The sequence below is a fragment of the Muscardinus avellanarius genome (genome assembly GCF_963383645.1).
Source record: "Muscardinus avellanarius genome assembly, chromosome: 15".
Classification (NCBI taxonomy): domain Eukaryota; kingdom Metazoa; phylum Chordata; class Mammalia; order Rodentia; family Gliridae; genus Muscardinus; species Muscardinus avellanarius.
In genome coordinates this window covers 80,682,286-80,826,464 of record NC_137801.1, presented here as the reverse complement: position 1 = coordinate 80,826,464, position 144,179 = coordinate 80,682,286, and the positions used below count along the sequence as shown (strand labels likewise).

The 144,179-nt window shown below is 44.1% G+C and overlaps 2 protein-coding genes across 6 annotated transcripts in view; one reads left to right on the top strand and one right to left on the bottom strand.

Moving 5' to 3' along the window:
* The window catches only part of ECRG4 (ECRG4 augurin precursor), a gene marked incomplete at both ends in the record, with an annotated part of 13,567 nt that extends 4,494 nt beyond the window's left edge, over positions 1-9,073 (top strand). Inside the window, 3 exons of the mRNA XM_080711811.1 lie at positions 1,941-1,988; positions 5,098-5,255; positions 8,912-9,073. Of these exons, the coding sequence (XP_080567937.1) occupies positions 1,941-1,988; positions 5,098-5,255; positions 8,912-9,073 (368 nt within the window). The remainder of the gene's footprint in view (positions 1-1,940; positions 1,989-5,097; positions 5,256-8,911) is intronic.
* A 14,723-nt stretch (positions 9,074-23,796) lies between these two features.
* On the bottom strand, positions 23,797-107,514 carry UXS1 (UDP-glucuronate decarboxylase 1; the record flags this gene model as incomplete). 5 transcript variants are annotated; one of them, XM_080711509.1, is made up of 15 exons in its annotated part: positions 23,797-23,928; positions 26,326-26,425; positions 28,137-28,198; positions 30,330-30,390; positions 34,152-34,195; positions 41,695-41,814; positions 51,065-51,186; positions 54,298-54,357; positions 59,612-59,716; positions 69,435-69,615; positions 75,327-75,414; positions 81,590-81,633; positions 82,618-82,681; positions 84,690-84,717; positions 107,421-107,514. In XM_080711509.1, 15 exons carry the CDS (start codon positions 107,512-107,514, stop codon positions 23,797-23,799), a joined length of 1,305 nt encoding a protein of 434 aa, XP_080567635.1. The 5 variants fall into 5 exon arrangements, with proteins under 5 accessions (XP_080567635.1, XP_080567636.1, XP_080567637.1 ...); XM_080711510.1 differs by having other exon boundaries at positions 75,354-75,414; XM_080711511.1 differs by having other exon boundaries at positions 75,354-75,414; positions 82,618-82,666.
* Between the last annotated feature and the right edge of the window lie 36,665 nt (positions 107,515-144,179).

Here is a 144,179-nt window from a genome sequence, read left to right as displayed (position 1 = left end):
TTTTTATTTTAAAACAGGATTTAAGTTACTGAGGGTCTGCCTAGTTGCTGAGGCTGGCCACGAGCCTGAGATCCTCCTGTCTCCCAAGTGCTGAGGTTACAGGCACATGCAACCATGCCTGTCACAAAGCGGGGATTCTTACTCTTATTTAGGTCACAGATACTTTTGAGAGGTTGGCAAAAGCCGTGGCGTCTAGTCCTGGAAAACTGTATTTTCAGATAGATACTTTTCAGTCTTTCACCATTCACCTGAAACCCATGCATGGGCTGAGGCTAAGAACTCTGCAGAGAACACAGTGCTCCAGCCTGGACCGTCTCCAGTTCCTTTTACCTGAAGACACTCTGCTCAGTGCTTAGGGTGCTGTGGATGTCTTTCTTGGGGTTGGGGGTCCACCCTTCAATAGAAAAGCCTTGTTCCTATAATAGCTGAGGGTCAGACTCTTCTATAGGTCCTCCTACCAGCTTGCTTGTGTGTGTGTGTATGTGTGTGTGTGTGTGTGTGTGTGTGTGTGTGTGTGTGTGTATGAGAGGGGGGGAGGGGCAGGCTATTCTTTTGGGCCAGCCATATTATTTCCTATTAAAATAAGTGGGATGCTGGGCGTGGTGGTGCACGCTTGTAATCCCTATGCTTGGGAGGCAGAAACAGGAGGATCATGCAGGTTTGAAGCCAGCCTCGCTGGCTTAAGAGACCCTGTTTCCAAATAAAATATAAAATAGGCCTGGGAGTGTGGGAGTGTAGCCCAGAGGTAGAAGGGTTCCATCCCCAGTACCACCAAAAAAAAAAAAAAAGAAAGAAAAAAAGAAAAAAAAAGTGGGATTATTAGAAACTCTTTTTTTTTCTTTTTTGGTGGTACTGGGGTTCCTCGAAACCCTTCTACCTCCGGGCTACACTCCCAGCCCTATTTTTATATTTTTTATTTGGAAACAGGGTCTCTTAAGCCAGCGCGGCTGGCTTCGAACCAGCATGATCCTCCTGTCTCCGCCTCCCAAGCGCAGGGATTCCAAGTGTGCACCACCACGCCCGGCTAGAAACTCTTTCAAACAGAATAAATATAACAGCAAAGGATCCTGATAATGCTTGATTATAGAACGATCAGAGAAAGCTGCAAAATTAGGCTGAGTTTTCAGAGAGAGAAGGCGTGTTTCTTGGCTCGTGGCAGACTAAGTTCCCTGTCTGCCTTCCTGGCCAGTATATTCTCCTCTTTTTATAAGTACATCAGTCATGGGATTTAGAGCCTGCCCTGAATCCAGGATGATATCATCTCGAGAGCCCTAACAATAACATCTGCAAAGACCCTATTTTCAAATAATCTCATCTTCTGAGATTCCAAGTAAATATAAATTTGGAGAGACACTGTTGGACTCACCATACCATGAAGTGAGGTGGGCAGGGAAAGACAGGTGAAAAACCTTTGTGATAAGGTATCATTATCATGGCGCTCATGATAAGACATCGGGGCTAAGCCGGGCCTGGTGGTGAGTGTGTGTAATCCAGGAGCTATGAGGCTGAGACAGGATTGCAGATTTGAGGCCAGGTGGGGTCACTTAGTGAGACCTTGTTTCAAAATAAAAAAGTAGAAAGGGCTGAGGGTGTGGCTCAAAGGTAGAGCATCTCTGTGTTCAATTTCAGTACCGCCCTCCCCCCCACCCCAAAAGACATCAAGGCTAAATGAACAACATCACTTTCCTGGGAAAAAGCTCCAGTTGTAACACGCTATGTCAGTGAAGGTCATTGTCACCAACAGTAATCACAGGCATCCCAGGTTGTTTTTCCTGCATGACAGGGGTGCAGGCAACCATTAAGGATGCAATATTAACACTCTGCCAAATTGAGGCAGGGGCCCACAGTTATTTTTGTTTTTAACCAACTCTGATTTTTGCATTTGATAAATTCAAGGGTTCAGTCAACTCTGAAACTGCTTTCTGTGTTTATTCCTGAAGGTGGCGTAAATGGAAATAAGCTCAAGCAGATGCTTCGGAAACGAGAAGGTAAAAATGTGCCCCCAACTGGATAAGGGATGGATGCTTAGCTGGATGAAAAGGAAATGGCAAAAATCGGATGTGCGCCCTGGAGTCCTATGTTTGGAAAATCAAAAGTGTTTACCCCTTAAAAGGTTTGCAGATCTGAAGGTCTCTTTCTGTGGGTGTGTGGCAAGGTATTCTTCTAGATAAATATTATTGCTGGTAAATGTCTTTGGTTGTTTTCTTGAAAGCTGTCAATGTGGACTCAGAAGCAGAAGAAGAAAGGATGTAACAGTGTTAATTGAATGCTGCTTATTTTAGATCCACGAAGCACTTTAGATCATACGTCTAAACTTGGACGGATCCTGCAGGGTGTGTAATACCGTAATACCTTACTAGGTGGGGAGGGCATCGAACTGCATAACTATGAGACTCTACGCATCAATTAGCGACTGGGGAAGGGTGTTTACCTAGGAATAACTTCCCGCTGCTAACTTCTGTTGTGGAAAGTGCTCGTGAGATAAATGTGGCAGACAGCAGCAAGGCATCATTCAAACAGAACATGGGAGTCACAACATTCCCAGCCTGCTGTTATTGAGATCAACTGTATCCATTCTGTGGTCTCCTGAATGTCATTTCTCCTTTCCCAGCTAGCATCTTCCTCGATAAAATTAAGTATTCCAGAAATTAAAAAGCGTGACACTTTTCTGATATGACATTGAAGCACTTAGCCTTCCTTCTGGTTTACAGAGGATACACAGAGGCTAAGGTCTGTACTGAAGAGAGGCCGCTGCTCACTAGTTCTGATACTTCTCAGTTGCTCCTTGGGGTTTCTTCCAGCGGTGGCCTGGAGTGTAGGTGGCGGCACTCCGGGGGGCAGGAGGTTCCCGGGGGAGCTCCCAGTATCCTTTCTAGAATTTCCATCTACCCATAAGAACCTGGTTTATCTCCAGTCTGGGGGTCAGCGTGGAGGGTCCCCTCCTTGTGCTGCTTGGCCATGAGAGCAGGGGTGGGTGACACAAAGAGCCAGCTTGTCACAAGTGAGCAGACTACTGAGACAATCACAACCCCTGGGTGTGCATCCTGCAGTCTTGACTCATTTTGAGCCAAGAAACATGTATTGAACACCAATTGTGTGCAAAACAGCACAAAAAGCCCTGGCGTATTTGTTAAACAATAAAAGCAAATCTCCTGGTGTTTGTCCATGTGACAACTTAATCCATTGGATACTTTAGTTTTATTTTCTCATGCATTCTTTCTAATAACACTAAATTAGGGAATGTGGGTCTGGCTTTATAGAAGAGGGGACAAACTAGATGGTAGGGAGAAGTACAAGGGCACAGCTGTGTCTCCTGGGCATGTCCTGCAGAAGTTGTGCCAATTTAGCAATTGAGACTATGACGGGAAGGTGTTAGTTTGTAGCCTTCCAGACTCAACCAAATGTGCAGTGATCAGACTGTGAGGCTCAGAGCAGGCTCCAGGGGGCGCTGTGATCAGACTGTGAGGCTCAGAGCAGGCTCCAGGGGGCGCTGTGATCAGACTGTGAGGCTCAGAGTGGGCTCCAGGGGGCGCTGTGATCAGACTGTGAGGCTCAGAGCGGGCTCCAGAGGGCGCTGTGATCAGACTGTGAGGCTCAGAGTGGGCTCCAGGGGGCGCTGTGATCAGACTGTTAGGCTCAGACTGTTAGGCTCAGAGTTGGCTCCAGGGGGCGCTGTGATCAGACAGTGAGGCTTAGAGTGGGCTCCAGTGGGCACTGTGTGCTCTAGCATCCTGGTGAAGATCCTGATACACTGCTAGGTGGTTATGGTTCCTCCTCCCATGGGACTCACCATTCCAGTTTTTTTTTTTTTTTCTTGCTCTGTCTTCTAAGCAAGCAGGACCCTGTCCTGCTTGTACATACAATGAATATACACCATATACATGTGTGGCATTAGATACCTAGTTCTGTTTTCTGAATGCAGAGCCCAGAGGGTAAGCCACCAGCCCCTGGTGAAGTGTAGTCAGTGGTCTACAGGGGCTGAGCTGAATTTCATTGCTACTGCAAAAATCTAGAAGTTCAAGATTAGTCTCTGCCCCTCTTTCTGTGTGACTCTACACAAATAGGAGAGCCTTTTAACAAGGGGCTTGGAAACTGATGGGCTGAAGCAGTGTTTTATCAGATGTGTGTACGAAGAGTCAAAAGTCATAGCCATCCTGTACATGAGAGGATGTATAATAGTGATTTCACTCCAAATACACAAGTCATTCTTAGGAGGTTGGCTAACAGGTTCCAAAATCCAGGTGCATAGAAAAAATAAGTTCTAATATTCTACAACACAGTAGGGTGACTATAATTCACAACAATTTATAAAGAATTAGAAGAGAAAGCTGGCACAATGGGGTCTCCTGTAATCCCAGCACTTGGTAGGCTGACACAGGAGGATCACAGGTACGAGGCTAGCCTCAGCAACTTAGCAAGGCCCTTGGCAACTTAGTGAGACTCTGTCCAAAATAAAAAATAAATAGATCTGGGGATGTAGTACAGAAGTAGAATGGCCCTAGGTTCAAACCTCAGTACAAAAAAAAATAAATAAATAAATAAAAAAAATTGATGAGTGCAAAGATTCCCAACACGAAGACATGATATATGGTTAAGGAGAAAGAAAATATTAGTTGCCCTAATAGAAGGAGCTACAACTCCAGCCCTACTTTCTATTTTTATTTATTTATTTATTTATTTTATTTTTGTGGTACTGGGGTTCCTGGAAACCCTTCTACCTCTGGGCTATACTCCCAGACCTATTTTTATATTTTTATTTGGAAACAGGGTCTCTTAATCCAGCGCAGCTGGTTTCCAACCTGCGTGCTACTCCTGTCTCCGCCTCCCAAGCGCAGGATTACAAGCGTGCACCACCACGCCCGGCTTTTATTTTTATTTTCAAACAGGGTCTCGCTAGGTTAATGGGAGTCTCACTATTTGCTGAGGCTGCCCCTGAACCTGCAAATCCCCCTGTCTCAGCCTCTCAGGTACTGGGATTGCAAGCATGCATCGGCACTCTCGGCGTAACCACAGAAGGATCCTAATAATAGAAAGAATGTCATGTTAAAGAAAAAGAAATCATCCTTCACATGTGGGGGTGGGTCTTGATCATTTCAGCACCCACCCCAGCGAAGACTGCAGTGGCTGTGGGCGAGAACAAAGCCAAAGAGTTCCTGGGTGGCCTGAAGCGCCAGAAGCGGCAGCTGTGGGACCGGAGCCGGCCCGAGGTGCAGCAGTGGTACCAGCAGTTCCTCTACATGGGCTTCGACGAAGCGGTGGGTGCACGGCCCTGCAGGGCAGGCTGCTGAGGACGGAGGCACAGGAAATTTGGCTTCATTCTTTGCTTTCCTTTGTTTTCTGTTGCTAGAGCAAAATACCAGAAGCTGGATACTTTATAAAGAAAGGAAGTTTATTTAGCTCAGAGCCCTGGAGGTCTAAGAGTGCGCTCAGCTGTTAAGAGCCATATTGGTGGATGATGTCACAGTAGCAGGGGTGGGTACCCAAGAGGCCACATGGAGAGACAAGAAGCCTGAACTTGCTTTATAAGCACCCACTATAGTGGGAACCATCCATTCTAAGAAACCAGTATTAATCCCTTCTATGGGCAAGACCCTGTGACCTCATTACCTTGGACTAGGCCCCTCCTAAGGGTGCCACCATTTCAACACTGCCACACAGGATGGAGGTCGTAGCACATGGAACCTTAGGGGCACACTCAAAGTGGATCCCACCATAGCATCATTCATCCCAAAGGTTTGAGGTCCACTGTATGCAGTGTTATCCAGGCATTGGGGTATATTAACAAATGTGTAGGGATCTCAGCCGGAATTCTTTGACCAGGGTGTGTTTGGGAAGTCACAAGTCAAATGGTCGAGACTTGGATTCACTGAGAATCTGCTTTTCCTAGGAAGGCTCCTAACCCCTCCGTACCGTTTTGCCTATGCATCCTTCAAGTAATTCACAGTGTTCCCCAAACACAGTCAGCTTTAACTCAAAACACGTGAGAAACAACCAATAGATGTAAAGACTTGAAAAGATAAAAAGGGACCTGTGGAGAGACGGGTCTTTGCAGATGTTGAGGCGGGCAGGGACGGTGGGAACAAATCTGTCAGTGCACTTGTGGAAAAGATGTTTTGCGTCATGTGCCTAGGTAGCATGCAGGGACACATTCAGCAAATTAAAGGAAAAGAATGTCTACAGTCACAGATTTGCAACAGGGGTGCAGATACAGGTCAGAGGGCAGCAGGGTTGAAATCCTAGATTCTTCTACACAGGACTCTGTCTACAGAGAGACCACTTAGCCTGCCCATCTGGGAGCAGGGGGTTTTCTCATAGGCAGTGTCTCCAACTAATGCAGCTGCACGTGCTCTCTTACACGGGCCCATGCTTCCTAGGAAGGTGCAAACAAATGCTGCAGTAGGTGGAAAAAGAAAATCTTCAGACACTTGACTTTTTTAATGGCTGCAAAAGAGGAAGTCCTATTTCCACATACCAATTTCCTGCCTATTCCCCATCACTGGCCATTTTGGTTGTTCCTTACAAACCTTCCTGCTACTCAAATATAATTTTTCTTTCGCTGGGCAAACAGCTAAACACTTACAGCCAAACTCGATGCCAGGTGTGATTCTGGGTACTGATGGGAACAGATCTATTTAAAATTCGCCACAACCGAAGGCAGCTACCGCCATTTGCATCTCTCCGTATTCTGTTTCCCTTCCTTGGGTCTATGTTCTCCCCAGCAGAATTATGGGGACAGATATCAGTTCCCATCTAAGGGTCCTCAAATACTTTCAAATCGCTCCCACTTTCTACACTCTTTAGCAACATCTGGTGTTTGAAATATTTAAAAATACATAATTTATTTAATCTGACAGGTGAGAATGACATATCATCTTTTAGGAATTTGTATTTCTTTGCTGATCATTATTAGCATGGGTATTAAGAGTCCAGTGTGAGGAAATGGCTAAAATAATGTCTGATAACAAAACCAGAAATACAGATGAGGATCAAAGATGATTATAATAACTAAATAGGCATGAAAAAAAAAAAGACCCTGAAGGAAGTATCTGCAAATGTGGCCGGTGCTGGTCTTTGGCACTGGACTTATACAATTCCTCTTGGTCCTTCGCCCTCACACATCCAGATTTTGAGTCTGCATTATCTTCATACTCATAAAACGCTTTCAACATTTATCAGAAAAAATATATTGTAAGCCAAAACCCCAAACATATGAAGTGAAACAAATAAAAAAATAAAGAGTTCGGGGGGCTGAGACCGGAGGATCGCGGTTTGCGGACAGCCTCAGCTACTTAGTGAGGCCCTCTGCAACTCAGTGAGACCCGGTTTCAAAATAAAGAATAAGAAATAGGAAGGAGGTGTAGCTCGGAGGTTGAATGCCCCTGGGTTCCATCCTCAGACCCACACACACACACAAAGAGTATCACAATATAATAGAAATATGTAGAGGTGAGTGCATGAGAAACCAGACAGGAGATAAATGGAGGCCAGAAGTCTGGGTTCTCCTTCCCAGCGGGGGCTCAGAAGATGACAGAGACCCCAGCACAGCAGATGGAGGTGGTGGGGATCTGGGGTCCTGCTCTTCAGGACTGCAGCAGCCATCTCGCTACTTACCCACAGTGGGTGCCATCGGTCCCTAGAGCCCTGTGATACAGGCGCTCCTCTACTTATGATGGCATCACATCCCAATAAGCCTATCAGGAGCTGACAATAATCATCATAATCCCAGTGCATGAGTGTGCCTAACCTACCAGCTGTCCTAACTTGCCAACATGGCATACCACACATGATCCCTCCTTCACACGTGTGATCCTGGGGCCGCCTGGGAGCCGAGGCTCACTAAGACTGCCCAGGACCATGAAAGAGAAAGAGGATGACACTGCATGCCACTAGCCTGGGAAAAGATCCAAATTCAGAATTCGAAGGATGGTTTCTATTGCACGCGAATGGCTTTCACATTATCCTACAGTCAAAAAATCCTAAGTCGAACCATCAGAAGTCAGAAACTGCCTGCATTCATTAGTGTTCGCTGGCAATCCTATTAAAATAAAGATTCCTGAGTCCTGACCACCAGAAAATTAGATCCAGGAGGCGTGGAGTGATGCCGGAACAGCTGTGTTTTTATAGCGCTCCTAGGGGTTTGGGGGCAGTGGTCCGCTGGCCTCATGTCGAGAAGTCACCCTGAAGCCAAAACCACTGATCTACTCCAGCCTCCCCAGGCGGTCTGTGTCAGCGCCTTACATTTTTGCCCGCACACTAAATCATGGACACATGCAAGTCCCTGTCCACATTCATCTTTCACCTTTCCCGCCACCAAAGAAAAATGAGTTTCTCCTTTAAAAAGATTTAACAGCCAAGGCCAGTCGCCCATGCTCAAGACCTGATGGTCCTCACCTCACCCTCGTCTCCAATCCTTCCATTGTTAGCTTTACATTGCTGTGACAAAAATACCTGGTAAAAATAACCTGGAGAAGAAAAGCTTTATTCTGCTTCACAATCTCGGAGGTTTGGCAGGCTCCAGGTTGGCACAGTAGTAGCTGCTTAGTAAATGTCAGCTGAATTGAAGCAACCGTATCATTGACATCTCTCAGCTCTAGGACACAGCATGGGAGGTCTCTCTGATGGTGACTCATGTACATTCCTGTTCTTGGTTAGAGCGCACACAGGTGCACATGTTCATTCCTCAGACACGGTGGTTCTATGGGTCAGGACTTGTGCCAGGGAGTGGAGGGCCCTAGACACGTCAGAATCCCTGCCTTCAAGAAGCCGTAGGGAGAGCCATGAAAGGAGAGCTGCAGTTAAAGATAGAAGGGAGGCGGAAGGATTTACTCTAAAGCCATCGATCGGTAAGATGTAATTTTAGGAGAGGGCATGTGTTTTTAAATCTATTTTCCACCATTTTCTTTCTCTCCAGAAATTTGAAGACGACATCACCTATTGGCTGAACAGAGACCGAAACGGACATGAGTACTACGGCGATTATTATCAACGCCACTATGATGAAGACTCTGCCATTGGCCCCCGGAGCCCCCATAGCTTCAGGCACGGAGCCAGCGTCAACTATGACGACTACTAGCTGTCACTTGCCACACGGTGTGCAGGAAAGCAAGCTTCTCTCCAGCATCTCCTCTATTTGTTTTCTGTTGTGCTTTATTTCAGCAGATGGTTTTGACTCAGTTTGTGTGACCAGGAAGTTAAAACATAGAAGATCAATGTCTTTTGATATTCCATGCAAGTGCCTAACTATACATCTCATTTAAAAATAGAAATAAAAGCATCTTGTTAAAAAGACTCAGAATTCATTTGGGTGAAAATTAACCTTCAGGCTGGTGACATTTGTTGTTCCTTGATGTTCTGAAGTTGAAGCATCCTCTGAGAGCCAGTATCATCCCAGGAATCTTTACTCCCTAGGCAGACCGTGGGATAGAGCAAGAGGTCTTCGGTGTGTTGCAATGCAGTCTTCACTAAGGGCAAAATATAAAATCAGCAAGAAACTCTAGTTGCACATGACTTCCAGTTACAGGCCATGGATTGAAGCACTCTGTTCACTGCAGAGCCTTTGAAAGCTTTCTGGGTTCCTGGCCCTGAGTTGGAGCTGGACCTGTTTACTATTACCATCTGGGAAATGTACAGCCACAGCAAATAACCGGAAATTCAGTTGATTTCAGAGCCATGCTCACCTAAAAATAGTTAAAAAATGAAACTGTTGGGGGGATTCAAGAAAGATTAAAGAGTATACTTTGCATTGTAGTTAGACAACCGAAGTGAAGGAAAGGAAGAGAAAGGAGAGAGGGAGGGAGGGAGGGAAGGCAGGAAGGAGCTGGGAGGGTTGCAGGTCCTGAGGCTTACTGATGGAGGGCAGTGGTCATCCACACCTGCAGAGCTGGGAGGCGGGGCGAAGGAGACTGACAGCCTGGGAGGAGCAACTCCGAGTGACTCTCACGTGTCAATCTGTCTTCCTCAGAAAAACTATATGTCATTTTTGCACAGTCTCTGAACTACACATCCTCATCCACAAACCCTAGATAATTTGAACTGAACAGAAAGCACAGAATTCCTGACAGCATGTTTATGGGCAATCATATACAAAAGCCCCCCTCCCTTTTATTTTCTTTTCTTGGGAATCCTTATGATTTTTGTCTTAAAAAATGTGATTAAAATACACATGACATAAAATTTACCACAGGCGTGGTGGCACACGCTTGCAATCCCAGCATTTGGGAAGCTGAGATGGGAGGATCATGGTTCACGGACAGCCTTGGCTACTTAGTGAGGCCCTTTGCAACTCAGTGAGACCCTGTTTTAAAGTAAAGAATAAAAAACAGGGCTTGGGGCGTAGCTTGGAATTCCCCTGGGTCCAGTCCCCAGTACTACAAAAAAAAAAATTACCATGTAATAATTTTTAGGCGAACAGCTCAAGGACAGTCAGTGGAGTCACACTGCTGTGTGATTTTCGGCACCATCTATCTGTAGGACTTTTCCATCTCCTCCAACTGAAATTCTATACCCACGGAGCCCCAACTCCCCCTCTCCCTTCCCCTCAGCTCCTGGGAAGCGCTATCTATTTTCTGTCTTTCTGAGTCTGACTACTCGAGGTACCTCGCGTAAGTAGAGGGATACAATTAATTGTCTTTTTTGCGCTTGGCTTATTTTACTTAGCATAAGGCCTTTGCGTTTCATCACGCTGCGGCATCTGCCTTTTTAAGGCAGAATAATATTCCATTGTATGGGAACATGGCACCTTGTTTGCACATTCATCTGTTGGTGGCATTCTGGCTATCCCATGTTGTGGCGATTGTGAATCCTGCTGCTAGAAGCGTGGGAATTTAAAAAAAATTTAAAGCTCTTTTTAAAAAAAATCTGTTAATATGTTGGATTTTATTAATACAAATTCTAATATTGATTAATTCATCAATTAAATTTCTGGAATAAATAAAACTTGATTATGATGTATCTTTGTTTTTAACTTGTTCACTGCTGGATCTGGCTTGGCCATATGGCATTTTTGCCCCCACACTTCTGAGTGAGATTGGACTATGACTTTCTTACGAGTTCTGTCCTGGTTAGTTCTGGTGTCAAGGTGTTGGGGGTGTTTTCTCTAATATGCATTGTTTAAGAATGGTTAAGAGTGAAATTATCTGTTTCCTGAATGTTTGGTAGCATTCAGAGAATGCCACTGGAAACCGTGCTTTCTTTATGGGAACATCTTTGACTAGGGATTGCAGTTCTTTTATGGTTAAAGGCTTATTCTGTTCGGCTAACGTCTGTCTTTCTCGGAAGTATTCCTAACGCCAAAGTTTTGAAGTGTATCAAGAGTTGCTCTTAATATTCTCTTATCTGTTTTTCTCTGTATCTGGGGTCATGTTTCTCCATTCTATTTAATTCATGCTTTTACAAAAATGAATTTTGAATCCTTGCAGATAGCGTTTTTGCTTTGCTGTTTTTTTCTATATTTTTCTACTTTGTGAATTTCTCTTCTTTTAATTTCCTTTCTTATATTTCTGTGGGTTTTTTATTTAATTAGATCTTAACTCCATTTTGAGCCTTATTTTTCTTTTAAAGTCAAGTTCTTAATGTTTTGAATATTAAATCCCAAAAGTTTGATGGGAAAAAGATGGTGAAATCTTGTAACTTCAATTATGATTTCTCCTTTGACCTATGAGTTGATTATAAGTATTATTAAATTTCCAAGTGAGTGGGTTTTTCTAATGATTCTACTGGCTTCGTTTTCTAACTTAATTGCATTGTGGAAAGCCCTGTGGCCTGACAGATGCTGGTCCTTGGAAGTAGACTGTGGCCAGCTGTAAGTTTGGGGTGTGTCGCCCCCAGCAACTCTTCCCATGTGTGTTTGAATGCGTTTTCCAGATGTCTGACGCAGTCAAGTCTGTTCATTCACACCTGATGATTTTACTGTTCATTTGTAAAGAATTTTTTACAGATTTTTTTTAAAATCAAGCAATTACTGAGACATATGTTTAAAAATCTTCTATGATGATGGTTTTGATAGTGTTTCCCTTTAATTCTGCTAGGCTGACTTTATATACTATGGGGCTATAAACAAATCCGTATAGTAGATACCAATTTGAAGTTGGTATGTTTTCCCAAGTGAGTGGAATTGTTTATCATTATATAGTCAGTTTCCTTATATTGAGTAATGTTTTTTGCCTGAAACATTTTTGGAGTCTGCAGATTCCTTATATTTTTACCATCTAAGGGATATATAAAAAGGCATACACACACACACACACACACACACACACACACACACACACACACATATGTAGGTATAGTCTATCACCTATATATCTATCTACATGCACACATATACAAAACTCAAATATATATATATGTGTATGTGTGTGTGTGTGTGTGTATATATATATATATATACATACATACATACACACACAGACACACACATATCACACACATATACATTCCCTAATCTGAAATGTTCCAAAATCCAAAAACTTTTGAGAACCAATGTGATCCCAGTAGTGAAAAATTTCACATCAGACCTCATATGATGGTTCATCCAAAACACAGATGCATTAAGATGATATAAAATTGCCTTCAGGCTACGCAACTAAGACATATATGAAACACAAACAAATTTTGTGTTTAGACTTGGATCTCATCTCCAAGAAAAATATCTTATTATCTATATAAAAATAAATATTGCAAAATCTGAAAAATCTAAAACATTTCTGCTCCCAAGAATTTAAGAAAAGGGATACTACTCAACGTGTGTGTGTGTGTGTGTGTGTGTGTGTGTGTGTGTGTGTGTGTGAATGTGTATATTTTTATATGTATGTGTGGACATGCATATAGTCATGTGCAGAGTTTCATTTGCTCCTGTTGGGAAATTTACTCACCTCATCTAATCTGCCATACTCCTGAAAACAATTCCTATTTGATCATTAATTTCAAATCAAACACTTTTCACTTCTTTTTTTTTTTTTTTTTTTTGCCTCTTGGAATCTCCTCGAAGAATAGTTTTAAATCAGTAAAGTTTATAAGATTACAAAAGAAGTCAATTATCTAGAAAAAGCTGCCAGCATTTTAAAAGACAAATTTATATAATCCTCACAAGTGTGTTTTCTCATGCTATAAATAACAAGACCTAGTGGCAGGTCTATAACTCTGTAATTTCAAAGTAGTGAAAGTAAATATTTTGAGACATACATAACAGCTATTATGTGGTGCTACGTGTGACTTCCGCGAGTGGCAAAATCCCAGGTAAGAGCTAACTAGTGCAGTTGGTTATCAACGTTTATGACTGGAGGAAAGGCTAAATTTGAGCTAGGTGTTAACAGACTAAGCATATTGATTTTCCCCAAAAGTTCATGGAGTCTCTTATTTAAGGAGATTCTATGGTTTTAATGTGTCCCCCAAAACTTGTATGTTGAAAATCTTACAACATATTGGGAGGTCACAAGAAAGACGTTGCTCTCACAGAGGCGACTTTGTAACGGAAGAGAGCTTGGCCCCTCTTGTTCTCTCCCACACTCTTCTTGCGTTTCCACTTTCTGGCATGGGATGATGCAGCGAGAAGGGCCTCGCCAGAAGCCAGTCGCTTGGTCTTGGCCATCCCAGTCTCCAGAACTGTAAACAATACATCTGTTCTTCAGAAATTACCCAGTCAGTGGTAGTCTATAACAGCGTAAGACATACAAAGGATTTCCAGGCTAATGCCTTTTAGTAGATGCAGTTTCCAATTACTCATAGAATACAGATGCGAATCCTTGCTGCGTGCCGTGAAGTCTTCTCCCTACCTACCTCCTCCACTTCCTCCTGTCCTCAGTGCCCTTGATTTGAGCTTCAGCCACCCCAGGCTTTTAATCCTTTAGCATCCCCATATGCTACTCTCTCTCCCACCTTGCCGAACTAATGTCCAGGACAGGGGCTACGCCTCTGCTTACTACTGAATCCTCAGAGCAATTTATTTTTTGCTCAGAAGTCTTATTTAGTATTAATACAGTCACTTCTTTTTTGAGTTTTACATATGTCATATATGTTTCTATTTTAAATCTAAAAATACTCTGTTTGAAGTGAGTCCCTTATATACAAATATAGTTGGGACATTTTAAAAAATTCTACCAATCTGCCTTTAAAAAGTATTTAGTGAATTCACTCACATGAAAAAAGTTTAAATTACACAGAAATAAAAAAATACTAGAAATCTATATAGATAAAAAGTGAATATAAGTTAGCCAAGTCTATGGACATTTCCAGTTAAACACTAATACAGATACATATTCACCTTCTTCTATATAGAGAGATAGCAATACATACATGACATGAATATTCTGGCCAAAAAAAAAAATCAGAGCTACTTAAAACATTCTCAAGTTTTAAAAATAGTATAAAATGTGTTTCAATATCCTACATGGATGTAAACTCCTGATTTAAGCCTATGATTTTACATGCCAGAACCATCATTAGTTTTAATTTTTTTTTTTTTTTTGGTGGTACTGGGGTTCCTGGAAGCCCTTCTACCTTCGGGCTACACTCCCAGACCTATTTTATATTTTTGAAACAGGGTCTCTTACGCCAGCGTGACCGGCTTCGAACCTGCGCGATCCTCCTGTCTCTGCCTCCCAAGTGCGGGGATTACAAGCGTGCGCCAGCACGCCCGGCCTAGTTTTAATTTTTAAAAATAGATATTAGTATCATAACACAGGGTTATTAATAATGAAGGCATTTTCATACAAAAATGTCAATGTTATTTATTATGATGTTTTAAATTTCAAAGTCTTTTCAACATAAGAAAACAGCTGCACACATTTAAGTATTCTGTATAAAACACAATAAAAAATGAATGATTGGTCTTTGTGGTTCCTAGTCATAAGTACTGTTTTATTTTTTCACATAGTATTAACTATATTCTTATGCAGGAATGCATTAAGTCTCAGTAGTTCTTAAAAAATGTGATCAGATAACTATACGAATCCAGAATGCAGCAAAGAGGAACAATCTTTGTAGTGTACTTTCACCTCATTCAAGGCGAAGCTGCTCCTTCTGGATACTTTTTCCACAGTGATGTGAAGAAGACTGTTTGGTTTTCATTAGTAGTTTTGTTATGTCGCTTTTTAAAAGAAAAAAAGTTTTGCTTTCTTCTACAGTTCAGTTCTCAAAAGAGACCTATTTTTGGAAATCATAGTCCAAAGATGTTCTAAAAAACCAAACGCTCTTTAGTAGACAAATGCTCTCGATGCAACTCTAATAAATAAGCACCTACTTCTAGTATATACAAGAACCAAGGTGAGATGGTTTTCTTGTTCTCACTATCCACTTAAGTGTTGTTTTAAAATCTTAATATTTTTGTCATTTATAATATCTGTTTTGGATGACAGTTCTCATCACTACATTTTAATTACTGCTTGAAGCCAGCTTAAGACAACTATTACAATATTCTTAAAGTTTGATTTTAAGTAATGACTTTATTAAAGGCCACAAGTCCACACAGCAGCCAAGTGAGAAATATTCCTTTTCTTCCTGTAGGCTATAATAAGGACAGGAGGGCAATCTCCCCAACTCCAGATCTTCTATCCTCACCAAATAAGCTACAAGTTCACTGATACTTTTCTCCCCATTCAATCTCAAATTCCTACTGCACAAAACTTGGGCCATTGTTTCATGGTCCTGAGAAACCTGAGAATACTATATATATATATATTTTTTTTTTGGGGGGGGTGGTACTGGGGGTGGAACCCAGAGGCTTTCTACCTCTGGGCTATACTCCCAGACCATTTTTATATTTTATTTGGAAACAGGATCTCACTAAGCTGCTGAAAGCCTCACTAAGTAGCTGAGGCTGGCTTTAGACTCATGCGATCCTCCGGTCTCAGCCTCCCAAGCGCGGGGATTACAAGCGTGCGCCACCACGCCCGGCTTACTCAATATATTTTGATGGTGGGCTTTCTGTCTGTGAAGAACCAGAATCACTGGAGTTAATACAACGTTCAACTACCCATGCATCATTTTTCAGGCAGGTGGCCTGCGCAAGCTAGCTCATTTTCTTTACTAGCTACGTCACAGCCCCTAGTTCTAGGGGACTTTTTTTGTGTGACGAGGACTTGGAAAGGGTTGCTAAATGTTCTTTTGTGATGTATCATGCTACATGGTTTATCTGGGCTTTTCACAGCCTGCCCAACCTTTCTATTTATGTAAGCAGCTAACTGTCTTGGAGATCTTCAGGTTCTTATTAGTGAACTGTGAGATCCTTTTTCTAGAAAAAACAGTGATCTCCAAGATATTATAAAGGTTCCACGCCTGGCAGCCTAGAGCATCCCTTTGCTCCAGGGACCTGCAGAACCACTCAGAGCCATTCGAAATCCCAATCTGCCGGTTAATTTGTGTCATTAGGCATTTAATATAAATGTTATGATGAAGCTTACATTTGCCATTTTTTTTCTATTTCCTGACTTCTTGTGGCTATTTATTTATTTTTTTCTTTTAGAATTCTATTCACGCACTTGGGCATGTGCCTTTGTAGAGTACTCCTCCTTATCAGCAACATTATGTTCCCAGAGCCCCAGGGGATACCTAAAACCTTGCATGGTACTGAGCCCTGCAGTACCATTTTCCTACCCATCCTACCTGTAATAAAATTTAATTTATAAATCAGGCATGGCAAGAGATTAACAACTAATAATAAAAGAGAATGACTGTGACCACATACCGGAATAAAAGCTGTGGGAGTGTGGTCTCTTGACACCTTATTGCAGTGTACTCACTGTTCTCTCTGTGACATGATGGTACAATGCCCTGCGCAGGCGTCCACATTCAACTTCTGGTGAGAGCCTAAGAGCACTGTGGTATCACAATGGCAGGAAGAGATCACATCTTGAAATGGGAAAGCAGAGAGCAGCGGTAGGGGAGGGGGGTCCCACAAGAGCTACCTTGTTAGTTCCTTTCAAGGACAGCTTCTAAGACTCCAAGGTTCCACCACCTCTCTATACCACCACCACCTGGGGACTAAGCCTCCAATGAACCCCGGGGTATACACTACATCCAAATCACGATTCCACCCCTGATCTAAAGGTCACATCCTCACGATGTGAAATGCCCTCATTCTATTGCCAATAGTCTTAAAACTTCAATTTGAGCATCACTCAAAAGCCCAGGTCCAAAGTCTCAGCTGAGACTCAGGCAAACTCTTCGAGCTGTCAAACCTGTCGGCATAAAAACACCAAGTTACAAGTGTTCGTGACACAGTAGTAGGAAGAGGATAAGACAATCATTCATATTCTAAAAGGGAAAAAATAAAGTGAAAAGGAGTAATTGGTCCAAAGCATGACCAAAACTCACCAAGGCAGACATTAAATCCTAAGCCACTAAGCCTGGCGTCTTCTGCGCCCTGTGGCCAAAGATGGACACCCTCACTCCCACAACTTTGCTAGTTGCTCTCTGGGGCTGCACACCATCTGTCCCTAGCTCTCCTGGGGGGAGGGGGGATAATCAAATTACATGCAAAACATAGGGAGTTCTTGATAATAAAAATTCCTTTATTTCCCCCTTACTACAACACAATTATAGATAAAATGACCCTTATTCCCCAAGGCGGCTAAGCTACAAACAAAACACAATCAAGAAAATGTGGATTAATTTTGGCAATCAGGACAACAAAGCCCCAAAGCCCCATTGCTGTCTTTAGAGCAAAGCACATCATACCCCAGATACATCATACCCTGATCTCATCACGCCCCTGCGCCATGGTAACAGTTCTCAGGGAGCTGCAACTTCTCAGCTTTCTATCAAAGGTAACAATCAACTGCCGACAGAGTCTAGTCAGAGTACGCAAATCACGTTTACAGACACATTGAGATACTAAAACGCACACTTCTTCTGTCCCAGGGAATGCCTTAGGATTTCAATATTCCCCAAATTAATTCCTAGCAGTGGCCAGAGCAGCATGTCACACGGCACAGCCTCTGCGGTGAGAATGAGGTCAAGGTCACTCCTAACTAAGAACCGGGAGCCAGCACGGTGACCCACGCAAGCCAGGGCTGTGAGTGAGGACTGCTGGAGCTGGAGCCGTACCATGGAGCCCCGAGACCGTGGGGTAGTTGGACTGGGCTCAGGACCCAGAGGGCACAGCTGAATTCCAGTACATTCATCCTGTGATGTGCACCTTGCTCAGCCCACCGAAATTACCTGCTCTGCTCACCAGAGTAACAGAGGTCCACCATACAAGCCTCAGCCCTGCAAGCTACAGTGGTGATGCCTTAAGTCAGGAAGCTACTTCCAAGATGCAAGAACAGTGCTGTCTCAGTCTGTTTAGAATGCTCTAACAACATACCATAGGCTAGATAATTTATAAACAACAGAATTTATGGCTCTGTTTGGGAAGCTGGGAAGCCCACCAAGATCAAGGGGCTGATGAGCTTGAGGGTGAGAGCCCACTTCCTGGCTCAGAGATGACGCTGTCTCATTGTACTGCACATGGAGGGCAAATAAGCCCCCTTCACCCTCTTCTATCATGGCACTAATACCACTCATGTGCTCAATTCAAAGCTCACTTTTTATTTACTTGGTGAGGTCACATTGTCCCTTTAAGTTCTTTTTTCCTACTTTTTTTTTTTTTGTGGTACTGGGGTTCCTGGAAACCCTTCTACCTCCGGGCTACACTCCCAGACCTATATTTTTTATTTGGAAACAGGGTCTCTGAAGCCAGCGCGGCTGGCTTCGAACCTGCGCGATCCTCCTGTCTCTGCCTCCCAAGCACGGGGATTGCAAGCGTGCGCCACCACGCCTGGCCCTAAAAATATTTTACAAGAATTAGAGGAAAGAAATTCAAAAGAATAAACCCCAGACATTAGCAAGTAACATATCTGGGGCCTTGGGTTACTCCCAAATTACACAGCTCAGCTTAGCTCCACAAAACTTCCCTGTTTCTACTCGCTATTTAATGTCTGGGATCACCTTGGTAGTTCCCAAGTAAGCATCCCAGCTCTGTTCATCTGGTGTCCATAAATGGTGCATCATTTAGTTCAGGCCAAAATATGAGAAATTAATTAAGAGGCTGAGGATGCAGCTCAGTGGAAGAGTGTGTCCTTAGCATACGGAGGCCCTGGGTTCCATCCCCAGCACACACATGAGAAAGGAAAGGGATAAAAGAGTAGGGGTAGATGGAAGGGAAAAAAAAAAAAAGCTTTAATTTATTCATTTATTTATTTTTGTGGTACTGGAGGTGGAACCCAGAGGCTTTCTACCTCCGGGCTATACTCCCAGACCTATTTTATATTTTATTTAGAAACAGGGTCTCACTAAGTTGCTAAGAGCCTCACTAAGTAGCTGAGGCTGGCTTTGAACCTGTGCGATCCTCCTGTCTCAGCCTCCCAAGCGCGGGGATTACAAGCGTGCGCCACCACGCCGGGCAAGAAAAGAGTTTTAAAAATAAGAAAACAGCTGAGCATGGTGGTACATGCTTGTAATCCCAGTACTTGGGAGGCTGAGACAGGAGAATTTCAAGTTTTCAGTCAGCCTAAGCAATTTAGTGAGGCCCTCCGCAACTTACTGAGACCCTGTTTCAACATTAAAAAATAAAATAGGGATAGGGGTATAGCTAGGAGGTAGAGTGCCCTGGGTTCAATCCCTAGCACCACTAAAAATAAAGGAAAGAAAGAATCCTTGATTTCCCTTTCTCTTTCAAACCATAGCCAATCTAGTAACAGCCTCAGTTCCAGAATCTTCTAAAAAATTTAGTATTGAAAAAAAAAAAAAAAAACCACCCAGCATACTTGCCAGGCCCTTGAGAAACTGATTCGAAAAACATGTTCAGAGCAGGATGTGGTGGTGCACACTTATAATCCCAGCACTTGGGAGGCTGAGACAGGAGGATTGCAGGTTCATGGTCAGCCTCAGCTACAGTAAAGTGAGGCCTTTCGCAACTTAATGAGACCCTGTTTCAAAATAAAGAATAAAAAATAGGGCTGGGGGTATAGCTCGAAGATAGAATGCCCCTGGGTTCAATCCCCAGTAACCCCCCCCCAAAAAAAATGTTTAATTAAAAAAAATATTCCTGTGAAGTGTCTATTTAGTTCGCTTGCCCATTTTTTGATTGGACTATTTTTTTTTTTAGTGTTGAGTTTCTTGAGTTCTCTGTATATTCTAGATATTAGTCCTCTATCGGAGGTGTAGGTGGCAAAAATCTTCTCCCATTCTGTTGGCTCTCGATTGAGGTTCTTGACAGTTTCCTTTGCTGAACAGAAGCTCTTCAGTTTCATGCAATCCCATGTATTGATTTGCCTTTTAGTTTGTTGTGCCTTTGAGGTCTTGTTGAGAAAGTGTTTATCTGTGCCTATGTGTTGCAGTGTTGGACCTATGCCCTCTTTGAGGAACTTCAAGGTCTCTGGTCTAATTTCCAAGTCTTTCATCCATCTTGAATTGACTCTTGTGCAGGGTGAGAAAGTGGGATTAATTTCCAATTTTCTGCATATGGTTAAGCCAGTTTTACCAATACCATTTTTTGAAAAGGCTCTTTTCAACAACAACAAAAAAAGTGTATGTTTTTGGCCCCTTTGTCAAAAGTCAATTGGCTGTGTGAGGACTTGTTTCTGGGTCTCCTATTCTGCTCCATTGGTCTATGTATCTGTTTTTGTGCCAGTAACATGCAGTTTTTACTACAATGGCTCTGTAGTATAGTTTAAATTCAGGTATTGTGATTCTTCCTGCATGGTTTTTGTTGCTGAGAACTACTTTGGCTATTCTGGGCTTTTTGTTGTTCCAAATATATTTAAGGACTGATTTTATTTTGTCTGTGAGGAATGATCTTGGTTTAATGGGCATTGTGTTCAATCTGTAGATTACTTTTGGAAGGATGGTCATTTTAATATTTAAGTCTGCCTATCCATGAACATGGCAGATTTTTCCATCTTCTAAGATCTTTAGTTTCTCTTTTTCAATGTTTTATAATTTTCTTTGTAGAGATCTTTTACCTCCTTGGTTAAGTTTATTCCTAAGTGTATTTTTTGTGGGGTATCCTAAGTGGAAGTGTTTTTGAATTTTTCAGTGTATTTATGGTTGGTGTACAGAAAAGCTTCTAATTTTTTGAGACTGATTTTGTATCCAGACATTTTGCTGAATTTGTTAATCAGTTCTATAAGCCTTTTGGTTGAGTTTGTTGGGTTTTCTAAATATAGTATCATGTCATCTGCAAATAGTGAAAGTTTGAGTTCTTTTCCTATTTGTATTCCTTTAATTTCCTTTTCTTGCCTTATTGCTCTGGCTAGAATCTCAAGTACTGTATTGAAGAGAAGTGGTGACAATGGACATCTTTGTCTTGTTCCTGTTTTTAGGGGGAATTCTGGAAGTTTTTCCCCATTTACATGATGTTGTCTGTGGGCTTATTATAGATTGCCTTTATGATGTTGAGATATGTTTCTTCTATTCCAATTCTCTGCAGTGCTTTTATCATAAATGGATGTTGATTTTATCAAATGCTTTTTCAGTGTCTATTGAAATGATCATGTGATTTTTGTCTTTGATTCTGTTTATATGATGAATTACATGGATTGATTTTCATATGTTGGACCAGCCTTGCATCCCTGGGATGAACCCTACCTGGTCATGGTGTATGATTTTCTTTATGTGCTTTTGAATGCGTGTTGCTAGTATTTTGTTTAGCAGTTTTGCATCCAAATTCATTAAACTTATAGGCCTGTAGTTATCCTTCCTTGAACTGTCTTTATTTGGTTTTGGTATTAATGTGATGTTGGATTCATAGAATGTATTTGGGAGAGTCCCGTTTTTTTCTATCTCATGAAATAGAATGAGGAATATTGGGATTAGCTCTTCTATTAAGGTTTTATAGAATTCACTTGGGAAATAATTTGGTCCTGGGCTTTTCTTTGATGGTAAGCTCTTTATTGCTGTTTTGGTCTCTTTGATTGTTATTGGTTGGTTTAAATTTTTTATGTCTTCTTCAGTTTCAAATGGCCAATAAATGCATGAAAAAATGCTCAACATCATTGGCAATCAGAGAGATGCAAATCAAAACTACCCTGAGATTTCACCTTATTCCAACTTGAATGCTAAGGGAGAAACTTGAATGCTAAGGGAGATTAGTCAATCACAAAAAATAAGAAAGCGGATACTTTCCCTAATATGCAAAAGCTAAGGACAAATGGGTCATAGGAGGAACTCTAGATAAAAAGGAAATCCTATAGTAGAACAAATAAGACAACCTAACTGAGGGGATGGGAGGCGGGGAGATGGAAACTCCTAAAGCACACGATATACTTATTCATATAGTAGTCAACCACTAAGCCAAGCACAGGAGGGAGGGATGGGAGGGAGTGAGGTGGGGACTGGGTGGGGGCTGGCTGGGTGATGTGTGCATGTATGTCTACACAAGTTTTTTACCCCATTATGATGTATGAATACAATGCACCAATAAAAAAAATAAAAAAATAAATTCCCAAGGTGACGCTAAAGGACAGCGAGTCTGTGAGGGAGCAGAGGAAACAGGGGCTCCCATTTCCAGAAGCTCTGTGACGCTGTTTTTCCTTCTGCCGCCTGGTCCACATTTTCATCTCCTTGGTGCCTGTTCAGTTTTTGTTGCCATCATGCAAAGACGCTCTACTTGGGAAATGTGTTGCTTTAACTTTCTGCTTTGTTCTTCCATTTATTAGAATAAAAAATAGACCCGACACTAGGCCTTGAGAGAGGTCCCTATTGAACCTCACTTGTGGGTCTTTCTACACAAAACAGGTGGTACTTCTTTGGCTCCTCTTGCTGGTGTTGCCAGAGGAGGACACAAAAATGGTTCTAACCCTAGGCAAGATATGAAAATTCACACATAATACAAGCTGACTATCCCTAATCTAAAAATCCCAAACCTGAAATTCTCTGAAAGCCCATGTGATACATTCGCAGCATTTCTGATTTTGTGTTTGGGGATGGGGGATGCTCAAGCTGACTGGTAAAGACTAACCAAATATTTATAGATCAAAAAATATTACCTACCACAAAAACCTAAATGTTTTCAGAATTTTCTTTGGACGTAAATTACCCAGTATTCTTCGTAGCAATCCAACAATGTCATATGCAAATCAGAAAGCCAATCTTTGAAACTGAAAGCCCATGATGGGTGAGTTTCAATATTTTATTAAAATAGCATATTTAACCACGGTTAACCTTTGTCCTTACCCACCCCTGAATACGCAGCACAACACAGTAGTAATTTCAAATATCCTTGATCATGAAAACCAACAGAAATATTTCAAAGTCAAGTTTGCAACTAAAAACTAGACCTCGGGGGGAGGAATCTGAATTAAAAAAGAAACATAAAGCTCTGACTCAATTCTTTAAAACTATCCAAAAATAAATGCCAGTGCGTCACCCACCTGACGATACTGTTAGGTTTTTGCTTTCCTTTATGCATAGAATAACGTCTCGTTTTATTTATTTCATAAATAAAATCGGCATTTCTCATCCCATTTAATGTTCCTTTTCAGCTTCACAAAGAAACCAGTAAATAAAACTGTCAACGACAGTCACGACATACGTTCTCACAGCAAGATAAAAAAACAAATGTGAAAATACGCAGAGATGCTTCTAGGCTATTTCACATAAAAAGACAGATTCAAAAAGTGCAAGGCAAAGTCTGCAGTGTTTTTTGAGGGGAGCTTTTAGGCACATCCATGTCTTTAAAGCAAGCTTCAGAATGAAATTCCAGTTTGTTCTTCATGACACCTGTTTTAGTCTTTCTTTTAAAAAAATTTCAAGAAATAAACAAAAAAATACATCTCATCAAGTGTAAAAGAGGGAGTCTCATGTCCTAAGAGCGAAGACTCAGCTGTGGCGCGTCCGGCCCTTCTTTATCCTGGCAGGCTTTGGTTTGGGGATGTACTGATTATTTGCCTGGTACTCCAGTTCTTTACGGAAGTAGTGTATAGCTTTGTTTAAGCCTTCCTCCAGTGGGACCTGTGGCGGGGGGGGGGGGGGGGGAGGGAGAGAGAGACAAGGTTATACTTTCAGAAGGGCCGGGTTGAGAGACACAGAAGACTGCCCCAGAAGTGCTGATGCAGGGTCAGTCAGCTTCTTTGTGAAGACACTCACAAAACCACAGGCTGGTCACTATGGCGCCCAGACCCAGAAGACAGAGGTCCTGCTAATGCTGCTTTCAGAACACACCATGCAATTTTCTTTTTTTTTTTTTTTGAAACAGGGTCTTCTAAGCCAGCAAGGCTGGCTTCGAACCTGTGCGATCCTCCTGTCTCCCCCTTCCAAGCATGGGGATTACAAGCATGCGCCACCATACGCGGCCACAGCATGCAATTTAACAAGCAACATCTTGCTGGTATACAGAGAGCTCCAGTCTCCATAAGACCTAGAACTGCCTTGTGCTGGTAAGATGTGTCCTCCAGTTGCAATCAGTCACAAAGCCTGCTCTTGAAACAATGCACCCAAGCCCCATTTGTTCAGAAGACACCAACCACGGAGTGGAGAAAGAATGCTCTGAGGTTATCCGCATCTACCCCATAGCCCTGTCCTCCTGCAGGGATGCTAGGCCTTTGTGCTTTCTGACACCCCCACTGAACATATAGACTGAGAGGGCAGCTCCACATCAAGTATCTCATTTTGCAATTACCTGCAGCAAAGAGGAAAATGAAAGTCCAATGAGCTGCTGATTGAAACATAGAAAACTACAGAGAGGTACTGCCAAGAGGGCCTGAGAAGCGGGAAGCAGGATCTGTCTGTCTGTCTTGATTGTGGCAATGGTTTCACAGGGTGTCAAAACACATAAAAACTTATCAGACTTTATAAGGACAGCTTGCTGTTCTGTCCACTACACCTCACCAAGCTTGGCTAGGATCCTAAAATCCCAGGGAACAAAGGCAAGAACAGATGAAGGGGTTTCATCAAACTACAAAGCTTCTACACAACAAAGGAAACAACCCACTGGCAAAACACAGACTGGGAAGTCATACTGCAGGCTGCTCAACTGACAAGGGTTAAAAGAGAGAATACAGAAGGAACTCAAACGACTCAAGAGCAAAAATCCAATTAAAGATTGGCAAGAGATCTAAACAGACTTTTCAAACTAATACACAGAAATGGTCAACAGGTGCATGAAAAAAATGCTCAATATCACTTATCATAAGGGGAATAAAAATCAAAACCACAAAATCTAAGCTCATCCAAGTTAGAATGGCTATTATACTCAGCTGTGTCCCCCCCCTCACACATACACACAAACTCCATTGCATCAGACGCTCTCAAAAATTTCTTATGAATTAAAACTACCAGTAAGAGGAGAAAAGCTGATAGACATCTCAATATCAAAATACTGTACATATAAACTCCAAACCAATTAGGCATACTGACTGTGTGTGTGTGTGTGTGTGTGTGTGTGTGTGTGTGTGTGTGTGTGACAAAACCTAACAGCAACAGTTCATATGTACTGACTGTGCTTTTAACTTTTTTCAAAATGTTCTGTTTAAAATACAAGTTCTACTGACAAAGAGACCTAAAGAAAATTCCTTCCAATTCAAGGAACCTGCATCTCCCCTTGCTGTGACTTTTTCCGCACAGCTGGGATTAGGAGGTTTTGTTAAGTCAGAGCACCCTCAGAGTTTTATTTCCTTCACCCAGTTCCCACGCTTTGGGTGGATTCCTCCAACACCACAGCGTAGAACGAGGGTCAGACTGAACGTGAGGCCTCTGAGGAGAGGGGTCTCTGAAGGATTGAGGAGGGGGTCTCTGAAGGATAGAGACCTAGGGTTGGGAACGCAACAGCTGCACACAGCCCAGGAGGGCGAAGGGGGGACACCATACTGGCTGCAGTGGGCAGGAGCAGAAGGCAGCCTGGGGCAGGGGCTGGGCAGCAAGGCTGGGCCCGGCAGGTGAGTAAGAGGGAGGGAGGGAGGCAGGCATACCCCCGGCCAGGGAAGGGTGTGGCTTGTTCTAGGAGCACAAGGGAGGCAAGGGGCCCACCCTCCTCTGCATCCTTCAATCTCAGAGGCTTCTAAGCTGGGCTTCCGCCTGCACAGGGTGATGTGGACTGGCTCACCCCCCCTTCACATGGTGGCCCTGCCCAGCCCTGCATGGGACCTTGGCCCGCCTTGAAATTGCCTTCAAAATTGAGCTTGGGTGTGGTTTTATGAAAACAGAGCCCACAGCAAGCCCAAGCTGTCTTCCTGGTAATGAAGGCCAAGACACGTGGCACCATTTAATGGCCTAGAGCAGAAAAAACCCTACATCTGCAAGGATGCCTGAGCCCAGCTCATTCCATCAGATCCGCCCAACCAGGGCCTCCTGTGAGGATACAGGAGGCCAGAGGCGGGGGCCTTCTAGCAGCAGTGCACCTCCCACACTTACCACGGGCTCCCACCCCAGCATCAGCTTTGCCTTTTTGATGTCTGGTTTTCTTTTCTGTGGGTCATCTTGGGCTTCAGAGAGAAACTGAATCTCACTTCCACTACCTGAGTTGTTTAAAAAAAAAAGTAACAAGGTAAGAAAGAATTCTAAACCACTAGGATATATCATTTTACTATCTATGCCAAAATACAGTCCTGTCTGTGGAATAAGTAAGGGTGTAGATGGCATAGAAGTGGTTCCCAAGAAGCCACTGAGCCATGTAAGGGATGGTACTTGGAGATCTGGGGGTGTGGCTGCCACGGCTGTGGCTAGGCTCACCATATGCAGGAACAAGGCCTTCATTCTGGCCCCACAGAGCTTGGTAAGAAGGGAAAGGTTATCCCTCCTGTGTCTACAGGCCCAAGTTACCTCCCAGCACAGTGAAGTCCGTTCCACATCAGGAAACAAATGCAGCTGTGCCTGTTGGGCATGAGCCCTAAAGCCACAAACGTGGGCCTTAGCCACCTCTAAGGCCTGGGTGTCCAAACCCTAGAGCGCTATCCCGTGGCCTGGAACCTGCCATCCTTCACTTTAACCCACAGATGCAGGGGAATAACCATGGCTAGGTGCAGGTCGATAGTCAGAAGACCTGGCCACTAGTGATCTAACCAGACCAGGCCTTGGGCTGACATGCAAGTTATTGCCCCAATGGTGACCGCTGGCCACTGTAGAAGTCAGCTTTAGCGGAAGCTGGCATGATGGCAGAATTGGAGGCAAATGGTGAGGACCCTGTGTATTCTTCAGCTTGAAATGCACGCACGCACACGGATCATGGGAGGAACTTGTCAACACGCATACTGTGATGGAGGATGGAGGAAGCCGCAGTAGTGTGGGCTGGATAGCAAGTGTGGGGACGATGCTGAAGCCGCTGGTTCACCAGCCCTGCTCTGGGTAGCAGTGGTGTGGATGGCACACATGTGGAGACTCCAACACATCCTGCCCTCCTCAGGAGGAACAGAGATACGGAAGGCAACACTGGTGATGTAGATTCAAATGGGGCCGCTGGAGCCACACGATGCTGCGGTTTATGTCGGGAAGACTTCCACCTCCGCTGTCACATGAACAGGATTCCAGCTGTCCAGTCGGTTACGGCGTCGCTGGTCAAGGATGGCCTGATGCCAGGAGGCACTGATCCAGTCAAGGCGGGGCTAGCTGGTCACTTCAGAGCATCCTATAGCACGGTCACCACGGTAGCCAAACAGGTCCATCTGGTGCGTCTTGATCTCAAATTTCTGGATCGACCCCAGAAAAGCGACGCCTTCCATGAGCCGACTTTCCGGAGCTCCAGAGCTCATCCCTGAAGATGCAACCCATGGTGCATCCACTCTACGCCTCCACCACAAGGGTTGGTGCAGACCCCAAGAACTTCTCATGACTTGAGAACATGTCTTGATGAGGTATTCTACCCCAAACATGTTACACAGCCCCCAACATCATAGCCAGCCTGGCCAGCTGGGAGCGGAATTTCAGCCTCAACAGAAACACACAAACTGGTGTCACTCTCTCCTGCCTTTTGAAATCTGAGTCTCAATGAGCTGATATTTGGAATTTTAAGTAGACCATTACCCATGCAGGATGACCTGACGCAATGATGTTGTTCGACACTAGGAATGAACCTCCTCCTCCCACTCCACGCACACCTCCAGTTAAAACTGTGAAGAAAACCAGCCCCGCCCCTTTCTACTGGAGAATCAGAAAACAATTAAGTGTCCCTGAGACAAAGTTATGCTTTGACCCAATTATTTAGTCAGCTTAGAAGTGGTTTACCCTACTTACCAACAAGGTTTTTAATTAACTGAGCAAATTCTAGGATCGTGTGTTCTTCTGGGTTCCCCTAAGGAAGAAATGGTTTCTGGTTGTAAGTGTAAAAACAACAGTAGCCCCACTTCCCTCTTCCCCACCCTGCCACACGCACATGTCCAGAGACCTTTGTTGGCCATGCATATCCTGAATGCCAGGGGCTCGCCTGCGCCTCTGAGTAACTTCACCTGAGCTTCCTGTCTCCCTGGGCTGCTCAACGTGCCAAGGTGACAGCTACTAAAACGTGGCCCAGTGCTCACCTGCACCCACCTTCCTTTCATCCTCCAGAAAGTCCAAGAACAAGAACAGCCTTGGATCAAGGGTATCAAGGGAGGGTGTCCATCCACGGCTGAGTTTCCAGGACACATACACTTTGCACCTAGTATTTCTGTAAGCTTATTACCTTGCACAAAAGTTTGGGTTTATAACATTAGCTTTCCTAACACAAAACATTTTTTTGGGATGCACTGTATTAACAACGGTAGTGATAAAGAATTTGCGATCCTGCACAGAAATCCGTAACAGAAATGGATGAATTCACAGACATGCGTCTGGGAAAGCCAGAGGGGAGATCTCTGAGTTTTATAGTGAGCTTATTTGGGGGTCTTTCAGATAAAAACATTTTGCTTTTTTCTTCCCTCTCATACTCTAATAGCTACTGTCCACTTCCTTTCTCAATCCGGTTATTGAATTAACCCTCACTATCCCCCATCATAGGACCATTGCGTAAGCTGCTGACTCTATATATACTAAGTACTCCTCACTCCCAATTTCCTAGGTTAGTCTGAAGCCAGTGGAGAAAGAAGTAGGAAGGGGCCTGGACCCAGTGAGAGCTTCAAGAAATGCTGAACCGGAAAATGGAACAATGGGATCTTGGGAGAAAGGGGCTCTGTCTTCACCCTGGTTCCTGGCAGATACACGAATCAGACTTCAGGAAAGACAAATTTCTAAAATGAGAGGGGCATTCCTAAATGCTCCTATGCAAAGGGCCTCCAAAAGAAGAGAAAAGAAGGATCATGTATATATGTTAGGAGGAGTGTAGCTGGTAGGGGGTCTTTTGGAACGTATGTAGTAAAAATGCTGGGGTAGGCAGATGCTCCCAGTGACTTGGCTTACAATGTAAAGTAGGTTTTATTTTTTATTTTTTTTGGTGGTACTGGGGTTCCTGGAAGCCCTTTTACTTCCGGGCTACACTCCCAGACCTATTTTTATACTTTTTATTTGGAAACAGGGTCTCTGAAGCCAGTGCGGCTGGCTTTGAACCTGCACGATCCTCCTGTCTCCACCTCCCAAGCGCGGGGATTACAAGCGTGCGCCACCATGTCCAGCGTTGTACTACTTTTAAATACCATTTTTTTTTTTTTTTTTTTTTTTGCGGGTCTGGGGATGGAACCCAGGGGCATTCGACCTCCAAGCTATACGCCCTGCCCTATTTTTTATTATTTATTTTGAAACCGGTTCTCACTGAGTTGCAAAGGGCCTCACTAAGTAGCTGAGGCTGTCTGCGAACCGCGTCTCAGCCTCCCAATGCTGGGATTACAAGCGTGCGCCACCACGCCCGGCTAAATGACCATTTTTTAAAAAGTTCATCAGAGAAACAAGTCAGCAACAGCCCTCCCTGGGAAAGACTCCCTCTCCACTTAGATGAACAGTAGGCAATGTACTGGAGATGGCAGGCTACAAGGACCAGCACAAGGCAAGCCCTTTCGTCCTGCCACAAGCCCCACAATCCTGGGAAGGCCATCACACTGCAGAGGCCCAAGCCTTCTGAGTGACCCACAGTGGAAGGAGAGTGGGCAAGGGTGCAGAGAGTGAGATTTTAGATCACTATAATAAAAGCTGAACTAGCTTTCTGCCATCTGGAACTGGCCCAAAACAAAGTCAACTGCTTTGAGCAGAGGCAAGTTCAGCAGCCCCAAGAGTGTTCAGGAGACAGCGGGGTTGCAGGCCGGGATGAAGGGACTTCGCCTAGTGTTTATACATTATCACTGTGACCTGCAGGTCCTTAACTTTTTCTATCTTTTCTTTTGCCTTTTTTTTCCCTCTAGCGTTTAGAAGCATCAAGTACGTAAGTCATAAAAGTGCTCATGGTACACAAAGTGAAGCCTTGTTTCACAAAGAATGAACCTCTGAGCATCCCCGGGAGGGCAGAGGAGGGCACTCACCAGGTTGACGGGGCTGCTGACGTTGCTGTTCATGAGCAGCACCAGGCCGTTCACCAGGTCGCTGAAAGAGAAGGGAGGGGGTTAGATGCCACCTGCCGAGGCACGCTGGGGCTGGGTGGCACGCTCGAGCCCTCCCAAAGGGCAGTTACCTCCTCCCGAAAACAGAAACCCAATGGAGAACTGAATGTCAAAACAAAATCCTGCAAACTGCGATGGCGCTGACAATGAAATGCATCTCTGGAGTCTGGGATTTGCTTCCAGTGGGCGGGCGGGATGGTTAAACAGGATGAGGTGTGGGGGGGTGGAGTTGGCCACTTTTGTGTTTTTCTGAATCCTCGAGCAATCAAACACCGAAAACAAGTTATACACACGCAAAAATAATAAATAAAAAGTAAAAAAAGAAATGGTTTGCAGAAGTTCTTGATGGAAGCCCATGTTTAATGAGAACTCAGGGTTGACCTGCTTGAAGGCATACACTTATTTCATAAAGTTAGACCCACGAAAATGAATGAACTCCAGTATGCAATCCCCATACTGGCAAATCACAGATAAAGCCAAACAACACTGAGAACTGTAATCCACAGGAATGCTGCTCTCTTCTCCCCTAGACTTCAGCTCAACACCCCCCGCCCCCCGCCCCGACACCCTGCATGAAACTGTCAGGGATATCTGGATGTTTCAAATGGATCGTGACTGACTGCGCCATGAAGGTGAAGATAAGTAAGCAAATTTTCGCTTACCAAGGTTTGGCTCTTATTTTCAGAAGCTTTAAAGTGTGGCTCTGTTAAAAAAAAGTTACTTCGTCAAAATGACACCTTCACTCACTGCTCAACACAAGCACTTTCTCTAATGTTCATCAGCTCTGTTTCTTTAGAAGGCTTGCAAAGTTCTGTCCTGGTGATCCACATGAAGCCTATTTTAAAACCTCTCCCTCCTCTTCCTCCACCTTTACCAGTGAGGAGCAGGTGACTATGGGTTGCGATTGACTTAACAAAAGAAAACCCCAGATCTTTTTTGTTTGTTTTCCTTTTGTTTGAAATTTATTTTTTCTTGATCAAATATTTAGAAAACAAGTTACTTCTCTTTTTTCATTTGTCAACAAATGGGATATTTTACATTAATGTTCTATCTTTATAGATCAAGTGCAAACGTGAATCACTGTTGTTGACCTTGGAGTTTCTCTTTTTATAGAAACTGGCAAAAAGTCACTTCATCACTATGGCAGGAATCATCATGGTGCAATGCAATCGCTCGCGGCTTCCGTCTGCGCGCGTTTGTAGAGAGACATTAAAAGCTGCCATTTCATTGCATCCACAATAAGTCTGGTTTTGGAACTGGGGGTGGGGGTCATAGTGAGTCCCTCATCAGGAGGGTGGGAGGGAGGACCACACGCTGTGATAAAACAAGCTGGCAACTTTTAAGGTCAGATCACATAGTTCACACTCGTTTCACCTGAAGCTCTTTTAAAGTGTCATTTTGACAAAGTGACTTTTTAAAAACCTGCAGCATGCCTTTGTCATGTGAATGAGAACACAACCTGACTGTGAGACTATCAGAAACAGCCATGCCAAAATGTCGATACGATGACTCCCTCGACCTGCGTCCAGCTCAAAGCCTGGCAGGCAGTTGTGAATGGGGGGACAGTTAATTTAGTACAATAACGACAGGCTCAGATGATGTGTACATTTTTTTTGGTTGTTGTTAATTTGAGGACTCTTGTTCTTAAAAAAAAAAAAAGCAAAATTTTAGTTGGGGATGTTGGCTAGTACTTGGGAGACTGAGACAGAAGGACTGCAGGTTTGAGGACAGCCTTAGCAGTTTAGAGATACCCTCAGCAACTTAGAGAGACTCTGTTTGAAAATAAAAAGGGCAGGGGGTACGTAGGTCAGAGGTAGAATCTCGTGGGTGCTCAGTCACCAATTAAAAAAAAAAAAAAAGAAAGGTCGGTAAAAGACTCAGGTGGGTTTTGAATAACTCATGCACACGTTGGAAACCCTGATCCCAGTGTGGAGAAGCCCCGCAAGCCTTATCATCCTGCACGCCAGGAGAGAGGGTCTTCTGAGAGAGTTTGCCCTTACGCTTCTGGGGAAGCAACTTCAACCCTCTTTCTGAGCTGTCTGTTGGCCTGAGTAAGCTTGTACTGTGAGACAGGCTTGGCCTCGTGGGGACATCTTGTCCCTGAGCTGGGCCAGGACACAGCACAAGCATCACCTAATTCTTAAACTGTATCAATCACGACCCACCCATCCCCTCACAGAGCATCTGAGGCTACTAAAATGAACGTCGTATGGGATGCCTTTGAAATCGTGTGGCCAGTAACAAGAAAGAGTTCTGATGGTTTCCCTTTTATAGGATAAAGTCTCCTGATACTGCATGTGATGTGGGAGGAGTTCAGGAAGTTTGGAGCCACTGACTGGGTAATTCAAGGTGAGCCCCCGTAACTGGAGATATTAAGTCTCCCTCGGGAAAGTGCGCAACTCGGATTGGGTGTCGGAGGATGGGATGAAATGTCTTAATGTGGAAAGATGGTGCTCAGTATACAGAAGCCTGCTTACATGGTCCCATTACAGAAATGTGCCACGATAGCTTTCTCTTGAGTTAAATGCTTTGACATGAAACAGTCTTTGAGAAGGGACGACTGCCATTCCCCATTCAGCTGCTTCAGAGGACAAGTTTGTCCACTTGGGCAGCAACATGGGCCACTTTTATTTCATTTTCAGGCTTTCTGCCCTGCTTGGCAGGATACCAATGCCAAGATAAACAAAACAAAACAAAAATAACAGTGATATACATCTATTTCCAGTCTTCTTTTGGACCAAATGTAAGAATATATGCTTTCAGGGGAAATCTACAGTGGCCGTTTAAAAAAAAATTTTTTTTTAAGTTTACTTTTCTAAGGGTCTCCTACTCCTTCACGTATTTAGATGAGAGTCTGTGTGCTTGAGGTAGGAACATAGCTTGTGCAGGGCCTGGGTTCAATCCCCAGCACCATAAAACAAAACAGAAGAAAGAAAAACACAGTTCATGTGCTTGCTCTGACAAGACATGCAAGAGGTGGGGTGCCCAGACATGCATCCCACCTTATCCCTACAGCAGCCCTGGGATGGCCCCAAGACAGGAGGAGCACTTCCTGATTGACGGGAATTCTGGGGTATCTGCATTAAACTGCAAAAACACATGGTGCCAAAACACAGAGTAAGGTTTTATAATGATTCAGGATACTAAAAACTTTTATGGAAATTATAGTAGCTAGGTAATAATGGTTGGTTCTTTGGTATATTAACTATTTATAATAATAACTCTTTTCTGAGAACCCATACCCTTTTCTACAGTTAGTCACCAACTGCACTGACCAACAAAAAACTAGATTTATGGGGACTGCCATGAAACAATAAAAAGCACCACGTGAAACTATTCAAAAGAAGTCATTTCTATCTGTATTTGGTTTCTGCACAAAAATCAACATTAGGACACTATCTTATCTCAGACTCTTACTGATGACTGGACCACCACTCCACAAAGCAATGTTTAAAATGGGTCAGATTTTGGAATCTGCAGGTTTGTTGGGTGAAGGTCACTGGAATCATGCAAAAGCCTGACTTGGCTTCGAGCGACTTCACCTCAGCAACACTAGGTGGCAGTACGAGATTGGCTCCAGAGTCACAGGCTTGAGGGGAATGCCGGAGAACGGCAAGAGTTTTCAAGTCACGATATTAAAGTTCACCTTCAGTTATAATACAGAGTTGCGGACATAATTAACACACACAACAGGCACTCTGCATTCCCCCCGCTCCACGTCAGTGTGCAGGTGGAGAGCCGTACCTGACATACTGGAACGCCCTCGTCTGAGACCCGGATCCGTACACCTGGAAGGAAAGCGACAGTTAGGTTTCAAGCGTCTGGAGCCACATCTCACACTCTATGTCTAAATCACGTCCCCCAGTGAGAAGGCAGCAGAAATATCTAATGCGTGCAAGTGACCCCATAGAGTTTCCTCAAAAGGTGCTATCCACAGGAATCTGCTTCTCCCAGGACCTTAGGAATTTGTAAGATGCAGTCCTAGAGTCCAGTTGGATGAGAGGTCCACACCTTAAGAATAGATTCAACAGTCAACTGGGGTTCTCTCGCTCTCAGAACAGGAAGCACCTAACCCAGAGCGGTCTATAGACCCTGGGGGTGAGGCACGCAGCTCCTGTGTTTCTGTAGCTAGCTCTCAAGTGATTCTAACACGCTGCCACAGCCAAGCTGAGAGCCACCAAGAAAAGACGACGGGAGACCAAAGTGTAGTCTTACAAGAGTCTTATTAATTCCCCCCTTTCTCTCCTGGACTCAAAACCAATTAAGAACAGGCACAAGAAAGCCCTGCAGACATCAAGGGCGATGGAACGAGCTCAAAAGGTGGCCTGAAAGGCTGCTAGTGTCTCCCTCTAACTGGGGCTCCCCACACAGCAACCTCTATCAGTGGCTTTCCTTGGCTGCAGAGCAGTGCCTCCTGGGAGCCTTCTACAATTACCAATGCCTGAGCAGCATCGGCAGAGTGGCTGTAAATGGTCTGGGTGGGACCAGACATTATTGATTCCAATGTGCAGCCAAGGCTCAGAACCACCTGGCACGCACTAGAACCCGTGGAGGGTCGATCACACGCATTGCTGGGGCCTACCCCAGAGTTTCTGGTCCAGAAGGTCCGGGGTAGAGCCCAAGAATTCACATTTCTGAGGACTCTGCAAGTGCTGCAGACACCGTGGGGCCCAGGACCACTCTTTGAGAACCACTCTTTGAGAACCAACAAGTGAACAGAGGACTTCAAGGCTCACAAACAAATCAGTGATTACAGAAACGTGTCCAGATTGTGCTGGAGGCAATTCTTGTGTCTCGATTTTATTGAATAAGGAACACTAGAGAGAAAAATAATGGGAATGGAAAACCCATTATCCCATGGCCTTTGCACCTATAATGGTGTACAATGTCACAACACAGCAGCAGGTGCCGCACACTTACTGTATAGTGGAAGCCAGCTAAGACTTTAGGCATGCTTTCTTTGCATCCTCCCACAACCCTGTAAAGGGTAATTATATTCCACTTTACAGATGAGAAATTAGCAACACACACACACACACACACACACACACACACACACACACACACACAGTGTGGGTTCTCTCTCCACGGTGCATCTGCAGGCTCCGCCTTGGCTCATGCCTACTCTTCCTCTGACGTTCCTAGTGTTTTGATGGTGACCTCTCACATGAAGCCAGATGTGGAATTTTCCACTTTTGGTGCCATGTGGACACTTTAAAAAATCCTAGATTTTTGGTGTCTTTTTGGTTGTGGATTTTCGGATTGGGGAAGCCCAACCTGCACCAATACTCTGGATGAAGAGACTGAAACAGATGGGTCTTTGAGAGCTTCCTTAACCCTACGGTTACGGGGAGCCATAAGGCCCCGTAGTTTCTGTTTGCTGGCATGGGAGAGTGAGTCTGTTTGGGAAGCAGCATGATTATAATAACCCCAGTGCCCCTCTCCACCAGCTGCCTGGCCTCAAAGAGGAGCCCGTGTAGCTCTGTGGATAGCACCGGCCTAGCAGCCTCCCCCCACCCCTGCATGGGTCTGGGGCTTCATCTCACCAGACCTGAGTGGGTACAGGGGAAGGAACGGGCAGAGGAGAAAAGCATGCCTTTCTATGCACTGACCTCACTGTGCTGCACAGCTTAAGGGTCTGGGGTGCCATTTTTTTTTCTTTTTCTTTTGGTGGTACTGGGGTTCTTGGAAACCCTTCTACCTCTGGGCTACACTCCCAGACCTATTTTTTTTTTAATATTTTTATTTGAAAACAGGGTCTCTTAAGCCAGAGCGGCTGGCTCCGAATCAGAGTGATCCTCCTGTCTCCGCCTCCCAAACACGTTGATTACAAGCGTGCGCTACCACGCTTGGCTGGGATGCCATTTTTAAAAGCAGGTTTAAAGGTTGCTTTCCTCATGTTAACATACACTTACATATGCCAATCCTGTAAGTTTCAGTTCCACTTAAGTTCTGTTCTAGAGCAGAAGCCCCCCCCCCCCCCCAGTGAGAAAGGCTGTGGACTGCTGATTTATGAAGACTCCTAACAAGACACAGAAATTTCAGCAGCAAACCTCAGAAAAGATGGGGAGAAAGGGGGTGGGCCTCTTAGAAGCAGACCTTGAATCCTGGATGGTTTTGACTGAACCCAGCTCTCTGGCCTTGCTGGCACTTCTGATGGGTTTGTCTGCAAGAGCAGAGGCCCACCTCGTTTACAGACGCGGCACAAAGTGGGTGTTCAGCGAAAGCCAGGACATGGGTAATGCAGGGTCTGGTGCCAGCCGTGGGCATCTGCTCAGTCCGCAACCCCTGCACCATCCTTCTGACAGAGGACACGTGAGACTTGGCTCCCCTGGTTTCTTTGCACAGAAGGGGAGACAGGCAAGCAGGTTCCTGAAAGAGTCAAGGCCACTGGAAGGGGCCTGGGGACTAAGGGCAGAGGAAGCTCTCTGCTGACCACACGGCCCTGTCCTTTACCACTGTGCCTGGCATACTTAGGTTGTGACAAAAACTCTGCTGGACAGAGAGTTTCCCTCTGAAACTCTCCTAGGCCCATCCGTACACGGCTTGTAGAATCCTGTTTTAGCAGGAGTCCTGCTAGGCACTTGGGCAAGAAGCCCACCCTCTATCGTGAATCACCCTCCATACCTGACCAGGTTCCCCATCCTCCACTCTCCCAGAGAGAAGGATCACTCTAGAAGGCTTAGCCGTAATGCCCCCGGCCCAGTGCTTCTTCTTGTTAATTTTCTACACACTGACCTCACCGTGCTGCATGGCCATAAATTCCGACTTGTCCTTCCTGTACTCTGAACTGAGCTCCATCCCTCTCACGGCCATGCTCCCCGTATCTACCATGGTTCTGAACAAACTTGTCCTTCCCAAGCTTTAACAAGTGGTCCAAAGTTTCTCTAAGGGAGCCAATTATTTCTTTTCATGAATAAAGGCCCCCCCAGGTAGGATCACTTAAGACACCACAGTATAAGGAAAGGTTAAATATTGCACTGACTGTGAATTGGTCTTTGAAGCAGGATTTCTCCAAAATTGTCCTTTGGAAAAAAAGATTTTTTAAATGACATAGAACTGGATTTAGGCCTCTATGTTGCCATATCTGGGCTGTCCAGGATAAATTCATCTCATTGAAGCTGTTTTCTTGTCTGTAAATGGTAATAAATTGGTAATAAAATAGAATGTGTATGCTTTAACTGAATTGTGAGCCAAGTCTTTGAAAGTAAACTTAGTAAGCTAGCTCTACCTGAACCACACCCACCTATTTTCCAAACTGGATCATCATATTTTCTGAACTTCTGTTACTCTATCTATCTGTCTGTCTGTCTGTCTGTCTATCTCTACCTACCTACCTACTTATATTCATGGTACTGAGGATTGAACACAGGGGAGATTTATCTCTGAGATATATCTTAGCCCTTTTTATTTTTTCTTCATTTTGAAACAGGGCCTTGCTAAGTGACTGTGCACTGGCCTTGGAACCTACAATCTTCAAGTCTCAGACTCCCAAGAACTGGGATTACAGGTGTGTGCCGCCACACTTGGTCTGTGACTAAATTTAAAATACAACTTCCACGTAGGAGATATGTAAACCATAGACTTGCCTAGATCTTGTGGCAGGCCCCTGATGTGACAGCCAGTAAGACCCTAAGGTATGCCCCCCAAATGACCTTTACTGAATGATAAGATAGCCGGGCGTGGGGGCGCACGTCTGTAATCCTAGTACTTGGGAGGCTGACACAGGAGGATCACAGGTTCGTGTCTGTCTCAGATACTTAGTGAGGCCCTCCACAACTTAGTGGGACTCTGTTTTAAAAATAAAAAATTAAAAGGCCTGAGGGTACAGCTAAGAGGTAGAATGCCCCTAGGCCCAAACCCTAGTACCGCAAAAAAACTTAAAACAAAAAAAAGATAGCAAAGGGCTTCCCAAAGGGCTATTGGCAAGTGGGCACACTTATGCGAGCCCGGCTTGTTCAAGGGAGAGGGAAGAACTGAGCTGCTGGCATCCACCGGAGGACCTCTTCCATCTGGGAGTGACTTGCTGGAAATGTGGCAGCAGCGGGGAAAGAGACACACCTCCCTGTCTCCCTTTCTTAACAGAGCTTTCTCAAAGACAGGCTGGATGGAGACAGCTGAGTACAACCCCCTTGGCTCTCCATAGAACCCTCTGACAAGGGGAAGAAATATCTCCAATGGACAGAAAAGCAAGAAAAGTTAGTGACTTCATCAAATTCCTGATGGGAAACAAAACTGTGTGTGACAAAAGGAGACAAAACCCACTCAGCAAGGCTTCCCTTGGCTCCCGCCTCCTGCCAGCAGAGGCGTCTTGGAGAGCCGGCAGCCTGGCGTGGTCTGGATTAATAGCACTCGGGTGGCACCAGCCATCTCTCCCTCCTGTCTACCATGGAGGGAAGACAACACATGAGTTATGACCCTTTGCCAACACTCGTTCCCCTACCTAACACCGCAGCCCCGCTGCAGTCAAGGAGACAATCAATCAGCAAGTCGCCTCTTGGAAAGCTGGTAACGGTTTACAAACAAAGCAGCTCTGACATCCTGGTGCCAGGAAGTTATTAAGTGGCTACAAAGGCACCAGGGCTGTCCCCAGGAGAGGGAATTCCCAACAGGGCAGCTGGTTAAAGAGGATCCCAAGGCATGAGCCCTCCAAGCCTCAAATACTGCAATCTCTTGTGATCTACAGGGATCAGTCTCAGGACATTCAACTGATAGCAAAATCCCAGGGTGCTCAAATCCCTTAGAAAAATCACGTGGTACCTACACGGAATCTACACACACCCTCTTGTATGTCTTAAATCATCTCTAGATTAATTATAATACCTAAGGTCATTGTCTTGTAAGTTGTTATTAAACATGTTTAGGAAATATCAAGAAAAAAAGTCTGTACATGTCGTACCACAGGCACGATTTTCCCCCCAATATTCTCGAGCTGCAGTTGGCTTGAATCCGTGGCACCTGCTGATAAGGAGGCCAGCTGTTGCAGCCAGCGGGGAACACGGAAGGAGAGTAAGCTTCACCATGAAGTAACCATCACAATCGCTGGCTGCCAAACAGGCCACTGAGCCACAGTCACCCCAATGGAAAGCAGTCACGATAAAGGCAATTATCTACTCATCTCGTATCATCTCATGCTGCTGAGGGCTGGGGCCAGGGATGTAGCTGTGAATGGAACAAAGCTACTGGTTTCCAAGGGCTGACACCGTCCTAGCAGGGGGGAGGGGCTGGAAAATTAGCCTTTCAATGAAAATAGTAAAGTAAGTTACTGGCAACCCAAGTGGCGTGAGTATAGAGAAAGTAGCCCAGCAGTACCCCTTCTCCAAAGAGAGGGCCACAGAATGGAGAGGACGCCCAGAAGAAACACACTCCCGGGACAGGCAAGATGGAAGGAGTGGGGTGCACTAAGCCCTGGGCGTGGGGAGCGGGGAGGACTGTGGATTCTACTCCGAGAAGAAAAGCCACCCGAGGCTCTGATGCCGCTTTCTGCTCACCCTGGGGCCGTAGCTGAGTTGCATAGCGCTTCTGGCTTCCACAAGACCCTTGGTTCAATCCCCAGTGCACCTGCCCCCAAAGTAAAGGCTCAGCGCTGGGCTGAGGATGCACTGAACAGGGAACAAGCATGATCACGAGGCAGTGAACCGGGATGGGATGACGGCAGTGTAGACAGGGGGCTGGACTCTGGATCCACCAGGGTTGGATCATCAGGATGTGCTGGTGGCTCCCACATGTGGTATGAGAGGAAGAGCCCTGGGTGAGCACAGTGCCTCCATCCAGTGGCAAGGAGATGCCGCTCAGGGAGTGGGCTGGGGCCACTGGGAAACTGAGTTGGGGTGAGGACTCACCCCTCCCCTGGAAGGTGTTCAGCAGAACTCACCTACACGATGCACCTGGCCTTCGGAGGCCACCCCACGTGTAACGGCTACACCCTTTGCTAAACATTGGTGGCAGAACAGCTAACACTTAGGAGGGATGCACACCATGAAGAAGAGGGATTAAGAGGGGTCTCTGGGTTCAGAAACGTTGCCACTGTTGGGCCAAGGAAGCCTGGGCACTTTAATCTCTGTGCTTCAGTCTCTTCACCTGGAAAATGGGATAATAAGATCATCCAGGGCCCAAAGATCTGTTGTGAGCATTAAAAGACCAAGAGATAAAAAGATCAGAGGACAGAAGAGAAAGCTAACTGTGATAATCATTTGGTGAATGGACAGACACACAGATATACAGAGAGGGTCCCTGACTCATGGTGGCATGGCTCTGAGTTCCCCTGTATACACCCCACCACAAGTCACGAGCATCAGGATCTGTGATGGTTTGACTTAGAATTTTTAGCTTACAAAGGGTTTATTGGGACACAGCTCCATTGTAAGTTATAATTTTCTTCCCTAAAATGTATTCAATCAATCAGCAAGCCACCCTGCAGAATTTCCAGAGGAACAGGATGCTTATCTTTTCTGGATTCCCACCAAAACCCAAGCTGAGAAGGATTCTAGAAAGGTACAGACAGAAGAGCAAAGATACTGAGATACAGGACCAGGAAAAGGATAGGAAAGGTCGGAGAGAAACACGGGAAGGAGAGGGGAAGAGAGCTGTATTGGGCTCGTGGTTTCAGAGGTTCAGTCCAAGGTTGGCCAACTCCAATGCTGAAACATGATGGCAGCAGGGTCTAGCAGAGGAAACTGCTCAGTACCCAGGAAGCAATGGGAACAAGGGACTACAGATAGATAGAGTCTCCAAGGTCGCACCTCCAGTGACCTCCCTCTGCTAGCCACACTCTCTCTGCCTACAGTTACCACTCAGTAAGTCCATTAAATGACTAACCTATCAATGGATTTATCCACTGATGAGATCAGAGTCCTGACTCTACTATTTCACCTCTAGATACTTTTGCATCGCTAACACAGGAGCTTTTCCTGGGGACATCCTATATCCAAACCATAACAAGAGCAAGAAGATTCAAGAAAACAACAACAAAACGTCAATCAAACTTAAGAGCAGGCCAGGGTGCTCCCTGCCTGAGAGATGAGGGCGTTGGGGAGGGTGAGGAATAAGCAACCCCTGTTCTGCCCACCGATGACATCCCCGGGTACCACATGGTCAGCCTTAGCACAGACATCTCCTCCTCTCCACACTCTGGAACCACTGACTCCAGCAGAGACAGAAATGATGCTAAAGGGCACCTTTGGGGTAATGTCATTCCCTAAGTCAAGATCCATCTGCGCTCCATCACCCGAGGCTAATTCCTGACTCGGGTTAAGCAGCCCCTGGGCCCCGCGAGGCCAGCACCTACCGTGAGCGGCTCCCCCTGGAGCGCCTGCAGGATGAAGTTGCTGACCACTCGCCCGTCGTTCATGTGCATGCGCGGCCCGAAGGTGTTGAAGATTCTTGCCACCCGCACTTCCACGCCTTCCTGGAACACAGAGGAGAAGAGGAGAATGCAGTCACCCCTCTGCATGTCCAGCTCCCTGTAGGGTACAGCAAAGAAAGTCAAAGCTGTCCTAGACCTCACTGTAGAAAGGACCACCGGTGATGTTCTGGTAGAGAGTCTGCGAGACAGATAGTGCAAGAGGAAATGCACTTATATAAATTTCCCCCCAGTAAATATCTGTTTTTACAAATGAGATCATGTTGTGGACACAAATTCATCGGCTCAATGGAGACTTCAAAGTTAATGAACATTTGATGACTTAGGGTTTTTCCTAAGGGAGGAAATTGTTTTATCTTGGGAAAAGAGGAAAATATAAGTGCTTAAAAAGCTACCTTGCATCTCTTTTCTATCAATTCTCAATCTCCATTCTAGTGAAAAATAAAATACAAAAGAGTAGCCAATACAGGCTTATCAGGATATAGCCCAATACTGTTTAAAACAGTATTAGCTGTTCACAGTAATAACTGTTCATTTTCTTCTCTATGCTCACCTTCTTCTATGCATTTTTAAAAATCTTTCTATTTTTACCACACTAAACATGCATTACTTTTGTAATCCAAAAAGCGCATTTTCAAATATGTAATCAGAAAAGTGTATTTTTTAAGCCACAAAAGCCTTCCCCAAATGAATCTGTGCAATATGAATTTCACAGACTGCTTTGCCACGGATGAAAAGGTCAAAGGTCCACATGAGAAGCTCTGAGCTAGCGGGCCTTTGCGGCCTGTGCTCTAACACGGGATGCATCCGCCCTGGATACGTGGGTTCCGGGAGTCAGAGGTGCGACCATCTGCGGCCCTTGCTTCTCACTGTCCTGACTCCTTCCAGCCTCGCCAGGTCTGCCACCTCTCTGGTCACAGTAAAACCAGGGGAGGGACTGTCACTGTCCAGTGACTTTGTAAGACGAACGTCAGTCCCTGTATACCCTCAGCAAGGAGATGGTTGTAAATATTAGTTGCTAATGCTGTCCCTACCAGTTAAAACTGTTCTTTTCTAATTCTGCCATTTTAGGTCTGGCCCAGGCTGGGAATCTAATGGACCCTCAGAATTAGCACAGAATTTGTCCATCAGGGCAGCAATCTCAGCAGGATGAGATGCAGAATCCTCAGGGCCCATATGAGCCTTCACAGTGTCTGGAGCCACCCAGCTACCATCTCTGTCCACAGCAGCTTCTGCTTCCTTAGGGTGCTGGACAAACGCAGGGAGCCTCCAGGTGTGCCGGGGTATGGAAAGGGCTGAGGTGCTCAGATCTAGCACACGGCTGACTTGCAGAAGCAGAGTACTTTGTGACAACTTTATCTGGCAATCTACGATAATGCTTTTACATGAACTTTTCAGATTCTTAAGACCATTCTGAGCTCTCATTCCAAGGCCGAGGATAAATTACATGATTTTTCTACTGAACTAACTGGAATATACAAAAGTCCCCCTTTATCCATGGTTTTACTTTTCATGATTTCAGGTGCCATTGGTCTAAAAATATTAAATGGGAAATTCTAGAAATAAATAACTCATGGGTTTTTAGTCGTGGCCTTTGGAGCACCAGGAACCTCTCTCTCATGATCCCACTGTGTCCTGACTGCTATGTCAATCTGCCCTGTGTCCTGAGTTTTCATGCTATGTTACCTGCCTGATAGTCACTTAGTGGGGTGTCTTTGTTTGACTGTCTATTGAGGTTCACACGCTGGTGTTAAAGTCACCCTTATTTTACACAGTAATGTTCCCAGAGCCCAAAAGTAGTGTGCTTGCAATTTTAATACGTAAAAGAGAAGCTGTAAAGTGTTTTAAGTGAAATTCTAGACATAAAAAAAATCATATACTGAGACTGCTAGCATCGTCAGTAAGAACACATCTTCTGCCTGTGAAACCGTGAAAAAAGAAAACATAAATTGGTGTTGCTTTTGCTGTTGCACCTCAAACGGCAAACATTACAGCCACAGGGCACGGTGAGTGCTTGGTTAAGAGGGAAACATTAAGGGTGTGGCACAATTCATGGTTTCAGGCATCCACGGTGGGGGTGTCTTGGGATGTATCCTCCATGGATAAGGGAGAACTAATGTATTAAAGGAGTGGGAAAAAGGTGCAGAAATGTGATTCTCAATAGAAAAGAACTAAAACATACCCACTTGCATTTAACTGATAAAATAAAGAGAGATAAGGAAAGAATACGAAGTGTGGTGGAAATGGCTTTGAGGAGGAGATGGCAAAACCTCAGCAAATTTATAGTACTGAAACCAGCATGCCTGGCCAGGAAAAGCTCAATGGGCGACAAGGCTCCAACAAATCAATTGCTTTTATCCTCTTGACCTTCCCCTCCCTCCGGAACGAACAACATTCCAGAACACGGCCTCATTAAACAGAGCTGAGTCCTGCAGACATCAACCGCACAGCACATAAATAGGCTTGCTTGTTCTGAGTTGTCTGTTTGCAATCGTAGAAGCCAGGCAATACAGGACAGCAAGCGAAACAGAATGAGAGGCAGATTCCCAAGGGTCCACGTGGTCCTCGCAGCAGCTGGAGCCAGCTGGCCGCCACCGCTGCCCACCGCAGCCTCATCTCTTTCCCCAGTGTGTGGGACACACATGGGCAGCTTCCATGAGCTCAGGCTCTCAAGCCTGGTTTACACCAGTATGATCAGCTACATTTAAGGCTAAATTCCTTACATGAAATGAAGATAAAGGCAAGGCTGCCCTCCTTTTGAATGTGGATACCTTCTAGAGTTTATGCGTCCATCTGCCTCTTTCTAGGTGGTATCGGTATCAGCAAACCTGTGCTTTGACACAAAAGCAATTCAACAGTACAGCCCTCCTGACACCCATCCCTATCTTCACAGTGGGATTTCAAGGGCAGGAGGGTACAGCAGGCAGGTGTGCTCATGCACACCTTGGAGGAAGCTATAATAATCCCATATCTCAGACATGGGCAAAGGTCCAGGGTCTGACATAAAGCCACCGATCCAGGAGAGGAAGGGCCATCTGTAAACTCAGGAAGAGCCAACCAGGCCATGTCGTCTCATTTGAGGAAGAGCCTACCTTGAAAGGACCAATGAGCAATACATCCACGACTCCTCATTACAGACAAGGCTCTGTCTGCATGGTTCAGCCCCACCAACCACCATTGCTGGTGAGTTTCCATCACGGAGAGATGCAGGGCCTCTACACACACAGGCTGTCATTCAGAAAACGAACTGCTGACCTATTCCTAGCCATGGTTGTGCCCCACTCTGTGCTCTGTGGTTCCGTCCCTTGTGGTCAACCATGAGTCATTAACTTATGACTCCAAGCATCAAGAAAGATAAGAACAACTACTGCAAATCTGAGTTACCTCAGTTAAAAAAAAAAAAACCAAAAGGAAATTAAGAGGGGCTGCATGCATAGAGCCCAATGTGGAGAGAGCGGCTGAGCACACGTGGTCACACCCGTCTTCCGTCACACGCTGGCCAGGGCAGGTGTACCCAGGCTCCTCCTGGCACCCACTCTGGGAAAGCCACGTCACTTTCTAACACTTGAGATCCCAATTTTTGAAATGGAGATGACAATATCCACTCAGAAAACATGTTAAACTGCGTTGAAAACTGCCATCCCGGGATAATGGATGCTCTCCACCTTATGGCTTCTAAACCTAGTCTACATGTCTCTGGGTATCTGCACCACGCCCAGACCATCATACAAGTTTTTATGACTACATATTGCTGTAATCAGTCTATTTAATTAGTCATAATTGCTCAGCTTTTACTGGGCCTAACTTGGAAATTCAGTTTTATCATAGATATGTGCGTATAGAAAACACATGATGCGGATGCTCCTCAGTTTACATTGGTTATCACAGGCTGACAAACTTGCTGCTGTAAATTCAAAATATTGTGGTAAAAACACATTTGATATGCTTAACCAACTGAACACCCTCGCTGATCCCAGTGTGCCTTCAGCACGATCAGAACACATACAGTAACCTACAGTTGGGCAAAACCATCTACTAGAAAGCCTATAAGAAAGTACTGAACTTCTCATGAAGCCGATTATGGTACCCAAAGTGAAAAGAGCAAAATATTACAGGTACAAATTCAAAATTCAAAGCACAGTTTCTACTGAATGTGGATTTGCTTGATTATCATCACAACGTTAAAAAATCCTAAGTTGAACAATTCTAAGTTGAGAACTGGTTTGTATCCACAGGGGTTGGTATGGTCTGTGCTTTCAGGTATCTACGCGGGGGTCTTGAAAGGTATTCCCCAAGAATAAAGAGGGACAATTATGTTACAATGAGGCCAGGTGTCCAGATGCCCACATGCAGCAGGACATGCTGCTGCTCCCCGCAAGGCCAGGGGAGCAGGTATCACGGGCCAGAGTCTAGACAGGGCAGCAGAGCATGGAGGGCAGGTGCCAGGGAGCAGAGGCCCAGGGTGGGAGTCCCACTGCACTTGCTCTGGCTGATTTTTTTTCCCCAACAACTATAACATACACATTAACTCTTTGATTTTCTAAAAATTAATTTGAGGCCAAAAGATAAAAGAAAGCCAGATCCTCAAGGCCGCTGTACCAGATCATTTCTTTCTGCTGCTCTGCCACTCCACGCTTTTATGAATAGGGGCCTGTTCTGCAGGCCCAGCTCGGCGGGTAGGCGGACCATGACCTCAGAGGCAGACTTGCAAGGGGGTGAGAAGCTCAAGTGTACAGGAAGCTCTGACCAGTCTACCCGGTACGGACCCACATTTATAAAAACCACCGTGCCCTCAAGCATGCAGAAGCGCTGCTTTAATTCCTCTCAGACGAGTTCAAAGCACTTGTGAAGGATGCTGTGCCCTTTGATCCCAACTTCCATCCATCCCATCCCAGGAGGAAACCTAGGAGCCTCTCTTTCTCCAAGGGACATGCAATAGGTGGTCCTAGGAGATCGTATTTTATTTTGAATACATTAAGATATTTCATTCATTAAAAGCAACTTAGAAGATAATCCTTTAGAATGAGGGACAAAACATTTTATGAAAAGATTATCCATACCTCTATCTTGTTTATTATATTTTCAATCTTTATCTATTAGTTTTACTCAGAGTAAGACAGAAGCGCATACCATGTAGGATCTTAAAGCAACGATTTATAGCAAAGAAGAGAGGTGTCCTTATGTATAAAAAATTTAAGTTACCAAAGTAACTAAAAATATGCCAAAGGCACACTACCCCACCTGGTTCATCGTTTCTGATCTTTATTTTCTCCCCTGTCTCCAGATAGCATAAATCCTAACAATTAAGATGCTAAATTTCCCCCTAAATCTTTTATCTCAGAAGGCTGCACATTTGCAGCACACCCTGACAAGGCCTCAACTTCTTGCCGAGGAGCGACCGGAGGAGCAGTGCCGAGGGGACCGCGTCTCGGCAACGCCGCAGGGCTGGCCCGCTGGCCCTCACTCAGAGCGGTCACTTCTGTTGCTCAGCGACACTTCTTTTTTCTCTGCAATGGCCCACAGGACGGCCAGACAGAAGGGGCATGCCACGTGCTCAAGACCCTCTCATGGGCCACACAATTGGAAACAAGTTTCGCAGGCCCAGTGTCCCACCTGTACGATGGACCTAACCACACCCACCTCAAAAATGGCTGCGGGGAAAGAGGTGAGGTGGACCAGCCTGAGAGGCCAGGCACACGGCCGGCGCTCTAGCCCGGCTCCTGCTCCTCTGCCTCACCCACTCGGGTGTACATGGCATCCTCCAATAATGTCACTCCAGACAGCAGCACTTTCAAAGGAGCCGTGATCACGGCCCCTGCAGGCCAGGGCTCAGTACCCAGAACCTACGGGAGTTACTTACTCTGAGGTAAAGAGACACGAGAAGCAGCGAAATCACGGTCCCAGAAACTAAGTCACTCTGGAGTCTGAGCCCGAAGAGGTCCAGTAGGCTCAGACCACGGCCTGCTCCAGGGACGAACACTGCAAGGGAAGCGATGCTCTGCCCGCCCTGGCGGCTGCCAACAGGGAACCCCAGCTAAGGGACGGTCGACGTCTCGGGAGCTTTACGGCCTTTGTAGTCGCTACACGATGGCTTATCTTTCCTCTTCTGTTTGTCTCTTGCGGGCACGAAAAGCCACAATTTCTGTTCTTTCTGCTTCGTCATTGTTTTCTTAGGTTTTTACACATAGCGAAGCATCCTGCTATAGCAAGAATCCAAATTCATCTCAACTGTGTGGCTCGCACTCATACAGGCAGAGATCAAGGCTCATTCCCCCTCCTTTCCGTGTGACCCTTACAGCTCATGCCAGGCCTCCTTCCCTGGCCCTCAATGACCTCCACTCAGGCCCCTACTCTTGGCCCTGTCGTCCCCTCCCCACCAGGAAGCTCCAACCTCCACCCATCTGCCTTGCATCCACCAGGACAGGAAAGGACTCTGCATCCCCAGGAACAGGTGCACGGTCCCTCTGACCTAATGGCCACACGGTGGAAACAGGTAAGGGGCTCTGGGGACAGGCAGCCTTCGGTGCTATCTCCAGGACAACAGGGCCAGCACCCCTCACCTGGGCAAACGTGCGCCCTCGGCCAGGTGTGCTAGGCAGAGTGAGGAGCCCTGCCAAAAAGATACAGACTACCTGGTGATACCCGTTAGACAAGTCCCTGAGCTTTGGTCTCTTTCCCAGAGGTGCTGGGTCGGACTTCACACGGTAGTCCCATGCCAGCTTCAGGATGGGGAGTCAGCCACGTATTATTCCCACAGCGTCCCAGTGCACGAGGACCACGGCCACGACTCTTGCATGCAATCCACAATCACCTGTGGGGCCTCCTGAGTATGAGGCACATGCCTGGTGATTCCACAGAGAAGGCGCCATGTCCATGGAGTGATGGGAGGCCCCTTCCTAAGCACAGCCCTCGATGTGCAGGACACTTCCTGACAGGGTCCTGTCCAGGACTCTTAGCCACAGACCTGAGGAACTGTTACCCATACAAGGGTGGTGATTTTTTTTTTTTTTTTTTTTTTTTTTTTTGTGGTACTCAGGATGAAACCCAGGGGCATTCTACCTCTGAGCTCCATCCCTCACCCCTATATTTTATTCTTTTATTTTGAAACAGGGTCTCAGTGAGTTGCAGAGGGCCTTACTAAGTAGCTGAGGCTGTCCGCAAATCGCGATCCTTTCTCAGCCTCCCGAATGCTGGGATTACAAGCATACGCCATCACTGCCCGGCTACAAGGGCTTTTAATGGTACATACCTTCACAGTTTTCAGGGCAATGACATCAAAGCCACGAGTCCCAAGACTACTTGAGCAGAAAATGGAAAGCTGGTAGTTTGAGAGCCATCGAGGGGCAACCTCCCTGAGCTCCCGCGTGCAAAACATGCATGGACCCGTGGTTCAGACGTGATATGCAGACCCTGGCTAGTGTCCAGGTCCCTAAAACAGGTCCTGACACTGTGCTCATAAATGCTGACTCCACTGTGACTAGATCCTAGAATTACCAGGAGTGCCAACTTAAGGTCAAAGGCATACTTTTAATAAACTAAGAGTTCAATAACATTTCCCATCTCCCTACCAGCTTTATTTGTGTAAATTCACTAGGTAAGAAATAAAACCATTTACTACAGGTGCATGCTTATAGTTCCAGCTACCTGGGAAGCTGAGAGAGAAGGATTCCAAGTTCTAGACAAGCTTGCACAACTTAGTGAGACTGTCTCAAAAAAAAAAAAAAAAGTTAATGAAAAAAAAAAGGGTTGGGGTATAGTGTGTAGTGTGGTGGTAGAACACTCTTGGGTTCGATTCCCAGTACTGGGAAGAGAGAGAGAAAGGAAGAAAAAAGAAGAAAGGAAGGAAATGAATAATTATAAGACGGAAAGCAAAAAAAAAAAAAAAAAAAAAAGCAAAAAGCACCTGAGAACACATTTTCCTGTGTCCCTCATACTCTAGCCAGTTCCTGCAGGCAAAGAGATTGTCCTGTGTGTCCAGGAGAACATCTTTACTTTGGAGTATATACACTACGAGGCCAAAAATGATAAAGGCACATTCTCTCTGAAACGGATAATCATTTCTTAGAATAAGTGGGTAATATAAGATGATGGCCCCAAGTGGGCTAGAAAGCAATTCGGTCTACTTGTAGCAGAGAAATAAAGCAGAAAGGTGGACATACCTATTCCGACACAGGGTGTTTTATGGATCTTTAATTTGGTATTTCATTAAGATAATGGGGAAGAGAGCCCCTGGGAAGCCCCTCTCCACTAGCACAAGAGGAGGCAGCAAGTTTCTGCCTGGTTCCTGGTTGCGCTGTTTAGTACCTCTTGCTGGAGGCCACGAGGATCCCCATGGAGAGGTCTGGCCTTGGCCGGTGCCCACACCTGCAGCCCCTCTGGGGCTCAGAGACACATTCAGGAAGCTCGCTGAGCACTGGACACCCACACGCCCTGTCCCTGCTTCCATGCCCTAGCCTAGCATGCCTACCCTGGGCCAGAGAATATCGCGCCCCACTCCCAGGGAGAGACACAGCATCGTCAACAGCCCTCCTAAGCCCTGAACAATGTTCCGTGCCCACATCTATTTTCCTGTATGTCTCATTTAACAAAAGTCATTTTCCTGAGGGTCTGAGGGTGGTGACCCAAGCGCAGGGACCAGGCCAGGCCCTTGCCTGTGCCTGTCAGAGCCTCTTTCTGCACAGCTCCTGGCCTACAGGGAGGAAGCAAAGACCCCCATGTCAGAGGTAAGAACTGAGTGAGCAGCGCGGTCATGTCTCCAAGTCACGCGGCTGCTGAGCCAGTGTGGGCGGCTCAGCCTCTCCGTGGACTGTGGGCGGCTTCTGCAACAGCAGAGGGTATGAGACCCGTACGGCAGGGCACCCAGCCTAACAGTGTACAATGAGGATGGCAGGAAACGACAGTGGACAGATATAAAAAATAGCAATTCTTAAAGAGATCCAAAGTAAAACAACAGTAAGTTCATTTTCATACTCAATATTCAAAAGGAAATTTAATAAATAAAACCCACCGGTTTGGAGGCTTCAGGCGGGCAGCCGACTATAAAGAAGATAACTGCTCACAGCCACCCAGCAGTACTCCAAACCTAGAGTTCATCTCCAGGAAGTTGCTTTTAAAATAGAGACAGTTAAAAGCTGCCGATAATCGCCGATTTCCAATAGTGGGCAACTGGGCTCCCCCCCACCCCACTCAGCCCCAGGCGCAGTGCACCGCAGCATCTAATTCCTTTAGAGCACTTGAGCTCTGGCATGCGAGCCTCTGTGGGTGTAGGGTACAAGCCCCGGACCCCGGTGAATACCTGCTTCATGTAGGCATAGCACATGGTCTCTGCGACACGTTTTCCTTCGTCGTAGCAGGCCCGCGGCCCTATCGGGTTCACGTGACCCCAGTACTCCTCGCTCTGAGGGTGGACTTCAGGATCTAGGGTGAAAGAAAAGGAGACAGTTTACATCTTTCTTCTATTTCCAGTTCATAGGCGCTAGAAACAAAGCGTATCCGTAATGCAAACAACCTGGGCCCAAGTAAACATTTGCTTAAAAATGGAGAAGAATGCCAGGGAGGGAAACTCGGTGTTGTGTGATCCTTCTCCTAGATCCAGTGGCACATGGTGTTATCACTACTGATATTAAGTAATGATGACATCTTATAGGAAATAAAATCAAAGTCAATTTTAACTTTCTCCTCTACTTCATAGTGTGTGTGTGTGTGTGTGTGTGTGTTATTGGAGATTGAACCTAGGGGCATTCTACCTTTAAGCTATATCCCTTGCCCTTTTCTAACCTATTTTATTTTATTGTTTTGAAACAGTCTCACTAGTTACTGAGAGTCTCACACTATGTTGCTGAGCCTGGCCATGAAGCTGAGATCCTCCTGTCTCATCTTCCAAAGTACTGGGATTACAGGCATGTGCCATCACACCCGGCTTATAAATTGTTCTTAACTTTCTGATAGTTACACAAACAATCCATGTGAAGATAAAATGGCTTGGCTTTATATTTATAAAATATAAAAAGTGGAACATGTATTTAAAAAAATACAGCATTTTTGTGGAACAGGGTGACTGTCACTTGTGCATCACCAGAACAAATCTTGAGACCCCTCATGGGGCCACCTACAGGCCCCGTGCTGGTAAGAGAGGAACGCAGTGTCCATTAGCAAACAGAACCTCCAATCTCTGTTCCTCTAGTGTGCAAATCAAGCACACGTTAAAATCTGCCAGGGGTACAGATTATTTAAAAAAAAAAAAAAAAAAAAAACAGGCCAGGAGTGGTGGCACACGCTTGTAATCCCAGCATTTGGAGGCTGAGACAGGAGGATCAAAGTTCGAGGACAGTCTCAGGTACTTAGTGAGGCCCTTTACAACTCAGTGAGACCCTGTTTCAAAATAAAGAATAAAAAATAGGGCTGAGGGTATAGCTTAGGGGTAGAATGCCCCTGGGTTCCATCCCCAGTAACATGGAAAAAAAAAAAGTAATGAATCTTTTTTTAGATACAAGTTATATTATATGTATATATTTGCTAATCATTACCTAGTTTATCTAGCTCATTAAGAATTTTATGGATACTGAGCACAAACCATGATAGAAAATGTGGTAGAAATCTGGACAAAAAGATACAGGGCTCCCTGGGATCCGTTCATGCCTCGTTTAGCCTGATGTGACTCTGGGCTCTTCAGAGAAGGGGGCCAGGGCATCACAGAAGTGCACAACCTCACGCCTCCACAGTGTCTGAATCAGACCCACCCCACAGCCCCACAAGGCGCAGCAGCGTCTCCATCTGCTGCTGGCGTCCCGGTCCCTAAAACAGAGGCAGAGCTTTCACCACATAATGGGAGAAAAGACCAAAGGCAAAGACCCCCTGGGAGAAGAAGAAGAAAGACTAACATTTGTTGAGAGGTATCAGATGTCTGATAACCGGACCGCTTTCCAGGGACTTTTGACAAGAGCTGGGCAAGCCAGAGCCCAAATGAGGTGGTTGAAATTTCTGGCAAAGGTAGAAGAAAAATGCTGGGCATACCCAATTAGCCACCAACTGGCACTGTCTGGGCTGAAATGCTCAGGGTGGCAAGCTTCTAAAAAAGCGCTCTCACAAAATTATATTGGGGGAAAAAATGGGGAAAGCCACTTTGTTGTTGTAGCAGTAAAAGTCTAGTCCACACCGATTGCTAATCATCTCCCTCCTTACAGTATTTTCTAAGGTTAATTAACCAAACAAATGCTCCACAAAACGTAAGTGTTCCTTCACCATATGGGAGAGGTGAGCAAGTGTGAATTAAGGAAAATTACACCCCAAAATTATTTAAGACGCTGAAAGGACATCAGCTCTTAGCAAATATGCAGATGGCAAGCGGGGTGGGTAGGAAGACGGGTAAAGGTATCTCTGTGTCTTTTGGACACAGAACACACGTAGAGAGATGCATACTCCACCCTGGCCCGCGTGGGACTTCAGACATGATGATCCTCATCAGCGTTTCATGGAATTTACAAAGAATCTAACCAAATTCTGCACAATTTCCACGTTAACATTTACTCAAAAGTGTGTCCCTTCTGACTTTGCCCTTTTACATCCTATCTCTCTTGTCTAGAACAATCATGACAGAAAGAAAACATCACGTCAGAGTCTGGCTCCCATCCACCAAGAAGTTCTCCCGAGCCATGTGTCCAGGTGGTTTTCAGGCTGAATAGAAACCAAAGTGGTTTAAAAAATTAAGCCCCCCCCGTCCACCATCAACATGAATTCCCAGGAGTCGAGTGCGTCTGGGAGGGAGAAAGGCGGCAGGTTGGTGAAACAAATTCTCAGGTTTTCTGGTGCAACCCACTTAAGGCTCTTCCAGAATTTGTTCTATAGCAGGTAAGATGATTGACACGTGTCACCCAGCAAGGTCTGGCCAATCTGCGGACATTGGTGGGTCAGCCACTCAGCACGCACTGCTCAGAAGAGTGACAGTAAAAAAAAAAAAAAAAAAAATCTCTACTGAATATGACTCTTAGGGTTGTTCTGGAACAGAATGGAAAACATTTCTGACTGGCCCCCAAGGGTGCGAGGTAGGAGGTAGGAGGTAGGTGGCGACCTACAGGACAGGACAGACAGAGTCTGGGCATTGTTAAGTAAAATAAAAAATTTGAAGTAAAATAAAATGTGAGTACGGCGGAGTGTGAAAAACACAAGAGAAGTCCGGTACATATGGCATGTAAAGTTTTAATTGCACAGCTCTCCCCGGGGATCAGGGCGAGGCACCGTGGGGCCCACACGCCTGTCCGAAGCTAGAAGACTTGGGCTCTCCTTTTCAAGGTATGCATCTCGCGAGATGGGGGCTTACTCGTGGGAACGCCCAATTCTTGCTGGGGTTTCGCCCCCCCCAGCAGAGGTCATGTAACACAAAGTCACATGAGTACAGGACCCAACTTATCAGACATCACCCACAGGAAGAACATGAGCTGGCTGGGCCTTTCAGAGTAGGACCCCAGGCTCCCATTCCTCCTTTGCGCAGCACAGGATGCAACATCTCCCGTGGGGGCTCCACACACTCACCTCCATATACCTCCGACGTGGAGGCCAGGAGCAGACGGGCGCCCACGCGTTTTGCCAGCCCTGTGGAAAGCAGAGACGTGATCAGAGGAACTGTCCACTCACATGACAGGCCGATTTAAGCATGCTTTGGTATTAAAGATAACTGGCGAGCCATCAAGTTATTGAGTGTGATTACATCTGCTTTGGACCAAAATAAAAACAAAGGTAGTAAGGAAAGCACAAATGGATCCTCAGAAAGACAGTACTGGGTTGAGCAGAGTTTTAAGCAGGGCCAGATGCAGAATCTGTTGGTTTGCAAAGTTGTGATTGAGAAATTTTATAAAGATGTCTTTACTCCCAAATACCATCCCCTGTTTTCTGACCCCTTCCCCTTGTTAGGCAGAAGGCAAGGTTCTTAAGTTCCAAAATGGCCCACCTGCCACTTCCCCAACGTGCCCTGGGGTCTTCTGACCTAGGCCACATAATGTCTGGGTAACTCTTGCACCCATCCTCCTGCTGCCTCCAGGGATGTGTACACAGCATCTTCTCCTCAGCAGCTTGCTGCATTCCTCAACCCTGTTCTGAACCCCTTTCTGGAGCTTAGGGTCCCCCACAGAATGGACTAGACCACTATTACCTAAAGGGTCAAGTGCGCGTGGAGAATCCTCCAAACTCTTTCCCGGAGTCCCACCACACTGTGGTCACTGGCAGCTCTAAGAAGCCCAGGCCTTTCACTCAGTTGCTTCCTGAACATAACCCATCACTGTGCACCCTACACTGCAAGGGACACTGCTGAGCACCCAGCCTTGCACACGGGGCAAGCCTGCTGCCCAGGAGGGACGGCAAGAGGAAGACATAAAGGATAGCACTTGCCACTTCAGGGCATTGCAGGGAAGCTGAGATTGAGAGGCCATAGTCTGAGGACCTGGGGAAGAAAGTAGGAAGCCATGAAGATATGCAAGAATGAGCACCTGCGGTTCCCTGAAAGGTAAGGATTTGGAAATCAAGCCTGCTGACACCAGTGTGCTGGATGAGGGGAATGTTAAAAGGTATGATGTGTGCACAGCCTATGAACCTTAAACCGTAAAACAAACAAACAAACAACAAAAAAAACCTTCTCTCCTCTAAGTTACGTGGTCAGTCTTTTAGAGTACAGCTGGAAGGATGCTGATGGATACATCCCCCCCCCCCCCAACATAAATCCATTCTCCATTAACATAACTCTGTCGTGTCAGGAATGACATATAAGTAGAATCATGCATCATATCACCCTCTTGGATTGAGTTTTCCCTGATCGTACTTCCCTGGAAGTCTATCCAAGCTGCTGTATATCTCAACAGTTCCTTCCTGTGTACTGCTGAGTGCTATTCCAGGGGATGTGTGTATCAAGGTCAAGTTCATCATTCCCCTGCTCCTACTGGACATTTCAGTTATTACAGTTTTATTTCATTATGACTAAAGCTGCTTATGAACACCATTATGGTTTTCGTGTGTACATAAGTTTTCAGTTCTCTGAGACAAATGCCCAAGTTGATAATTACTGAGCAGTATGGTGGCTGCGTACTTAGTTTTTCCCCCTTTCTTACTTTTGTGATCTGGAGATTGTACTCAGGGGTGCTCTGCCACTGAGCTTACATCCTCAGCCCTTTTCATTTTGAGACAAGGTCTTGCTAAATTTCCCAGGCTGGCCTTGAACTTGTGATTCTCCTGTCTCAGCTTCCTGAGTTGCTGAGAATATAGGTGTGTGCCTGGTTGCACATTTAGTTTTTTTAAGAAACGGTCAAACTGTTCTACAGAGTAACTATGCCATTCTATGTTCCTGCCACCTGGGAATGAACTAGCTAATAGTTTTTTCTAAACATTGGTACAATCTACACATCACATATGCAATGTGTTCAGGATTTTAAGAAAAACCAAGCTAGAAGACTGTTTGTTTTGTTTTGTAGCACTTAGGAAGGCATCCTATCTCTGAGCTATACCCCAAGCCCAATTTTTTTTGTTGTTGTTTGGAAATGGAGTCTTGGTAGGTTGATGAGAGTCGCCCTACTTGCTGAGACTATCCTTGAATCTGTGATCCTCCTGTCTCAGCCTCCCAAGTACTAGGATTACAAGTGTCACAGTGCCCAGTTGACGTGAAGAATCTGGAAGAGAGGGAACTATCCCAGGTGGAGCCAGGGGTGCTAACCTGGGCTACTGCTGAGCCCAAGCGTCTATGCTGAGATTGGATGAAGTTTCATCAGATTTAAAAAAAAAAAAAAAAAAAAAAAAACAACCAGCGGACGTAGGAAGCGGTGAGGGAAAGAGGCCGCCCTGGACAAAACCAGGCAAGTGCAAAGTGCAGCGCATCTGGTCTCTAGTGCAAAACGGCCATGACACATGTGTGGCGCTCTTCCCATCTGAGTGACGGTCTCTCTGTGACTGTCCACGTTACTCCTAGAAAAGCCCTTACCCTCTCTGCGAGACCGCCAAACCAGCTGAAGTCATGGCTCAGGCCTTTGCTCTGGAGGCCTTTGGCCTTGAACTCCAATGGCATTTTGCTGGGCCTGTCCTGGAACACCCCCCACCCCTCACCCCCACCCCCACACACAAGACGCCGGCAGGTCAGCCTGAGTGTAACCTTATTTGAATATCCCCAGGTGGACAGTGCAGCGTTTTGGCCACCGTGACCGCGCCCCGTAAATAGGAAGAGTAAGTGTCATGCACACAGTGGGCTTTTCCTCCACGCTGTCTGGCTCTGGTGTGATGGAGAGGGTTAGAGGGTCCGAGAGAGTGTGAGGAAGCGCTGGGAGTTTATGTTGGCAAGAGCCGAGGGCAGCCTCTGCCATACCACAACCAGAGTAGAAGCAGGGGTGACAACGAAGGCAGATGCTCTTTCTACATCAAAAGAATGGATCATCTCACCCCAAGTACAACTTGACTTTCATGATGGTTAATTTTGTGTTATCAATTCAACAGGCTAAGGGATGCCCAGATATCTAGTTGAATACTATTTTGGAGTAGGTCTGTGAGAGTGTTTCTAAAAGAGAATACCATCCTCATCTGTAGACTGACTAGAGCAGAGAGTTCTCTCCGAAGCGAGTCCTCCCCAACGTGAGTCCTCATTCGATCCCTTGAGGACCTTAAGAGAATATAGAAGTAGAGGAAGGCTGACTGCTCAGGCTGAAGTATCAGCCTACCCTGGGTCCTCCAGTTCTTGGGCTTTTGATCTCCATTTCCACCTCCCTTGAGGGTCTGGGGATGGAACCCAGGGGCATTCAACCTCTGGGCTCCACCCCCTGCCCTATTTTTTATTCTTTATTTTGAAGCCGGGTCTCACTGAGTTGCAGAGGGCCTCACTAAGTAGCTATGGCTGCCAATCCCTCACTAAAAACAACAACAACAACAACAACAACAACAACAACACCAAAACCAGTTTGTCCTTCCTCCCTCCCTTCTTTTTTCTTTTTACTTTTTGTAAAAAGTATTTACTTTTTGCTGGGTATTGAACCCAGGGCCTTGTGCATGCTAGGTAAGCACATTATCACTAAGCTATATTGTCAACTTTTAACAAATCCCTGTCTCCATATCTAACTATACTCCTATCCTGTTCCTCTCAAGTATCCTAGTACAGCCCTCCAAAATGCTTAGTTTTAAGAGATTTAAAAACACATTCTCCCTCTGCCCTTTCAGATCCTTGTTTCCATGCTCTACTCGAATTAAAATTTAGGGCTGTCTTTCCCAACTCCATTTATACAACTTGCTTTAAATGTTCCTATAATTAAATTAATTTTTCACTTGACATTTTAAAAAGTGGTTCCTTCCTTCTACTTAATAATCACAACACCTAGTTTAAAAGATAAAAGTCTACCTAATTGAAGCATGCGTCTAATTTTAAATGTTAACAAATGTTCTTGCCCATAGCTAGAATTTAAGGCATGTTGTTTGTGCATACACACACAGTCACTTTTAATACTAATCACCCTTTCATCTTGTACTTTTGATGTGAATCCGAAGGTCAGTCGAGAGCAGAAACGGTTTCCATGACCTCCACATGGCCAGCTTCTCTGCTCACTCCTTCCAGGAGCGCTGCTGAACTACCCCCGTGTGCGAGGCCGCACCAACCCAATCTGGAGACAAGAGCTGCCAGTGCTTTGAGCACATGGCCAACCATTAGTCCTGGAAACTGGTCAACTAGCTTTGGAGGAGAAAGAGGAATGCTGGTGGCCACTTTGAAGTATGTGTGGTCACTTGCAAGGGATTTACACTGAGGCCTCAAAGACTGGTCACTCTGACAGAGGGAAGTCAGACCTTTCCCCATGAGGTATTCTATGGCATAAAGGCACACTGAATATTCCAAGTAACATGGGCAGAGGATAAGAAGGGATATAAACAGCAAGGCCAAACTCAAACAGAATTTCCAGTGACAAGGGTCCCCTCAGCCACAATTCTCTATTCTCTTTTCCATAGTTTCAGCTACCTGTGGTCAACCTCAATGTGAAAATATAACATGAAAATTCCAGAAACAAATGATCCTTAAGTTTGTTTTTTTTTTTTTTTTGGTGGTACTGGGGTTCCTGGAAGCCCTTCTACCTCTGGGCTACACTCCCAGACCTATTTTATATATTTTGAAACAGGGTCTCTTAAGCCAGCAAGACTGGCTTCGAACCAGAGCGATCCTCCTGTCTCCGCCTCCCAAGCACGGGGATTACAAGCGTGCGCCACCACGCCCGGCTGATCCTTAAGTTTTTAACTGTGTACTGCCGTGAGTAGCGGGATGAACTATCGTGCTGCGCCCTCCACCCTGCCCAGGATGGGAGCCAGTCTTCTCTCTGGTTCATCCACACTGTATACACACCCACCTGTCACTCATCCTGTAACCACCTCCACGAGCAACTGTGGTGGTATCACAGCGACTCTGTTCAAGTTAGCCTTACTTTATTTAAAAATGGCCCCCCAAAGCCCAAGAGTAGTAGTGCTAGAAATTCAGATATGCCAAAGAAAAGCTAAAAAGTGCTTCCTGTAAAGTGAAAGAGTGAAAGTCCTTGACGTAAGAAAAAAAAAGTCATATGCTAAAATTGCGAAGATCTTGAGTATGAACAAATCTGCCATGTGAAACTGCGAACAAGGAAATCTGTACCTCAAAGTGCACAGTTACAGCCATTATGTGTGATAAGTGCACAGTGAAGATGGGAAAGGTGTCAATTATACAGTGCAGTACTGTCTTGGGCTTTAGGTATTCACTGGGGGTCTTGGTATGCACCCCTGCGGAGAAAGGGGAAACAACTGTACTTATGTTTGGAATTTGTGTACAAAGTAGTGCCAGCAAAAGCAGCAAAATGAGAAAATAACAACTTACCCAACATGTTTAATGTCCCGATTGTATTGGTCTTCAGCGTCTTGATAGGATTATACATGTAGTTTGGAGGGGAGGCGGGGGATGCCAGGTGGTATATCTGGTCAACTAAAGAAAAGCATGTTACTTCCAAGAAAAAAACTTAAAAAGCAAAAGCAAAAGAAATCTCCTAGGGATTAGGCTGTAAAATAAAGGTGTTAGTATATCTTTCATGGAAATTCTAGTGGTTAGCAAATTATACTTTGTAAAAACTAATTTACGTTTGTAATTAGAAGAACTTTAATCAAAAATAAAAGTCTTAATTATCTGGAAACAACATATGTGCTGCCCCAGTAATTGGAACCTTTTCTCCCATAAGTCGGAGTCGATCCTTGCCTGATATTTATCTGATAAAGGAGTCACATTAAAAAGACCATTGGTTTTTGAGGCAGAGAATTAAGTGTGTATATGTGAAGTAAAGTTTTTTGTTTGTTTGTTTTGTTTTCTGGCTTGTGAAAAAAATCTTACATAAAAGTAGACACAAAACTGGGGCAGAAAATAGCCTTTCCTTTATTTTTATGCATCCCTTATATATAAAACCAGGCCCTGAGATGATGACCCGAGATGATGATTTTAAAGCTACATATTGCAGCAAAGTAATTTAGATTCCACACAACTCCCCGCTTTAACATCACCACACCACAGCTCTCTGCTCCCCAGGTCAGGTATCACCTGCACACAGCAGAGAGGCCAGTGGGGACGGGCCTCTCCTGTGAAATGGCACTGACAAATAAACACATATGAGGAAAGCCTTCCTTCCACTGGCTGTAGCACGTCATTCTGCTTTAGCTACAGACGACAGAAAACACACCCGCTGCTCACGGCAGAGCTATGAACAAGGGAATCAGAAAACACTGCTGCTGAAATAAAGCCTGCTTCTATACATGGCTTCGTCCAGGACGAGAGCCTTGTAGGGAACCTTCTCCCCACCTCCTCCCAGCCCTCGCAGCTCCTCCCCAGGGCTTCTGCCCACCTCCTCCCCAGGGAACCACGACTCCCTCCCTGTCTAGTTCCTGGGAAGAAACACTAGCGATGAGGCTCCTGCGGCTCAGTCTGGAGATTCGCCATCAGTCTGTGCTCCACATCTGAGTGCTCACACTGGACGTGCTTTGTCCCCTAAGGGTTCCTGTGCTGAAGGCTGGGTTGTCAGTGTGGCAGCACCGAGAGGGGGTAGGACGTTTAAGAGGTGAGAGGGCATTAGGTCATTCTGGAGAGGGATTAATGCTTTTTCTCAGGGTTTCCAACTGTTATGGGCTATACTTGAGAAAGGGGAAATTCTAAGAGTGAGCCTAACCACTCCCTCGTGTTCTGGGTCCTCTCTCATCATTCGGTGTGTCTGTCTGTCCCTCCCCCTCCCTGTCCCTCTTTTTCATGTACTACCCACCATATGATGCTAGCTACCATGCTGGCCATACTGGAAACTACCGCTGGTTCTATGCTCTTAGACCTTTGGAACTACAAGCTTAAAAAATCCTTTTTTTCTGCCGGGCATGGTGGTGCACACTTGTAATCCCAGTATCTGGGAGGCTGAGACAGGAGGATCCAGATTCGTGGACAGCCTTAGCTACTACTTAGTGAGGCCCTTTGCAACTCAGTGAGACCCCGTTTCAAAATAAAGAATAAAATATAGGGCTGGGGGGGTATAGCTTGGAGGTAGAATATTCCTTAGTTTCATCCCCAGTACTGCAAAACAAAAACAAAAAAAACACCGTGCATCTGGTATTCTGTTATAGTAGCTCAAAAAAGACTAAGATAAAGAGTCACCCAGCAAGGCCAGGCCTGGGCAACACCTGGATGAAGAAACTTTAGGATAGGAAACTATAGAACTTTAGACATATTTTTATTTTCTTTTTTTGTTTTGGTGGTATTGGGGTTCCTGGAAAGCCTTCTACCTCCAGTCTACACTCCCAGACCTATTTTATATTTTTATTTGGAAACAGGGTCTCTTAAGCCAGAGCTGCTGGCTGGCTTTGAACCTGCGCGATCCTCCTGTCTCCGCCTCCCAAGCATGGGGATTACAAGCGTGCGCCACCACGCCCAGCTTAGACATCTATTTTTAAAAAGCTAAGTCTACACAACATTCAGCTAATTTACAGATAACTTATACTTACTGGAAGAGAATTAAGAAAGCACAAAACAACTTAAAATGGTTGATAGTCTGTCAATATACAAATATACTGAAAATACCTCTCCAAATAACAAAAATCTTGTCTTTCATCCCTGCCCTCAAATTATTCTGATGTGATAGATAGCTTAAAATTAAAAATGAACAAAAATCTATTATGTCAACTGTAAGGTAGTTGTTTAGAGTCAATTTTTACACATTAAAGACATCTTCCTGAGGTAGCTCTGCCTTTTCCAGCTTACAGAGAAGACCAGCATGAGCCTGGGTACCACAGTTCAGATACAGACTACCCGCAAAGGCCTATGTGGTATAGGTTTCATCCCCAGCCTGGCCCTACCGAAAGGAGGAGGAACCTGTCAGAAGTGGAGATGACCGGGGGTGGGGAGGCCTTTACGATCCCTGGGAGTGTGCCCGTGAAGGAGATGGTGAGACCACAGCCCCAACCTCTCTTTTCCCCACCGTGAAGTCAGCAGTTTGCTCACCACACATGTGCTGCCTCATCACAGGCCCAAAAGCAACAGGGCAAACTGACCATGGACTAAAACCTCCCAAACCATTAGCCAAAATAAATCTTTCCTCTTTTTAAGTTGATTGCTTTAGGTATTTGCCACAGTTAACAGAAAGCTGGCTAAAACACTGGGTCGGTTCCTACATACCCACTTCAAGGCTCCAGGGCTGCAGGTATAAGTGGCAGGTCATCAATTCCAGATTTGGGTACTGAGTCTCTTCTAAAACATGTCCTGCATACACTGCCCCTACAGAGCAGAATTGGGTCCTTAAAACCAGATGTGTCTCAACAGACTTTCAGAGCTGAGTGTGTTCCTGAGCCAAGACCTGGAGCTTGTGTCTCACCTCACAGGTCACTGACTATTCTGCCCTCACACACGGGCAGTGTAAACCCGTGTGCATAGGTTAGGATCTTACGGAACACACTGTTCAGCACCCTCTTTACTCCAGTGGTGTCAATGTCTACAGGGAAAGACAGAAAACTGCACTGAAGACCAAGAGGAGCAAAGTGTGCCTTATACTTCACAGACATCAAACAGTTGCATCACCCCGCATCCTTCTTCAAAGCTCAACCCCAGGGTCAGCGTGTGTGGGCAGCCTCCCCCAGCCCTGGTCACAGATGATCTGTATGCTGCTGGCCACCTAGACCACTAGTTCAAAACGGCTTCAGGGGCTTTGTCAGGTGATTCTCACACATCTTCACTAATCAGAAGCTCACTGGGCCTGAGGATGGTTTTTCCTTCCTCCTATCTCCACAGAGCTTTCAGAGCAGGGAAGCCAGGCTTCCTGTGTGACCTAGAGCACACACAGATACAGAGTCTGAGATCACAGTAGGACTCAGGCACTGGAATTTCTCAATGAGCCTGGAATCCTTCGATGGAAGACGAGTAACTGTCAATGATGCTTTGGTCCCAGGCCTTGGAGAACAGTGTTCTGGGTATCAGAACAGATGATCTGGGGTGCCATCAATTGAAACTTTTCCATTCAAAAAAGGCTAGTCCATCAGGTTGTAGTGTTTTTATCATTGATAATTTAGCCATCCTACTCTTTCCAGAAAGCCAAAGGATGTCTCATAAAACTGTGTCATGACCATATGTAAGTATGGTCATGGTATGACATCCCATTTAAGAACTGGAAAACCAAAGTTCCCCCACAGTCCCGCTTTCCGTTAAGGATGTGTTCTGCCTGTAACGCTGATGCCGATGACTCCAGTCCCTGTCCTAAAAGGGTCAGAGAACCAGTCAGTCTGCTGATTTAATTAATCTGGTATGGAATTATGAGGGGAGGGAGGGAAACGTCAGAGCAGAGATAAACAACCAGAGATGAGAGATGCCACACAAATACAAGTGAAATTAATAACAACCAACTCTGGAATGTAAATAAAGCAGCAAAGTTAATAACCCTCGTGACCAGAAAAAAACCCCAAAAAACCCTTAGAACATGTCAACTGTGTAGTTCAAAGAACATCAGAAATGAGTGTGACATTTAAAAACCCTGGTTGGGGGTGGAAAGAGGCAGCCAACACGGGCAGGCAAGAAAGGAATGCCTACTCATTTGCTGGACACGCAGCGCCTTTGGACGCTGACCGCCAAGTGACCCTGCCGGGACCCTTTCACATTTACAAGGCCATGTGCTGTGATCTCAGCTAGAAGAATACGAGCCTCTGGAAACCAGCCTAAAAGAACTCCAGTTAATTATCAACCACTGCATTCCTACCAGCGGGCAGGTGTGTTCACATCTTGCTGGGAAGAGGCAGGAGAGGGGACAGCCAGGGCTTGCTTGCAGGAAAGCCCAGTGAACAGGGAAGCCCAGTGAAGTAGATTCTTCAGACGGATGTCACTGTGCCTGAAACCCATACCAATCTACATAAATGAGGAAGGAAACGACACTGGAGAAAGAGAACAACTCTTGGGATAACTCCAAATCATTGTTTGATAAATCAGGCATGATCTACCAAAGGGAAACCCACGTTAGGACAGACTGCCACGTCTGCACATCCCCACTGAATGTTTTTGCTAAAGTCCCTGCCGTAGCCGGTGTAAGGGTCCCCCCTTGTAATTCTCATGCCTGATGGCCCTGGCTAGTGCTAATTAAGAGCCTGGACCGTAATCAACTAAAGACCATGGACTATGAAATCACTAAGAAGCAAAACACAGAATTGGTTCTTTTTGTGAATGCCTGTGATTATTTGGCATCTAGTGAAATCCCATGATAGAGACCCATGTCAGCTGGGTGTTGTGGTATATTCCTGTAATCCCAGAATTTCAAAGGCTGAAACAGGAGGATCACAGGACCAAGGCCAGCCTCAGCAACTTAGTGAAACCCTTAGCAATTTAAAGAGACCCTTTACAAAGCAAAAACGAAGTGAAATTGAAAATGGCTGGGGGTTTACCTTGGAGTGATGCCTCTGGGTTTAATTTCCAACGTGTACACACGCGCGCACGCGCGCACACACACACACACACACACACACACACACACACACACACACACACAGCATGCTACAAAATTCTATAGCCCCAGTCAGAGGCCTGGCAGAAATATAGTCAACCCCCCAGTTCCATGGGTACTGCATTCACAGACTCAACCAGAAATAAAAAATATTCTCCAAACAAAAGACCGCATGTAATCCCAACGTGTAAGGACTTTTTGTCATTACACTCTATATACTACTATATAACAACTACTAATGTAGAACTTATGTTGTATTAGGTATTACAAGATGTCTAGAAAGTACTTCATGTACAAGACGGTGTGTACTGGTTCTATGAAGTAGCACCCCTCTGTATGTCAGGGAGTTGAGCAGCTGCAGATTCCTGTATTCAGGGGGTCCTGGAACCAGCCCCCCTTGGGTGCTGATGGATGACTGCCCTGGGGCGGTACTGCCCGGGGGTCCACTCTGCAACACGCAGTTCCACAGTAGGCTAATGCCTTACCCCGAAGTCAACACTTTTGATGAAAAAAGACTCTAGAACTTCTCTCACAACAAATAAGAGTGGGATTTTAACTTGATTCCTACTGAAGAGTATTTACTTAACATGAAGGCTGCATGTGCCAGAGGTCTGGCTCAGCCCCAGACTTGAGGCTACTCACCAGTGCTGCTGGTGAGGTACAGAGGGGCTCACCTTCCCGGAATCACGCCCGTGGTGTCCGCACAGTGTTCTGCAGGAAGCCCACTGCTCCAAATTAAACAGACAGGACCTCTAAGATCCACGTCTCTGCAGTTTATATCGACATTTACAACCAAAGTTGAGACAGAAATTTCCTAAGTTAAAAATATTCCCGTCAGAGGAGCATAGCTGAGACGGCTACATAAGTATGGGCCCAATCCCCTCGGAAACACTGTCTCCTCCACACCCCTCGTTACAGTGGGGCCAGGGGCCGCAGCCAGGCCTCCCTCTCCTGTTTCCCATCCTTTCCTGGTGGCTTTTCACAGGGCTTCAGATCTGAGTAAAGGGTGGGTAAAAGGAAGAGCTCCATGCCGTTTTCCTAGTCTGTAAATGGAGGATCACAACTGGCTACTGCACATGAGCACTGAAAGCATCCGATTCGTCAATCACAGGCAGCCAATAGGGAAGCGCCTGGGATGCAGCAGTGAGTGTCAGCTAAGGGCATGTTCTTTTATTTTTCTGAACAGCAGGACAAGGTACCATTAAGCTCCAGTATCACTATCCCCAGAACGCAAGGAGTATTGCCGCCTCTGTCTGTTCCCTATAGAAATGCTGACCTCAAGATTCTGGTTCATTCGGGTAGTAGAAAAGCAAATCAAAAGACCTTTTCAGGTGAAGCCAGTGCTGTGTATCTACCTGGAGCCTGAACAGGTAAGTGCCTCAAAATCTTAAAACAGTGATGACACAGAGAAGTGTACACCAGTGGCTTTCTGAAGCATGGCTTATGATGCCCAAACTGCAAAGAACCCAAACACCCAACGCGATTTAATGAAGCTGTACTATACTCATGCAATGGGGATTTTCTAATAAATAATGTTGCGGGGAGAAAATATGTCTTTGTAAAGAGATCTAGTACAGTCAGATAACCAAATACTAAACAGAAACCAAAAAAATTTTTTTTCTTAAGTAGCTGTCAGTGTATAATATAGAAAGATCACCAGGATCTAGTACATGGAAAAAAAAAATAAGATGAATACCAATATATAACAGGTTACTTACTCTATAAAGAAAAATTATTAGAATGAGTTTATATTTTATTTGGAAACAGGGTCTCTTAGGCCAGTGAGGCTGGCTTCGAACCCGTGCGATCCTCCTGTCTCAGCCTCCCAAGCGCGGGGATTACAAGAGTGCACCACCACGCCTGGCAGAATGAGCTTATATTAGTAAACTAATTATTTGCTACTCACATAGAGGAAGGGCAGATGAAAAACATTAGAGAAATTTCCTAAATTTAGTAAAGTTAGGAACTAGAAAGAGATAGAGACAAAAGAGACTTTTTACAGTGCACCTTTCTAATTATTTTTCTTATTACAAATTAGATCCTTATAACTATATTGCCCACTAAGAATGTTTTTAACTCAAAAAAAGATTGAATGTTAACATCAATAGATTATTTTAATAGAAGATGAAAGACAATTTTGTTTAGTATTTTTATATTTCTCTAAATCATCTTTAATATCTATGTATTATTTCCATCACGACAAGACTATTTTAAAAAGCGGAAAAACAATAAGATCCTTTTCTATTTCATTCTTCATTAAATAAACAAAAACCCCTAATTCCTTCATTTAGTTCAAAGTGTTTTTAATCTCTCAAGATTTCTCCTTTGACCCTTATGCTATGCACAAGCATGTTGTTTAATCTCTGAAGTACGTTGTGGTTTCCCAGCTTTCTTTCTGCTGCTGATTTCTAGTTTAACTCCACCTTGGTCTGAGAGGATACTTTCTATGGTATTCTCTGAGGTTGGTCAAGGTGTGTTTTATAGCCCAGAACGTTCCAGATGAGCTTGAGAAGAAATGTGTTCTGCTGCCGTGACAGGAAGCGGCCCCTGTAGGAGCAGAAAGAGGGGAGAGGCAGGGAGATGGGCGGGGCTGCAGGAAGGGAGGCCATTGTCAAGCCCAAGGCTCAGGCTGGAAAGCTGAGGAAGGAAAATATGAAAAGCTAGGCTTTAAACTCTGAGGGCGAGAAAGATCTTAGGCCTCCGAACTTGAATGACACCTGAGGGAATTTAATATTCTGAGCAGAGGACCAAAAAATGTTAATCATACACCGTATGGCCCACCTAGCATGTGCGCACATGTGCACACGTGTCCTCTGCCCTGTCCAGAGGCAGCAGGGGGATTCAAATAAGCTGAAAGCCAACTGGCCAACCTAAAAAATCCCACCATGGTTGTTTAAAAGATTAGGTTAACTGTTCATATAGTCTTGGAATGACTGTAGCATTAAAAGAGGAAGAGGAGGAGAATCAACAGAAAAGGCAAAATAAATAGATGAGGCTATATTAAAAAATACAGAATTTCGGTGGGCATGATGGTGCATGCCTATATCTCAGTACTTGGAAGGCTGGGATAGATAGGATCACAGGTTCGAGGCCAGCCTCAGCAACATTTGAAGCTTATTGTTTTAAAACAACAAAAATAAAAAGGGTTAGGGGTATAATCTAGAGGTAAAATGACCCTGGGTTCAAAATTCAGGATTAATAAATATTTATGTGTATACACACACACACGCACATGGAAATAAAGGCAAAGGCTAGATTGAGGGGATGCTGAAGTATGTCCAATGTTCAGCATTCCTACTATAAAGAACTTTGTACTAAAAGTGAATTTTTAAAGGTTAAAATAATTTGGATTTCGTGTGTGTGTGAAAGATTATAACCTTGAACCATTGGTTTTCTATCATATGAGCAAAATATTTTTGTTAAGTCATTTTTCAAGACAAATACTAAATGCTAGTAATGTATAAATGAAAGAAACACCAAGGAACAATGAAGTCATAGGAGTGTTTGGTCCAACTCATACTTAGAGTCTTAGGGAAAAAACATTTCAACAAAGATATTTACAACAAAACACTGGAGAAGTTGAAATAAGGTTAAATAAACTACGAACCAGCCACACAGTAAGTATTGCTCGGTGCCTCCTCAGGACACTGTGTTGACGCGGGGAGATGCTAAGGGCTTGATAACAAGGGGAAAGCAGAAGGTCCCCATCGGTGGTGGGGAGGTGGCTACAGAGCCCTGGTGCCTGACAGTCCTGGCCCAGCCACTGACAGCCCTAGTTGGGCAGGTTCTGACCCAATTCCAGCAAAATCGCTTACATCACAAGCTAAGAGGCAAAGAAAGAGGACAGGCCAGGGTCCCACAACACCTTTTGAGGACATGTCCCCAGTGACCCTAAAGATTTCTCAGTAAGATCCCAACTCTTAAACGTCCACAGCACTGCCCAATCACACCACCCTCAGTGACCGTGCCTTTAACACACAGACCTTGGAGAGCAATTAAGATCAAACTAAGAGGAGCATTCTGTGCCAGGTAACTTCCTGCAGGAAGCTAGAAATCATTCCATGCAAGGAGCTCAGACCTGGGAGACAACATGGATGGTGTGTGAGTCTTGTCAGGTTGCTGTAATAAAACAGCACACACAGGTGGCTTATAAAAAGCAGAAATGTCTCTCTCCTCGCACCCATTTTGGAGGCTGGAAGTCTAAGATCAAGGTACCAACAGACTCCGTTGTCTGGTGAGGACCTGCTTCTGGTTCACAGATAGCATCTTCTCACGTGCTGAGAGGTGGGAGACAACTCTCTGGGCCTCTTTTATAAGAATATGAATCACTGTCATGAGGAGTCTACCTCCATGACCCTAAATCACCTCCCAAGATGCCAACACTAAGTACTATCCCCTAGAGGTCAGGATTTCAGCATACAAAATTGGGAGGGTTCACAAACATTTGGGCCATAATATGCTTTACACTAAACAGATCCAAGAAATTCAAAACCAGGGGAGACCAAGTGATAATGCCAACAGACATTCACACTACGATAATCGCCCTACTACAGACACCACGATAGCATTTGTATATAGTCAGATCATCTTAAAAATAAAACCCAACATTCAGTATAGCTCGGGCAAGCAAATTCTTGGGGATCGGCCACCCTGGTGAGAGCAGCTACCAGCGTTAAAGGACGGTGTGTGGCTGCTCCCTCTCACCTTCGATGTAGAGGGGCTCCACCACGTCGTGGTTAATCAGCTCGAAGTTCTCGTGGCCGATCCAGTGCTCCACGTTTCTCTTTCTGCCTGTGAAGAAGTTGTCCACCACGGTCACCTCATGGCCATCCATCATGAGCTTGTCAGTTAGATGGGAGCCCACAAATCCTGCACCTCCAGTGATCTGCAGTGGGACAGAGTGTGTAAAACACCTCCAGAATAAAGCCCAAGAGAGGACACGAGGACTGATTTTCTTGGAGACTCAGCTTAGGTGTAGCTTCATTAACTTAAAATCCAGAAGTAGATAAAAGAAGAGGAGGACTGTTTGGTTGGATTTTTTGTTTGTGTGTGTGACTCTTGGGATTGAACCCAGGACATTCTACCTTTGAGCTACATTCCTAGCCCTATTTTTTTTTTTTTTTTAAACAGGGACTTGCTAGGTTAATGAAAGTCTCACTATTTTCTGAGGATGTCCTTGAACCTACGATCCTCTGGTCTCAGCCTCCCAAATACTGGGATTATAAACACATGCCAGCACATCTGGCTAAGAGAGAAGGTGTTAAAGTAGCATCCTTATACTCCTTCCAGGACAATGAAGTCACATTCTCTGAAAACTTCCAAGATGTGTAAAATGTTGAGTTACGACCCAATGAATAATACAGAAAAAGCATAGCTACAGGTTTCAAATGTCTTCAATGACAATTCTACATTATTAAAGTTTCTCATGTTACAACAGAAGAGATGCTGAACAACCCTGACAATTGTCAGCCTTCAGTTCTGGGGGTTCCATGTTCACCAATTTAACTTTTCTATGATGGCTGCATCTGTGCGAGACAAGCAGGCATTTCTGTGGATATCCTCGCTTCCTAGACAATACAGTTTGATGACCACTTACATAGCATTCACCTTGAACTAGTACTGGGGTTATAAGCACATGCCACCACATCCAGCTAAGAGAGGTGTTAAAGTAGCATCCTTATACTCCTTCCAGATTCTGTTCTCAAAGAGTCATAAAACCAAACCCCCAGGGAGACCGAATGGTAGCTATATATGACTCTAGTAGTACTACGGCAAACTTTTAGAATTATACGCAAAACACAGTGGTTTGGTAAACTGGCAAAAAAAGGTATGCTAATTTTAAAGTGGACTCAAAGAACTATCATGAAGAACTTGTATCTCTCAAATTATTTGTAGGGACAACTGTTTGCAGAATAGAGACGTAAATTACATTTCTGAGTTTGGTTAGTGTCTGAGGGGGAGTGTACGCAGTAGAGAGGGACTATCCGGCCAAAAGCAAAACGACATGGCCACGAGGGATCGGAACTGGAGCTCAGCAGTGGCCTTAAAGCATCACACACATAGAATGTCAATTTGTCTGAAAAAAAAAGTGTTTAAAAGTACACAGAAAGATTTTTATTTAAATCAGATGACGTTATTGGAAGTGGCTGGAGACATACAAGCTTCCTTTTTGGAATGGGCTCAGGGGGTGGGAGTGCAAAGGGCGAACTACTTCCTGTCACGTTCTGTTCTATTCTCCACTCTTGTCTCCCCTTAGTCAAAATTCACATTCTCGTTACTTACCAGGTTCAAGCTGGAAGAACCAACAGAAAGAAAACGACCAATTCTCTGTACCCAAAATAAAAAGTACATAAACCTTTAGGTCTCTGGCTGTAAAATATTTCCTTCTCCAAGAACCACTTGTTCAACTAAAATGTCACAGCGAATGTGAGACTTGCCACAGGTGAAGGGGGATGAGGCCGGGAGGGGAGGTACCATCAGGTGGATCCCAAGCAGACCCACTCATGGCCCACCAACTAGATACTGGCACGCTCTGATCTAAGTACTGATATGATGATTTGAAATGGGATGGTTGAGAATGGAAGCCCTGATGCTCAGTGGCTTTCCACTTTTCAAAGAGCATCATTTTCTAAGCCCTCTTTGTTTTAGAGAGAAGAAAATGATGACCAGGGAACTCTAGATTTTGATGTAGACCTTCAGAGCACAGTCATGACAGAATACACTGACATATTTCCCAATTACATGGTCTCTATTACCTGTCAGCTTGTCTACATCTGCAGCTATGGCTTGGATGTGGCTTGTCCCCAAGGCTTCTTGTGTTGAAAGGCTTCACTGTGGTGATACTGGGAGGCCGTGGGACCTTTTAAGAGGGGATGCTGTCCTTGGGAGGGATGAATGTAGTTCTCATAGGATCCCAGTTAGTGAGTTATCATATAGACCAAGCCTGGCCTCTCCCACTCTCACCTTCTGCCTCTCTGCGTACTATCTCCATCCCCTACACGCTCCTACCACGGTGTCATCTATACACTTCTTCACCAGCAGCCAAACAAATGGAGTTGCCCAATCTTGTACTTGCAGCATCTAAATCCATGAGCTAAACAAGCCTTTTTGCCTTTATGATGCATCCTTCTTAGGGTATTTTATCATAGCAACACACATTTTACCCGTATACCTGCACACTGACTATCAAAAAGGGTTTTTGTGGAGAAATTTGAATGTCTAATTGGATATACCACTGGTGCTTAAATCTTGGGGTAAGATTTCATTTGATTTTAATTTTATTCTGTGGCTCTTTCCAAGATGCCTATAGTTTTTAAATCAGAAAAATCTTAAGTCTGAAAGGAAGCTAAATGTAACATAATGTAACTCTATATATCCACATGCAAGTATTTCTGAAAATAAGATGTTCTGTGGCACTTTAACATTATCTCTGCATACAAAACACCTGGCTGGGAGCCTGAGTTAGTAGAAATACAGTGTATTAAATTACACAAGACCACCTCTAACATTTTAAGAGTTTTTATAGTAAAATAAAATTGTTGGAAGCACCCAAAGTTTGACCGAAACACACTTGAATTTTTAATTTTCTAAATAATACCTTTTTGTTAAAATACTTTAGGATTTATGAAATACAGCTGGATAGTTATAAAATTTTCTTTCCAACTCAATTTTAACCCAGCAGGCAAATGAACTGAAACCCGATGGGAGCTCAACACTATCAAAGCTTCCTCAGAGAGACTCATCACCAAACTCAAACATAATGGATAACAAAGCGCAAGCACCTGAAAGACAGAGGAGATGCAAGACCTCTTACACTGAAATGACTTAGAGTGAGTGCTCTCCGACACTGAGGAGCACTTCAGCTACATATCCAAGAAGCTCAATGAACATAAGTATGATTCACACACACACACTCTCTCTCTCTCTCCACATATTCATGTCATCCTAAAATTTTGAAAACAGTTATACCAGGTGGATTCAGGTCCTGCAAAATTCATGACCTTTCAAGAGCCCCAGAAGGCGACCTTATTTGAAAACAGGGCCATCGCAGGTGTGACTAGGTAAGGTGAGGTCCTATAGGGTGAGGGTGGGCTCTTAGTACAAGGAGAGAGACACGCGAGGACCCATGTGACAGTGGGCACAGCCAGGAGCGATGCCTCCCTAGGAACCAAGAAGGCCACGGATTGCAGATTCTTCCTTAGAACTTCTCTGAGAGCACGGCCCTGCCACTACCCTGGTCCCAGATTGCCAACTTCTGAAACCCTAAGAGATTATTCTTTCTTTTTTCCTTTCCTTTTTTTTTTTTTTTTTTTTGCGGGTCTAGGGATGGAAACCAGGGCATTCGACCTCCAAGCTACACCCCACCCTATTTTTTATTCTTTATTTTGAAATAGGGTCTAAGTTGCAAAGGACTTCATTCACTAAGTAGCTGAGGCTGTCAACGAACTGCGATCCTCCCTTCTCAGCCTCCCGAATGCTGTGCGTGCGCCACCACGCCCAGCTTTTTTTTCTTTTTTTTTTACGTCACTGAGTTGGTGGTAATTGTTGTGGCATACCATAAAGAATAAAGTTATTTTATAGCAAGAAATTAAACTAAAAGTGAATTCAAACATGCCAGACCCCCAGTGTTAGACCTCTCGCCTAGGACCTTGGTGACATTATAACTCAACAATAAAGATAAAAACCACCCCATTTAGAAGTGGCTAAGTATCTGAAAAGAAATATCTCCGAAGATATTTGTGGCCAGTAAGCATGTGAGAAAAGATGCTGCGCATTAACCACCAGGGAAATGCAAAGCAAGACCATAAAGAGAAATCACTTCACACCTTAGGAAGGATACGGTCAAAAAGATCAGACAATAACACATGGTGCAGAGGATGCGGAGGAACTGGTACCCTCACACCCTGCCGGTGGGAATGTCGAATGCTACAGCTGTTTTGACAAAGAGTCTAGTAGTTTCTCAAGAGGTTAAACACAGACCTGCTGTATGACCTATAAAATAAAATGTATAAATAAAAATATACTTTATTTACACAAAGGATTCTTTTGTAATAAGACAGGGAATACTGACAGTATGCTAAGCAAAAGAAGGCACTCATTAAAGGACAGATATAGCATTATCTCATCTAGATGGTAAATCTAGAATTGACAAATCTGTATAGACAGAAAGTAGATTATTGGTTGCATAAGGCTTGCGATGTGGTAGACCTCGGGGGAAAATTAGTGGGTGCGAGGGCTCTTTGAGGGGTTCTAAAATTAGATGTAGTGATGGTTCCACAACTCTAGGATTATACTAAGAACTAATGAACTGTGTATATTAAAGGGTACATTATATGGTATGTGACTTATATACATTAAAGCTTTTACTTTAAAATATGCAAAGGCATAATCTCCTTGGACAGTTTGCTATGCAATAGTTAGAGCTTTTTCACTGGTGAATCTTTATTGATTATTAACAAAGACACTAGTGGTCAAGGGAGCTCCCAAGGTATATATCAAAGTGGTCTTCAAAGCAGATAAAGTTGCCGGGCATGGTGGCACACACTTGTAATCCCCGCGCTTGGGAGGCAGAGACAGGAGCATCGTACAGGTTCGAAGCCAGCCATGCTGGCTTAAGAGACCCTGTTTCCAAATAAAAAGTATAAAAAAAATAGGTCTGGGAGTATAGCCCGGAGGTGGAAGGGCTTCCAGAAACCCCAGTACCACCACCACCACCAAAAAAAAAAAAAAGGAGATAAAGTTAAAAACTATTGCTCACGCCGGGAGTGTGGCGCACACTTGTAATCCCAGTGCTTGGGAGGCTGAGACAGGAGGATCGCACAGGTTCGAAGCCAGCCTCAGCTACTTAGTGAGGCTCTCAGCAACTTAGTGAGACCGTTTCCAAATAAAATATAAAATAGGTCTGGGAGTATAGCCCGGAGGTAGAAAGCCTCTGGGTTCCACCCACAGTACCACAAAAAAAAAAAAAAATTAAAAAAAACTATTGCTCTGGAAGTTTCACACTTCCTTGAAAAGCTAAATATAGAATTATCACAGGATCCAGTAATTTCACCCCTAGGTATATCTAAAAGAAGTAAAAATCTATGTCTACAAAAAAATGTCCACACATATGCCCACAGATGCATTCTTCACAACTGTGTCAAGGTAGAAACAACTCCCAGTGTCCACCACGGTTGAGATATCAACAAAATATGGCCCATCCAAACAATAGAACATTGTTTAACCATAAAAAGGAACAAAGTGCTGATTCATGTTACAGTATGGAGGAGCCCTGGAAACACTGTTATCAGTAAAAAGAAAGACACAAAAGATCTCATACAGTATAGAATCACTCACATGAAATGTCCAAAGAAGGCAAAGCCACAGAGAAAAAGCAGGTTTGGTTGCCAAGAGCTGGGGGCGGGCATGAAAGTGACCACTAATATGTACAGGGTTTCTTTTGGGGGTGATAAAAATATCATGCAATAAGTATGTGGTACTGCTCCAATTATGGGAAAAAAAAAAAAGCTATAAACGACTGAACTGGATACTCGAGGAGGTTAGATTTTATGGTGTATGAACGATCTCTTGGTTTAAAAAAGCAAGTATCCACGTGACAAGGATTAATCTGATGCATACACTTACCAGAATTCGTTTACGATCCTTTTCTGATAAGAACTTTACTGGTGGGTATTTCTGCATGAAGCTGTAAAACATGAAGAAATTAAAAAAGACAAGTCAAACATCTCTGGTACTTTCCTTACCTAGGGTCAGAGCACATGCCGGATTCTGGATTCTTGGTTTGCTCCTTCTCCACGGGTGGAACAAGGGGTCCCTGGCTAGCCTGAGTAACAGAACTACCTTCCCTCTTCCTGCATTGAGAATCGAGCTAAGGACACGACTTGAGATTCTATGGCTGAGACGTGGAAGTGTATGAGGCCCCAGGCTCCTCTGATCGGCCTTTTAAACCCACACAATGGAGGAGGAAGTGGCATTCTGGACATCCTATGTCGGCCCAGATGGAAGACGGCGGCTGTGTGAAGTCACAGACCCCACGTAGTCGACCGTGCCATGCAAGGCCAAGAGAAAAAGTTATTAAGAGAACCGCCTTCTGTTCTGGGCGATTTTACAATTCTTGCAGCCCTGCTTTTGACCAACATCCCTGAGCAAGGACCGAGGCATCACACTTCCTGTCTTTGGAGATCGGCTCTGACCTCAGCTACAGTCTCCCCTCAGCTCTTGAAGCCCTCCCGCACTCCTCAAGGATCCAAGGGTCCGCAACCCATACTGATGCTCCAGGATCAGAGTGACGTAACTAGCGTAGAAAACATCCAATGTGCAACAACCACAAATGCAATCTCCTCTTGAAACAGCCTCTTAGACCTGAGTCAGTTAGGAGCAAACGTGCTTTACACAAATTGTGTGCTCGGCTTTATCATCACTGTGTCAGACGGAAAGGAGCTGGGCCAGGCGTCAGAGTCCCCTGCCCCAGCACACGCACAGCACTCACAGTACAACAGGCATCTCCTGAATGGTCGCAGAACTCAATGGAGTGTGAGGGCTCATTAGACAGAGAACCCTGAAGTAGGACGCATGCTTCCGATGGAGCAGAGTATCTTTTGCTACAATGCAGAAGCATTTCCCTGCAGAGGTTCCAGGCTCTCAAAAGGTCCCCTCTGCAGACTACAAAAGCTGAGGTCAGCAGCTGGGCACGTCTGAGGCGGGCATGGCAATCCAGGCCTTCCCAGTGAGCTCTGTGGCCCTGAGCAAGGCTCTGTGTGGCTCAGGATTCTCTCTTCTGTCCCTGGCTCCCCTTCCGTGGGTCTGTCCCAGCCACAGACTCTTTCCCACATCTGCCCCGGCAGGAGCGGAGTGACTGACGTCAACACTGCTGGGTGCAGGGGCCTTTTTGCTGCCTTTGATCAGGGGCTGCCCTGGAGGCCTTGAAGCAGGCAAACTGATGTGTTATTTGCCAAGTAACATTTTCCATTATTCCATCTCCTTCAATCACTCACGCGGAGAGCTCAGGTGGTCCGTGGGCACCTCTCACACCTGCGGTAACCTCCCGCATCTTTGCTGAACACAGGGCATCCAGGCCTCTAGCCAGAGTGCCACGTCCAGCCACGGGGTGTCAGGGACACCTTCTTTCCCAGGGCAGCATGGCGGCAGGAAGCCACCGCCACAGGCCTGCACTTCAACTGTGGAAATTCATTCTCTCAATTTCTCTGGTCCTGGGGGTTGACTGCAGGGCCCTAAGCATGGCAGGGAAGTGCTCTACCACTGAGCTACAACTCCAGCCTGGGAGTTCTCTATTATCCATATGATATTAAAGATGAGTCTAAGGGGAAAGAGAAGGTAACTACAGCCTGGAAAAACCACATGGCAGGAGACAAACTCAGTAAACTCAGAGGACCAGAGGCACAAGACTGCACAAGAGAACCCCAGGACTGTGCGCACCCATCTGGCCATGGAAACTGACTTAACCCAAGTTCTGAACTTGGGACACAGTCAGTCATCAGCATCCTCGGGGCTGGGTCCAGGATGCCCACTTCTGAGCATACTCAAGTCTCTTATGAAGTATTTTCATAGAACCTACTACATACAACCTCTCATATGCTTTAAAAGATCTCTAGATTACACCTTGTGCAATGAATACTACATAAAAGTTATTACACTGTGCTGTTTAGAAAATAATGACCAAAAAGTACTGTTTGGTACAGACACAATTTTCTCTCTGAATATGTTCAGTCAATAGTTGGTTGAATCTGATACAACACCTGACGATAGAGAAAGCTCACGCTAAGTCTCTGAAAACTTAAAATGAAGCCTGGTGTGTTGTTTATACCTGCAGAACATGGCAAATTGCTTTCATACAGGAAACATATATCTAAATAAAAATGAAGCAGATTTGGACACTGCACAATATATTCATATATCAAAGCATCACACACGGTACCTTATAAATATACACAATTTTCATGTTGATTAAAAACAAAACAAAAACCTGGGGCTGAAGCAATATGCGCACCACAGAATATATATATATATATATATATATATATATATATATATATATATATATGGGTAGACTAAAATAATACTTCCAATACTGTGCGCTAAAACCTGCAATTCAAAAGAAATAAAATACCCTTTGGATTTCCTGCTTTATTTTTCTTATAATATGTAGCAACTATGTTTTAGATTCCATGCACGGTATCAAGTCATTCACTTTTTAAGAACGACTTTATACTCCATTTCTTCCTTAGAGAAATCACACACATGAAGCTCTAACAGGATGGGAGAGCCATCAAGGTCCTTGCCCACAGGCACCTCACACTATTTGCCTGTTACAGTCATGGATGACGGGGCCAGTGACTGGGTGCAGCTCCAGCCAGCTGCACCACACCCAGAGCTGGCTGCTCAGCGCTCCCAGCACCTGCAGACTCAGTGCGGGAGACTGGGCCTGGAGAGGCACAAGGCTTCCTTTAAGGGTGGCAGTCTTACCCAGTGGACTGGCTCCTGCATTCATTCAGGAATCTTTAATTGGGCACCTGCTCCACGCTAGGCATGGGATACTGCAATAAACAAAGCGGTAGGTCTCCACCCACAGGACACCTGCGTTCCTGAGAGACACAAGCTGGCAAGCAGAACAAGGATGAAGTAGGGGGCGAATGATGAGCCTTTCCCTATGCCTCCCAAGTCGGTCCTTTGTACGTTACTTGATGTCACTGCAGCTAACTTTACTGTTTGGTAGGGCAGCCCATAAGATACTTTGACATAGAATTTAAATGATCACCACTTGCGATCTATTCAAAGAAAATTTAAAGATACAGAGATGAAATTAAACAAATGGCGTACAGCAGGCCCTGTGGATTGGCAGGTTTTGCATCCATGAATTCAACCAACTCTGGACCAAAAATGTTTTTTTTAAAAAATTCATGGAGCTGGGCATGGTGGTACACATCTGTAATAGAAGTATTTGGGAGGCTGAGACAGGAGGCTCACAGGTTCACGTACAGTCTCAGCAAATTAGTAAGGCCCTGTTTCAAAATTTGAAAACAAATTTTTTTTTGAAAAAAAAAATAACATAAAGCAGGGCTGGGAGTGTAGATCAGAGGTAGAATGCCCCTGGACTCAAACCACAGTACCACTAAAAATATAAATAAATTAATAAAATAATAATAATAAAAGAAAGAAAATTGTGTTGGTACTGCACATATATAGGCTTATTTTTTGTCATAGCGCCTTAATAAATCATAACAACTATTTGCATAGCATTGTCAATGAAATAGGTATTATAAGTCATGTAGAGAAATGTCAGAGAGGACTATCTGCAAATTCTCAGCAAATACTCTACCATTTATATGAAGTATTTTAGCATCAGCAGACTTCATTGTCCTCAAGGAGGTCCTGGAATTAATCTCCCACGGACATTAACTGACGAGTGTGTAATCAAAATATTAAGAAATGTGGGTGTGATAAGGGAGGTAAAAAGCCCACATACAATCCACTTACTCAGATTTGTACAGCAGTAGTGACATCATATCTATTTAAATACAACTTTTAGCCTTCAAAAAAAATCTCACTTCTTGCAAGTCATTTTGCTCAAAGCGGCAAGCACATCAAGAAAACATATTTCAAGTTACATTCTTATCTTGCCAGTGTCAACATGGTTGCTTGATCCTTCTTATCAGAGTCAAGAAAAATAAAACCAGACAGAGCTCCATCCATTTCCAGCACAAAGCCTTTCAGGGACATCGGCACCTTTCTAAATGAAACAGTAACTCCGGGCTCCTTCATCACTGGACTCACTCACCAACTTGAAAAACAACGTCTCAGATGAGAAACGAATAAGCAGACCCGAGAGGAAACCATCTACCCTCTTCCCTATTTGAGAGGCAGCTCTCCCAGTGAGACAAGACTGTGTTACAGCTAAGCCCTTATGATTAAACTGTTGCTTGTACTTCTCTTTCTGGTTTAAAAGCACAAAGCACACTACGAAAATATCAAAGGGACTCACATGATTCTCATATCTTGAGATCTTATCTCTTGGCTAGTGCCTTAGGGAACTTATCAAATTAATTTTTTTCATAAGTATTTTTGTCTAAAGAAAATGATCACCAGTAGACAAGACTTTCTTTAGACCAATGTAAAATCCATTGGCAATTATTTCTTATAAAAAATTTCTTTTTTTTTTTGTGGTACTGGGGTTCCTGGGAGCCCTTTTACCTCCGGGCTACACGCCCAGACCTATATTTTATATTTTTATTTGGAAACAGGGTCTCTTAAGCCAGAGCAGCTGGCTTCGAACCTGCGCGATCCTCCTGTCTCCACATCTCAAGCGCGGGTTTTCTCTTTTTAAAAAACCTCGATTATAATCTCTCAAATTATGCACTCCTATTGAAGGCAGGCTTTATGACTCCCATCCAATGAAATGTTAGCAGAAGCAGAACTTCAACATAAAATAATGGCAATGAAAATTTAAAGCACAAATAATTAATAAAGGCTTGCTTTGAGAGTGTAAGAAAAGATCAGTTCTTTATCTCATACTTCATTCTGCCTGTTTGATTCTGCTCTATTGTTTTTATGATGAACTGTTAAAAAATAAATAAAAACTTCTAGTAAGAGTTAAAAGTAAAATTGTTGGGCCGAACACTCAGTCGAGGGTAAGAAAGTTAAAATGGAGGACCACGTCTAATGAAGCTTCCGATGCCAATTCTCCTTCCAGCATTCAACGAACACCAAAGAAAACCCACACACCACTTCTTCCTTTTAGTTCTGACTTGGTAACAAGCCCAGAGGAGGAATGCTAACAGGTATCACCCCAATTCATCTCAGAAGAAAAAATACTGCACATACTTGAAAATGAATTTTTCATTTTCTAATTCCTGAGGACGCAACTGTTACTCTTGGCCCACAATGTGTTCACAGACACACACTCTAGGAAAAGGCCCACTGACTCAGAAGGGCAGCGACGGAGCAAGAGTTCTGCATGATGCCTCATCTGCTCGGGGGGCACAGACCCCAACAACCTCACATTCGCCTAGAATCTGACTCAAATCAGTTTCTGCCTTCCTATTTAATTCTTCCCTCCCAGCCACTGAATCCTAGAATGCCAAGGCCTCGTTTAACAAAGCAGGTAAGTGACTACACTGACGTATCACAGGCTTATCACACCCAGTTTCTCACAGCGCTTACATGTGGCACTATTTTTCCCCCTCCAAAAGGCTCTGTTGTTCTGGAGTTTGTTCAATTAACCAATACATGCCAGAAACCATCCAGCCAATTTGCAGAAGTGTGAAGAAGATTAAGATTGTGTCTCAACTGACTTGAGGCTGCAGAAATTCAGGAATTCACGGGGCTGGGGCAAGGAAGATCGTGTCATACCTAAATCCTTTCTTCTTCTAATGTACTGAATATATTTAGATATTGTGTACAAATGGAGAAAAAAAAACCAAAAATGTTTATGTGGCCACACATTTATGTTGTCATAGCTTATAGAAATCAAACAGATATTAGAAGGATTTTTAATTTAGCATCTGTGGCTGGGCTTCAGCAAGAACACTGAAAAAAATAAATTTAACATAAATTCTATAATAAATAGAAATAAATCATTTTTTTTCTGGAGAGAATCGATAGTTTTCATTGGAAACAGTCTTTAGTGACAAAGGATAAGAATAGTTTAAAAGCACTGTCTTTAAACGTTATAGGAGAAATTTATCTTCTCAGGGAAAGTTCTTTGTCTTTCATATTGTAAAAGTTCACAGACAACTTCTACATATAGTTCAACTGAGATAAACCTGAATTCCACGTTGGCCTTTCCTGTCAACATAGCTAAGAGGGAAGCATTTTCCTAGGCTCAAAAGAAAAGGCACACTTACCTTTTTTCCAAATCTCTGATTTTCTCTCTCAGTGGTTCAACGATCTAGAACACACAATAATAACCAAAATCAGTTGTAAAGCAAAGACACTCTACCCCTGCTTTTACTCTATTCTGATGGTTCAGATAAGCATGGCATAAAGCAAAGCACATTTTAATTTCTTCTACAGATTCACTTCCAGTTTGAAATCCAGGTAAACCACCTGAATCATAATGCTAGGGTCAAGCAGCTCAACTCCAGGGAGCAACTTTCAGTCCAGAGATGTGTTAAGTCTCTGGGAACATTTTTACTCACTCTCTTTACTAGAAAAAATTAAAAAGGTATTTCAGGTTCATTAAAAAAAAATAGGCAGACACTTCTATTTCTTTAGGAACCAAAGAAGCCCCTCAGTGTGGCCCATACAATCTTGACATGCCATTTCTACAATCATATCCTTGTTATCGGCTCTGGCACATAAGTCAACCCACGTTCCAATGTGCCACCACCCGCCCTGATGAGCTCAGAGGCGGGGGAATAATCCAAGAGCTTCCTGAGGACTCTGCTATTTGGTTTCAAATTCAAAGTAAGTAACTCCCCATCCGTCCCATAGCCCACGTGATGACAGTCTAGCTCTATCTTTATTTGCTTATATAGCAAAGAGCTCGCCTTCGTTTAGGCAGGTGTCTGGCCACCTGTGCAAGTCCTTCCGTTTGGCATGCATCCATCTCTTCTTAAAGGTAATCAATTCCCTGTCTCTAAGAAAGGCTGACCTGAAGTCACGTAAAAGTTTAAACGCACTTTGCTCTGAAGGTAGAATTTGTCTTAAGAATCATGCCTTTATAAAAAGCAGTAGATGGTGACACAGAAACGGCATCTACAGCATAGCAAACAGGAAGTCTCCTCTTTAAGAAGGGAATGATTTTTTGAGAGATGGTTGCAAAATCCTCAATAGCATCAAGCTGCCCCGGTCAGTGTACCAGCACAAGCTATGGAGGTGAAACCGGCAAATACAAGGTAAAACAGAAGCGAAAGAAGGAGAAGAAACTAACCTCTTCAATCTTGCTTTCAATTTTTAGTTCGCCATTTTCCTGGATAGACCTGTTGAGTAGAAAACTAGAAACCTGAAATCAACTGAAAGACTTTATGACTTCAAGATGCAACTGTATGTGCCATCTCTCTCCAGCAGGGGGCGCCCCACAGCTCCGTAAGAGTGGGAGGAGGAAAGAAATCCCAAGTCCATGTACCGTCAGTTTTGACAAACTGATTGTTTCTGGCAAACTAAAATGATCTTTCCTCCACATTACCACATGGGACTTTAAATTGGAAGCAGGAAGTACATATAGAGGAGTAAATATTTCTCTGCCAGGCTGTCCCAGAGATTTAACACAAAATGGAGTTTTTCCAAATAATGAACAGAGCTCCTTTAAATGGGATCTGAGCACCCCGCCTAGCCACACACAGCAGCCTCTGTCAGGAGACAAGCACACCCCATGGTAGGCTTCAGGTCAACACCGCCCCACCCACGGTGCAAAACCAACTCCACAGGAAAACCCCGCTGGGGGCCGTAACCTCCTCCCTCCCCAGGTAGCCTGTGCTGCTGCAGTGCTGAAATTCCAAGGCTAACTTCACCATGGCAAGCCTGTTATTCCTCCATTTTTTTTTTTTTTTTTTTTTTGGTGGTACTGGGGTTCCTGGAAGCCCTTCTACCTCCGGGCTACACTCCCAGACCTGTTTTTACATTTTTATTTGGAAACAGGGTCTCCTAAGCCAGCGCACACGGCTGGCTTCGAACCTGCACGATCCTCCTGTCTCTGCCTCCCAAGCTCGGGGATTACAAGCGTGCGCCACCACGCCCGACTCCTCCATTTTTTTAATATCACAAAATAACAAAGTGTAACCGATTTTTCTTTAAATGCAAAGCTGCACTAATAGTAGCAAATCTGCTTTTAAGATGAGCGCTTATTACTGTTTTGCTGATTATTTTAAAAGGACATTTTTTAAAATTTTGGTGGAGATAACATGAGGGTTTTACAAGTGTCTCTCCCGATCAGCAGGCACAAATCATACACAATCCAACCGGAAGGATGTGCGAGCCTAAGCCTGGCACAGACAGGTGCTCTCGGCATCCACGCCTGGTAGGAGCTGGGCATCTCTAACCTGAGGAAACCCACGACCCAAAACACTTCCGAATCCAAAATGGTATTTGGAGTGGACATGTCGCTCACAAGCAGAAATTGCACACCTGACCTTTTCACATTCAAAAGGCAGGTGCACTGAAATAATTCTAGGAGATTACCTTTATAGACTATGTGTGTAAGGCGCACATGGATCATAAATGAATTAATTCCGTGTTTAGACTTGGGTCCCATCTCTAAGAAACCTCATTATACACGTGCAAATGTTCTTTAAATATTCAAAATCCAAATGCTCTGGCCTCAAACACTTGGGATAAGGGACACTCCAACTGTGGCCGGCTCTCTGGGGCCAAGGGGCCAGTTGTCATTTCCCTGGAACAGCAGAACTTTCTCAGAGGTTTTGCCTAAGTCCTTGTGTCCTTGCCCAAGGCACCGGCAACGCAGTTTACATTTCAGTAGTATGAAAGCCAGGGTCACCCCTCTCTTATCCACTCAAGGAGGTGGAATTGGGTGACAGAGAGGAGCTGACCACTGTCTACACTTAGGCTTTCTTTTGGTAAATTAAAATTGGCTACGATCACCGGGCATGGTAGTGCACGCTTGTAATCCCCGTGCCTCGGAGGCAGAGACAGGAGGATTGCACAGGTTCGAAGCCAGCCTTGCTGGCTTAAGAGACCTTGTTTCCAAATAAAAATATAAAAAATAGGTCTGGGAGTGTAGCCCAGAGAAGGGTTCCATCCCCAGTTTTACCACCACACACACACACACACAAAAAAAAAAAAAAAAAAAAAAAATTGGCTATAATCCTTGAGAACATCCACAGTAGAAAAGAAATAGCCCAGATGTGTGAACAGCAAAACACTCAGTTTCATTTCATTTTTAAAATAGTCTTTGATTAACCCATGACACCAGTATTATATGGGTAATAACTTAAGTGTGTCTATAAAACCCCAACCATAATATCCCAAGTAATTAAAAGCAATTACCTCATATTAACCAAGTTGCCCCAAACAGCTGCAAGAAAAAAAAAAAAAAAAGGAGAAAAATAGAGTCAACATTTAAGTCTGCAATATTCAGGGATTTCAACAGATAAAACTTTAATTTTTAACCTACATGTTAAAGTTAAAAGATCTAAATTGCAGTTCATAGAGGCAATAACATGCACACTTTCTTTTCTGAAGAATTAAGTCCTACTAAAAAGTGAAAACGTGATCCAACCTAGCACTGTAATTTTGGCACCTGGAGCTCAAAGTTGAGGTGGTATGCTTCGAGAAACAGTATGTGCTTAGCATACTGTTTCAGGATGAGTCAGTCACAAACACAGGAAAGAACTGCATGCCTCAAAGAGGACCCAGTGTTCAATCCAACCTCCCCGCTGAACTGTTGGTGAGAACAAAGCCAAGAGCAGCCAAACAACGGCCTGAAGTTGGGCCACAGCACCCCAGGCGTCTCTCCTTCCTCATGTCCCTTTCCTCCCCCATAATTTCTCATCTCCTGGACCTGCTTTGGCTACAGGCCCCTGGTGTGCAGGTGACTATGCCTGAGGACAGCGGCCTTCAGTAAATGTGCATACATCAGCCCCGCCCCAACAGTGAACTCTTACCACGGGTGATGTTAACATCCAACACAGGACAAGCATGCCTCATCTGAAAAGTCAGAACCTGAAGTGCCCCAAACCAAAAAGGTTTCGAACCCAGATATGTTGTCGCAAGCGAAAAATTTCACACAGTGAAACTTTGGTTTGTGCACAAAAATGTTTTGTAAAACTACCTGCAGGGTTATTTCATGGACGCCTCTGCGGAGAACCACTGGTCCTCAGGCTTTATACATTCCCACTCGGCCTCTCACTAGACAGGGAATGCCTCCTACATGCCTGCACTCGTAAGTGCTTCCCCACATAAGACTTGAGTAGGGAACAAGCCCGGGGCCTGGCAGGCTTGAGCTGGAGAAGGCCTTGAGGTTAGTATCTAACAGCCTCAGGCATCTGCACATAGCTGCCCTCTGGCACACAGTAGGGGCTCAATATATGCTTAAGGAAAGAATAGAATTCAGTGCCCCAAACATTCCCCCCACAGGAATCCCCCTTATGCAAAAAGGACTGTTGATTCCATCAAAGCACACCTCTCTTCAGAGGAGGAACGACTCATAGAAAAGGCAGCAATAAATAAGCACAGGAAAAGGAGCAAGAAATGGGAGAAAGTGAAGCAGAGCTACACTCGATTCACTGTTCATTTAGAAATTTCATAAAGAGCACATATACCTTGAATTACGTGATTTCGCTCGTTTTTACTTTTTATATTTTCATTGGTGGAATGTAATCACATATCATAGTGAGATTCAAAGTGATACAAACACCCTGATACAAACATCTCTTGGTGTATCTCTCTCCTTGTGTGCCTGCTCCTCCCTCTCCCTCAGCAACTTAGCGAGACCCTGTTTCAAAAGAAAAAAGAAAAATAGGGCTGGAGGTGTAGCTTGGAGGTAGAAGGCCTCTGGGTTCAACCTCTAGTACCAAAACAAATAAATAAATTATGGTATAGCCAGGTGACAAAATCAGAAAGCCCCTGAGGATGAAACTATGTTGTAAAGTGTGTAGGGGACCCCTGTCCGCTCCATCATAAGGGTCTCGGCCAACACCCCTATAACACGGACAGATTAACAAGAAATAAAGCAGAATTGTATTTTATCACAGTTTTACATGGCAACGGAGCCTTCAAAATGAAGACCAAAAGACATGAAGGAAAATGTCTATTTCATGGTTCGGTTGGATGAAGTAGGACCAACTACGTAGAAATGTGACTGGACACTGGATGAGGTCATGCCTGTAGACTGTGTGGAGAAATCCAGCAAGGAAGGCCTGTCCAGATAGATCCTCCTGGCCTCTCAGCAGCGATCGCATGACCTATGATGGATCACACAAGGTGGGTCAGAGGATTGCCAGCTCTGAGACAGAAAGGTGGGAAACTATTTTAGACTTTACCGCTGACTTTGGGGGAAAGGACTCTCATTTCTCTGACTTGCCTTGGGGAGTAGGAATCCCGGTCTCTATAGGTTGCTTCTGGGGAAAACAAGAAGCAAGAGACAAGAGGGTAGAAGGGCAGAGAGACCTTGGGCCTAACGCAGCTTCTGAGCCCTCCAACATCCTTCAGTCACAGTATTCAGCGTGCCAAAGCACTGTCACCTTGGGATGTCATTTTCTGGACCTCAACACGTATTAAAGCTGTTATGGCAGTAGCAGATGGAATGTACATACAAACATACATACATTCATACATACATCATACACACATACATCATACATACGTGTGTGTGTGTGTGTGTGTGTGTGTGTGTGTGTGTGTGTGTTGGTCAGCCTTCTGTCACTGGGAGAAAATGCCTGAGATAAGCAACTTAAAAAGGAGGAAAGGTTCGCTTTGGCTCACACTTCCTGAGATTTCAGTTGCTCTGGGCCCATGGCAAGGCACAACACCATGGCAAGGAGCACGTGGCCAAGCAAAGCTGTTCACTTCATGGCCAGGCGGGGATGGGAGGAGAGAGAGGAGCAGGGTCCTGGTATCTTCTTCAGGCACATGCCTCCAATACTCAAATTCCTCCCCCTGGGCCTCCCCTCCTAAGGCATACACTACCTCCCACCAATGCCCCTGGCTGTCAACCAAGCCTCCCACACAAAGCCAAATCATAACATCCAGTATGACTTCCACTACTAAAACAATACATTAAGAAAACCCAAACTGTGAAGATGCCCAAATTCTGAGTTTATGTGTTGACATGAGAAATTGTTTCTTTTGTTATCTAGGTGCGTGCCTTACTTCTAAAAAAAAAGGGGGGGTGGATGAGAGAGAAGAGAGATTTTTGCTAAACTCCAGTCTCCTGTTATCCTGTTCTTAGTCTCTTCCAAAATACCTGTGAACATCTGGGTCAAGTCTTCAGTTCACAGACGCCAGGCACTGCTGCTACCCCGCAGAGATCACCCGTGTGGCAGCAGCTGCTGCCAACCCACAGCACGTGTGTTGACTGTGCTAGTTCAAATAAGTGCACAGTCTCCTGGCTTTAAGATTAGGCTGGTCAAAAGAGACTGAAAACAATCCCTGTTTTTGCTACAGAACTGTGTAGATAAGGAATTGTTCACTCCTTAATATGCCTTCAAGGTGGGGAGCATCCTTTAAAAAAAATCATTCTATGGTTGCTGGTTAATTCAGCACTATCCTTTTCAACCCCGTTCCTTGGGCCATTTTAAATGGTTGTTTCGGAGAGATCTCTCCATCCTTCTATCATGTCTCATTCCAGTTCAGAGCACCTGAAGCTGCCTCCCCTCCTGACACCTGCTTCTTGAGCCTTCTCCTTAAGCATCTCTCCCCAGGAAGTGGGTGGAGCCCCAGAGAGTGATGCCCAAGGCACAGCTTCACCACCCTTGATAAATGGAAAAGAACAGACATACACAAATAAAGTCCAGATCTATTTCTGTAGCTCAGAGCTCACAGATTGTCGCTCCCAGGGAAATGCTCCCCCCTCAAAAGAGACCTCCACAGCAGACTCTTCTCTCCCAGGGACTCTCCACTCTTCTTAAACTGCCGGCCACACCCAGGCCTTTGGGCACCATCCCAGGTAGTCTCTGGGTCACCTCCAGGCACCACTAAACTCCCCTGAGCGCTCCATCCCCAGGAAACACCCTGGCCTCCTTTTCTGCTCTGGGACACCGGAGGCCCACACTGCCACAACACCCACTTCCCATTTTGTTCTAACCGGCAGGTTACAGGACTGTCCCTCTGCAGGATGAGATGTTGTCTTACTTACATCAGCAATGATGACAGGTATATGCCATCCAAGCACCAAAGTTAGTCAATGGCACATCACAAAATTTTGTCCCTTTCCTTATCTTCTGCTTATTTTTTTTTTATTTCCGGGAATGTTATAATACTCATTACAACGTCTGTATGTCAAGAGTAAATGGCCTCCTTTTGTTTGTTTTGGAGTACTGGGGATTGAACCCATGGTCTCGCACATGCTAGGTATAAGCGTTTTCCATGTAGCTACATTCCCAGCTTTTTTTTTTTTTAATTCTGAGACAGAATTAAAAAATGCTGAGTTTTCCAGGCTGATCTCACACCTGCAATCCTCCTGCCTCGGCCTCCTGGTATTATGGGCATGTGCTACCACACCCAACTCTGGCCTCCTTTTAGATGCTCACGAGCTCCACTGCCCTACTTTGCCCAGCCTAGATGGACGAATCCCAGCAACTGAACCCTTGCTCTGAGGGATGACACATGCCATTTGGAGCCATGTGCTTTTTTTTTTTTTTTTCGTTTTGTGTAGAGTAGCCTGAGATGCCGCAAATCGCAGGCTTTGAGAGTTAAACACTACTAAAAATGAATCTCACTTTCAGAACTGTGCACCCTGCTTGAGTTATTTTGACCCACCTTCCAGTATTTCAAAGGGACAGCTGGGCATGACCAACAGAGGTAGGCTATAAATCTTTGAGCTGAATTTAACCCATTACATGTAATACCAGGGGTCAATATTTTTTTAAAAAGTCAGTACAGTCAAGATCTGTATAGTGACACTTGAGTCAAGGATGCACTGCATATAGAGACGTGGTCCCACAACATATAGCCTAGTGACATCATAGCACAGTGACATCATCGCCTAGTGACATCACAGTTTAGGGACATGACATCACACCCAAGTGACATCACAGCATATTGCCATCATAGCCGAGTAACATCAACCAAGTGACATCATAGCCTAGAGACATCACAGTCATTGAGATCCTCACATTTTCGGTGTACAGAAACCTATACTGAGCCATAAAGAGGTAAAAAACACAAAATATGCACAGTATCTAATACTTCGTTGAGATAATACAGTACAATGTGACTGGTTTACGTATTCACTATCGTTTATTTCTTACACATCTGCAGCAGCCTCATCACACACTCTGTGTTTATCACGTCTTGTGACTGCATCCAGAGGCCACACTGAATGGCTCACTCACACTATCTAGTTTTATGTAAGTATACTCAGCAATGCTCACACAGGGACACAACTGCCTAGTGACACCTTTCTCAGATCACGTCCCCATGAGCAACAGGTGACTATAAAAAAGAAAAGAAGACAGTTGCTTTACTGATAAAGGCCTTAAACCCAAATGGCCTTACATAGATCTCCAGGTATTTTCATTGATTCTATTTTTTTTTTTTTTGGTGGTATTGGGGTTCCTAGAAACCCTTCTACCTCTGGGCTATACTCCCAGACCTATTTTTAATGCTTTTTATTTGGAAACAGGGTCTCTTCTTGAGCCAGCGCGGCTGGCTTTGAGCCTGCGCGATCTTCCTGTCTCCGCCTCCCAAGCGCGGGGATTACAAGCATGCACCACCATGCCCAGCTGATTCTAATTTTTAATATAAATTTTAAAATACTCCCTATGTGAACCAAAGTACATGGATTTTCACAATTCTTAATATGTCTGTATCTAAAACTCTGATGGTCAAGAAGATCTACATAGTATGACTGTATTTTATTTATTACAAAGGGGCCTCTAACATGGCACTTTTAAAACCTGTCCAAAAACTCCTTTGACATGCCTTCCACAGGGCAGGGAGAGGGTGGTTGTGTGTCCTCCTCTTGCATCTAGTGGCCTGCGATGCTGGGACCACAGGGAAGAGCAGAGACGACACTGTGTGACTTTTAAAGCGAGGCACAGCCAGCCAGGTCCTGGTGAGCATTTGCTGGGACACTCCATCTTGGAGCCCTGGGTCACCATGGAAGAAATCAGACACACCAAGGATAGAGAGGTGGCATGCAGGCACTCTACAGCCAGTCATAAGTGAGTCTGCTCTGAGAGGAGTGCAAAGAAGCCGCCCACAGGCGAGTCCTCCCTCCTGGCTGTCTGATTCATCCCAGTGAGGTACCAACTATTAGGAGACACGGAAGACCCTTTCAACATTCTGACCCACAGAACCGAGCAGAAACACAATATTTGCTGGGTTTTGCTACTATGTTTTTTTTGTTTTCTTTTGTTTTTGTTTGCAGTACTGGGAATAGAACCCAGGGGCATTCTACCTTTGAGCTACACCCCCAGCCCTATTTTTTATTCTTTATTTTTTTGAAACAGGGTCTCACTAAGTTGTAGAGGCCTCACTAAGTAGCTGAGGCTGTCGGTGAACCGCAATCCTCCTGTCTCAGCCTCCCGAATCCTGGTATTACAAGCGTGCGCCACCACGCCCGGCTGCCACTATGTTTTGAAGTGGTTGATTCAGCAGTAAAACCAGACCACAACAGAGCTGGGTCTGTAAGTACCTTTAGCCAAGGACACTTGGATCACAGTCCTCAAATCAAGCCAGGTACCGGGGCTAAATTCCTTCCCACCCAAAGCATTCCCTACCGAGTGGGCCCCTATGCCTCCTCGAGATGGAGGCACAGCTTAGCACCACAAGGGTCAAATCTGCAGTCTAAGGAAAACCCAGGAACATCCCCCAGCCCAGCTGCTACCCCACTAGACTGTCCTCCTCCTGCCCCCATGGAACAAAACCTCAACGATGCCTGGGAACGGCGCACCCTTACTCATCTCCAGAGAAGCCCAGCAATGCGAGTGCTCTGGAAAAGAGCAAATATCTGACTCTCCTTGGACAAACCTGGAAGTGGCACAATTAATATGTTTACTCAATGCAGTTAAGAGCATGCATCACTTGTAATAAGAAAAGCGCTGAACTTCTGCTTCAACTGCCAAATGAGAAGACACTGTTCTGTTTTTAATTCTTCAAACATAAAAGGAGTGATGGGCAAGGGAGAAGGAGCTCCATCTCCAGTTCTCACTGGAAGAAGTGGGTGCTAGAGGCCAGGCAGCATGGGCCACCCAAGAAGAGGCCTGGAAAAACGGGGCACCTCGCCTGCTCCCCGCCCAGGAGAAGCCTCGGCTGCTGTCCTCAGCCCAAGCCTCGGCTGCTGTCCTCAGCCCGCCAGGCCGTGCCAGTGCTAAGCAAGGGGTTGTGCAGCATGAGGTCTGCCCTGAGTAAAACAGACTGAAAACGGGCTCCAGTGACCAGCAAGCCTTGTCAACCTCAAGGGCAGAGAACTAACCAGTCAGGCCTCCCAGTGGCCCTCGCCCTGGTCTGGGCCATCCCCGAGGCCAGACCTCCAGGGAAGAGCCCAGAGGGCGGTCCTTGGCGCTCTCTGCCCCACAGTCCCATAGCCTCAACTGGCAGGGCCTGAATTCCGACTGTAAACCCCTCATCGGTGAAATTAACCTTCTCATAGGCTTACCCAATAAAATCCCACTGCCAGGGTTAGCAGGTCCCCTCCAAAACTCATGTGGAAATCCAATCACCATGACAACAGTATTAAGAGGTGGGACTTCTAAGAGCCAATCAGGCCGTGAGGGCAGGGCCTTCATCAACGAGTTAGGGTCCGAGTTAGGGTCCGTATCTTGGAACTGGGTTAGTTACTGCCTCAATGGATGTGATAGAAACGGGCTCAGCCCAATTCGCTCTCCCTTTCACACACTTCAAGGTAGCAGCAGACATTTTATCATTTATCACTATTTATCACAGAGCAGGGAGATTCTCAGCAGATGTGGTCCTACCTTGGGCCTCCCAGCCCCCAAACTGTGAGTCATGAACACTTCTACCATTATAATTTCTTTGGTGTTTAGAATTCTTGTCATAGCAACAGAAAACAAACTAAGATACCTACAAACATTACCAGGGGCAAAATTTTGCCCCAAGAGTTGCTTATTTTAAAAAAGGAATTCAAAGCCAGGCATGGTGATGCACGCTTGTAATCCCGGCACTTGGGAGGCTGAAACAGGAGGATCACAGGTTCACGGCCAGCCTCAGCTACTTAGTGAGGCCCTCCACAACTTAGTGAGACCCTGTTTCAAAATAAAGAATAAAAAAAATAGGGCTAGGGATGTAGCTTGGAGGTAGAATGTCCCTGGGTTCCATCCTCAGTAACGGAAAAAAAAAAAAAAAAAGGAAAAAGGAAAAGGAAAAGAAATTCAAAGTACAGAAAACAGTGGAATGTGTAGATGACATCTGGACCTTAAAAGTCTTCATAGGTAAAAATGTCAGTGTCAAGTAAAAAGGGCAATAGAGAATAATGTATATAGGGGAGTCAATGTTCTGCTTTTTAAGACTATATACATCTTTCAAACAATATGCATGTGTATTTTTTATACTAGAAGAAAGTCTAGCAGACACGACAAGACTTTTCTACCCATTTGCACTGTATTATTTAATTTCTACAACTCATAGGAAGGAAGTATTGAACACATTCTGTAAGTCGGTAGAGGATAACAGGTCGGTCTGTCTAGTCCAGGTAGGGCACTGTGATGGCTTTTAAAGTGTCAGGTAAAATCTTCCCAACTTGTAAAGCTAGAAGAGCCTGAAATTCAAACCAGTTACTTAACTGTCTCAAGGAAATTCATGACTCTGTTTTAAAAGCCCAAATGAGGGGAATTCCCTTACACAGGGAGAGAACCAACCCTCTGGGTAGACAAGGACAAACGGTGCATCAGCCAGTGGTCCCAGACCCTGGCAACAGCCTCAGCTGGGAACCTGTTGGAGGTGCAGGTACTCCGGTCTACCCACAGCTCCTGTTACGATCTGAATGTGTGTCCCCCCCAAAACCCTAACCCTAATGTGATGGAATTGGGGCTGGGGTTTTGGGAGTTGATTCCACCACCAGGTGAAGCCCCCAGGATGGATAAGAAGAGGAAGATATCCCCACAGCACCCTCTGCCTGCCCAGTGAGGACACAGCAAGAAGGTAGTCAGGTCAGAAAGAGGGTCCCTCCCTGCCAGGGACTGGAAGGGCCCGCACCTTGAGCTTGGACTTAACTGCCTTGGGAACCAGGAGAGAGAAATTCCTGTAGTTACAGCTGTCCAGTCTCTGGCACTCTGTTCTGGCAGCCTTAACTGATTACAACAGCCCAAGAATCAGAAGAACCGGGGCGGGGCGCCAACAGCACCCAGGGCTGGGAAGCTCTGCCGCGGGAGGCCCACCTTTGCACTTCTTTCTTGCTGAACTCCTCCTAAGACATTCCAATGCCTCAGTAAGTCAAAGAACGCAGTTCAACAAATGTCACGAATAACCCCTGTGCCAACGGTCCTCTGTGTCCAACAGTGACACCTGACTTCCTGGTGTCCCTTTTCCCAGAAAGAGGCGCCCTGATGACCTGTGCGTGCTTCCCGGCACCCGCCCACCTCGGGCCTGGTCACTGCACTGCTGGGTGACCTTCTCCAAGGTCCTGCCCCTGCCGTGTCCATGGGGCACTTCGCCCTTCTCACCAGCTGCTCTGTCCTGCTCAAGATTTTTAAGTTCTCCGAAGCATTTCAAGGACTGACTTCTAGTTACCAAAAGGTCTTGCTGGGCGTGGCAGCGCATACCTGTAATCCCAGTACTTGGGAGGCTCAGACAGGAGGATCAAAGATTTTAAGATAGCCTCTACAACTTAGGCCCTTAGCAACTGAGCAAAACCGTGTTTTCAAAATAAAAATATAAAATAAAACGGCCAGTGGTGTAGCTCGGAGGTAAAATGCCCTTGAGTTTTATCCCCAGTATCACTCCCCCCTCTCTTGAGCACGCACCCGGGGTACATATGTATACACGCGACACTGTGTTCTGTGAATTATTATGTAAGGTATTAAAAAGGAAACAAAAGTGTGATAATGTGATTGTTCCGCCATCTCTTTTCATAGCACCTCGTGGCGGGGGGGGGGGCTCCATGGGGCCCCCCTCCATGGCCCAATGCCTGCCTCACACAGCCTCACCCCAGCCCTCCACCTAAACCCAGAGCCCCATTCTACTCCATCCCCTGCCACCAACAAGAAGAACGGCGCACAGCCTTCCTACCCACTCCTGCCTTCTAGCGTCTTGTATCACGTCTGCATCTCCAGACCACGGAACAGTCTGATCATAAACAGACCTCCCTCTGATGGGCTGCAGGTGGCGCTGGTGACGCAGCTCACTCAGGACTAGCTGCAGTGTGCTGGGCTGGGCAGGGCTCTGGGCCTCACAGCGAAGCCCTGTGTGCACACTGGTGCCCCACTGCCTCTCCCGGAGGGTGCCCCGCGCTCCCACCCTGGGCTCCCCATACATGCACAGAGCGCCCTGCCCACATGCAGGCTCCCTCAGGGTTCCCTACCTGTGAGCCTGAGCGGGACACGGGGGACCCTCTATGCCGAGCCCTGCCCGCCACCCCATTCACACAGGCCCTCCCCTCACCCTCTTCTCCTGGTCTCTGCTCCCACCATCTCTCCACAGCCTGCACGGCCCCTCGATGGCCTCCTAGACCCTTCCCTTGAACCACTGCAGAGTCTGCGCCTCTGCGATGAGGCCAGGCCCGTCCTATCCATTCCGTGCATTACGCTGCAGGGTAAATATTAGAGAGCAATGAGGCCTGCAAGAGGAACTTTAACACAACCGACCTTAGAACCCCCAAACAAGCTTTAAGGTGAATCTTTAGAGCTCTAAATATCAAGTTCCTCCCCTCTCCATGAAAGCCGTGAGCACAACAGTTTGAAGGGCCAGAACTCTCCCTCTGGAAGCCCCACACACCATCTTCTCATCTGCACGAGGGCCAATATGATCTAAACCTACCTGATCTGTCAACCACTTAGATGAACTAGGAGGATCACTCCTAGAGAGACTTCCTCCAGGCTGGGGGTGTGGCTCAGGGATGCAGTGCTTCCCTAGCAGGAAGGAGGCCCTGGGTTCCGTCCCCAGCATGTGTGTACACACATACATACACACACACACACACACACACACACACACACACGTAAAACAGCAAATCACAGGAAAATCAAGGGTATAAACCCATTTGCATGTTAAAAGCACCTAAAAGATGGTTTACAAACAAGGTCACAAAGGAAACCATCTGGGTGACTTATATACACACACGCACTCCACTGACATCCTGCAACCGACACGGAGGGAAACTGGGTTAGACAGAAGAAAGACAGGCTTCCCCAATACTCCCAAATTGCGTGAATGTTAAAATTATTCAGTAAACTACGTCTCAGGGAGATACATAAACTAGCAATAACCCTTGCGCCTTACTATCCAAACTGAAAACTATCCTGAGCCACCCAGTACCCAGTTCCCAGTTTGTCCAATTCAACTTAGTACGCAGGAGCAACAATCCCACAGCCTGCAGAAAGAAGCTTCCTGTAAGTGTACATTAAGGTGTCCTGTAAAACGCACATTAATAAAAATTATGCAACTAATTCTTAGGGCTGGAATTAAGAATCACTAAGTCTGCAAATCTTTATCTGAGAAAAACCATGTTATTTCCGCCATTTTCAGCGGGACACAGGCAAGTTGAGTAAACACATCTCATTCATACCTATCAGTCGAGATTCTGGTCCACAATGTTACTGTGTAATAAGTAAACATTCAAAAGTCCCTTCAGCTGAAATACTCAAGGACAGCATCAAATTTAGAAAAGAGGGTATGAAGGAGAAAACCGAATGTCAGACCACTCCAGACCTCCCCAAAGTGAAAATGTACTTTGATTCTGCAAACATGGACAGATAAATGCTAAGTGACCAAAAAGCAAACACTCCCTCCGACCCTCCCTAGACTTCAGATGTCTGATAAGGAACAGAAAATGTTGCCACACTGCTTTGTTGTGGTCCCGTTTTCTCTCAAACAATGCAAAATGGAACAGACTTCCCCTGAGACTACCAAATGATATATAACTTCTTAGTTTTCTGATGGAAAGAGAGAGAGAGAGAGAGAGAGAGAGAGAGAGAGAGAGAGAGAAAAGAGAAGAGGAGAGGAGAGGAGAGGGAGTGTAGGAGCACACAAGCATGGAAGGGAGAGAAATTCCAGCCCACCCAGCATCAAAGGAGCCGGGTGCAGGAAGTGTAAGGAGAGCAGTCACAGCCTCGCCTTCCCCACTGCCATTTCCTGCAACGCTCCACTCGCCGAGCTCCATTTCTGCAGGCGCACAGTGCAAGCACCCTGCACTCTTCCCCGGAGCCATCACTTCTCAATAAAACCAGAAGGCAGGAGCGGCACGTGTGCGTCCAGCCCAGCCCAGCCCAGCGCAGGCCTCTCCAGCACCAGTTGCCAAGTCGGCGACACCTGCTGAAAACTGCTGCCGAAGGCGCTGCGGCAAACGCCGCCTTGCCACCTTGTCCTTCGCCACCGGCTTCACAGGAACGCCGCTGCCACCGGCGAGTTTGAGAATAACCCTGGATGAGCCTATTTTTAGAATAACCGGGGCAAAGAAAGCTGGAGACAGCAGACATTCGTGGGGAGGAGAAAGTTAGAATCAGATCACTCATCACAACTTCTCTATCAGCTAACCAGAGCCAGGCGGCTCAGATACAGCATCAAGTGTAAAGCTGTATCCATTTCTTTTAGTAAGAAGGCATATGATTAAGAATAAGATGGGTTAGAGTGATTACATATTAAGGATGAAAAAAGGCAGAGTGTGTGTGTGTGTGTGTGTGTGTGTGTGTGTGTGTGTGTGTGTTTTAAGGGTCGAACCTAGAGACAGTCTACCTTCATGCTACATTCTCAGCTCTTTTGGTTATTTTGAAACAGGGTCTCACCAAGTTGCTGATGTTGGCCACAAACAGGCGATCCTCCTGTCTCAGCCTCCCAAGTCCACAGATGTCTCAGCCACCACGCCCACCGAGAAATATTCTTAAAATGGATTATGACTAGCCAAGTGTGGTGGCGCACGCTTGTAATCCCGGCATTTGGGAGGCTGAGACCAGAGGATCGCAGTTCAAAGCCAGCCTCAGCTACTCAGTGAGGCCCTCTGCAACTTAGTGAGACCCTGTTTCAAAATAAAGAATAAAAAATAGGGCTGAGGGTGTAGCTCAGAGGTTAAATGTCCCTAGGATCCATCCCTAGGACCCCCCTCCTCCACACACAAAAAGAAATGTTTTATGACTTTGGCTAATTTTGCTGCTTGCTGTTGACAAGTCTCCTTGGTAACCGCTACTGGGTCTTCAGGTGGAATACCCGTGAGAAGCTTGATAGAAATGAAAGTCATGAAAACTTACATGAAAGAAATTACGAAAACTTTCCTGAGGGCCAAGAAGAAGGATGTGCCTAAATGAAAAGGCGGGCATTATATCCAGATGGGAACGTATTTTAACATAGTAAGTGACGAGCACTGTGGTCTTCATCCTCGCTGAACTTCACTCTCTCCAGTTTGGTTGTCACCCACTGAGCACCTTCTTTCCCTATTTGCACGTTATTTTGTAATTTTTAAATGGAGCTTTGAAGTCTTATAGATGGTTTGATAGGTCGAGTCCCCCCTACCCTCCCCCACATGACCCTTCAGAGGGGAGACAAACCCTGGAAGCCAGAAGCGGAGATATCGTGAGGCTCCAGGTGTCACGAGACTCCAAACATCGTGACAGACTCCAGGGTCTGCGAGACTACAGATGTCCGAGAGAATCGGCACGAGAGAATCGGTGCTTCCGCTCGCCACACAACTCCGCCAGCAGACCAGGACTATGTGCTCAATTCTTCAGACACGTGGCCCATCGTCCCTTTCCCGCCTGCTGACTCCCCGGAGGGTGCTGGGTTGGGTCCAAATAAAGCAGTGGTCTCTGATAACCCCGTTGGTGTTCTTACCCCCCTCCTAAACTCCCTAACTCTATTTTCATTCATTCGTGGCTGAGGTCGCCTTTTCATTTTGTGTTCAAAAGGGGTGGAGTGGGAAAGTACATGGCACAGGAATCTCTGAGGACCATCTCTCTAAACCACAGTACCCGGGGCGTGACCCGGATCCACGCTATGTGAAAACAACGGCCTACTGTCTGGCCTGCAGAAGGAAATTCTGATGCACGCTACAACACAACACGGATGAACCTGGAAGGCATTATACAAAGTGCAATAAGCCAGTCACAAAAGGAACAAGTACTGTGTGACCCCCAAGGTCAAATTCACAGAAACAGGAAGTATAACAGTGGTTGTCTGGGGCTGGGGCAGTGGAGTATCAGGAGCCACTTTGCAGGTGTAGGTAAACAGTTTGCAGGTGTAGATAAAAAATTTGCAGGTGTAGATAAACAGTCTGAGGAGGCAAAAAAAAGTTCTGGAGATCAGCCGCGTAACAATGTGGATGGACTTAGCACTACAGAGTACTCTTAAAAATGGCCAGTGGAGGCTGGGGTGCGGCTCAATGCTACAGCATATGCTCAGAGCATGCAAGAAGCTCTGGGTTTCATTCCCATCACTGGGGGCAAATGGTTACTAAAATGGTAAAATTTATGTTATGTGTATTTTACCACGCGTTTTCTTTAAAAGCCCATTTGTCTAAGCTACCGGATGGGGTAGGAGCAGCGTTAAGGTTCCTTTGGGTCCCTTTACACAATCACAGAATCCCTGCGGCTGGATTAAAACCCAGGTCAGGATAGGGAACATCTCCCTGCCCCAGTGTTCTCATCCCTAAAACAGGGAGTTCATTGGCCCCCGCAAGTCCTCACAGTAGGCCAAGGGGTAACTGCAGCCTGCCATGCTTTCTGCTCAGCTCAGGGGCTGCGTCAGCCCCTGCTGGATGGGTGGGGCTGGAGGGGGAGGTAGAGGTCAGGGGAACTCTAAGGAGGGCAGAGAGAACCTTAAGTGTGTGCGGATCGGGGCCACCCTGTGCTAAAAACCTGAGAGACATTTTATATTTCAGGTAATTAAGATGCAGTAGGATGAAGGCAGCAGGTAACTAGGGGTTAAATTCTGTATAATAGCAAAGGAGAGAAGATCCCGACTTGTCCACATCTGAGTTCTGCTGAGAGCAGGGTAACAAGGATCCTTTATTAACAGCCCAGGACCATTAGCACAAGAATTACCACTGCTCCCCGGTGAGTGTCCGATTCTTTCTATTGATTACAACAGAGCAGTCCTACACCTCCAGTCTTCCACTGCAGACAGATGTCAGCTAACATCTTTAAAATACATACATGGAAGCTGGACAGCTACATGCCACCACGCCCAGCTTACACTATTTAGTTAAACCTAGAAACAGGAATGTTTTAATTTTGAAAATAGTACAAAAAATGTTCAAAGATACTATGAATAACACTCCAAGATCTTTCCACCCTGACAAAACTTTCATTTTCAGACTCCCTCTCAAAAAGGCTACTTTGAAGTTCAAATGTTTTGCTTCACTTAGCTTGGTCAGGACAACTCTAAGACGCTTAACCTGGAAGTCAAGCTGATAGATTCATTCAAACCTCACTCCCCGACCTTTTCTACCCGAAAGGGCCAGGTCACATCGGAAGAGATCCCACTTACAGCTGTCACTACCCTTCCTGCTTGGGGTCCCTTCCTAGGTCAGATGACTCTAAAACACCCACACAGAGCTGCTTTTCCCATGTGGCTCGCCTCTCTAGACAAATCCTTTCCACAAATAATTGTATGTGTGTGTGTGTTTTTTTAAACCTGCAAGGCATAAGAGAACCTGGCAGTTCCAGCAAGGTAGAGGGCTTGCCCCAAGCTATGAGGTGGCTTAAATCAGGTCAACTGAAGCCAACTTTTCCAAAAAAGGACGAACACTGAATCATCTCCTCCCACATTTTCCAGCCAGGTCAGTCCTAGGACCCTTCACACTTGTAAGACATAAGGAAAAAACAAAAAAACAAAAAACACCAACCACACAGAGAATCAGCCACCCGGCCTCACCTCTAGACAACTGTTCACGAAAGCCCAGCAACTTCACACCAGACACTCCTGACTTCCTGCCGTCTCAGTCAGCTCAGGCTGCTATAACAAAATACCATACTCGTGTGGCTTATGATTAAGCCAAGAACAAAGTGCTGGCAGATTCAGCATCAGGCGATGGTGGGAGTGGAAAGGCAGCTCTCTGGGGCACTAATCCCATCCCTGGGGGCTCCAACCCGTGGCCTCATCACGTCCCAAGGTTCTACTTTCTAAATCATTGCCCTGGGAATGAGACTTCAACATGGGAATTGGGAGAGACACAAATGCTTGGCCCTGGCCTACACGGATGCCAACATCTGCAAAAGAAGGCTCACAGGAGAGATGCACAGAGGGCAGCACAATGTCCAGGCTGGACCGGCTGCCTCCCACTCCCCTGCCGAGGCAAAACCAGTCACACTCTGCCCTGCCCCAGTGTTTGGATATTTAAGGCATGTTCATCACAATCTGTCCTTTCTCACACCTCAATTTTCACCAGACGTTTAACGCATCAGAGTCCAATTTACATCAGGTCAGATGTCCATGTTTTACCTTAATGGGCATCCAGGGTTCCTATTCATAGTTTCCCACCACCTGATCTGGCCTCCCCTTCACTATGACTCCACTGTCCAGATCATACCCATTTATCTGCTAAATGCCCCCCACCCCGCCTCAAGGGCACCCCTGTTTTTCAATGTCCTGGGTCTCCTGTATCTCACGGCATTTGGTACTTTATTTAAGAATAAAGTTTCTTAAGAACTAGGTGGGGAAATAGGAAGATCGCCAGGTTCCAAGCCCTGCTTTTACTCACAGAATAATCCTGATACCAAATGCGTGAGCTTTACCTACACCCACAACCCATTCTCCAGCTATCCAGACACCAACTCGGGTGCCCAACAATTGGATTCAGCTCTGACACCAATAATCTGAAGCACAGACCCCGCAGGCTGAGGGCTCCACCCCACCCGACAGACCCCTTCTCTCAACAAGTGCAGTCCCAGGCTTATGAACTTCTGAACAACCAGCTACACGTTCAGTGTTCCTGGCCTCCTCCAGTTCAAGAATTCACTAGAACAGTTCATAAAACTCCTCAGGGAAATGCCTGACAGACCTGTGGTCCTCTGGCTTCAGCTTCCCAGGTACTGAGATGACAGCTGTGCACCGCTGTATCCAGTTGGTTTACGCATATTAAACAATGAGAGAGAGAAAAAAGCAAACTCTAAAACTGAACAAAAACAGGAAAAAAAAATGAACCTATCTTGTATTAGGCAAAGAAAAAAATAGCATTTCAAGTAACTTTTGAACCCCAGACTCTTAACTATATATCTTTAGTCTAAGGACAAAAAGAACAACAAAGAAATATTAGATGTTCTTGAGTTTCTTATTGACAGTGGTATTGATGTGGCAAGTTCGAAACTACAGGCGCTCCTTGACTCACAGTAGGCTGCATCATGATAAATTCACTGTAAATTGAAAGTGCATTTAATCCAACATCCTCCCTCGCTCAGCAACACAGCTGAGCGAGGGACACAGCCATAATGTGTTGGTAGATTCCGTTTGTGATGCGCTGACTGGGAGCTGTGGCTGGCTGGCACTGCCCAGGATCATGAGAGAACCATGCGGCACATCGGTAGACAAGGCAGATCCAAATTCAAGATCTGGGGCCTGCTTTCTACTGAATCCACAGAGCTTTAGCAACACTGTAAAGCTGAAAAATCACACACTGGACTATGTATAAATACAATGATGTTGGCAACAAAATTTTCATTGCAGGCAAAAGGAAATGGTAAATGGAATGGGAGAAAGTAAGGAAGGCACCCCTCATGTTAGCTGGGAGTGGAGGTGCACACCTGTTATCACAGCTACTCCTCGGGATGCTGAGGCAGGAGGATTGAAATTTCGAGGCCAGCCTGGGCAACTTAGGCCCTGTCAAAAAGTAGAGATAGGGATATAGGTCAGTGGTAGAGTGCCACTGGGTTCAATTCCCATACTATAAAAAAAAAAAAGAAAAAAGAAAAAAAGAAGCCTGTCATGTTGAGATTTAAGCTGGGGGTATTGACAAAAACTTGTGATTGGAAAAAACATTTGCATTTCCTGGGACTGCCTATTAACACAGCCGGGAGCAAAGCCAACTCATTGCAATGGGTACAACTAAGGCTCAGACCTTGGTTTCTAAATAACCTGTCCACTTTAAGGAAACAAGACTGCTTGGAAAAAGAGCTCCTTCCAGATGTGGGGCAGGGGAAGAGCAAGATGAGCCTGGAGCATCAAAAATCAGTGCTCAAAGATTAGAAGAATCCATGAGAGCTGGGGGTAGTAGCACATACTTGTAATTCCAGTATTTGGGAGGCTAAGACAAGAGGATCACAGGTTTGTGGCCCTTTGAAATTTAGGGTTAGAGGTGTATCTTGGAGCTAGAATGCCCCTGGGTTCAATCCCAGTACCACAAACAAACAAACAAACAAAAGGAGAAGAGGCGGTGGTGGCTGTGTGGACATAGGGCAAAGACTGGAGTTATGGAGGCACAAGGCAAGAAATGTCGGGAGCCATGAGGAGTCTTAGAGGGAGTGCAGCCTGCCAACGCTGACTTCAGACACTGGTCTCTAGAACCGTGACGATCAATTCCTCTTGTTCTAAGCCACCTACTTTGGGCTAATTCCTCATAGCAGCCACAGAAACTAATAGAGAGAATGAGAACAGAAAGAGGATAGAAAGTTCTTTTCACAAGAATGATAGTTATAGAGGATCTTTACTAAACTAGAAAATCACCATTTGGAATCTCCAAGATGAAAACTGGTCCAGGCAAGGATGCTGAAGGCACTGCCTGGAGAACAAGACATGGACAGTCTCAAGAGTCACCTCACTGATGGTGTCCTGGGAGATGCACCGTTACAATAAAGCAATGTGGCCACAAACCGTGGTGCAAACTTACCATCTCAGCAACTCGGGGAGGCAGGAAGAGCACACATTCAGGGCCAGCCTGGGCAATTTAGTGAGAGCCTGTCTCAAAATAAAAATTCAAAAGGGCTGGGGATGTAGGTCGCTGATAAAGCATACCTGGAAGAATATTGGAATTTTTTTTTTAATTCTTTCAACAGAAAAGGCAGAATACGAAAATGTTCAAAATAAAAGGTTGAAGGTTCAAAACAGTTTCCAGGCTGGCATGGTGTGGGCATGGGGTAGAATTCTAGAAAGCTGCGAGGAAGGAACCCAGGCAGATTCTCCTGCTCAGGTAAATCTAGGCGTATGGCAGACGGAGTCTGTTTTTAGCTCCGTTCTCTCCCTTGAGTCAGCTGGTGTCATGACAGTGTCTAAGTCGCTGCCTATCTTCTAGGGCAGCCGGTCAGGAAATGTTTCCTGAGTGAATTTGTGAGGACGGTCTCTAATCATGTCGACGTGCATTACATTAGGTGCAGAACTGTGCTGGACATAGTGAACCTCCCAACCCCAGAAAAGTTTCAAGTCTGTAATCACAAGTGCAAAGTTAAAGCACATAAAACACTCTGTTATATGGTTTTTAAGATTTTTTTGGTCTTTTTAGAGTAATAGTGACAGATAAGGAAGGTGCCCCACTGAGATGTCACGACAAGAGAGACCCATGGCTGGGCGTGGTGGCTCATGCTTGTAATCCCAGCACTTAGGAGGCTAAGACAGGAGGATCACAGTTTGCAGCTTGCCTCAGCTACTTAGTGAGGCCCTTTGCAACTCAGTGAGACCCTGTTTTAAAATAAAGAATAAAAAATAGGGCTGGGGGTATAGCGTGGAGGTAGAATGCCCCTGGGTTCAATCCCCAGTACCACAAAAAATAGAAGAAAAAAAAAAGAGAAACCCAAGACACACCCAAAAGTTCGTGAATATTACTAGATAGTGCAACTCTACTTTTCAAGACCTAAAGGCAAAAAGATAATGGCTTTTAAACCCCACTAAATGTCAGAATAATTTTTTTTTGTTTTGTTTTTGTTGTTGTTCCTGCTTAAGGAACAAAGCTATATGGACGGGGAAGCTGAAAAAGGAGAATCAGCAACGAAGTGTTGCTGAAAGGTAGAGAGAAGATGGATGAGGGCAGAGAAGACGGGAGGGAGGCGGGGAGCGACATGAGCTGACTGTCACTGAAAAGGGGGCAGAAGTGGTGGGGCTCTGTCCTCATTAAGGAAAAGATGTGTGTGCATGGGTAAGCACTCATGAGCAGTATAAGTCAGACTGTCTCTGACACACACACACACACACACACACACACACACACACACACACAGCCTGGTAGAGAAGTGTAATCTGACAGCAAGAAGGGAGGAACCTCTGGGCCACACACTAACAACAAAGAATGGGAAAGATGTAAAACTCACAGAACCTGAGTTCTGCCTGAGGAGCAGAAAGGGCAGGCTGTTTCTATTTCTAGAAGGCAGACTGATGATGGTGTGCAAAATTGGGAGTATGAAGAGTGGTTTCAAAACAGAGATGAGATTTTTATTCCTAACAGGAGGGCAAGATTATTCACCAGCAGCAGAAATAGCAATCGTAAGCCGGGCGTGGTGGCACACGCTTGTAATCCCAGCATTTGGGAGGCTGAGACAGGAGGATCGCGGTTTCCTGACAGCCTCAGCTACTTAATGAGGACCCTTGCAACTCAGTGAGACCCTGTTTCAAAATAAAGAATTAAAAATAGGGCTAGAGGTGTGGCTTGGAGGTGGAATGCCCCTGGGTTTCATCCCCAATTTAAAAAAAAAAAAATCATAGAATCACAAGTGTCACTGTTGACAAACTACATTTTTAGCATCCTTGGCCACTAGCAATCAGAAGCCCCGAAACACTTTCCCTACAGAGCAGCTCAGACTCACCATCACCACTCATTATTAATGTTGCCTCCACTCCAGTCTTAAAATCCTCATGGCAAAATAATCGCCCATTCTGTGAGCTGGACGGAACCCTCCAGGCCTGTCTGCTCTGGCCCTGTCTGCCTGGGCGGCCCAATCGCTGTACTGCGATTCCACACTCTGAAGACTTGTTTTCATTCTTAGAATACTCCCTGCTGTTGGCTGCCGCAGGACCTCTGCACATGCTGTTCCTTCTGCAACACATTCCCTCCGATGCCTCCTCTGTGAATAGCTCCATACCCTTCATTTTCAGCTCACACCTTGACTGCTCAGGAAAGCAGGCATCCCCGATGGCTCCCACTCAGAAGTCCCTCTCAGGAGGGCTCATGTACTCGGTTTCCTTCACATCACTTTGCAATCTCTTCTTCATCTGGCTACTTATCCAACTCATGCCCACCTCTTTCTTGGCCAGTGGTTCTCAAAGGAGAGTCCCCAGACCATATAGCAAGACAATCAGGTCAGAACCTATTAGAAATGCTTACTTTCCAGGACACATATCAGACCTACCGAATGAGAAACTTGAGACAGCGAGTCTTTGAAAATTCCAGGTGATGTATATTGAAAAGTCTAAGAACCCTGCCCCTGGCTAACAGACTTACCTTCTGTGCCATCATGGCAAAGACCAGTGTTTCTGCACACCATGGTGCAGCAGAGGACAGTTAAGGACTGAGGGACTGAGGAGGATTTGCTGGTGGAATGAATGACTTCCTATGGCTCCATAAGTCCCTTGCCTTATTAGTTCTAAGCCCCTATGTCTAATTCTAGACTGGCTCTCCAAAGTTTCCCATCCGTATGACCATCCGTGCATTTCCTAATCTCTCTTGGCCTCTCCCATTTTCTCACCCCAAATATGCGAATAATCATGGAGCCCATTTCCTTGAGTTGTTGAGATAATTAAATAGGACAATGGACCTCAGAATCCTACCTGCACGTACACAGTTAAGCACTCAACGAATTTAGGCATTATAATTATTGTCACAATGATAATAATTCAACCCAAAGTGCTGCTCATCTTGGCACTCAGTCTTTCTCAATCCTGACCATATACACTTCAGGCTAGCTCTTAACTTTCTTGCAAAACTACTCACATCTAACACCCATTCAGGCTTTAAACTAGCAACCGGGAGCCCTGCAAGCTTCCTGGCTCCACCTCCTGGAACAACTAAACTGTAGCAGACAGGCTGGGTTTTACTGTCTTCCTATCAGTCACTTTCCTAAGTACCCACTCTCCTGAGAGTCAGACCTAGGTCACTCAACCAGTCAGCAGCTGGTTTCTTTTCAGTGTGTGTGTGTCTGGGTGCGCAGGGTTCAAACATCTCGAACACGGGAGCTAATTTTAGTCCAATTTTGGAACTTGGTGAAGCGTTCATTAATAGTAGCAATCATTTCCTCTCTGAATAGATATTTAAAGGGGAGGAGGACTTTTGCTCCCCCTAAGAAGCAGAGGGCCCACCACCCACCTGCAAAGTGGCCCTTTTGCCCACTCTTCAGACAAGAAGCTGTGAGTGAGGGCAGAAAAGATAACCGCACACCCCAAAGCTGCGGATACACCCCACCAGGTCCTCGGCGTTGTACCTCCCTGCGGGGCCGGTCCGCAGTGCCGCCTCGCCCTGGGGGTCACCTGGCACCTAGATGACGTGCGCCTGGACCCCTGGGCGCGGCCGCGGGGGCTGGCAACACTTGGCTCTCCCAGAATTAAATGCTGAGTAATTTTCCTGCGGAGCAAAGAGTCGTCGCGAGGACTCTGCCAATGGCAACAGTATTTTTATCCTACTTAACAAACACCGTCGTCGCGCGCCCGCGGGTGTTTCCAAGGGTGTCCCCGCGCGACTCTCTCCGGAATCGCCGGCCGGGGCCCTGGACGTGGACAGCAGTGCCACCGCCGAGTCCCGTGCTATGGGTCGGGGGGGGGGGCAGCCAGCCGAGGCCGGCGGGGCCCGCGCTCACGGCGCCCGGGGCAAAGGGCCCTGCACCCGGGCCTCGGGTCTGAGCCCAAGTTGTCCCGCAGCTCTGCTGCAAAAGTAGCAAAGAGGGGAAACAGGAAGCGCCGGGAGCGCCCGGGACCCGGAGAGGCGCGGGCTGCAGGGCCGCCCCGGAGCCGCACACAACCCGCCGCCCAGCACACAGCCCCTGGTCCCCGCAGCGGCGCGGGGCAATGAATGGGGCTCCCGGGCCAGCGCGGGGGCGCACTCACAGGCGACGTAGGCGATCAGGGCGATGCCTATCAGCAGCTTCATCCTCCTACGGTTGACGGCAGAGACTAGGCGCAGCAGCGCCTTGCTCACCATCCCCGGCAGCCGCGCGGATCCAGGGCGCTGCCGCGCGGGGGCCCGCCTGCTGCACAATGCGCCGCGGCGGCGGCGGCGGCGGCGGCCCGGGAGAGCCCCGCCCCCGCCGCGCGCGCGGCCCCGCCCCCAAGCGCCGGGCTTCCTGCCGGCAGGACCACTGCGCACGCGCAGCTCCGCCCCTGACGCTGGCTCCGCCCCGCGTCCGCCCCGCCCCTTCACCGCCTCTCCCCGCATGCGCAGTAGCTCCGGGTCGCGCCTTGGTTTTCGAAGAATGTAGCTGGGAGGGCAGGCGGGGCTGGCGCGGCGCCTGCGCATGCGCATGCTGGGAGTATTTGCTAGGCGCTAGGTGGAGAGCTGGGACTCGGGTGCAGCTGGCTCCAGGGTGTGAAGGTGCATCCCCGAGCTAGAGCGCCAAGCCGAGCTCTCCTGGTGCCCGAACCCGATGGAACCCGAACCTGCAGAGTTGCCAGGAAACGAAACATTTATTTATGCCCAGTGTGGCGTGTCCTTGAAGTTCTTTGAATGCCACTCTCACAGGTTTACCGGTTCTTGTTGCTTTCTTGAGTAGGGTGAGCGGCAGTGAAAATACTAAATCCCTTAAACACCGTCAACATCAAACAGCAGCACTTTTTCTTCTATGATCTACTGGGATGTCAGTCTTTTAAGGATGTCATTCTTTTAATAAGAGTTGTTATTTTTATTAAAAATGTAATGCTAATCATATAAATTTAGGATACATTAGGGGAGGATGAAATTGAGTTGTGACTACCTAAAGAAAAAACCCTGAACATTTGGTGTTTCCTTTCGATTTTTTGTTGAGTGAGAGAGAGAGAGAGAGAGAGAGAGAGAGAGAGAGTGTGTGTGTGTGTGTGTGTGTGTTCTAGCATGGTTATGGGGTGAATTGTGATACTCTAAACCAGGCATGGTGACATATACTTTTTTTTTTGCGGTACTGGGGATGGGATCCAGAGACATTCTACTCTAAGCTACTACACCTCTGGTATTTTTTTTTTAAGTCTTTTTATTTTTTGAAACAGGGTCTCATTGAGTTGCGAAGTAGCTAAGGCTGTAAGTGAACCTCGATCTCTGCCTCCCTAATGCTGGGATTACAAGCATGCTTTTAATCCCAGTACTTGGAAGGCTGAGACAGGAGGATCGCAGGATCATGGCCAGCCTTCGCTACTTAGTAAGCCTTCCACAACTTATTGAGGCCCTGTTTCAAATAAAAATAAAAAATAGGGCTGGGGGTGTAGATCGGAGATAGAATGCCCCTGGTTTCAACCCCCAGTACCGAAAAAAAAAAAAAAATTGTGATTCTGTACCCATTGCATATAAGGACCTGAATTTACTTCTTTGGAAAGCATTCATTGAATCACTACCAGAAGCACAGCGAGTTGAAATGAAGTAAGACAGAAGAAATAAAAGAAGCAGGTAGAAAATACACCTTTTAATATAAAAGTCTGGTGCTAAAGTTCCTTGTACCTTTAGCCGTCCGCAAACAGTTCATTTTCTCAGGCCTATATCTTCCAAATTCCTGGGAAATCTGTAAGTCTTAAAAGTTACCAAAAAGCTGAGCATGGTGGTGCATGCCTATAATCCTAGTACTTGGGAGGCTGAGACAGGAGGTTTGCAGGTTCGTGGCCAGCTTCAACAATTTAGTGAACTCCTCCAAAACTTAGGCCCTGTTTCAAAATACAAAGAAAACAGGGGCAGGGAGTATAGCTTGGAGATAGATGGCCTGGGTTCAATCCTCAGTGCCATACACATAATAATAAATAATAATAATAATAATAATAATAATAATAATGAGGAGGAGGAGGAGGAGAAGAAGGAGAAGGAGAATAGCAAGCTATCATTACCCTGTGCAGTGTTAAGAAGACAGATAGGATATCTTGAGAAACCTATAATGTAGGGGTTCCAAAGTATCTATTGGTCAGGTGATGGAAATACAATCATCCTAAAAATTTGATAGGACCAGACCTTCATAAACCAGCTCGTGATCCCTGGATCGATGTCATCTTTATGTATGTTCCTATACTCACCCTTCACCAAGTTCCTTCTAAAGGAGACCTATAGATACCCCCAAATGCATCTGTCACTCTGGAGATGGCCCACATTCTCCCATGAATGTGTATATTTCTTGCTTTCCTAAATAAATCTCCATCTACGTCTCTGGCCCAGCCAAAAATTGTAGGATCATTGCCACTGCTGTACAAAACTCTTTGAATCCATCCTTCCTAGTTGAGTGTCTTTCCTGCGGCCAGACATGATTGCCAGTTTCTCTTTGCCTCCTTCGATGAAGTTTCTGGAAATCCCATTAACAGCCGTTGCTAAAGTAGTTCTTACTATTGTTACCACCCAGAAGGCTGTTGCTGTCCCAGGACCCTGATTTCCCATTCAAAACCTCAGCCAGAGTTGGGGAGTAAACAATAGTGGGTGTGCATACCATAGAGGTAAGAAGGCCTGTGGGGAGAGATGCCAAAGAGACCTTCTACTCTCTTCTGGGAAGCCTTGCATGCAGGCAGCACCTGCTCTGTGCTCCTGACCTTCCCTGTCTTGTCTCCACTTATCCACCATCCTAAACACATTTGGGGCTCACGTCCACACATCCACCTTGCCCCTACGATCAACCCTTTATTCTTCCAATGGATCTGTTCACAACAATATTTTAAAGCAATTGCTCAATATAAGTCAGTGCTCTTAGCACTTAGGCTAATTAAAAAATGAATCATAATATGGCTCCTCTCCTAAAGTGTTAAAAACCCAAGGCGGAGAGAATATTAACATTTAGTTAACTTTAACAATGTACCAGGGACTGTTAGGCTTGGAGCTTTCACAAGTTGTCTCATTTAATGCTTGTAACACCCAGTGGGTTAGGGTTGCTGTTGCTGCTGTGTATGTGTGGGATTTTTTTGTTTTGTTTTGTTTTTGTTTTCGTTTTTTTTGCAGTACTGGGGATGGAACCCAGGGGCATTCTACCTCCGAGCTACACCTCCAGCCCAATTTTTTTATTCTTTATTTTAATACAGGGTCTCATTAAGTCATAGAAGGCCTCACTAAGTAGCTGAGGCTTTCTACAACCATGATCCTCCTGTCTTAACCTCCCAAATGCTGGGTTTACAAGTGTGTACCACCATGCCTGACTATGTGTGTGTTCTTTTAAATAAACTTTAAAAAAATTATTTATTTATTCATTTATTTAGTTTTTATATGCAAAACTGGAGATTGAACCCAGGGACATTCTACCTCCAAGCTACATCCCCAGCCCAACTTTTTATTCTTTATTTTGAAACAAGGTCCCACTAAGTTGCTGAGGGCCTCATGAAGTAGCTGAGAGGCTGGCCTCAAACCTTCCATCCTCCTGTCTCAGCTTCCCAAGTACTGGGATTATAAGCATGCATCACCACACCCGGCTTAAATAAACTTTTTTTAAAAAGATGTGTGCATATATTTTAGATTTCAACAACTTCAATATCAATGTCAAAAAATTCATAGTATGATTTTACATAGGATTTGTGCTACATTAGAATACTAGAGACAGGGTGATTTTGTTCGAAGCACCCCCTCATGTTACGGGTAACATCAGGCTGTAACTGCTTTCTGTATTTCTATCTTTTTAATAAACTCCTTTAAATCTTCAAAAAAAGAATACTGGAGACAAACATCATTTATGCATTGGGGAAAACATTAAATACTAAATAATAAAATGTGTAAACACTAACCTAAGGAGGAATTTTGTTCTTGCAACATGTCTAATGAAATGGTTCCAAGAGTACAAAAAAGATCAGGACATGAGTATTTCCAGTCTATTAAATAAACTCTTCGAAATATGTTTTTGTGTGGTACTCGGAGTTGAATACAGTGATGTTCTACCTCTGAACTGTACCTTCAACCCTTTTTTATTTTTTTATTTTAAAATAGAGTTAGAAGTTACCATCTTCTGGTCTCAAACCTGTGATCCTCCTGTCTCAGCCTCTAAGTACTGGGATTACAGGTACGTGCCACCACGCCCACCTTTAAGTTTTAAATTAGAAAAAAAAAAACCTCATAAATATAAACCTGTATGCCATAAAAATAATAAGCCTAAATATGATAAGTAATACTTAGAATATTTAATAATACATACATATATATATATATTACTGTGGCTAAAAAACTAACATATTCATTGCCTCACATACTTATTTAATCTACATTCTTATCAATTTTTAGGTTTACAATACATTGTGATTAACCATGCTCACTGATCCCTCCTGTCTTAGTGAAAACTTGTGTCTTTTCACCAGCATCTTCCCAACCCACTGCTTCTCTATCCCCCAGCTCCTGGGAACCACACTTCTGCTTCCTGATTCCCTGAGGTCAACTTTTTTTGGATTCCTCAGTATCCTGTAGTGTTTGTCTTTCTGTACCTGGCTTCTTATCTTTCTTATTACATTGTCTTCCAGGTTCCTTCATGTTGTCCCAAATGGCAGAATTTCTTAAAAAAAAAAAAAAAAAAAAAAAAAAAAAAAAACTGGCCAGGCGTGGTGGCGCACGCTTGTTGTAATCCCTGCGCTTGGGAGGCAGAGACAGGAGGATCGCGCAGGTTCGAAGCCAGCCACACGCTGGCTTAGGAGACCCTGTTTCCAAATAAAAATAATATAAAATAGGTCTGGGAGTGTAGCCCGGAGGTAGAAGGGCTTCCAGGAACCCCAGTACCACCATAAATAAATAATAAATAAATACATAAATAAATAAAACTGAATGGTGTTCCGATGTGTTTCTGTACCACATTTTCTGTATCCATTCATGGGATAATGGATACTTGGGCTGCTTTGACCTTTGAACTACTGCAAATAATATTTCTATGAGCATGGGTGTTTGACTATCTCTTTAAGACTCTACTTTTACTTCTTTGGGATGCCAAAGAGATGCCTAAAAGTGGAATTGCCGGGTCACCTGACAGTTCTATGTTTAATTTATTTTTATAAAACCCCATACTATTTGCCTTAATGGGTATGCTAATTCGCATTAGCACTGCCTTTATTACATGGGGAAACTGATTCTCTAAGCATTTGGGAAGTTTCCAGTCACATAGCTGAAGTGCAGGGCTGGGTTTTCAAACCACAGTGTTCTGCTGTGAGGATGCTTTTCTGTAGGGAAGTGGAAACGGCCTTTCATGGTAAAATGTGTGGCATGCTGACTGTGGGCTAAAGTTGGGAAAATGGCTAAGGATTCACGAGAAAGAAACATGCTTTCATGCCATAGGGTGTGACTTGTAAAGACACGGCGGGTGCAGGCTCATAAGCATTCACTGTTAGCAGCCTTCTTGCAGGAGTGTTTACACGGTGGAAATGGGCAGTGGCTACCAACCAGGAATTATAAATATAATATAATATAATTATTACATATATAATATATTACTATATATAAAATATAATTATTACATATTGGCTTCCAGGTGAGAACAGAGAGCTTTGTAGCATGGGAACCACTTGAGCTGAATTTGAAAGGGTGACCAAGATTCTGACCCATATGCATTGGGCAATAACACCCCTTAAGAAATAGCTCCTTATGGAATGATGAGGACCTTTGAATGGAGGAGCAGAGAACAAGAATCAAAGATGCTAAGTTGGAAGGGAAAGCTCCTGACAGGACCTATGAATTAGGGTAGAATGATCAGGACTCCAGAAACCCCATGGGAGGAAACTTCCTTTCAGTGGTCCACTCCCATAATCAGGGCCTCCCTTCTTGGCTGTTGAGAGCTGAACACCCAGAGATTTTAACAAACTTTGGTCTCTGGAGATGATGTCTGTCTGTCTTATTCTTCTCTTACTTTTGGTTTTGTTATCCTTGGCAATATGTTTGGAACCCAACCCTTATATTTCCTGACTAGACCTCACTGATTCATCTCCTTCTAGAAAACTTGAGAAGACTTGGTCCAAGGCTTCCCCTGAATCACCTGTCATTAAGCAGCTCCACCTCCCCCTGCCACCTCTTCTTGCTGGTAGATGACCATATGCCTACACTACGGCCCCTTTATCAGATGCATTCTTCCCTTCCCATGATGCTTTGGAGAGGGAAGGATGGAAGGTACTTCTTGCTGTCTTGATTCTCCACCTCCCACCTCCCCATCATCCTAAGATAAGTGTGGACACTAGATCTTGCCACAGGTTTTGGAGAAAGAGACAGATGGGTTTAATTCACAGCACCATAAATAACTTGAAATTGCTTATCTCCTTCCTAAGAGTCTTTTTTTAAAGTAGATTTTTAAAGCGGTTTTAGAGTCAGATAAAAATCCAGAAGATGGTACTGAGAGTTGCTATCTACCTCCCACCCATTTTTTACTATTATTAATATCTTGGGTTCCTATGGGCGTTCCTCCCTTCCCATCAAAGATTCACACTGTTCACATGATTTATAGGTGTTGATGTTGACCTTGATCAAGCGAAGGTCAACTGTGGTAGTATTGATCAGATTTCTCCACTATAAAGTCACTCTCTTTTTCCCTATTGTACTCTTTGGTAGAACAGTCACTCTGTTGCCTATATGTCAGGGTGGGAGGGACAATGTCCCTTGAGGGTGGAAAATCAACATGATCTTCAAACTCTACTGCACAGGATTTTTTCTATTTTGTCCCTTTATTAATTTATTTAGTTACTTCTTAATGTCAACATTGGATTCATGGATTATTATTTTATACGTTTGAGTTAATATATAATACTGCCTTATTTATTTTGTTACTCAAATTGTTTATGTTATGGGTAGGTCTTCCAATTGATTCCTGTACCTATTTGTCAAATCCCCATCTTTGTGGGTTTTTTCTTCTCTCTCTCTCTCTCTCTCTCACTTTTTCTTTCTTTCTTTTTTCTTTTTTCTTTTTCTGTTTTTTTGCTTCTAGTCTTCTCTTACTTTCTGGCACTATAACATACTTCAAGCTTATCTTGCATATTTCTTGCGCTTGTCCTAAAATCAGCCATTTCTCCAGGATCCCTCATTCCTTTTATTGTAGAATGGCAGTAGGAACAATGATCTGGACCAGATATGCTGCCACTACTTGGGTTTCATTGCTTCTAGGCCTTTCTGGCAACAGAGAAAACAAGTGTCAATTGTGTGTGTGTGCATGTGTATGTGTGTGTGTGTACTATCCTGCATTGATGCACATATCAATCAATATTTCTATAAGTAGCCATCTGTATCTATAAATAAGAATTTTTATTTATCTCCAAAAGAAACTCATCGGCACAGGGAGGATTCTGGCCTCCTCCTGTTTATCTGCAACTTCTTATCCCAATAGTGAGAAACTGAGATTCCATCCAGATAAAGGGTGGTTAAGCAAAGGTAAAAGCCAGGCCAGCAGCCTTCCCTGATTTCTAGCTTAAGAGTGATCAGGGAAGGATTCAAAATGGACCAATCAGGGCCCAGATAAAAAAGAGTTATAATGGGACCAATCAGGGCCCAGACCTAAGGATCTAAAGCCCAATAAGAAGAGTTTTCAGGCTATATAAGCCAGCCTTCTGCCAGCAAAGCAAGCAGAGTAGCTGCCAAAAACAGGACTAGAGGAGGGGCAGCCAGCAAGAAAAGAGATAGGGACGTCCAGAAGACCTGTGATGGGGAGGAGAGCAGCGCCAGCAGTGGTGACCAGCAAGAGCAGAGCATTTGCAGCCCCAGAGCTGTTCCACTTCCAGCAGTGAAATAGCAAGAATAACAGCAAGAGGAACTGCAAGAGTGATCTGACAGCACCTCCTCCTGAGCTGCAGCCATAGCCAAGGCCCTGCGCTGAGGCTGAGACCTCCTTACTGTGGCTCGTAGCGGTCCCTGTCTCACCACCATCTGACATCATATACCAAATTCTTTAGTTCTAACACACGTGGATAGTGGCATCATTTAAAAGCCTTTGGACACCTTATCACTGGGAAAGGCATCTCTCCAGTCATCCATCCCTTCCCTTTATACACACACACACACGCACACACACACACACACACACACACACACACACACACACACACACACACATATTTTTCCTCTCTGCTCCCCAGCCACCTCCCGGATCTCCCATTGACCTCAGCCCTGGTCTTCTTGTTTATGTCTGTGTGTTACAGTGTTTTTCTTTTTTTAAAGTCCATCCCCAGTGGCCTTACCTTCATCACCTAACCTTGCTACTAAAAGCAACTTTCTAAGCAAATATCTTCCCCTCATGGAAAAGTACTTGGTCATCACCCTTAGAATACCCTCTTAAGTCTTATCAGAGAAAGCATCTGATATTTCTCCTAAACATAATTGGTGTGACTGTCAATCATAGCCTGGCCCCCGCTGTCCAGGCAAGTTTTCCCTCGGCCCTGGCTGCCCGAGTAACAGCTGCAGGCATGGAGTCTGGCACCAGAGGCTGCTGTGATGGTGCAGGTGAACAGCAGCAAGAGTGAGCTCTTCGCCATGGTGGGAAGAGAATGGAAATAAATGTGAGGGTTATTTTAGAAGCAGAACACTAGAAGTTCTGCTTGATTGTGGAAATCAAAAAAGGTAAAGATGGATCAAATAGGACTCTTATGTCACATGCTGGGGTGTCAGCCCCTCTCCAAGTGTTACTGAATGAAGACTGACATGTTTGCGTTTTAACAAAACCCCTGGAGTACAACTCAGAGTTGGTAAGATTTCAAATGCATGCCATCTCCTTTAGAAGTGTGAGGGCTTCCTGCAGCTCAGAAGTGGGAAGGGCTCCAGTATCAGGACAGAGGAAAAGTGCCGAAATATTGGCAATGCCTGTGTTGTTGAAGGAGGGACAGGACTGGAGAATGATGGCTTTTTGGCTTTCATGATTCCGTCTACAAAGTTCTCTCTGGTTTGGGAATTTTGTGGCGAGTTTTAGGTATTAAAAGCTATCAAGGGAAAGAATAATTTTGAGTGAAAGCCTCCGTATCATATTAGATAGGCAATATCTTTTTCTGTCTAGTCCTGTATCAGGGACTAAAATAACCTAGGAGCTGGAGTAGAGCCCAATAATAACGAGTTTCTTAAAATGTTACTAGGGCTTTGCTCAGAGCACTGTGTGCACAAGCGTGTAGTAATCAGTTACTTGTGGATTAGGTATCAGCCTAAGTCAGCTTTTCAAACCTTGTAACGTGAGGTATGGGGGCAAAGCTCATGCACACCCGTGGGATCTTTAGAAGCAGAGTTTCTGCCAGACCAATTTGGTAAGAAAAAGAGAAAAGGCCTTAATATATCTTACTTCTATCTAGCAAGAACTTGTGATAGTAAATATATATGTCTTCTATGTCTTTGGTCAATGCACAACTTGTACAGGTTGATGTAGTATATGTGGCTAGGAGTGGGGGTAGAGTGCCGTGATATAGTAAGAAGGTACAAAAGTTGATAGGAAGAAGGTGACTTCTCTGTGCACACCAGGGGCTGTAAGGCTATAGCAATTAGATTAGCTGTGATTGGGTTTTCTGGGGCACCACTGATTACCACTTGCTAAGGCCCTTCCCAGCAGGCAAGCAGCTAATCCATAAAAAAACTACCTGGAATAGCCGGCCTCCTTGTGTCCTCTACTTTCACTTTACTGTCAAAAGCACACAGTCAAAGACAGAGTGAACTGAATTGAGTCCAAAAGAGGCGATAATCGCCATGAAGCCGTAATGAAACTCAAAATAGATGGGAAGACAACTCCACAGGCATTTCGAGAAGGCAATCATTTTGAAGGACAACATTCATTCTGACATATGTACAAAAGACAGTGACTTTATTGTCATGCTTTATATGCGGCCCGACAATTGCTTTTAAAATTATCCATGTAAGGCAAAGATCCTGCGATGGCTGCAAATCTCCATCTGAAGGGAACGTGCAGCTCCCAAGGCTGGCGTGGGGGAAGGATGGGGCAAAACTATTATGCGCAATAAAGCATAAAGTGGGACAGAAGAACAGGGCAGAAGATTGAGTGCACGTGGATGTTGGCTCCGTTATTTTAACGGCCAGTAAGCTTAATTTAATAGACAGTTCTAAGTGGAGGCAAGAAGCCTTGACAAAATGGAAGCTCAAGAAAGCACAGAGCTTTTCTCCTTTCACACATTAAAAGAAGCTATGCCTGGATGCTGAGCTTGCTCCAGGGAAATTTTCACTGGAAAAAAAATAAAAGATCTTCAAGAGAGATTTCCCTAAGTGAATTTATAAATAAAACTAAAATAAAGTAACATTACTCAAGTGTCCATCAACAACTGCATGGTGGCACAAAATGTGATATAAACATACGTACAATGGAATAGTATCCAGCCTAAAAATTCTGGCACATGTGGCAACGTGGGGCACTTTAGGGACATTATACAAAATGAAATCGAGCTAGTTGCCCAAGGATAAATATTGTATGATTCTACTTGCATGAGAAGCCTGAAGACATCAAATTCATAGCAACAGTGAGTAGAATGGAGGTTGTCAGGGGCTGGCAGGGGAGGGAGTGGAGAATTAATGTTTAATGGGTACAGAACTTCAGTTTGGAATGATGAAAAAAATCTAATGATGGATGATGGCACATCAATGTGAATGTATTTAATGTCACTGGATGGTAAAAATGGTATATGTTTCATTATAAATATGTGTGTGTGTGTGTGTGTGTGTGTGTGTGTGTTCTCCACAATAATAAAACGACTACTCTTCCTTTTTATCCTCACTATACAGTGGAAGAAAGCTGAACTCCCTGCACTTGTAATGATGTTAACAGCAGTGTTCTGTTTCTACTTTGGTATTCTCTTCTGCTGCACTAAATGTGCATATATCTTTTAAAGTTTTTATTGCTGTGATATGATTTGTATATTGTAGTGAGAGTCAAAGTGATTCGTTCGCATGTGCAAGTTAAAAAATGGATGAGAAATACTAAAATATCTTCCAAAGCCTTTTCTAAGGGGTCTTTCGAAAATCTCTCTCAAAAACACTTCCTTTTAAAATTACCTTATCTAATGGTCTTTAACTTTGGGATTTGCTGAAATGAAAACCCTGGCATAACTATAAAGAAACAAGAGCTTTTGTATAGTAGACTGTTTAGCAGTCCACTCACGATTTGTGTGAGCTGTTACTTAGAAGTTCAATTTAATTGGCTTAAAAACATTTAGAAAGTTTATAGAATGTAAAGATGTGTGTTTACACTGATTACATTGATTAATTGGGATCCTTCCTTTATCCTTATTAATTTAAGCATCCTTATTTAGAAAAAAAAAAGGGGGCATGTTATTGTGACTTCCACACGCTGGCCTAAAATAAAAGGAGTTGTGAAACCTGACTGTTTTGGTGACAGCCCAACCCACTCAAGGATTTTTTTGCTTACCATATTCTTATGTCTTCTTTTGCCATGAAACAATATGTTTATACTCATGTTAGCATGAGGAAATATGTTTAAGACTTTGTTAGTAATTTAGGCTAATGTTTCCTGTAACAAAGATGCAGTGTCGTACCAAAGGAGGGATGCCAGTCACATAGCAGGATAAGGAGAAAATGGCAGAGTACTGAGCATTTGAAGTCAGATGACTTGATTCCAATTCTGAGCCTACAACTCATCTGTCTTTGGACCTGTTAGCCTCCTGGAGTTTTCATCTGTAAAGTGGGTTATATAACACGTACTTTTGGGGGTTACTATGAGGATTCATGATGTTATATATAAAGCAGTGCAGGTCCTGCCACTTAATAAACCTTCAATAAACATCAATCATTCTTCCTCTTGCTAGTGTTGGCTCTATTGGATATTTTACTTAGAACATCTGGCTCTTAACAATAATAAATACTCACTGGTGATGTGTGTCTTTTTAAACCCTTGAGATGAGTGCTGGATTGAGCAATGATAACTCTAGCAGTTAGCATCATTGATTGAGTCCAATCACATTCTTCATATGTGGGTTCATTGACGCTGAACTATTCTAATAATTTTACCCCTGTTTTTTCTGTTTTCAGAAAAAAATATTATGCAGAAAATCTAGTGTTAAGGCATATTGACAACTGCCTTTACCGGTGAAGAAGGAAATATCTATGTTAAGTTTTTGTCATATTGCTTGACAGTAAATACTGCAAACATGCACATTGTGACTTAGTAGTAAGTGCAAGAAAGAAGTCAGTCACTTGGAGAAATATCATTCCAACTCTCCTCAATCTTTAATCAATTTTTCATCAGATGAGTATAAGCGATCTCTCAAGTGTGACGTTACTAAATACATGTCTCTTAGCGTTTGAAAAGCCAACTATCTCACTCATGCCAAGATCGGTGGCAGTTGATAAACGCAGTTGCTTTGGCAGTGAGGACATTTACAGTTGCAAATGACAGACTCAGCCTAGTCTGCCATTGGAAAAGAAGGGTGCTAGCATAATTAATAAAAAAGGAAGATCAATAGAAGCTGGGGCCTCAGAAATCAGATTTCGTGGAGCTCAGTACTGTCTACTCGCCCTCTCTGCACTCTCTTACAAACACACATCTCTTGCTTTCTCTGTATACTGCCCTAATTCTCTGCAATGCTAGATAGAGAGCTGTTTCCCTCTTGAAGGCAGGAGGCACGGTCCTAGGGACTTCCATGATTACCATACTGTAGTCAACAAGCCAGAAACGATGGGCCTTTTATTTTTGTATAGCCTGTAATTAAGAATGGTTTTACATGTAAAGTGGTTAAAAAATTAAAAGGAGGATAACATTTTATGACCTGTGAAAATTATGTGAAGTCCATACTCTGTGTCCATCAGTTTTATCAGAATAGAACCACACTCCCACTTTTGGCTGCTTTTGTACTACAAAGGTAGAGTGTAGTAGTCACGACACACTATACATGACATCCTCATCATTTTGACTTTTTGCTGTACGCACTGCAAGTACCAGTGATGCTGTTGTAACTTAACAGCATTTCCTTTGCCACAGATATCACTATACTATGATATTTTATTTTTCATTACCAGTGCATACCCATTTGTCAAAATAAAAAAGAAGGAAACAGGAGACATCAGGTGTCACACTATTAAGGCATAGAAAAGTGTATATTATTTTATTGGATTAGATGGCAAACCATTATGTTGATTATTCAATGACACTTAGCTGTAATAAATGAATGTTGTGTGGGTTGACATTATTAGACTGAACACTCAAAGAAATATTTCCAATTCACGGGAAAGTTACAGAAAAATTATGACATGTAAAACAGAATGTCTTACCAAGCAGCAGTCCTCCACAAAAATAAAAATGAGGCTGAAAGAGAGTTTCCAATGATTTATTTGTAGATAAGCAAGGACAACTGTTTACCAATAGCAAATTAATTAAATCATACCTTATTGTAATAGAGACATGTTCATAAGTTTCAATGAATTTAATTGAAAACATTCAGGTTTTTTTTGGTAAGAACTGGCTTATCAAAAAAAAAGAGTATTGGCTGGGTGTGGTGGCGCACATTTGTAATCCCCACGCTTGGGAGGCAGAGACAGAAGGATTGCGCAGGTTTGAAGCCAGCCACACTGGCTTACAAGACCCTGTTTCCAAATAAAAAAGTATAAAAATAGATCTGGGAGTGTTGTCTGGAGGTAGAAGGGCTTCCAGGAACCCCAGTACCACCACCAAAAAAAAAAAAAAAAAAAGAGTATTGGGAACTCTCATCAAATCAACTTAAAAACAAGGCAAATGTGGTCTTTCTTGGCTCTTGAAGAATCAGCAAATGATACTGGTCATGCTCAACTGTTGTTCATTTTGAAAGTTAGTAGCATGAATGAGCTTTTGATCCTTGTGATAAAATACCTGAGAAGACAACTTAAAGAAGAAAGAAAGACTTATTTTGGCACAGGGTTTCAGTCCATGATTGGCTGACTTCATAGTAATGGACCTTTGGGGAGGCAGAACATCATAGTGGAAGGGGTGGCAAAGTAAAACTGCCGACCTCATGGCTGCCAGAAATTGAGGGTGAAGGGAGTTGGGGAAGAACAGAAGGGCAGGAACAAGATATAATTAATCTGTTATGGTTGGATATAAATGACCCTTGAGTACCTCATAAATTGATATTTGGAGTTTATTGAATCATGAGGGTTGTAATCCAGTGGTGGATAAACTCATTGGAATGGATTTACTGAGTGGTGGCTCCATTGGGGTGCCTTGAAGATTGTATAAAATCTTATCTTTAAGTTATGTGGTCAGACTTTTAGATTATAGCTACAAGAATGCTGACCGCAACATAATCTCTACAGTACATCCTTAGGGACCAACTTTTTTCTATTAGATTGTACCTCCTAAAGTTTTCACACCTCCAAACATTGCCAGCAAATGATGAATCCATCAATGGATTCGCCCATTGATTATAATGAAGCCCTTATCCACTTTCCAAAAGCCCTGTCTCTGAGTATTGCTGCACTGGAAAAGAAGCCACACATGCACCTTAGGGGGTAACACTAGTTCCAAACAAGGGGAGTGGTGAATTGGAAGTAATTGAAGAATTAGCTCCTTTAAGTAAGCTGTGTAGAAGAACTATGGCTGAGGATGTTTCCAAAGAGATTGTAAAAACACTAATTCTGTACATCCTGAAGTGGGATCTGCTAAGATGTTTCATTTGATGATGGTAAAAATTGGTGAGGGTTAGAAACCCAGCTTAGACAAATTTGCAAAGCTTGTGAAAGTTCAAGGTGTTTAAAGCCTATAGTTACTCATTTTGTTACTTAGCAGGCATTTGGTGGAAAATATTTGGAAATTTTATGTGTTATAAACTATTCATCCAACTGGCTGGGCTTAACCATGATCAGTTCCATGAATTTTTTTCCAGAAAAACCTGAATATTATTGGAACTCAGAAGATGATGCCCCAAACACGGATACTCTGATATGCTAAGTGGTCATAGAGTCTACGTGAGTGTCAAGGTCCATCTGACTTTCTCTTGTTTCTTTTCTTCCCAGTCATGGATAAAGTTTCCATACCTGCCTAAAGTCTGAGCCTGCCAAAGAAGAAACAATTACCTTTTACCTTTTCTCTGAGATTTCATTAAATAAACTTATAGGAAGAAAGATTGTAGTCTGTCATTACAGTGGGCAGACTTTTGCCACGTGCCTTTTTTCCCTATTGTCATCACGCAGAGAATTGTTTACAGATCCTTGTCTGTTTGGTAGGCCAGACAAACTTCATTCCACACTATTGAATTCCCCTATAAAAATCAATGTTTTCCTGATGTCTTCTACTCTTCCTCTCCCTTACAAAAAACTGAGTACAAAGCTTCTAAGTCAAGCTGTGCTATGAATAAGCATGCCTTGTGATTCATCTTTCTCCTTTTGCATGTTAGTGAATTTGTCTTGTCTTTTTCTCTGATTTAATCTATCTTTATTAGCTTATTCCTACAAAACTTCAGAAGATAGAGGGAAGATTTACCTTCATCTCTGCAATATTCCAACTTGCTCCACCACACTGCAGTTCAATGAATCACCATTGGTAATGTTTTGTTTCACTTTTTTTTTTTTTTTTTTTTTTAGCCGAGGGCTGAGATTTAATTTCTGAATGAAAAGAGCTTTACTTAAGTCCATTATCAAACATTGAATAGCTTTGGGTATTAGCTTGTGCTATAGACTTGCTAATGTTTCTGAATGATTTCATCCTAAAACTGCAAGATAAAACAACACATGTAAAACTTAAATTGCGGCAAAGCCACTCAGTAATAACTACTGTTTAAATCATAGTAATGTCAAACTGCTTTTTATGCTATTGTGCTTAAAATAAGGTATCTTCATTTCCTCACAGATTTGAAACAATTATATCTTTTAACTCAAGCTGCCGTTCCACCAGTATTTATCAAAACTTGATGCAAGTGAAAATTTCCATATTTCAAAATCTTTTTAACTGTGCAGCTGAGAAGTTTCAACCTAACATTCAATTGGAGTGATTAATCTGTAATGTAATATCATGTAAAATAGCACAGGCCAAGAAATTAATCTGATGAAATTCTATAAATATCACCCAAGCCATGGATATTCTCAGGATTATCATATGCTCATGAATGCATATCAGTAATTTTCAGTACCTGTTTGTGAAAAGACATTTTCAATGATGAAATACATAACATCTCATTACACATCAGCATTAACAGCTGGACATTTACAATTGATTTTGATGATTTGATCATGAAAGAAGAAAAATGTCCCCGCAACCACCAAATTCTATCATTTTCATTAAAAAAAAAAACAAAATAAAACCTGTGGTACAAAAAGGTATTCAACTCATATTTTGAATTTTAGTTAAGTATTTTATGGAAATGTGTTTTCTCTCAAATAAGCACCTACATCATATCTTCAACTTTCCCCCTTAGCCTGCAAATCCTAAGCATTTACTCTCTGGTTCTTTAGGGAAAAAAGTATTTTTTTTAACCTTTCCTCGAGAAGAAAGAAAACTTTTGCCATTCATTGCACTTATAAAAATGAAGAACTGACCAAGTGAAAAATTGAGCCTATCCGTAAATCAATTACTGTGGCTGTTATTGGGAATCCAATATTGGATTGGCCTGGGCCACATGCCATTCCCTGCAGCCACAATATGTGTCACTAGGATTGAACAGCTCCCACAGCTATGAGTGCAGTGAAGAAGAAGTTCTACAAAAGATTAGAGAAATTGTTGCTGGGAAGTCTGTAAAGGAGTATATTTGTCTAAAATGTCATTGCAGCCTCTTTCCTGATGACAATGTAGAAATCCTAATATTTAAAAAATGCATTGGATTTTGAGCTGATGAGAATTGTAATTGAAAATGTAACATGGATGTATAAGAAATACTAAATGGAAAATAAAATGTGCACATTAAAGAATGGTAAGGTCCAACATGTGGCTAAACACACTCTAGAATGCGAGAAGACAGAGAAATGAATTGGAAGCAATGTTTGAAAAAATTATGTCTCGTAATACATTCATATATGTATGGATTGGAATAAATTACGAGTTTCGTATATCAACAAAATTGTTTTTCCAAGCCCATTTCAATATACTCTTGCTAGAGAAAGTGAAAAAATATCAAATTCAAAGAGAAACTTCTAGAAGCTGCTAAAGGAAAATGAAATAATAACTTTAAAGACAGAACAATTGCATTGGGGATAAACATATCCACCATGAAGTGTGTATTCCCGAAGGTAATGGACAACTTTAAATAACTAAGGAGAAAATAATGGTCAGGCTGAATCTGTGCCTAGTAGAAGGGTGGTCAGCAGTGACAATTTGATGAGAGTAGAAAGCACAGAGATGCTTTTGCATTGGGCCATTAGGTCCTTATGATAGTCTTATCTTCAAAAACAAGGCTCGCCGGGCGTGGTGGTGCACACTTGTAATCCCCACGCTTGGGAGGCAGAGACAGGAGGATAGCGCGGGTTCGAAGCCAGCCGCACGCGCTGGCTTAGGAGACCCTATTTCCAAATTTTAAAAACTGTAAAAATAGGTCTGGGAGTGTAGCCTGGAGGTAGAAGGGCTTCCAGGAACCCCAGTACCACCAAAAAACAAACAAACAAAAACAAAAACGAAAAACAAGGCTCTTGTTCTTAAAGAGCTTAGGAAATTTAATGTTATTTGTTAATTGCCTACTGGGATGAACATTTAACACAATCAGGGTCTAACCAGAAAAACGAGAAACTACTCAAAATATTTAAAATTCAGAAAATGCCAAGGAATTGGTTAAGCTGGTGAGGGCAGGGATGGGGAGCATCCTTGGTCTTTGGTAAGAGCAAAAGGTCACTACTGTCCCTTGTCTGTAAAAACAAGACAGAATCTAGTTTTACTCATAGCACAGGAGTGCTACCAGTGGGTACTAAAGCACCATGAACCTGTCTACTGAGAGCTGGAGCCATGGAGGAGACAGCTTCTGCTGTGACTGGGACTGAGATGGAGAGAGGGTTATGGAGACATATCTGGCTTCTCTGTCTCCCACCTGTGGGTCTCTCTATGGACAAACTGCACTGGAGGTCAATAGACTTGGCAGCTGGAGGGGGAGGGGCCCTGCATACTACTGAATAGAGCTGGAAAATGATAAGATGCGGATTTAAAAGCAGAGAGGCCAAATGTCTGGGGAGTTTATCTACCTTTCTTCCGTCTACTTCTCTCCTTAACGTAGCATGAATTGAACAGAACAGCTGTTCTCAAGAGTCCCTCTCAGCAAGGGCTCACATGGTTCTGAGTTTAGTCCTCTGCTCTCTTCTTTTTCTTTTGAAATACATCCAACTTGAATGCTACTTCTTCTTGAAAGTGTCCCTGATCCCCCTGGATAGAAGTCATCCCTTTCTGTTTTGGCTTTTTTTTTTTTTTTGGCATTTAATTTCTAGCTCTCCTAATGGTGCTTACATAGCAATGTTTGTAATTATTAAATTCATGCATTTTCTCTCCTAACACACTGAGAGTCTGGAGGGGACAGAATGCCACATTCCTCATTTTTTTTTTTTTACTTCTTAGGCTGCTTTGATCATTGCCGGCATGCAGTGAACATTTTGGGTGTGGTAAATAAATGCAGGCAAAAAGCACAGCCATTAGTATGGGCTAAAATAACCCCCATAGGAAAAAGGAGAGTCCATCTAAAACCAAGTTTAGAAAGTGATCACTCTTGTGTGACTAGTAATTTTTGAGAAGAGCCAATTGTTGGGAAGAGTCCTTCTTCTGTTCTAATAAGAAGGACTAAACATGGCGACACCCTGGTTAGATTATGAGAGAGGTTGTGACCCTTTCTGTTTCTATGGCTGATTTTTCTGCTCCTTGTGATTTTTTTCCTGTCATCTCTTCCCATTCTGATGGCTGCCATGTTGCTTGATCTGGGCTTTACACATGCTCCAATTAAAGAGAACTGAAAATAGTGACGATGACGCTGAAAATAGTGATGGCGATCATGGCTTGTTATAGATATTATGGATAAATTATACACTAAATATTACAAGTAGATATTTTATTGAATCTACATGTACATTCCCTGAAGTTCCTATAATCCCCAACTGTTTACAAAACAAAACAAAAGATACTGGTGCCTTCGTCCACTTTCTCCTGCTATACTAAAATATCTGAGACCAGATATCTTATAAAGAAAAGAGTTTCACTTGGCTTGTAATTCTGGAGGCGAGGAGGCAGAAACACAGCACTACATCTTATGATGGCTGCAAAATAACATGGTGGAGGACATTACACAGTGAGACAGAGCAAACACGCCAGCTCAGGTGTCTCTTTTGTTCTTTTAGAGCCACTGATACCAACATGGGAGCCCCTCTCTCATGACCTCATTGAATACTAATTACCTCCCAAAGGTCAAGGTTCCAAATATCATTAAGATCTGAATTTGGGGGTTAAATGTCAACATGAGACATTTTGGAGGACCCATTCACACCATATAACCAGTCAGATGTTGACTTCACTGAGCCTAGCATCTGCTTCCCAGCAGGTGGCAAGACCTGTCTTCTTGCTTTGGAGTAGAAATCAGACCACATTCCTCTCAGCCTTTGAAAAGGGAGAAGAGTTGAATACCTGCTTCCTGCCTGTGGCTACCCTCTAAATAATACTCTCAAGCTAGTGAGTAATGGTTGGTTACTGTACACAGAGCAGGCAGGGACGTGGTTAGGTTTATAACATAAACACATATGTTAGCTTTCTGGGTAATGTACCTCCACCATATGGTCTGTCAGCAGAGGTCTTGCAGAAAGAATTGGAGAAAAAGACAGGAAGCCAAGAAATGGATTTTCACCTCTTGATTTCTGCTTTATTTTTTCTCTGGTCGACTTCCCTCTGTGTAGAGGCTGGGGTTGAGTCTAAGGTTAAGGGCTGAGGTGGGAGGGAGTTGGGGATCATTATTTGACTCTCTTTGCTTTTTCCTGTCTGACCACACATGGACCAGACTAAAAGGCCTCGTGTCCATGAATCTTTCAGCATACGGAGGAGTCCATCATCAGCATACTGTTGTCCCTTGATAGTCACCTGTATTCACTGGGGATTGATTCCCAGGACCCCCAAAGATATCGAAACTCACAGATGTTCAAGTCTCATATATAAATGGTATAGTATCTGCATAGAATCTATGAACATTCTTCCACATACTTTAAATCAACTCTGGATAACTTACAATACCTAATCTAATGTAAATGATAGGCAAATAGTTGTTATTCAATATTATTTAGAAAATCATGACCCATGTTCAGTACAAATGCAATTTCCCCCCCCCCCAAATATTTTCTACTCACAGTTGGCTCCATAGAGGTGGAACCTGGGGATATGGGCCAACTCTATGAACTTTGAAAAACTGTTGAAGGGGTGACAATATTGAAGGATGTACTGAGAGAAGCAGCCATACCTCTACTCCACACTGATGCCCATGAATGTGTGACCTCACAGTCATGGATTAGGGGTGGGTGGGGAGGAGATGGGCATTGGCTGTGAAGGAGTCTGGTTTGATCAAGACAGTAGAGAGACAGAAAATGACTAAAGGACTGAGTGGGGCTGAGAGCCTGTGGCATAGCTGAGACTCACCATGAGCCAGACAGTAACTCTAGAAGATGGTTTCAGTCAAAGAGGGTAAAGCTGGTGACAGAGCCAGTGGTCGTGGGCCAGAGAGGGCCAACTCCATGAGTGCATGCTCTGAGGTATAAAAAAGAGGCGCCTGCCTCTACTTCCTGCTAATGTTTTTCTATTTGGACAAGCTGAGGCACTAGATGAGGCATGGCCAAGGACCTTCAAGGCTCCTGCAGCTTTCCTAGTCAGCTGGCCCACCATGCTGGCCTTCCCCAGAACAATGGAGCAGAGGGTTTCACTGGCAATAGACTAAAGCCAAGTTTAGAAAGAGAACACTCGTATGTGACTAGTAATTTTTGAGGTGTTCAATTCCCAGCTTCTTTAGAACTTGAAAGATTTGCAAGAAGCACATACAAAGATCTGTGTGTTGAATGACTGTATTTGTTGGTGAAGAACAGAGAAAAGTAGAAAAGTCCTTCAGTTTTTCCCTCTTCTGTTCTTTCACATATTCATGGAAAGCTTGGGCTATGATTTATCTTTCTCACTGGTAGCATTGTCTCACCAGTAAAGCAAAGTTTCTGATGAGCAGGTAATAAATTCTGGTCTTTAATGTGCATGCCAAGTTTAGTTGTAGTTGCTCAATAAATACCTATTGACCGTCTGACTCCAGGGAAGTGCATTATACAGGCAAATCACCTTTTTAATTTGTTATTTTGTGAAGTTTGCATTAGCCATTAAAAAGCATGATTTCTCTGGGGTGTGTGGAGCAATTAACTTCTCATCCACGAAACAAAAAGCAGCCGTCAGAGGTGCAGCAGGGCGATTCACCAAGTCTGCTGTTGAAAATCATCATTATCGTCAAGTTTAGAGGCAGACTGCTTTCCTTTTAAGTAGTCACCTTGATCTTCTATAAATCTGTTCATTATTAGAAGTCCAATTAATTTTGAAGCACTCTAATTATATGGTTACATAGCGATGCCAGGCAATTTTAAGAAGGAATACTCAAAAGACTTGCAAAAACGGTGTTAATAAACCATCTTGGGTACTTTCTTCTTCCTTCCCTAGGAAGAGAGGTGAAACCTAGAAAGGGCGATGTAGCTGTTTGGAAAATATGGCTCATTACTTAGCTGATTTAATTAATGTCTAAATTATAAATTCATATTATATATTTCCCTTCAGGTGGGAAGACAGCTTTGTAAAATATGCTTGGTCAAGTAGGTTTGCATAATATCCTGCCCTCTTTTCTCCTTTAGCCAAGGTACCAATTATGTTCAGAATGGGCGACTGCAAATGCACTTATATAGATAAATGTACATCAGCTCACCTAGAAATAATTTTGCTTTTAAAATTAAAAACAGTGAAAGCTCTGTATAGAAGAAAAGCGGTTGGGAGAGTTTACTGTGTGTAGTGCAATAATTTCTGGGGATTAGTTAGGAAGAAGATTTTGGTAATTCTTTAATCAAATCATTATTTAAAATCAATAGATAGCATTTTGATGGATACTCTGAAATCATATGGAGACAGAGACTGGCATCTGCAACATTGTCCAGATATGTTCTAGTTAATGTGTCAGAGGTGCAGCGGGTGAACCTGGAAGACTCTTTTCTCTAGGAACATCTCATCTTCTCGGATAGGTTCAATGAGAAAAAGCACAAAATATCAACAAGGGAGAATTAATCCAGGGGGAATTAGGCATTTGAGAACTGGAGATGGGTTGCCCTGTGTCATTCTGGGGAAGTGGTTAATTGGAAAGAATCAAATGTTTGTTCCTAGGCTTGTTGTACATGTTTCCTATGATTTCATTTTTTGTTTTAATTGCAAATAGTTATATTTGTATGTGAATTCTTTGTTTTGAATACATTTATCCCTACAAAAACTGATGTTGAAGGTTGGTCCCAACATCAGGGTTGGGAGGTGGGCCCTGGTGGGAGGTATTTGGGTTTAGGGAGCAGAGTAGTCATTTACTCTTGAAGATTGTTTAGAATTTATCAGTCAACAAAACCCATTGATAGAGAATGAAAGGAAAAAATTACAGGAAGCAACCTCTGTTTCAACTTCATCCATTTTTTATTAGGAATTTCATTTGGCTGCCCAAAATAAACAGTAAAGTCATCAGGATGTTTAGGAAAGGGTGTTGACCTGTGTGAGTTTGAATTAAATAAATACATTTTTCCAAGTTGTCTTAGAAGGCGACTTAGCTCAGGTAGAAAATACAGTTACATCTCGGTACAGCTTCTAGGTATTAGACCTTCTGATGTCCAAGACTTGACTAGGAACATATTTTCATTTAACAATGAATCAGAACTCATTGTTCAAAGCTTGTTTAAAGGTTTATTTTTCTTCCACTTTGTGTCTTGTTCCTGCATCAGACACAACCACACTCTGTAGTCAGAATAATGACATCTATCATGACTGCATATGGCCCTGCTTTGCCTATGGTATGTTTGCATTGTAGTGAAAAAATGCCATTAGTAATGATGTAAACCCCCAGTTACATGCATAGACAACCCTCTCCTACGCATGTTCCATGAGAACACAGACACTGTAGAAATGCTTTTCTGGTGCTCTAAGGGCCACATTCCTAAAGTGACTGAAATGATGTTAACAACATTTCAGTTTTACTTAATGCTATAAAAATTTCTTGGAACCAAAGATAGTTTTGTAAGCTTGAGAAAAGGATTTGAATTTACTATTCCTAGCTATAGTTGAAATGGGAGCAATCTTTCTTTCCCCTTGAACAGAATGATCAGAAGAGCGATTTCAGTCTGAAGCAAGGGTGTTCCATCTAAGGTGGAGGACTACAGTTAACAGAGAAAAAAAGGATGCTATGTCTTCCTTCGGGATAAACCTACACTACTCTTTATCAATCTTCTCCTCTGAATCCCTAGGACTCACAGAATACAACACAAGTTAGCAATTCTATACTCTAGTCTCTAAATATTTTTGTTTTCTTGTTTATCGCTTCTCCCCAACTTGTTGGCATTTCCCTAATTTATGTCAGCCATGTATTGTATTATATATGACCATCTATTGTAATAAAACCTCAATTTTCCTCTAAACCAGGAGCAGAGTTTCCAAGAGAAAAATCTCCAGTTGACATGTGTGTACCTGACCCTCAGTTTTATAACTGAGGTTCTTTATATCCCTAAGCATTTTCCCCTCAGATAATACCATGCCCCTAAGGGGATAAGTGCTGGACCTCAACATAGAGGACCTGGGTTTAGATCTTGATGTTGCCATTTTGAGTGGTTGGGTTTTGAGTAACATGTGGCATAGTTTTAGTACCTGGCTCTCCAATATTTAAGTGGCATATGTCTGAGATTGCACCCAGCACCCCATGTGAGATATAAAGAACAAATTCAGGATAAGGACAAACAGCAAGACTTCTTCACTCCACATCCTGAGTTTTGGTGAATCAAAATTGCCAGATAAAACCTGCAACCCTCAGGTTGCCTAGATAGTGCCTGATGGACAAGGTAGATATTCAAGAAGTAACTGCTGCAAGGACCCAGCTGTAAAATCAGCCAGTGAGGACCAAATGACCATGTAAGCAGGCTACTGGTTTTGGAGGGCAAATCACCTTGCTTGTTTTTTGTGAGCCATGGTCCATCCATTATGGTCTGGCACATCCATTATGATTTCTTTTGTCAAGCATGTCCCTGTGCTCCGAGCATAGAGCAGCCACACCTTTCCTGGGTAAAGAATTCTCAAAGTAGTTTCATGGGTTGAGTTTTATTTTCCCTAAACTCATATGTTGAGTCTGTAATCTCTAGTATCTTAGAATGTGAGCGTATTTGGGCAAAGGGCCTTGGGAAGAGGATATTAAGTTAAAATAAGGTTGTTGTGGTTGGGATCTGATTCAATCTTACTAGTATCCCTTTAAAAACAGAAAATTGAGGCATACAAGACGATGCTCTCTTTCACAGAGAAAAGACCATGTGAAAATATAGAGATAATGTAGCTGTTTGCAAGATGAGAGGCCACAGAAGAAGACAAACCTGCCAACACCCTGATCTTGGACTTCCAGCTTCCAGAACTGTGAGAAAATAAATGTCTTTTATTTAAGACCCCGAGTTGAGAAACATTAGAAAACTAATACAGATATTCTTTTATTTAATACTAATCAATCCTAAGAGGTAAGTGTTGTGATCCTTGGTGTACAAATAGAGACATTGAGACATGAAGAGGTTATGGTGAGCAGTGTAAGATTATGTGGTTGATATTACCTGGGCCTTTGGCTCTGAATCCTCTGTATCTTCTGTCTTTTCCATCCGGCACTTGCTTCCCCTCACTATCCTAGTTTGTCTTCTTATAGGCAGGTGGGTCACATACATAGGCCTCCTGAGGAAGATCCAGGTAGAGGAAGAATAGACTAAAGTCATAATTGGTTGTGAATAGTCCTAGATCTATCAAAGCAACACCATCACTATAGCATGCCTCTCTAGATCTCCAATCCTTTTTACCATTTTTTTCTAAAAGCTGATAGAAAAAAACTGTTACTTTTTAATTGCCAGGAAGTTGGCCAGTGATCAGTTCTCTAGAATACTAACTGAAATACACAAAACAGAAACCAAGGTCCAAATAACTGGAGTCCCCTGACTCTCCCTTTGAGTGTAACTGAACTAATGGTTTAACAGACTCACACATATTTGAGCTGGAAACCTCATTCTGGACGAATAGTAAACCGAGCCAGGGGGAGGTTGATTGCACGTGTCAGATTTAGTTCTAAGATGATTTGAAGGGCTCTGTATCTCCGCTTATAGATCATTAGTGGGAGGAAATTATGGGAGAGGTAGGGCGGGCTGGCCAGGACAGGCACACTGAGATCCTTGAGAAGTGACAGCCAGATAGCAAGGGAGGGAATAGCCAAGCTGACTACCAGTTCCAGTGTCAGCCACTCCCCAATGTGGGGGTTGTTTTGTGCAGAAACAAACAGCTCTACAATCCCTAGTCATTCCCAAGATATCCCTGGGCTCACAGCACCATTAAATAATTAGTGTTTATGATGACCTGGGGCCATCAAAAGAGGTTCAATTACTCTATTTACTCTGATTTCTAAAGCAGGGGCTTACATAATACATTTTATTAACATCAAAAATAACTAACAATTATTGAGTGCTATGTGCCAGGGTCTGTGCTAAATTCTTCATAAGGATTATCTCATGTTAGAAATATTCCCATCCAAGATGGTTTTCAACTAAAAGTATTCTGGTGCTTCCACTGCAGTTGGCTGAAAAATTTGCTTATATGAGAAAACATATGTATTAAGGAGGATTTGACTAAATGATGAATTCCGTGTTCTGTTTTTCTCCTCTCTCCATTTGAATATGTGTATGTGTTTGTCTGTATACATAGAAAAATACATGTAATATATAGATAGATATTATAGATATATATGTTAAGTGTGTATGTGTTTTACCTACAATAGTTCTTCCCTAATCATGAGAGATATGTTCCAAGATCCTTACCAGATGCCAGAAACTGCAGATAGTACTGAGCCCTATGTGTACTAGCGTATTTTATAGATTAACAGGACTCAGAGAACATGTATATGGTAAAAGGGGATTTATCACATCAGCTTGTAGTTCAAAGTAGCATCTCAAGTTTCCAACTGCACGAGGAGAACTGGAGGAACCAGCAGCTGGTCCAGTGGTCCATGAATTGGAGTCTCAGAATCAGAGCGACCACTAACTCAGTTCCAGTCCAAGATGAAAAGGCCAGGAAACTCTCCAGAGAAATGATGGTGAAGGTCCAGTTTGAAGAGTTGAAGTCTGATATCTCAGATGAGAGCAGACACGCTTTCTTTAGGAAGTATCATGCACACCTTCATATGGCTTTCTCCTTTTATCCGAGTGCTGTGCCTGTCAGAATCGGGCTGCCTACATGCAGGGCAGGACTTCCCCTTCAATCTGCCATGACAAATGCCAATCATTGTCTCAACACATCATCTTAGGTGTTTCATGATCCAGTCAAGTTGATGATCTAGACTAACCATTACAGCCAAGTTTTACCTGATTCATACATGCTGCTGATAAAGTTTAATTTATAAATTAGGCACAGTAAGAGACTAACAACACAATAAACAATAAAGTATAATAACATACTGTAAAGTTACGCACACGTGGTCTCTCTTTCAAGGTATCTCACTATTCTACACTCGCCCATCCTTTTCTTGTTAAGATGTGAGAGGATACAGTACCTGCTCCATGAAGTGGAATGAGATGATGGAAGCATTGTTACACAGAGTTAGGGGGCTACCTAGGGTTACCTGAACACAAGCACTGTAATGTGGTGACAGAAGACAGGAAAAGCAAGATGGCTACTAATTGAATACCAGGTGTGTCACATACACAGTGTAGGATGCTGGACAAAGGGATGTTTCCCATTCTGGGTGGGACAATGAGAGTAGCAGAAGATTTCATCTGAGAGTAGTTCTGCTTCTGAGTCCATCTCTACAGAACTTCTCATTTCACATCCCCTTGAGTCCGACCATTGATCTGTGTCTCACACATCCTTCAAGGGCCTTGGATCCCGGTCCTTGGGGCAGCCATGCTCACCTTTCTGAGCACCCAGCCCTCCACTTCTCCATCTCTGAAAGCTCTGGCTTCCTGTCCATCTATTTGCTGCCATCATGAGTGATGGTTTTGCGCTCTTCTTTTCATTTGTGTGGAGGTAGACACTGCTGTCAGAGCCCAAGTCTGCCTTTGGACAGTCAGCACTTAGCACCCATTGAATCTTGTCCTACCTCCTTTGAGCTTATGGCTGATGATGAGAATTACTTTTATCCCCGTATGTCAAGTGTTTTAACTTTACCCTTGCTATAGTTAGTTATTTATAGTGCATCTTAAATTGGACTTAGTGCACTAACATGTGATATGCTCACAGCTTTTCAGGAACATACCTCTTATGAAAAACTATGGGGGATCTGTCCAGCCTGAGCCTTGATCAGGGACCCACTGGTGGCCACTGGATTTGCAAAATTAACACTGAGCTAGCCCTTTTGGGGTGTGCTTGCTTGGTTTTCAGCAGGGCTACTCACAGGTTCTTTCTCAGAGTTGGGACTGGGCTACTGAAATGCTAGTTATCACTGGCTGTTGACTGAATGATTATGTCCTCCTGAGATATATGTGTTGAAATCTAATCCCCACTTTGATGCTGTTAGAAAATGGAACCTTTGAGAATTACTGAGAATAGAACCCTTGAGAATGTGATTCTGTCTTTACAAAAGAGAAACCAAAGAGCTCCCTTATCTCTTTTGCCATAAGGACCCAGAAAGAAGATTGTCTGTGAACAAAGAAGTGGCCATTTAGGGACCTCAGCAGATACTTTATCTTCTGGCACCTTGAACTTGGACGTTCAGCCTTCAGAACAATCAGAAATAAATTTCTGTTGTTTCTGAGCCATCCAGTCTATGGTATAGTATTAGAGTGGCCTGAACTGATTTAGACATTCTCTATTAGGTGCCCAAAGTGGAAATAAAAGTAAACCTTGAACCGTCTCTAGATTAATCTATACCAAAGTAGAGATGGCAGCTTTGAGCCAGTGAGAATAAAGCTGACTTTGAGTGAACAGCCAAGATGACACCCATGTGTCCCCATAGAGATAGAGATGCTGTCCTCAGCTCACTTTTATGTTTTCTTGTTTCTGGCTCTTGTTCTTCGAGAAGTTGTACATACTGCTTCTGGACTCTGGCAGATGTTGTACTTCTACACATTGCCAATATCCTATCATGCCTCTGAGTGTTCGTTACCTTCCTTCCTTTCTTCTTTCTCCTTCCTTTTTCTTCCTTCTCCTTCCTTTCTTCTTTCTTTCTTCCTTTCTTTTTCTTCTTTACTTCTTCATCCCTCCCTCCCTTCCTTCCTTCCTTCCTTCCTTCCTTCCTTCCTTCCTTCCTTTCTTCCTTTTGCTTTTTCTTTCTTTCTCTTTTCTCTCTTTCTTACCAAAGATTCTCCATGAAGGCAACTTACAATGTTAGGTATACCTGCCCTCTATTTTCTAATCAAGCCAGATATTCTGAACAAAGAACAATAAATTTTAAGACAGTAGCATGAGACTATTTTATGAGACAACCGACTGCCTTTTATTACAAAGGCTTCCTAAAGGCCTAAAAGGACTGCCACACTTGTGTGTTTCCCAGAATTTCTATCCTGAGTTTGAAGTGTCAAGAGAATGTATGTTGTTTTTCCAAACATGCTTCTGTGTTTTATAAGCTCTAATAACTAGTGCTTATAAAATACAGCAATGCCAGCCAGTTCCAAGAAGTGGGTGGGACATGGGACAAGTGACACTGGGGTTTTCCACCTCTAAATCCAAAATCTGCTTTTAGTTTTCATGACCTTGACCTTTGTGTAATCCTCAATGCTGTCTATTAATTGTCATTCATTAATCGATTCATTGATTCATATGGACTGTCATTACTTACAAGCTATTTTATTCAGACAAAAAAAAAATAAAAATGGCCTTTAAAAAAATCAAAATGACCCCTCTGTTACTGAGCCATTAAATGTAGGTTTTCTTAAGCTTTACTGTCTTCTCCCTTTCCAATCCTCCTTAATCTCCTTCTTCTCCCAGGACCTGTTCTAAGAGAGGAAGGAACAAATCATGGTGTTCTCCAGCCCAAGTGTTTAAATGACTCACTGTGGCCTACAACTAGAATTCCAAACTGTTTACCGTGGAATCCCAGGCTCTTCCATCCCTCTGTGATGGGGCTCTTTTACTTTCCAACCACAATTTCTGCTCAGTCTAGGTTAGCTGCATGCCCCGCATGGAGCCTGCTGGCTGCTGTCCCCACACACCCTCACTTGCCTTCCTTCTCTTCCTGGACTGGCTCCCCCTTCTCCTGAACCATGGAACCTCTCTGGGAAGCCTCCTCATCTTCTCTGTTGGATTTGGTTGTCCTCCTTCTGGCCTTTCACGGTGCTGTGCTTACACTACTCATACGGACCTTGTTTATTTCTGCCTTGCTTTGGAGCTGCTCCTTGTGTTTCCTTCCTCATTGAGTTGTTCTTACTCCAGGAGGGCAGCACCTCCTTGCTTCAATCCTTTCCTACCCTGGACATTATTTTTTCAGATATAGGTGTTCAATTTATATTTGCATATGGGGAAGCTGTCAATTGTGGTGGTTAAGAGAACTGAGCCCTGAGATCAGAGTTTTGGAAGCCAGCGGCTATGGTTTAGGTATGCTGGAAACTTGATTCCCAGTGTGGCCACATGGAGGAGGTGGAGGAGCCTTTAGAAGGTGGGGCCTAGTGGGAGGTGGTTAGGTCATTGGGGGTGTGTCTTTAGAAGTAATTAGTGTAGTTCTCAAGGAATGCCACTTAGTTCTTGCAAGAGGGAGCTGTTCTAAAGCAAGACCAGACCAGACATTTGGCCATTTTCCTTTCTGCTTCTCTACCATGATATGATGTAGCCGTGGGGGCCCTCACCAGAGACAAAACTGATAGGGCTACCTTCTGTTGGGCATCTCGCCTTCCACACTGTGGGCTGAGTAGCCACTTTACTTATTAAAAAAAACAAGCTTTAAGTATTTTGTTATAATGACAGGAAGTGAAATAAGATTCAACCAGCTCCAGCTCCATTACACAGTCCATAATTTTTTTTTTTTTTGGTACTGTGGATTAAACTAAGGGCCATTCTGCCTGTGAACTATACTTGCAAATCTCTAAGTATCATTAAATTATTCAAGTTGGCCCCTCAGGTGGAAATATTTCAATGTCACATTAGACAGATGCCAACCTGAGAATCCTTAGGTTACTATCTCTGTTAGTGTGATGCTATGGTGTTCTCACTGGTCAGGAATGCATAACCAAAAGGTCCCAATATCTACAATTTTATGTCTCAGCTTAATACCAAAGCACAAATATATTATGTGAATTGTACAGCTATGAATATAGATACACATGCATTAGTTTGGTAGTTTGGTTTCCATTCTTTTGGGTAGATACCCAGAAGTGGTATTACTGGATCATATGGTAAGTTGGTTCCCATTCTTCTGAGGATCTTCCATATAGTTTTCCAAGAAGTGAAAAGAAATAATTCTAGAATTTTTCTAAACAAAGTCTCACATTTTTATTACTGAAATGACCTATTAATGTGGAAGCAGTGTTTTTCTAGTAAAACATGTACACCCATTCAAACAGTAGTGACATTTTTTTCAGTTTCATATGGTAAGAGCCTAGAGTTTAGTGTAGCATGAACATGGGCACAGTGATATATCCAATTTCTCACAGACCTAGCTTGTTTTTTCTCTAATATCTCCTTCTGAACCCAATTTTATTACTAGCTTTCATTTAAACCCACTAAGAATGGACTTAAATTATCAATGAGTCATAACAGAATGGGAGTATTGACTATTTTTAACAAAGGAACAAAGGATAGAAAATGGAAGCTATTGGGTGATGGTAGTGTCAGGTTAGGTGTAGTACAATGCTCCTTCCACCATGACATTGTATTACAAAGGTCAGCTGGGGTCACAATGAAGGAATTCTAGTAAGAGCAGTTGTTATCAGGTAAGATGGTTTCAGAAGCAAGTAATCCCAAATCAATGCACTTAAAGCAAAGAAAACTGGTTGTTAATATTCTTGCAAGTCCAGAGAAAGGGCAGGGCACAGCAGTGACTCTCTAATATTTTTAGGTGCTAGATGACTTTGTCCTTTCTCCATGCTGTGCTGAGAGTGGCTTCATCTCAGGGTGGCTTCTCAGCATGGCTTCAAGCTGACAGCAGCTGGTGACAAGCAGCATTACATCCAGATATGACTAGATCCTGCTGGGGACCTGGAGCTGCTTGCCCTTGTGGCCCTTTTTATGAGTTTGAGAGAGGAAAGCTGGCAAAGAGACGCCACAGCAGGTTTATTTGGACACACCTAAATCAGTTCCTGATAAGAGATTGTCAGGTTTGACTTGGATCGACTCACATTTCATGGAGTTGTAGGTGTGTTAGTCACTTTACATTGCTGCGAGTGAAATATCTGACAAGAGAAAGTTAGAGTAAGATGATTTATTTTTGAGCTCAGTTTTTTTTTTTTTTGGTGGTACTGGGGTTCCTGGAAGCCCTTCTACCTCCAGGCTACACTCCCAGACCTATTTCATATTTTATTTGGAAACAGGGTCTCTTAAGCCAGTGTGGCTGGCTTCGAACCTGCGTAATCCTCCTGTCTCCACCTCCCAAGCTCTGGGATCACAAGTGTGCGCCACCATGCCTGGCTTGGATCTCAGTTTCTGAGGGTTCAGTCCATGGTCACTTGGCTCTATTGCTCTGGGCAGGGGGAGAGGCAGAGTATCATACTGGGAAGGCATGGCTGAGAAGAGCTGTTCAGCTCATGGTAGCTGAGATAAAGAGGAAGAGGAGAAGGAGGAGGAGAATAAAAAGGAGAAGGAGGAGGAAAAGGAACAGGAGGAAAAGAAAGAGGAGAAAAAGAAAGGAAGAAAAAGGATAGAAGGAGGAGGAGAAAAAGAAGGTAAGACAAAAGGAGTAGAAGGAGGAAGAGGAGGAGAAATAGGAGGAGAAAAGGAAGAAGGAGGAGAAGAAGGAGAAAGAGGAGGAATGATAGTAGTAGTAGGAAGAGGAGAAAAGGAAGAAGAAGGAGGAGTAAGGCAGAGGAGCAGGAGCAGGAGGGGAAGAAAAATGAAAAGAGAAGAAGAAAGTGGAGGAAGAAAAGGCAGAGGAGGGGAAGGAAAAGAAGAAGAGGGGGAAGAAGAAGGAGAAGGAAAATGAGAAGAGGGAGGAGGAGAAAAAATGAAGAAGGAGAAGAAGGAGGAGAAGAAGAAGGAGAGGAGAAGGAGGAGAAAGAGGGAGGGAGGAAGAAGAAGGAGAAGAGAGAGGGAGAAGGAGGGAAAGAAAAAGAAAAATAAAGAGAAGAAATAAGAGGTGGAGAAGAAGGAGGAAGATAGAGGGGAGAAGAAAAAAGGATAAAGAAAAGGAAAAGGAGAAGGAGGAGGAGGAGGAGGAGGAGGAGGAGGAGGAGGAGGAGGAGGAGGAGGCAGTCAGGAAGAAGACAAACTCCTCCGGTGCACACTCTCAATGACCTATGTCCTCCAGCTGGGTCCTGTCTCCCTGTAGTCCATTCAGTTGTGAATGAATCATCAAGTGTATTTATTTCCCAGTGAGGTCAGAGCCCTTAGATCCAAGCATTCCCTAAAAATCTGAAGTTTGCTGCATTGGGGGCCATAGTTGATCCAAGCTGTGACATTCATGGGCAGTACATTTGTCTGTGTCAGGGACTAGAAATTAGGTTTCCCCTAAAAGGGGCACCTCTTTAAATGTATGTTGCAAAAGGATATATTTGGTAAATGGTCCTGAAAGTGAACCTCTGGTGAATTTCTTTCTATGAATAAAAATAGTAAAGTATCCTGCCTTCCCTGGCCCCTTAAATCACTATGATGGACATTCACAATGTCTACATATAGCTAACAGCAGCCTTTTAGTGATTCATTTGAATAGATGCCAATTTTCTGGAATCCATTTCTTTTGCAATGGAGTGGGGGCAGGATGTTAATTGACAGGAACTGTGATCATATTTCCCATAATTGTGTTGGAAGCATTTTCTTTCAAATGGACTTTCTGCATAGGGATTGTACAAATTCCAGGAGTTAAATATTTGATAGTATGATTTAGTAGAGGGTGCAGTGCTCACTCATTCAAACAGGATCAATATCCATGTGGTTAAAAAACATACAAGTACATGTCTGGGTTGATCCTCATCAGGTTAGTACCATCACATCACAGGTTAGTATTCCATCTTCATCCTATGTGAGGTTGGGGACCATTTCCTTGCCTGAGAGAGAACTGGCCAGTGGAAAAACACTGATTCATTTTTGGGAAGTTGCTGGGGTCACATGTGGTAGGTGCACAGACTTCTCAGTTGCATGGATACTGCAACTTTGAAACTTTTTTAGGAATTCCCACCTTATGGAGGTGATGGAACTCCAGTAATCATCACTGTTGACTTATCTGATTGTTCTCAACATCTACTTTCCTAGCTTTTGCAATAGTCATGAAGCCTTTGATGATGTTTGCAAGCTTTGAATGCAGATATTGGCTACTGTTTTCCTCATCACACTCTGACAGGTCATATTCTCTTGTTTTTATATCTAAACCCACAAAACCATACACACATATATACACACATTCATTTTTTTCCTCTCTCTCTGTCAATTCAACTTTCTTCCCCAGAGTTAACTAGTTTAACTAGTGTATCATTACATTTATAACACACAAATGTCCCACATTTGTAATATTAAAGAAACAATACAAATTAGATCATATGATACATATTATTATGTTATAGATATTGCCTTTGCTATTCTGTTACATGGCTACAAAGCAATTGGTTTAATTATTCCCATGTAGGCTGTCTCCAGGATTTTGCTTCTATTTACAGTGTCACAGGGAACATCTTTGTAAGGATGTTTGTTGTCCCGTCCCTACGGCGTTCCCAGGTTTCGGCTCCACTTGTCCCGTCCCTAAGGCTCCATCCTGCAGAGCCCCAGGAAAGAAGACACAAACGCCGAGTCTGTTGATGATGCTTCCTCTTTAATGCTTCCCCTTCAATGCGCACAGCAGGCAAATATATATCAGTCTCATAACCCCTCCCTCATCACTCCACCAACCCCAAGCTTCCCACAGCTAGGGCATGCACATTTCTAACCCTCTCATAGGCGGGCTGGTGGTAGCACGAGGCGCTGCATCACTGATCATCCGTAGGGCGCCTGATAGGGCTCACTGTGCAGGCTCAGGGCACCGCCAGCCTCGTGAGCCTCGTGACTTGGCAACATGCCTAGGCGCCATCTTGAGCCACTGCCCCATCCCGGTCTAGCGAGTGGGCCGCAACAGTTTGTGGCAAATGTTTCAGTAGGGTATACTCTGTAGTTGCATTCACATTTGATATTTTGATACATATTGCAGATTACCTTTCAAAAGTGGTGGCCATCTTTATCCCATTGACTTCAGAGCGTGATCACTAATTTCTCATTTGCTCTGGAAAAAACCAAGATAAAGAATGATTTATTACTTGCCATGACTCTATACATTTTTCTGATTTGTGTTTTGTTTCACTTTATCTCTATAACCTTCAGACAGATATGAGATGGAAGAGTCAAAAAGATTTTGATGAGAAGGTTTCTGAGGAGTAAATCAAGAATGAAAATCTTGTTTCTTCATTTCCAGTCTTAAGTACTAAATTTATCCTTTGAATTAAGCTTTCTTGGCTCTCTGCCTAGGACTCTTTCAAGAAGAGATTTATAAATAATTATTAGCAGTTGAGTATTATTTAGGGTCACATAAAATTACCATTTTTGGAAGTTAAAGATGTCCCAATATCTACAATTTTATGTCTCATCTTAATACCAAAGCACAAAAATATGTGAATTGTGCAGCTATGAACATAGATACACATGCATTAATTTGGTAGTTTGGTTTCCATTCTTTTGGGTTGATACCCAGAAGTGGTATTACTGGATCATATAGTAAGTTGGTTTCCATTCTTCTGAGGATTCCCCCACACAGTTTTCCAAAGTGGTTGCACTAATTTGAATCTTTTTATCTGCTAAGGTCTTCTTCAATTTCTCTTTTCAATGTTTTATAATTTTCTTTTTAGAGGTCTTATACAGCCTTGGTTAAGTTTATTCCTACATAATTAATTTTTTGTGAAATATCCTGAATGGAAGTGTTTTCTGGATTTCTTTCTCAGTTGTTTTATGGTTGGTATACAGAAAAGTTTCCAATTATTTTTATAGATTGACTTTGTATCCAGACACCATACTCTATTTGTTGATCAGTCAACTTTTGGTTGAGTTTGTTGGGTCTTCTAAGTATAGTATCATGTTATCTACAAATAGTGAAAGTCTGAGTTCTTTTTTTCCTATTTGTACTCCTTTGATTCCCTTCTCTTGCCTTATTGTTCTTGCTACAGTCTCAAGTACTATATTGAAAAGAAAAAAAAAGTGGTGATAATGAACATCCTAGTCTTATTCCAGTTTTTAGGGGGAATTCTCGTGTTTTTTCCCCATTTAATATGATGTTGGCTGTGGGTCAATTGTAGATTACCTTTATCATGTTGAGGTCTGTACCTTCTATTCCAATTCTCTACAGTGTTTTTAGCATAAATGGATGGTGAATTTTTTTCAAATGTGTTTTTCAGCACCTATTGAAATAATACTGTGATTTTTGTCTTTTTTCTGTTTATGTGTGAATTACATGGATTGATTTTTGTAATTTGGACCTATAGTTTTTCTTCCTTGAACTGTCTTTATTTGGTTTTGGTATTAATGTGATGTTGGCTTCATAGAATGTATTTGGAAGAGTCCTGTTTCTTTCTATTTCATGAAATAGATTGAGGAGTATCATATTAGTTCTTCTATAAAGATTTTATAAAATTCACTTGGGAAACCATCTAGTCCTGGATTTTTTTCTTTGATGGTAGGTTCTTTATTGCTATTTCATTCTCTTTGATTGCCATTGGTTGGTTTAAATTTTCTATATCTTATTGTCTCAGTTTAGAAAGGTTGTATTTATTGAGAAAGTTGTCAGTTTCTTCCAGATTTTCCATATTGTTGGAGTAAGGTTTTTCAAAGTAGTTGCTGATAATCCTCTGTATTTCTACACAGTTAGTAGTAATATCTTCTTTTTCATCACTTATCTTCATAATTTGGGTTGATTCTCTCTTTTTTGATTAAGTTGGCTAGTGTTTTATCTATATTGTTAATTTTTTCAAGAAATCAGCTTTTGGTTTTGTTGATTTTCTGTATTTTTAAAATTCTCAACTTCATTGATTTCTGCTCTGATTTTAATAATTTCCTGTCTTCTATTGACTTTAGGCTTAGACGGTTTCTGTTTTTCAAGGGCTTTGAGGTGTGTCATTAGGTTATTTATTTGGTAACTTTCTGTTTTTCTTATGTGGGCACTCAGTGCTATGAATTTTCCTCTTAATACTGCCTTCAAAGTGTCCCAGAGGTTTTGATATGTTGTATCTCTATTTTCATTTGTTTTTAGAAATTTCTTAATTTTACCCCTTACTTCTTCTGTGACACATTCTTCATTCAGCAGTGTGGTGTTCAGTCTCCACATGTTTATGTGGTTTCTCTGGGTCTTCTTTCCTGTCTTCTAGTTTCTAGTGTGCTATGTCCAACAGCAGATTCAGCCCCCACCTTCACTGGGCTGAACTGCAAAGTCTCAGACTCAGGGAGTTTATTGAGGCTGCACGAGTCTCTGGGGGTGCCACACTGGGCATTCTCCCACAAGGACAGTGGCTTCACCTAT